The sequence below is a fragment of the Mytilus californianus genome, unplaced genomic scaffold, assembly GCF_021869535.1.
Source record: "Mytilus californianus isolate M0D057914Y unplaced genomic scaffold, xbMytCali1.0.p SCAF_3, whole genome shotgun sequence".
NCBI lineage: Eukaryota > Metazoa > Mollusca > Bivalvia > Mytilida > Mytilidae > Mytilus > Mytilus californianus.
The window spans coordinates 82,433,211-82,577,389 of NW_026262679.1; the positions used below are offsets into that span (position 1 = coordinate 82,433,211).

Sequence of the window (144,179 nt, forward strand, 5' to 3'; positions counted from 1 at the left end):
CATTCAGTATTATTTTATAACATAATTACAGAAAATGATTCAGGCTGTGTAAATGGTTCATTCGAGAGTGATGAAGAAGTGGTGAAGAGAAATCTCCCAGTAATGGCAGAATACCAGGGAACTCGAACATACAGAAGTGCTGTAAGTATTTTTTTTTCAATGTACACCATTTTATCATTGTGGTAATTTGTAGGTAGTTTACTTTTTCAGCTACTTGCAACACAATAATGTGGTATGATGGTCCAATGAGACAATTTTACACCAGAGACCAAATGATGTACAAGTTAACAACTATAGGTCACCGCACGGCCTTCGACAATGAACAAAACCCATACTCCATAGCAAGCTATATAAAAGCTCTGTCATGACAAATGTAAAACAATTCAAACAAGAAAACTAGCAGTCTGATTTATGTAAATGAACGGAAAACAAATATGATATACAGTAACAAACGACAACCACTGAATTACAGGATCCTGACTTGGGACAGACATGCACATACAGAATGTTGCGGGGTTAAACATGTTAGCGGGTGCCCAATCAGACCCCTAATCTGGAACAGTGGTATAACAGCACAACATTAGAATGTTTATATTACTATCATATGTCGATGCAACCGCTGGTTGTCTATCAGTTCCCATGTCTTCCTCTTACCTAGTAATGAGTGCGTTGGTACTGCCTTGATTTAACGGATACATTCAAAAAGAAATTATGCCCGTGTCCAAAAACTGAGATTGCAGACAGTACGTTTTAGGCGGATTTTTTGATATTCTGTTTAGGCCTTTTTGGTTCTTGTGTTCCAAACGTTTTTACTTCTTTTGAGTTCACAAACTATAGGTCTCGAGCGTATCGAGCTTTTCTTACAGAAACACTTGTCACTAGTCATGCGCGCTTAAATCAGAATTGTATGTCTGTATACCATATTACCAGCTGTCACTATGGCAAACACAATAGGAATAGTGTTCCCGATTGCCATTCAAAACAATTGTTATTTTTTTCTTCGTGTACAGCAGGTTTATGTATACTGTTCCGATTCACGGTAGTTGCAATACATTGGATTTTGCAATCGTGCAGATTTTGATCGTTGTGAACTATTTCATCTGCAGTACCAATAGTCAGTTAGAGGGTGTGGTTTATATTAAATTACAATTCATAATTTAGATTAACGAATAGAAAATAAATCCTTCGGAACAATTACCAATACAGTCTTTCAAAGCCCTCCTAAAATTTAATGACTAACATCCCCACAAAAGAAATAATGCAATTGACATGATTTTGATCTCTTGTTAGGAAGGAGATCCATATTTTATTTTTGCAATTTAGTAGTTTTAATGCAAGAGTAAATTGTAATCAATTAAAAGATTTTGCTAATAAATAAAAAAACTTATATTCACAAGGAACGACATATAAGGAGATTGGGCTCTAGTAGAGTAACCCCTTAGCAACGACAATCCACATAATAGATTTGAAAATATTTTTAAAGATCACAGGTCATTTTAATGAGACCTCATACCGCAAGGTTGCCAGTTACTTAACTTTGGATTCATAAATATTCGTCGGATGCCAATTTTTATGGATTTAGTAAGATGCAAAGATTTAGTTTTGAAGTTCGGCTGTACCTTTAGAAAACTTATTTCAAAGGGAATAGCACATCCTAATTTTTACGATCATGTTGTTAACCGAGCCCGGAAATTTAGATACGATCCGGGTAGGCTTATTAATCCTTTAAATAAACTTCTTCTAAAAGGTTAGCAGTTCTACACTGCAATTAGATCTTTGAATATTGTTTTTTATTGATAAAAATGTTGATTTTGTTATCAGTAAAACCATACTAAATATTATTGTTATGCACAAATGCACATTCACGGTTCTACAATCTGTCCTTGCCTATATTTTGGCATTGCACAAGGTCATATTTTTCTCTGACTGTAAGTGACGTCTTTACACAAATATACCATATAATCCATTGGATATTGGATGTGTACTGATTGATATTTTAGTCTCAGATACATGATTGGCTTTGAACTAGCTGTCAGTAACTTCGAGTACTCTCATTTTTTGTTGTTAGGGATGTAAAAATACCCTGCTACGTCCGGTTTGTTAGATGTGTTTCTGCTTTGTATCGATCTAATGAGTTAAGCCCTTTTCAACTGATTTGTATAGCCGACTATACGCATTCTTTATATGCCTGTCCCAAGTCAGGAGTCTGTAGTTCTGTGGTTGTCGTTGTTTCATGTCTGTCATATTTGTTTTTCGTAAATTATTTTTTATAAATTAGGCCGTTAGTTTCTCAATTGAATTTTTTCATATTTTTCATGTCGGGGCCTTTTATAGCCGACTATACGGTATGGGTTTTTCTCATTGTTAAAGGCCGTACGGTAGCCTATAATTGCTTACATCCACTTTATTTAAACTTTGGTGGATAGTTGTCTCATTGGCAATCATACCTCATCTCCTTATTTTTATATACGGTATGCGTTTTTCTCATTGTTGTTGCCTATCATATCTTACATCGACTTCATTTGAACTTTGAGTGGATAGTTGTGGTACTCACTCCACATCTCCTTATTTTAAATTGGGTTTCTGTCCACTAAACTCCATGAAATACAAGTTTAGTGACATTGATTGGAGCAAATGATAAAACCACGAAATAAAATAAACAGCATGTATGGGGTTATGTATTTGTCTAATCTCGAAAATTGATACCAACGAGAATAAATGAAACTACAATATATAGCTAGTGCAAATGAAACCATAATATGTAGTGCAAGTAAAGATAATGAATTGTATATGTGAATGCTTTCAAATTTTTGTTATTTTAACACACATTTTTTTATTGTAGGAGGGTGTTCCATTGACAGACCTGTAGCCATACAAATAATAAAGGAGTCTGGAATTTAATTACGGACAAATAGATTAATGCACACATGCTTTACAATATCCTGCATCATCTTCCTGTCAATCAATGTTTTGCGCATTAACGTTTTTAGTATGGCTCTTTTTTTAAATTGATTCTTGGATGGTTAATTAAACATCCAAGCTGTTTCAAACGTTGCGTTTAAGATTGCACTAGAATAATAATGTCATTGTGTCATAGACACATTTAAAAGATATCTTAGTCTGACAGTTACGTGTGATATGGTCTTTCCAGTTTGATTAGTAATAAACATAAACTTTTTCAATACATATATCATAACTCCCGTAATCGTGTCGTTTGAAAGTTAATATGACTTAAAGTTCAGAAATATCATCTGTGCATTTCATCAATTATTTCATACCATTAATTGTATATCATTGTTATTTTTTTCATTTTTAATGCATTTATTTTTTATAACAAAGCATAATTCTACTGCTTTAAATATAACATATTTGATATAAATATGTTAGATAAATATTTAATAATCAAACGACTTTCGAGAATTCCAGTATGAATATTTTATTACCTTATTAACATGACATACAATATATATACAGTTAATTAATTTTTGTAATATATATAGTACCCCTCCCTCCCCCGAAAGTCAATCTTAATTCCAGCATGCATTCATGCAGTCGCAATTATTGTATTTTGAATACATTTTCTGGATAATTAATGAGAAAAGGTTCCAAACTGTGAAACGTTAATTAATAAGAGTCGCAAGTCTTTAAAATTTGTATTCCATGTAAGGAATAGATGTTTACTTTTACTGCTGCTATTTTCTAGGAACGTCCTCAACTGTCTCAACTGACAATAGTCCTTTGTTTTATTATATTTCATTGTTGAAATTATTGTTAAAATTTTTTTTATTATATGTAAGTTATATTAGTAAATATCTTAGATTTTATATATAAAAATTAAGAATCGTTCGTGTGTGTGTGTGTTTTTTTTAACGGTTTATAGAAATAAACTATAATGTAGACCGACAAAATTCTGACCACAAATATAAAAAGACATTTCCTCTTTTATTAATACGGAAGTAGGGAAAACAAAGTGTTGGAAAGGCCATAGGACAATATAAAACCCTTCTAAAACAAGATAAATCACAAGTAGTGCGCCTGTGTGAATGGGAAAATCCTAGATTTAGTTCGATAATCTAGGATTAAGTAATAAAAGTAGTTATGGCGTGCCATACGCATGTTTTAACAGCAATCAACACTGAAAACTTAAAAAACCTCAAAATAAACAGACGAAACTAGCAAAAAGGAATCTATGTGATTCATAATAACTTTTGACTATGATTATGTAGAAATAGTGCATCATCTATGTAATAAAGTAGAAAAGAATGAATAGGGACAACCCATGGAAAAATTCCTGCTTTATGTAATTACTAAAGCAACAGAGCGACGTACAATGCGTGCCTACTGGAATGTGAATGGCATAAATCTGCTGAACGAACAGTACAGTCATTTCTACGAAAAGACTATTAATTTGGAACAATATCTTTATCAGAGTACTAGTACTTTCTTTTTTTCAATCATTTCCCCTTAAAAAAACAAATACACTACTTTTTATTTATTTTATTATACATATAAACCTGTCTTCGACTGACGTACTTGATGACTCTCTTCATTACATGTTGCTCTTGATAAAGAATTGCTTCCAAAGCATCTCCATGCAATTTCAAGGAGGTCTTTAAGTGTTTGGAATGCCTATGGATGTTGCTCCTTCCACTTTTCTCAGGATGGCTTGGATTTGGTCTTCTTTTTGTTTGGTGATGGGATCAGATATTCCAAAAGTGCTTCTCATATATCATTAATAATGACGTCATAAAATTAACATGCAGAATGTTTTTCGGATGTTATCTGCAAGGCAATCCTTCATCGGTTTTGGTATGTTGCAGGAGAGTTCGTAACTCCAAACTCGACGAGCCAAGAGGTCCTACGGAGAAGGGAGTGAACTCATTATGGTCATTCCAAAATTTCCACCTGATGATAACCTGACATCATGTCTACGACGGAAAAGAATTTACTGCCAGCACAGCAACTAAGAGCTCTTATATGGGAGGAGGGCCTCGATGGTCGAGTGGTCTAAGTAGTCGAACTACTGTATCACTACCCGATCTACACTGAGGTTGTGAGTTCGAATCCCGCACGTGGCAGGTGCGCTCGATTCCAATTTTAATTAACTGTGATTGTCAATTTTCCTACCGAAGGTCTGTGGTTCTCTCCGGGCACTTCGGCTTCCTCCATCTATAAAAACTGACCACCACGAAATCGTACTATAGTGCTGAAAGTGGCGTTAAACACCAATCAATCAATTTATACGAGGGTGTGTAACTTTGCTTATTCAACTGTCTGTAATCCACACACATTCTCATCTGTCCATTTTTCTTTCTAACGATGACAATTACGGATGCAAATTGTTGCTTAAGATGAGATATAACTTGATCATACATTGGCATTGGAATTCTTCTGTACCGGTGTTTAAAAGTAGTCTCATCAAGCAGATCTATCCATTGTTTAACTCTGTCTGATGTGTCCTAAAACATCGTCTCCTCTACTGAAAATGTCGGTATATCTCAATATCAGTTGTTTCCCTTCATCAAGTTGTTCATCTGCGAGGTCATGCTTGGTAATATCCACTTCAGATCTTCTTCATTATTATAGTTGATTGTGCTCCAATAGTAACTAGTTGGATTTCACAAATTATGGCTTACGATGGAATGGTTATGGTTCTGGTTGTGATGTTAGATAATCTGACTGTAAGTGTTTCATTTCCCTAGTGATGCTATTACTAAAAATTGGTTCTATATCAATTTCCCTGTAATTTTCTGCCAATGAAGTTGATTATATGATAGATGGAGTTGTTTTGTATGAATATTTCTTTGTCATAATAGCCAGTAACTGTAGTTGTGGTATTCGGAAGGGTGGTTATTCTATTGCATGTTTTTATAACTGTCACTCTATTGCTGTTCTTGGTTAACTCTTTTTCCTCATTGTTTAACATCTGAAGGTCATATACCATGGAGCTGTTAAAGCGGCATTCTGCAAATATCTTGCTCTGTGATGCTCCTTCAGATAAAACATCATGATTTCAAGTAATATGTTTGGTATGTGTTCACTATATCTACTATCTGGCACTACTAGCATTAAATGTTGGTATTTCCAGATATCTTGATGTTAACCACTATATATCCGGAATGAGCCGAGATACTCTAACATTTTATGAACAACAATATTTAACGCAGCAATTAGTTAACCACAGAGTTAAAATTTTAACGCCTCGTTAGGGTTAATCGTCGTTAAATTTAATGACACTTTTGAACAATTGGGTCCAGTGCATTCAACTTCAAATGTTATCTCAATTTTTCAATGGAACTGACTGTCGTTGATAAATATTCTGTATAAAATGACTCTGCAATTGTCGATATGGTTGACCCTGTATCCAATAACACTGTAATTTTCTTCCGTTCAAATATATGTCAGTCTCAGAAGGTGTTCCAAATAATCCAGGTGGTGTCTTCACTCTGTTGTTACTAACCTTAAAATCTGGACCTGATCCTACTAGAAAAACTTCCAATAGTTTAAATGTTGTAAAAAAACCTCGTCATAAATGAATGATCCAATCTTGCATGGTATTCTATTTGTATGTGTCCTTGTCCACATCGTCTACAAATAACTGTGTTGTTCGGTTGATTGGATACTAAGTACTCTTTGTTGGAAGGTTGGTTGTTGTTGGTGAGACTGATTTGTACTATGATGTTGTCCTTGGTGTCCATTGCACCATTGTCTACCTGTTAAAGTACCTCTATTGTCCCAAAAATTGTTTCTTTAAAACTCAGTAAAGTCATGTGTTAATGGAAAAAGTAAAATCACAAAAATACTGAACTCCGAGGAAAATTCAAAATGGAAAGTCCCTAATCAAATGGCAAAATCAAAAGCTCAAACACATCAAACGAATGGATAACAACTGTCATATTCCTTACTTGGTACAGGCATTTTCTTATGTAGAAAATGGTGGATTGAACCTGGTTTTATAGCTAGCTGAACCTCTCACTTGTATGACAGTCGCATCAAATTCCATTATATTGACAACGATGCGTGAACAAAACAAACAGACACAATAGGTAAAAAATGCCAAAAACAGGGGTACAGCAGTCAACATTGTGTTATCATCTTAATCACTATAAAAACAAACAAATGTAACAAAGAAGCACAAAAAGGCTGTACCATTCTATTCAGTTCTTCATAATCCTGTCACCCTGTTTTGGTGGTAGTTGTTACTGTTTTGGCTGTATTAGGTTTCAACTTTCTGGGCTGATGGTCCGTTTCCAATTGACGCAACGCTACTATAAGATGGTTGAAATCCTTAATGGTGTTGTACTTGTATCCACTTATATCCTTAAGTTCTTGTCATAAACTTGTATAAACATGGCGTGTAGCATAGAATTCATCTCTTTGCAGATCAATGCCCGTTTAAAGTTTATTTATACCCAATATATCCTGTAAACTATTACTCCAAGTAGTAACATCGTCATGGTCTCCCTGTCTTGCACTATAAAATTCTGCAAGTAATTGGTCCTTGTTGTCTATGATTCCATATACCCTGTCCTATACCTTCATTATCTGTTCCATAGGTTTCTCAAATCCCTGGTGCACGACTTATCCAGACGCTGATCCTGTTAGCGATCGTCTAATTGCAAATTTCTTTTGCTGTCTGCCGTACGATGGTCGATTTCACGTCATAACGCAAGACAAATTGAAAGGGTTGGTCCTGCTTTGTTTCATAAAAAAAGAATGGCCAACGTAGATACAAGTATCTTGTCTAAGGGAGGGATAAATCGTAATTTGTAAAAAATCACTCTGATTCAAACAAAAAATTCTCTGAAACTGACATTATCAAGATGCTTGATTTCTTGATTGACAGTTATGTTTGGAGGACGTGTTTTTCAACAAACAATGGGAACAAACTGTGCCCCTCTTCTTGCCGACTTGTTCCTTAATTCATATGAAGCTGACGTCATCCAGGAGCTTCTTAGGAAGAAAGAAAAGAAGTTAGCAGGTATCTTTTAAATTCACTTTCCGCTATATAGATGATGATCTCTCACTAAACAATTCAACATTTGGTGACTATGTTGAACGCAGCATCTATCCCATCCTTGAGATAAAGGATACAACAGATACAGTTAAGTCTGCCTCATATCATGACTTACATCTAGAAATTGACAACGAGGGTCGGTTGAAAACAAAACTTTACGACAAAAGAGATGATTTCAGCTTCCCAATTGTGAAATTTCTATGTAGCAACATCCAAGCAGCGTCTGTATACGGAGTATATATCTCCCAATTGAAACGATATTCTAGGGCATGCATTTCATATCATGATTTCCTTGATAGAGGGTTGCTGCTCACAAGGAAGCTATTAGACCAAGAGTTCCAATTGGTGAAGTTGAAATCATTCCTTCGTTAATTTTACGGACGCCATCACGAGTTCGTTGACCGTTATTGAATATCCGTTTCACAGATGACAACGGATATGTTCCAATTGTTGTAACTACAATCCCGCCCCCTTTTCCCCGAAAGTGACCTACCGAATTAGACTCATCACCAGGTTTGTACTAACATGAGCAACACGACGGGTGCCACCCGAGGAGCAGGATCTGCTTACCCATCCGGAGCACCTAAAGATCACCCCCAGTTTTGGTGGGGTTCGTGTTGCTCAGTCTTTAGTTTTCTATGTTGTGTTTTGTGTACTGTTGTTTGTCTGTTGGTATTTTTTTTTTCTTTTTTAGCCATGGCAATGTCAGTTTATTTTCGACTTATAAGTTTAAATGTTCCTTTGGTATCTTTCGCCTCTCTTTTATGTTAAATGGAAAATCTCCTTTGTTGTCCAGAAAAGGATTGAACCTTTGGCGGATGAGAAAATATTGTAGTTGGTTTTTCTTGTGGTTTTCTAATATAACCTCCTTGGTTGTACATCGTCATTTCCGAATTTTGTTTGTACGATAAGTCCGTGCATTTCGTAGACACAATATTAGATGGACTGTATATGCGACGAACAATATTAATCACGAGCATTGTACATAGTGCTGTCTTGCTTTCTTTATTATGTGTCAAATGTTTTACGAATTCTGGCTTTCCTATTTTTATTTTTATGATGAACGTATCTGATAAAAGGTTAAAAATCTTGATTGGTTGATTTCTTATTGCTTAACGTCCAATGAGCTTGAAATCTAGATTGCAACTTGAAAAAGGAGGACTGTTGAACAGGGACAGAACTTTTGCCTTCTTGCAGACCACCTACAAAAATATACCTTTCCTAAACGATAAATACGTATATTATTTAACAGAGACCAGTGCCTGTGCTACGAGCCTATATAGTCTAGAATATAACAGAGGTCCATAAGGCATGTATTTATTTCCAATTCTTTACTTACGAAACAATCTACAGACCTGCGAATCTTTGATCTAAGTTTCATGGAGTATAAAAGGGTTTATAAGGGGTGACCAGACCGTGGTCAATGGCTACAAAACACAGCTGCTATAATGAAACAAGTAACCAGTAGTACATAAGGGTATGTTGGAAGCTTAGAACAGGTTTTCACCAATGACTCTTCTGTAGAGGAAAATGCATGTCTTGCTTACTAAATTATAAGCTTATTTCTAGACAAATGCACATACTATTACTGATAATTGTTACTCAAGAGTTTGACATCTTAATTTTCTAAGTAACATCAAGGGTATATGTAGTAAGACTTACTATACAAAAACTTGGTTACAAACCCATTTCAGCCATTCCTGGTTATGTAAACTTGATTAAATTTATGCTTATTAATTAGTGTGAAGGTCATATAAATAACAAATATGCAGGATTACAGATCTGCCAACTTTCCTGATTCATGAGGAATTTTCCCGATTAGAGTGTTGACCCAACTCTTGAAATCCTAAAAACATCAAAACAGATATTCAAATCATTCACAATCATTACCTAAGATTAAACACACTTATGACATGTTGGTTTTGATTTGCTTAAAATCACCCGTGGAGATTTTGAAAAAATGGCAGATATGCAAGAAACCACTAGATTATTTAGAAATCTACCTATAAATTCCATATCCTTTCTAAAGCCAATCAGTTCAGTAGATAAATATAGAAATAAGAAAGATTTAACCACCGGTACTCTCCATCTTGGCAGGTCTTCTGTGATGAGATAAGCACTTAAGCAAGGAATAAACTATTTTATGTTGTCTTCTTATTTTAAAATTGTATGTCTAGGAGATGCACATTTTGAACATGTTTATCTAAATGGCACATTTATCTCTAAATGCAATTTTGAAATTTTGACTTATTCTGACCTACATATCTTGAATATTTATACTTCATAAAAAACAACACAGATAAAATGCAACCCAAACATATGTACCTAACCAAATGAACTAATTTTTTTCCAGAGATCAAATTATTGGACAGACAATACACCAATAATATCATTGGGACATGTACTTCTAGACCATGTAGCAATACTATCGTTGGACATATATTTCTAGACCTCACAGCAACTGATTAATGCATGGAATAGAATCTGTGATTTTATATTTCATTATGACAACAACACAGATATAAACTCATAAAATTTATATGAATGATACCTAAGGTTTTTGGACTAGATGCTTCAGATCCCTGTATTGCTCAACAATCTAAGAGAGCTTATGGAATCATAACAATATGTTATTTAAGTAATATATAAACTCATCATAGATACCAGGATTAAAATTTTATACACCAGACATGCATTTCGTCTGCAACATGTACAAAGACTCATCAGTGAGGCTCCAATCAAAAAAGTTTAAAGGCCAAATAAAGTATGAAGTTGAAGAGCATTGAGGACCCAGAATTCCAATAAGGTTTGCCAAATACAACTAAGGTAATCTATTCCTTAACATTGGAGATCATTCTTAAAGTATGCAAGTACAAAGGTGCACAACTCAAAATAAACTTTTTGTGCTTTCAGGCAGGTCACTTTTCATGTTTTTGTTGCTTTTCATAAGATTGGAACAATTAAAAAATAAATTTAAAAGACTTTTTAGACAATCTTCTTATAATCATTCATACCACATCTTCTTATACCTATATAATGCTTGCAAGCTTTTAAGGAGAAGAAATTAGAAAACTGAACATAGAAACTCTTAGGACCTCCCATCCTTCCTGTTTAGTTCACACTGGATTAGTGCATTCTGACAAGAATTTCCAATATGGTACCTGAGCAAAGGCACCTCTTTAGTATCTGAACATAAGCACAAAAAAACTGTGGAATCTGTTTATTGCATCACTAAGAGATCATTCCCCTAAAGTTTTAGAAGATTACACCTTTTAGATTCAAAGGAAAAGAATTTGAAAATTGGCATATCTGCATTTAAATTACCTCTGATGGCCTGTAGAAAAAATTAGATTTGTTTTTGACTAAGCTTTGATTCTTTATTCATGCTAAGATTGGTTCAAATAGGGAAATCTGATGCCAAGTTACAGTAAAAGCTCCAGGTAATCTCTTGAAGCCAGGTGAGTTCAACATGAAACTAAGAGGCTCTAAAGAGCCTGTGTCGATCACCTAAGTCTGTGCGCATCTTCAACAATGGACACTATTTGGGCCAGGTGAGCTAAAAAATGAGATAAAATTAACAATGGGACTTTGTCTTACTCATAATTCATAAAGACCATATTACAATATAAAGAACAAGCTTTTTTTTCAAAAATATTATGTCAAGTCAAAACACTATTTTGTCTTTATACTGCAATCTGAAACAATGTCATACACATTTAGTGTTATCATTTTGGTTTTTTTTTTACATTGATTTTTAAGGTTACTTCTTACTTTAGGGAAGTTAAATTGTTATGTTTTAAAAAAGATGTGTCTTGTTGAAACAAATTTATCAACAAATAAAAACACAAACTAAATTTTGTAGGAAATCTTAGTTGATGTCTGTGCCTGTCTTGCTGAAGTGTGTAAATTTCGTTACGATTTTTAAAAAGCATCAGCGGTTGGCGTGGCTTAGAGTTTATATTGACAGGTACTGTACATCACATAAATGTACACAGTGAACATATTTTTACTGGTCATCCATTGCAGCATAAACATTTTGATATTCATATCTGGCAAAAAAAATTAAATAACAATATCATGCATATAAACATACATCTTTAATAAAAAGATTTAGGACAAAGAGACATTGAAATCTTTAAATTATGACACAAAGTAGATGGGAACAATTTTTATCATAAATTATACAACATAATATTTTGTGGCACAGTAAATCAATTACTGTCTAATAACTAATACTGTTAACTGATCTTTTCGGATTATTTTTTCTGATATCATATTTTAATTTTTCATGAAACTTGTCAACTTTGCTATAACAAGTAACATTTTAAAAATTCATAATTTTGTTCTAATTTCTAGCAACAATAGTGTATTTTTCAATTACCAATTTGTTTCTAATTCTAGATTTTTACTAAAGGACACAACACCAAGGTAGGACAAACTGTATCCCTGCCTATAAAAAGCAAGCAGAACAAGCTTGGTTTATTGTGCGGTAACAGTAATTTTACTTCTTAAGCCCATTACACATATAATGAAATAATGGGATGACAAAAACGGCGATTACATAATGAAAAGTCATAAAAGCTTAAGTACATCAAATTCATCATTAAATTGGAAACAGACTTTAAGTTGGTAAATAGAAAAAGGACTGTTTTTCTTTTTGAAACGGAATACAATGTAATACAATGCTTTTTGTTTAAAGTTGGGTTGCTGTCTCATAAACCAGATCTGTTTTTATGCATCTTTCTGTCATAATGTGAAAATTCTACAGAGATTTCATTAAAGATCAATAAATTTTAAAAAAGAACAAAAATCATGAAAGGCTACTTTAACACAGTATCACATATATGGCAGTGTTTCACTTATAAAGAAATTATCACCTTATAAAATGTCTTTATCATTCCTTGTATATAACTGATTAAAAGTGTTGCTCTTGGTTACAGGTGTTATAATAACTACTTATTATAAAAGGTTATATGCTATATTTCTCATGGTAACAACAAGGGTCTAGTCAAAAATTTGATGAAAAGATACTTCAATTATAATTTAGCATAAATATAAGATGTGGTATGATTGCAAATGAGACAACTTTCCAACAGAGATCAAATGACGTAGAAGTTTAAAACAACTATAGGTCAATTTAAGTAAATATATATAAATGCAAATGTTGGTTAAAGATCTGATTTAAGTGCAGCTTCCTACAAGTCAGCATATTATCTATGCTCAAAACTGGCAGCAAAACGGAGGTTGAAGTACAAAGGTGATCTTTTTATTTAATTTTAAAAGTTGGATACATAAGATCTATATCTAGCAAATCTTACATAATAAATTGTTTATCACATTTTTTTGCTTTTAATTTTCTTTTCAAAGGAACAGCTCAAGCTATCTTATTTAGTTATCATATATTAACTAACAAAAGTCTGAATGGGGATCCCATTTTAGTGATATGAAAATAAGATGTGGTATATTTGCCGATAAGACAACTCTCCTCCAGAGACCAAATGATGCTGAAGATGTTTATATGTAAATACCTAAAATCTTTACTTCAACCATCCCTGTCTGGGTCACACCAGAGACATGAAAATTGGTATTAGCTGTTTCTCCAGAAGGCATTAGTACGATCAAAGACTTATTGGCCTGGAGTTAGAATAAAGAGTCTGGGTCTGGATGCAGCTCTTCCACAAACTGTTAACTTGTGAACTAGCATGTAAAAAATCTGGCACAGGGTTTCAATCAAGCACAAAACAGCGTTTAAATTCATAATATATCAACATGTTCTTGTCCTAAATATGTATTTAATTTGCCACAGGATTTTAAATGTCCATCCATCAACATCATCATCAACTTCATCAGAAATTTATCTAAATACTGACAATTTATTTTATGTATTTTGTATCTGGTATATTCATGGATGCAAATCAATGTAAACAATGCATGAATATAATATGAAACTATATAAAATTGTAACTTAAACCAACTGTTTACCCCTAATCACTGAATTTTAATAGAGGCAACAAAATTCTCTAGACATATAAAATGTATTTGGCATAGGCCTCATCTTGAATGGACTTCTGTTAATATTACACACACTTTAAACTACACCACCTTAAAACATGATCTATTACCAAAAGCTCATTCAGTAACAGATGACTATAGATGCAAACCGAAACACTTTCCCCCAATTGATATCATAGGTAAGGTACAGTAAAAGTAGTACAAGTATTATTACCATGGACTATCATGAGTATATATAGATGTGCTGAACACATAAGTATCAAGAAAATTACAGTTAAGTTAAAGAAAAATGGGACAGTGAATAACATCTTCTTTACCGTAAAGTATGATAAAAAAAAATTTAAATCTAGTCCTGCAATGTCTTATTTTACCTATTTAACACAAAACAGAAAATAATTGCTAGCAGACAACATATAAAAGGCAAACACATTTAATTGCACAAAATAACAATTTATCACCCTCAATACTGTTGCTGATTTAAAAATATGTATTTGAAACATAACTAACTTTACATTTAACAACCAACAATTGACTATGGTATTACATATCATTTGAATTATTAAAAATAAATAACTTTTTTTCATAAAAACAAACAGTTTCAAATTGATATTTGTGATTTAAAAACATAATAAATTGCACATGCATGGAATACATCATCAGGCTGATAATTATTCAATTAAATGTAAATAAGTAAAATAATCAATATTTAAAGTAACTTAGCATGGACAATTGCAATAAATAACACAATGCTTACTGTTAGCTGTTGTATGTTGATGCATCTGTTTTATAAACGCTTCTTAAAAATATTAAATATGAAAAATGTCAACAAAAACCCTGAGTTACAATACACATGTAATCTGATTTGTTACATAATTTGCATAAAATTATGTAAAATACATGTATCTTATCTGTCGTATTTTTTTCACATGATTGTATAGTTCTTCCTAAATGACTGCTACAAATGGTTCATAAGTTTATTTTGTTATCAATTCAAACTAAAGCAATATCAGAACATCAATAAGCTAGTTACAGTACATATCATATCTATCTTGAAATCATAAAAAAACTTTACTCAAATCATTCCTTTAACTACTAGAGGGGTTTAAAACCCACAACTTTTTTAAACAACCACACTACATAAACAATACTACATACAATTTCTGAATTCAATTCATTATTGCATATTGATAATATGTCACCTTTTATATCGCTATTTTCTTAAATTTTACTTTGATAATTTTTGTGTGATAATTATCCATATCAAGAGACTAAACTGATAATGGTTTTTCTCAAGTCATGTAGAGTGAGTACACATTGACTTCATCTGCCAATGTCATTGATGTTGCCTAGGAAAATAACAGATTATCTATGGTCTCTCAACTGGAGAAAGTTTCTCAGCTGGATCTCAACTCAGGGCTATCGCTCGTTGATGAACCAAGAAACTCCTTCTCTTTTTCAAAGTCATAGATAATCTGTATTATTAATTAATTTGTAAAGAACTACCGGTATATGAATATGGAACATGATGTACAAACCAACAATACAAAAACAAACCCCTCTAAAATATCAGGTATCTTAATTGTGAACGGAGTATAATGATAAAAAAAAATGTTAAAATGAATGGAATGAGATTTTATCCCAAAGTTCTATAGACCAGTTTCATCAACTACTAAAATCAGGATTATATTCGGAGTACATGAGACCTGTTGATGAAATGGCATCTCCTAAACCTACAGTTCGCAAAGGATTAATGCAAACTAAAACTGGACTAAAAACAAACTTATAACCTTCTAATTCCCATGATAAAACTGGATTAAATTCATCAAATTCTCGATCACCATCCCCTGTAAATAGTTTAAATGTTTTGGGAATTCTTAATTTGACTTTATCTGGTTGAATAGTTTTCATATCACATGCTTGTTCTCCAGCTGTTCTTGTTCCTGCGGCCACAGCTTCTTTATTGTTGTGCCACGCCCCTTTCACTGTTCCAATAATATGAAACGTTAATGAATGAAAATGAACTCTTGTTAGTTTACTGTCTTGATTGTCTTCAGAATATCCGAATGTCTTTAATATCCATAAGACCATGTCTGTAACTTTGTGAATTTCAGGCTGTCCTTCTCTTTCCTGAAAGTCATTTTTATGTGGACCGTCTGCTGCATGCGAGGAGAAGGACAATTCTTGTTCATTTAATCCCAATGATGAAATATGTGGTGCCACCTAAAAGAAAAGTAAAATTACATTTTTTTTTAAAAGTTACAAAATTTGTTTATATATATGGTAGTTCTGAATTGAAATTGAAAGGTCACTAGTCTCATTGACCTATATTTTATACCATTTCTTCATTTTTTAAATGCAGTTTGTCATAGTGCATTTGGTCCACTTACTGTTTTAAACACTCACCTTTTTCAAAATAAAAATGTCTTTTTTAACATAAATATACTTCAGCCATGTTCAATGAATTAAGCATATGCATAAGTAAACTATATGATTGATTAATAAATAGCTTTATAAACACACTATTAGTTCAAACGTATGAAAGGATCAATATATTATTTGTGTTTTATAAAGAAAATTCATCTTTACGCACCATAAAGCATAACTATTCAATTGATATTTTGTGACTGGTGCAGTTCTTGTAATGTTCATTTGTGAAATCCTTTTTGCAACAAAACAAAAAAATTCCTCCCTGAGCAGGCTTGATTATCTGAGGCATAAGTACTAACAAGTTATACAATATAAAAATAAAATACTTGAAAGTAAGATATTATTATGGAGGTCATTATCGTGAACATCCAACCATGGAAGTATTACAGTCAATAAAATACTTCCATGATCCAACTAACTATTAAGGATGCCAGCTGTCCCTGATACTTATCTTATGTAGGTATCATTTTGTGATTCAACAGAATATTAAGGTCAAATACAGTAAATGGGTCATGTCACAGATTTTATTAAGTTTGCATACTGCTGTGGAATGTTAAACTTTGAACAGAAAATCATAAAATAATGCATTTATCTCTTTTATTTCCTTAAATATTACTGAACAATTTTCTTCAAAATAGGTGAACATTTGTATAGGGGGCACTAAAAATTGGAAAAAAACACTTAAATTTGTCTTATCTATAAAACAGTATATAGCCCAAACTTTGTTTTTTTAAAGACTAAAACATACCTCTTCCAAAATTTTCTTTACAAAATCTTTATGAGCCATACTAGCTAGCTCTAGATGTACTGGAAGTGTTATTGGTAAGGTTTTCAATCCTTCTTTCACAACAGCCAACCTCTGTGAGAAAAATTCGTCACTTTGACCCTCTAACATATGTAAACCTGACAGTAAAATAATATCAGGACTGAAATTTTCTAAATTATCAAAAAATGTTTCCAACATTGTAGCTTTAGAATTTGATTCATCATAGCTAGTGATGAATCTAGTTGCGACTGGAGCTGTATGTGAGCCCCAGGACTCGTCAACTTTATATTCCATAATGAGATGGATTTCATCGTGAGGAATGTGACTGCTCTCTGGAATGGTAAAAGATTCTGGAAATAGTTCTTTAAGTTTTGGTCCCACTGGTCCAATGTATTGTATCTACAAAGAAACAATCAAATTTTGAAAATCTTCTGAGTTTAAGAAGGTGACATATGTACATTAAAACAACATTTTCTTTGCCAAGAAAAACCCTTTTGATTCATGTTTGATTTTGATACAAATACATGTCTCCCTCGATTCCTTGAGGTATGTCCAATACATGACGTAGTAACGATATAGAGGACATCATACTAATATCTGCAGTCACTTTATCCCAACCCTAGCACTTTGTAGAGACATGGTAGATATAATGTTTACTTCAAGATTTCATTTTCTAAATTAGTCACTCTGTGTCAGATGTCAATATTGACATTAAAAATTATCCACAAAGAATTTTTCTTTTCATAAGTTTTCACTTTACCCGTCTACTAAAGTTGTCGATATCCACAAAAGTGACAACATCTATTTGATATCAACAATTCTTTTTCTGATGTTTATCGGACAATTTAGTTTCTCCTGGTTTATCTGTGTAAGGTGTCAATTTGAACAATATCAATTCGATATCAACATGTAGCGAACAAGAACAATATGCCAACAGTAATAAAAGAACAGAGTTCCAATGTCCCCCGCGTTGCACATATTTTATATATTCAAGAGCAATAACTAAAAAAGTACTTTTTTTTGTTCTTTAAAATAATTTATAAATATCTTAGAGAAATGAAGGCTTCAGAGCAAATGCAATGCGATTTCTGTTATAATTAATTTTTCCAAGGGGCATAACTTGTTAAAAATATTTGATCAGCACTTATTTTAGAATTGTCAAAGACATTGCTGATATAAACCTATGATAACATAAGTTTCATAAAAATCTGGCAAGAATTGTACACATGAGAGTGCTAACAAGACTGGACGGACGGACAGACGGACGGACACCCGGTATTTTCATGTCCCCCGCAACAGGTTTCGCGGGGAACAATTAATTCTGATGAAAGTATCGCCACAGTTTGCCTTGACGAATCAGATTACCCAATGGAACACTACCACAACACCATACATGTATATGAAATATTAACTTACAACAACCAAAGAATAACTTTTGTTTTATTAACTTTCTAACATTAATTGATACAAACAATTCATCTTAATCTCTAGCCTGTCTGTAGCATAATAATAACAAACACAAATACTGTATTTCAATAAGCAAAAATTCTGTTTAATTGTCCTGTTGAAAATATTCATAACTTTAACATCTGTTTTTTTAGTGGGGTTTGTGTTGCTCAGTCTTTAGTTTTCTATGTTGTGTTTTGTGTACTGTTGTTTGTCTTTTGATTGTTTTTAGTTTTTTCCATGGCTATATATGTCAGTTTGTTTTCGACTAATGAGTTGGAATGTGACTTAGGTATCATTTGCCTCTCATTTCCCTAGCCAATATGCCCAGTTGATACATCTTTAAAATCAATATTAATAAACTAAATTTGGTGCCAAAAAGTAAATGTATAACTGTTAATTTTTAATCTGTGTTCTCTTCCTTTTTTAAGTAAAGTATTGTGTTTCTTTGTTTCTCTGGGGTTTTTCAAAGATAAAAAATATTTTTCTGACATTTTCATACCTTTACATCGGGAAACATTTCTGTGATTTTTGTAGCCATCAAAGCAGCATTCCCTCCTATGTATACCTGAAAAAAACACTTATATTTTAACTTCAAATCTTAACACCAAATTCCTACTTTAGTTGGCCTAATGGTTATTAAACATTATAGATAAAGCATGAATGGAAAATAAATATCATACTCATTACACACCAATAAAACATGATTTCAGATTTATATTTAATGGAACATGCAAAAATATTGACCAAATAAGCAAACTGGTATAATCTTGTAACAGCTGAATTAGATGACTAATAGTTCTTATAAGAAAATTAATAGTTTTCTGTAAAAAATCTGTTATCAAGATACTAAAAAGACTTTAGTAAGCTCCTGGACGATTAAATATTTAGACATAACAAAGATGAAAGGCCTTATAGACGAGAAGAAAATTAAGGAATGTGACTATCTTCATTTTGTTGGAATGGAGATAATTATATATTTTTCCTCCTTCTCTTGTAGAAATAGTACAATAGAGACATGTAACTTAGGGGGAACTATTAGCAGGGACAAGTAGTCAAAGATAATAAATTTTTGGCTGGGTCCCTAAAGTTAAGCAGAAAATGTCCATAGGGCTAATATGTTAATCTTTCATTTTGTGGCAGGTTGGGCCCTAGATTTTTCCCTGTAACAATACACTACAATGAAAAAAATGATAAATATTGTAATATTCTAGAAAAGGTATATATGTTTTACTTTCAACATGCTACTACTATCATAACTGAATTACTTACTATTGCATTAATAATATAAATTTTATTCATCCATAAAAAAATGTATTGTTACATTACTATTACAAATGTAACCCCATCCCAAAGAAATACATTGTCATTATATTACTCAGTGTAACTTCAGAAATTATTGTGAGGTTTTTATTATTGTGTGTAATGCGACTGGTTGAGTATCGCAATAATAAAAATTTGCATTCTGATATCTAATACATATATCTGTATGCAGATTTTCATGAAATTGCAATAATTATTCTCATATTTTTTTCCATTCTTCAAAAATCGCAATTACAAATGCACAATATATTTTCTGAATTTACAGTACTAACATTTTCCTATAAAAATCACACTGAACTGTTTAATTACCTGTAAATCATCTAAATTTTCAGCTGCATTTGTAATTTGCCTGAATACATCTTTATCCATAAAGCTCCTCTCTGCTGCAGCACCTTTTGAAAAGAAGTGAGAAAATGTCTGTTGAAGATGGTCTAAGCTATGTAAAGTTCCGTGATCGGTCTTGTCACCTGGTTCCACATTCAAAGATTGTAGTAGCTTTGTTCCCGGTACTATGTAGTCAAGATTCGAGTTGCAGCTAAAAAATAAATATTTTATTCAAACTGAATTAAAGAGATGTAGAGGTATACGTTAATTCGACTGCAACCTAACTATTAAAAAATCTGGAGGACAAAATGCACAGTTGTCCATACAATATGTGACCAGTTATTAATCTATCTGAGTCCATCATGTCTATAGAATATTACAAAAAGCCTAACTGAATTCATACTAAAATAAAAAAATATTCCATTTCTCTACAAACAGCACTGAATCATACCAATGAAATGAATATTACAAAAAGCCTAACTGAATTCATACTAAAATAAAAAAATAATCCATTTCTCTACAAACAGCACTGAATCATACCAATGAAATACAATTTAGATTCTTTTCTTCATCTTCAACATCCTGTTAAAAGGACATTAGCTACTAATTAAACAAAAAATAACTTATGATTTTATTTTCCTAAAAAAATTACATAAGCATAATCATGATAATACAGAAATGTTATTTTGCTATTAGCAGTCAGTATAGTTCAATTTTGTCAAAATAAACTCAAAAACATTGCTAATGTTGTATTGGCTTGCCGGTCCATAATTTAACCCATTTGAATCAGTATTCATGCAACCTTCAATTTCACTCTTAGCTAGATACAATGTATATATGTGTTGCCCATGTTCAGTTATTGAAAAAAAATGTAGAAATACACATCTTGAAAAATAAATAAAATTAACCCTCATAATTGTTGACCTTCCTCTTTCATTGTCTTTTCCATACTTTAACAAATACCTTCCCTGAAACATTTGACAATTATCTATTAAGAGTTAAATAAAAATAAGGTGCATTTCCACCTCATATCTTTTTGTAAATTTGCATTGAAAAATACAGTATATGTAGAACAGTCTTGATTATCATGTAATTCTTATATGGTTTGGATATCTACAATTACCTGATTGTGATTGGTACATTAGATTCCCTCCCCCCTTTATTTACAATTCAATAGACCATGCTGCTGAAACTACTTTCATAACTTTAATATGTAAACACTATGTCAATTTTATTGTGGTGTAATCATTCTAAATACACATAAATGGATTGCTGGGTAAAATTGAAAGAAAAAAAAACAACAAATATTTGGCTTTAGAATTATTAAGATACCAACTCCAGCTGAAAAATGGTAATTTTTCAGTCTATTTTTCAATCAAAAAAAATTTCTGACAAAACAGTGACCTAGATTTTACAAACCTGAATTGTTCTGGCAATATATTACTTCCTTGTATTTCTGAACTACCTATAGACAATGATGGATGCATTTAGGATAACATTAAATACCTGAGGCCTATACCATTAAGGTAGTGGTCAACAAATGACTCCTATACCTCCATTTTGTAGTTTTGGAGACTTTTCACATTTTTCCAATTCTATCTCCAAGAGGGGCATAAAAGTTGTCATATTTTCAAAACAACACATCTGGAAACGGTTTACGGACCATGAATTGCAAAATGAACTTCCTGTTATCAACTCAGTTCAGCTTTTGTAGTTCTAAAAAAGTATAGGGGGTCATACAGGCTATAATATAATGGCTGTTGCAATCATAAATACAGGCGGGATGGGCGGAAAATGGGTTACCGGTAAATGATTTTTAAGCAATCACTTTCATATTTAAAAAAAATCACTAGGGCCAAAATGTGAAACCCCATCCTTTACTATGTACAGAAGTATTAACAATTTGGGGTATTTATCTGTATTTGCTCCAGATGACCCTAGATTTGTCTCCCAATAACATTCTGACGTCATGCAACCACTTTTTAATTATGACGTCAAATATTTTAAATTATGACCCTAGGTCAATCAACGCAAACAACATTAATGTACAATTGGTTCTTAATGTGATATGTAAGCATTGTGACATAGGAAATATACAGGGAAATGCACCAATTTGAAAGTTGTCTATGCAAGACTATGTAGTGCAGGAGATTAAAGCCAATAAAGGGTATTTAAATCGATTGATGTGAAAAATTTAACAAAAATAGGCCAGCATTCACGATGGTCATCTCATATGATGCTTTATTAACAAGTATTGTCTGCTGGTTTAAAGATGTCAGACAAGGTAAGCTAAAGGTTAATTATTAATGATGTCCTTACCCAACAACAAGTCTTTGGAATTTTTTCATTGGTGGCTTTATGATTTTTTGCCAGGCCATGACAATTCTTGTTTCTGTTGGATTGATGACTTCTACCACTGTTGGAAACCATTTTGAATATAAAACAGCCAAAAATATAACCACTAGAGCTACAGATAATGTTTTGGGAAACATGATGCCAACTCATTCACAAACCGATGCCCAACAACACCCCACAGGAAAATAAAACGGTAAAATATAATCCACTTAATAATCGTATCTCGGCAATCTCTAATACCACTTTTTCATGAAACGCATATAACCTTCTTCATAAAAGTAATAAAAAAATTCCGTTTTTCATAATTCAAGAGAAATAATGATTGATTTCTAATCTGAAAGAAGCGAAATTAACAAATTCTTTTCACTTCCGGTATTATTATTCCGCATAATTGTAAACATGACAGACGACGTGCTTAACCTTGAAGTTTGGAAAGGAAACTGGGATTTGCCATCAGTTGACAACGAGTGTCTTGCAGTTTGGGTAAGCAAATAGTTAATATCTCGCCCTTCTGTTAACCAACTTTGAATTGAGTTGACACAAACTCTTGCAGTATGTGTTATTGAACACGAAGCAGATGTGCAGTACTTGGTCTTGGAACACATGTGTTTCATTGACACTGTGAAGTGGTACTTCCCTTAACCTAGCAAATTTAGTCGCTTTATATTAGCTGGCTAAGCTGCACGACTTATTTATTTCAGTTTGTAGAATGGTGGCTTATGTGCCAGGGGTCCTAGGTTCAATTCTCAGTGAGTACAGTTGTAGTTATGGGTTTTAAAAAATTTTTCACAGTTGATTATTTGTAGAATAACTAATCGAAGAATTCAAATAGAGAAAAATATTCAACGAGTGACCGAACAACACATTAATTCATGAATGCGCGTAGCGCATGAGTTAATTATCAGTGTTGTTCGATCACAAGTTGAATATTTTTCGATATTTGAATTCTTTGATTAGTTATTCTTTTTATTACATTGGCAAATGGTTTTTTTATGAGATTAAAGTAGAAAATGTAAGGAACTATATCTTTTTCTACACATTCACAATTTGTTTTGATTGGACGTTTTCGACGTCTGGACAACGCCTATTGTTGTATGACGTGAGAGGAGTGAAATAACCACATTTATTTCACATGTGAAATTATCATGTTTTTTTTTCACTGGGAAATCAATGTAATTCATTGAAACCAATGTAATAAACTTTATTATTATAACAATAAATATTGAAATAGTTATGATGTATTTGATCACAATGTAAATGAAAAATGTTTTTTGGTCACTCTACTACTTTAGCAATAGTCATTTCGGCCATACTTGGTCACTGTCCGTTGGCACACTACCGAACAAAAAAAAAATTCTTTTTTTCTTCTTTTTTCTATTTAATTTGACCTAGCTGTAATATTTTAAATATCAACCAGACCTCAATAATATGCAAAAGTAATTAATTACATTTCAATTACATTCCTTTTTAATGTAATTAATTACCTTACAATTATATTACTTTTTTGCTAAGAACTTTATTCTATACATGTAGGATAACAATGTGAACCAGCTGCTATGAGACTTTTTTACATGCACTGTTAAGCATTGTTTTAAGTTTTAAATTTTTATATTCTATTTTCACATTGATTTAATCATTAATAGATATATATGTTTAAAGGGCATCTGTAATTTGAGTTTACCTCATACAAGATCCATTGTATTTCATGCTTTTCTAAAAAAAACCTTTTCATTACTTTGTTATTGTAGATGGGAAACAATTACCATAGCTTCTAAAGATCAAGCATAAAATATGAAAATTGAAAACAGTCAACTTCTGTGGATGTGTAGTACTGTAATTATAATATCTTCTTTGAAAAATCTTGTTTTTATAAACTTGTTAATAGAAAATGATGTAGGTATGATTATGTAAATATGAAAATAATAGTGTCTTTGTTAAAGTCATTAATGAAAGAGCTCTGAATTTGATAAATACATTAGTCAATAATGCTTTTTTTTTTATTTGTAGGCATATTGTAAATTTTCTGGTCTTCCAACTAAAGTACAGAAAAGTCATCAGACAAATGTATTTCAGTCATCACTAGGTTTGTATTTAGTTGAAAATTATATTGTTTATCTTATTTGTACAAAGATGAAATGATTAAGGTTGTCATTATCATGACATTTTGAAATTTGCATTGTTTAAACTACAGATCACAATCATAATACATTACTTTTTTGTTTTTTTATTTTTGAATAGCATTCTATCTTCTTTGCTTATATTTTATAAATAGGGTATTTAAAGGAGTTTTTTTTTTTTTTTTTTTTTTAAATATTCTCATTCCATTCCAACAACCTAATGCAAAAATCTGGGTGAATGATACAGGCTCCTTAGAGCCTTTAGTGGATAGTTTCATCGGAAAAGGTAATACCAAGCAAACCTTAAAACATGACCTTGACCTTAATTTCAATATATGGGTAATGTTATACCAACATGCAACTTATTATAGTATTGAAGGGGAGATAACAACAGTAAGAAGTCATTGGATTGCCTCAGTCAAAATTGACCAAATCAATGATTACATGTATATATAACAATTTGAAAAAGTTAGATATCTTTAACCGGTAACAAAGGAGATTCAAAAACAAGTAAAACAGTGTTCTTGGAGGTGTTTAGAAAAAGACTCTCTTCTATGGTCAATGTCGAATTCATATAATCTAATTTTGTTTACAAAATATCGAGAATTACATTTAATACCTAGAATCAGGAATTATATAATTTACTGTTTCACATAGCAATACACATATATATGATAAATGTAGCATTTTTGTACATTTCAAAATGTTATACAAATTTGCAACAAATTTTAAATTTACAACAAATTTTAAATTTCCAAGTATTTTGGACCATCATTTTACTTGGAATCAGGAATTATATAATTTACTTTCTCACATAGCAATACACAATACAATAATTGTTCAGATAATTTTTTTTTAAGTAATTGATTGTTTCTTAATCAAAAGAAAATGTAGTTATTTAAATAATTAATTTGTTCAGATGACAATATACATGTATATCTTTATATATTTATTTGTTTTTTTCAGCAAAACACAATCTACCAGTGCTACAACATGGATATGCTACAGAATCTCAATTAGGCAATATTTTATCCTACTTAAAAAATCAGGTAACAGAAAATCTTATATACAATTACAAAAAGGATCTCTTAAAGTATCAAACTGGCAATATTTTCTCCTACTTAAAAAATAAGGAATATTTAAAGCACAATTACAAAAAAGGTCGATTAAAGCGTCTTAAAAAAGGTCAATTAAAGCGTCTTGAACTGGCAATATTTTCTCCTATTTAAAAAAATCAGATATATATTTTATACAGAATTACAGAAATGAACCCTTAAAGTGTTTTTAAACTGGAAATATTTTCTCCTACTTGAAAAGTAAAGTATATCTTTTATACAATTACAAACGAAACTCTTAAAGTATCTTAAACTGGCAGTATTTTCTCCTTAAAAAATTAAGGTAAAGCTTATATACAATTACAAAAGGAACTCTTATGCAGATTAAACAAGGTTATATTTTCGCCTTCTTCAAAATCAGGTGTATTTTATTTACATGGATCTGTTACACATTCTCAGATATGCAATTTTCTCCTACTTATTTTGCATTGAAAATATATGTGATATAATCATTTAATTTGTTGTCATTGAGTGAAGATGATATTCTTACACAGTAGAGACATGTGATATTCATTCATAAAGCAACTATCAAGAAGTGATTACAAATGACAGTTTTAAAGCCCTGTGCTCATTTATTTTCTAACAATAAACAGTAGTCAATTATTTTGCACAATTTGTTTTTACTTAAATATTTTTTTTACCACATGAAACACAACTTTGGGATGTATATTGGAATCAATTACCGGTAGTCTGACTGTGTGTCTGTTCATATACCTTGAAAGCTCAACTCTTCTTAAACAGCTACACTGGTTTTGATGAAACGACATAGTAAAACACTAAGGATAAAAGTCAAAGGAAAATAATTCTGGTCTAAAATGTTAAAGGGAGGATAATCTAATTGACTTGCTTTCATATACTAATAGTATTGCTTGGCGAGGGGTATCTTTCTTTTTTTTTAGATCTAGTATTATTTTACATTGAATAAATGTGAAAAGAACATACTTATGTAACTGATGCTTGTTCATTGCTTTCAAGTTATTTATTTAACATTAAATGTTTAAAATCTAAGATATTTTCTGGATTAATCTTCATCAGATTTACCCTTTTAAATTCCAATGGTACATTTGATAATGAAATGCATTTTTTAAAGTTTTATTGTCATGCATGTAAAATCCTTGACCAAAGCACATCCATGCACTAGGTAAACTTCACATGCCAATAGAACTACAAAAAATAAAAAAATCAGTCCATTTAATTACTACATAGTTAAATTAACAGGTACTAACATATTATTTTTGTAGCAGTAAATCTTTTTTTTTAAATTAATTGATCAACCCTTAAATGTGTGTTTCCGATAATTTTGGATTTATATTTCATAAAACTATTGACAAATCAGAAATACTAGAACCATATGAAATCATATTTTCATATTATCTCAAAGCACATACTATAGGCAATATTGACATAATTTTCTTGTTGAAATAAAGAACATATTTGTACTCTTTTCAGGGTCTTGGAGTGGACAAAAGTTTTAGTAATAAAGAATTAGCTGACATATCTGCATTTTCTGCATTGATAGAAGAAAAATTGCTTCCTGCCTATGTAAGTCATTTTTGTTTTTTAATGAAGTTCTATAAAAAAAAAAAAAGGTACAGTAGATAACCAAAATCAATAAAATGAAGAAAAAAACAACATCATACCCAATAGAAAAGACAAGACCATCAACAAAACATTAGATAAAAGACTATAGTTGCTTCACTAGTAGCACTTGTTTTATTGCTCATTACATTTAAGCAATAAGTCATGAAGGTGGAAAGGGGGGCCTCAGTGGCCGAGTGGTCTAAGTAGTTACTACTGTAATCACTAGCCATTCAACACTGAGGTTGTGAGTTCGAACCCAGCTCGTGCGGGTGCACTCGACTCCAATCTTAATTGACTAGGATTGTCAGTTTTCCTATCGAAGGTCTGTGGTTTTCTCCGGGCACTCTGGCTTCCTCCACCAATAAAAACTGGCCGCCAAGAAATAGCCCAAAATGGGTGCTTTAAAGTGGCGTTAAAACACCAAAAATCAAATCAATGAAGGTGGAAATGAGCGACTATAACATACAGAACAGATTGATTATAATCAAACATACTGTAAATTCAGAAATTATTGCGAGGTTTCTATTAATGCGAATAACACGACTTCTGGAGTATCGCAATAATAAGAGCTCACATTCTGATATCAAATACATATATCTGTATGTAGCTTTTCCTAAATTTGCAATAATTCTTCAAAAATGGCAATAATAAATGCACACAATAATATCTGGATTACTTTTCAGAAAAGGCTAACAATATCAAGATATTAATACATTTTTCAATTATTATGGCATGAAAATGGTAATACTACATTGCATTTCCAAAGAACATATTCTTGCACGAGTATATTAATGCACTAATATCTTTTAAATTAAAATTTTACCACCTACAGAGCAACATAGAATTGACTTTTTTGAGAAACCAAATCGTTTTTTATTTGTACTCAAAAAAGTGCATCTGAATATTTAGGGTCAATTTTTGTTTTCACTATTTGTGGTTATTCACAGTTTAAAAAAACAAAACATTCCAGTTCATCTTGATGGCTTGGTGCAAAATTTATCTCAAAAACATTGAGTTATATAATGCATCTTGAGTGTATCCACTCTTTCCAAGAAAGTCAATATTTTTCAAAAAATTACTCTGAGCAAAACAATTACTGACCATGCCAGGTCACCAATTATTGTTTGTGATTGTCAATGTCCAACTTAGTGAAAAAATCATACTTAGTACCATGTTTTTGTTATGTATGTAAGTCTGAAAACTTGAGAAGGATGTCAACTTGCTTCAGATAGTGATTAAAAGTATGGTTGGATTATGAAAAGTCCTATATTTAAGCATTAATAAAGTCATTTTGCTAAAAAAAAGAAAAATGGCTATTAAGCATAGATCAGTCGACTTTTCATTGTTATATCAACAACTGAAACGATCTTAAAAACAAATAAAGATTAAAATACCACTCGAAATAAACCCGAACTCTTTCACACGGATTTTTAAGTAATATCAGTATATCAATCAGTTGACTGCTCATAATGCAAAATGCAACTCTATAGTAAATTTTGAAAACTTACAAAAAACACTGTTTTCGATTCTTTACTTTACAATGTCAACGAATTACAATAAAAAACACAGAATATCACTAAAAGAAGGATAAAGAATTCCACTTTTCGGGATTTCAATGGTGACATATTTACCCCCAAAGTAGAAACAAAATGGCTATTGCCTGATGCCATTAAAGGCATTAAGGCACTGCCTTTAAAAAATCACTTGTATCTCAAAATAGTTTTAATTCCAATGATAATCACATCAGACCTACTAGGTATGGTCAGTTTTAATTTTTTAATATTACGTTTTGATTATTTTCAGTTACATCATTGGTGGGTGGACACAGACACATATGTAGAAATTACCAGACCATTTTATGCAAAAGCTTCGCCATTCCCTTTAAATTATTTTGTTCCTGGAAGAATACAGAGAGCTGCAAAGCAACATATATATGCACCCAGAATAAATGATGTCATCAATGATGAAGAAGTGGAAATGTTGGTAAGTATAGTTTTACTTATAAATTTTTGCTATTCACTTGGAAATGAATGAAATCATTGTCTGCTATGTATTGTGAATGTACATAGATTTAAAAATAACTTTAAAAAATGAAACATTACTTATTATTTTTACTGGATAAAAATCAGAGCATGATAAAATTGTTGAAATATATTTAAAAGAAAAGGGCATGACACATTATCATTTGAAAATATTTTGCAGAAAAGGGTATGGCACATTACCATGCTTAATAAGCTTTGGAAAACCAATATTGGTGGTTTTTAAGTATAAAAGGGGTATATCTAATCTACAAAGATGTCTAGACAGAAATGCAGTATATATATCAATCTGTACCTATTTTACTTCTCCTTTCAGGTATATAAAGAAGCCAAGGAATGTTTAAATCATTTATCGTACAGATTAGGTGAAAATGATTTTTTCTTTGGGGACCAGTAAGTTCTTTTTTACATAGTTTTGTTAAAATAGGATATGAGCAATGATTCTACATCAAGAGATATTTCATTTAGGTAACACCTCTATAAAAGATGTCTTGTACCAAAATCTCTTTTTAAATTAATGACTATCTCAAATGAGGCTGTTTTGTCAGTTTTTGCAATTTTTCCCTTTGAAGACCTGAAGCAAATATGTAAGAGAGTTTTAATTTTGGTATCTGACATACATACTAATATTTTGTTCACATCTCAAAGATATTCATTGCTAATTCTACATTACTTTTTTTATTTTCAAATTCAAGGGATAAAAAAGTGGTTGTATTATAATTTCTCCTTAACTTTTTTTGATAGATATCTTTATAAGGATGTATCAGATCTTTAGTAAATACATTGGAATGTTATTCCTACGGGAGAGGAGAAATCATTTCATATTTGGGGTTTCTCAAGGTCACCTGTCAAGGTTCCATTGGCTGAAAGACTGACTTAAAGTTTGAAGGAACTTGTTTTTATATGCCCGTTTATGGGACGTATTATGGTATACCGTTGTCTGTCCGTCTGTTCGTCATCAACATGTCGTACAATAACTCAAAAACACTTTAACCAATTTGCATGAAACTTAATTGGATTGTTTATATCTGTTGACATGAGCTCCCTTTCGATTTTTATAAATTTTAGATTTTACATTTCCGAGTTTAGGGGTGTTATTCATTGAAAAAGGGGGATTTTCCAGTTTTCGGACAATTACTCAAAAATGCTTTGAGCAGTTTTCATGAAACTTTGCTGAATTGTTTATATCTATTGACTTGAGCTCCCTTTCAATTTTTATAAATTTTAGATTTTACGCTTCTGAGTTAATGGGATTTTATTCATTAAAAAAGGTTTTTTTTCCAGTTTTCGGACAATAACTCAAAATGCTTTGAGCAGTTTTCATGAGACTTTGATGAATTATTTATATCTATTGACGTGAGCTCCCTGTCGATTTATATAAATTTTAGAATTTACGTTTCCGAGTTATGGGGTTTTATTCATTTAAAAAGAGGCGATTTTCCAGTTTTCTGACAGTAACTCAAAGTGCTTTGAGCAGTTTTCATGAAACTTTGGTCACTGGTTAATAACCTCCTTTTAGTTTTTTTAAAATTTCTGATATGACATTGAGGAGTTATGGAACATTATTCTTTAAAAAAAGCGACAGGCGTATCATGCGCTCATGGCGCAGCTGTTTATTTAGGATTATAACTCTTGATTTATAAAAGGGCTCTTGACGAATTTTAATGAATTTAAGTTGAAACAAAATAGGTTTAAAAAAAAAAAGGATTTGAGAAATATCTTGACATATGTGATCTTTCCAACTAACTTTTTTTGTGAGTCGATAGAAATTTGACTTCGTCCAGCTGGTCATGATATTTCACCTGCAGCTACATTACTTCAAGACAATGATGTACTGTGTGCTGTTTGACTTTCTATGACCTTGACTTTTGTCCTTTAATAAGGTAAAAACAATATTGCGGCTATAAAACATTGTCTTTTTTCAGCAGTTTTATTTGATAATTAGATAGAAGCTTTCCACTTTACTCAAGTGATGAAACCACTTGCTAAATTGCTTAAGGATTGGATTCAAACAGTTCATTTTAAGAAGAAGATGAACATGATTGAATAATTGTTTATATTGTCTATTTACAAAACAATCTATCAAAGTTTACAATTACAGCAATATTTTTATCAAAATCCAATAGCTGCATTAGGCTTGAAAAAGGCATCCCTTGTCAAGCTGTTTTTAAATTGTGCTCTAAATGTTTTTTTATGCATTGAGGTGATATGAATGGATGGAAATGATAATCAAATGTGTGCTGTCAAATCGAAAAATTATTTTCACATTTTTCCCACAAACACACCTTTTTGGACAGGTTTCTGAAGTTTCACAGAAAGATTTCACACATATTGAAATACTGCACCTACACATACCTTTCTGGAATTGTTTAAGGATTTTTTTTCTATTTTTTCATATTTTGTAACTCATTTTCAGCAATATTTTCAAAACAGGGTACCAATTTTGTGCAATCAAGAGAACTCCTGCAGTTTTCAACCCAGATCTTTCAAATTTACAAAATGTTTGCACACCTATTGCAGTTAATACATCCCATTATGGAGTTATTTGAAGATTTTTCCCTAATTTTAGTACTTTTATTTCCATGTATATTGTTCATTATAGACAATTTTCTATTGCTTATGAAGCATTCTATGCAACCCTACCTTTCAAGTCTGTGATTTTATTTTGATATTCTTTTTGTTGGAATATTTTATTTCTGCCTGATATTTTAAATTTAGAAATACAGGTTTACTTATTTTGTATGAATGTTGTACTACTAGTAAAACTTATTTCTGCAGTTAATAAAAGTGTCCTTAAGAAACGTAAATGTAATAAGAACTTGAAACATATTTTTCAATGCCTTTTCAGACCATCATCACTAGATGCTTTGGTATTTGGTTATGTAGCACCATTACTGAAGGCACCATTACCAAACAGTCAATTAGCTAACCATGTAAAAGGATGTCCTAATTTAAGTGGATTATGTAATCGTATCTTGAATAAATATTTACCAATGTCTCCAGAAGGTAAGCATATATGTATACCTTGCTAGGTGGGGGATATATTGATTCTGCCACATACCACATCTTATTTTCTATTTTTATATGGCCAACGACAATAAACATATTGGATTAATTATGTTTTCTGTCTGTCCAACAGGTGTGAATTTTTGTGCAGATCATATATAAGAATAAGAAGATTGTGTATGATATCTATCCACCAGAGTTCAAATGAAGTGGATGTAAGCAATTATAGGCCACCCTACGGCCTTCAACAATGAGAAAACCCTTCCTGTATAGTCGGCTATAAAAGAAATGAAAAATGTGAGACATTTCAAACCAGAAAACTAACGGCCTACTTTATAACAAAACAATTTACGAAAAACAAATAAGACAGGCATAAACCAATGAGAATGTACTGTTGCAGTAGTTAGATTTAACTGTGCTGTTTCTGGTGCCAGTAACAAATAACTGTTAAAGTTTGTGATAAGGATACAGAGGTGAGACAGATATCTGTATTAACAGTAAAAATTCATAGTATCTGTCGACTTAAATTGGTTAGAAGGAAATGGGGGAGATATAATTTTTGTGTCAAAAACTTAATTTTATTGCTTACAATTTTAACAATGAATATTTCAGATTTAGAAGAAAAAAGAAAAAGGGAATTAGAAGAAAGGGAAAAGAAACAAGTAGATTCCTTAGAATTCCCCAACAAAAGAAGGAACATGATTCTTGCAGCACTGTTTGCTTTGTCTTCAATGATAGGATATGCATTTATAAGTGGCCTTGTAGGTGTTGTAATAGTAGATGAAGGAGATTATGATGGATTTTCTGGTGTTTTTGGTGATGATGAAGGAGGGGGAGATGACGATTGAGGAACTGCTAGTTCTAGTTCTTTTAGTATATATCAAAACTTTTAGTATATATCAAAATAGTCCATTGTTATGTAATTCTCATTCCGAACCAGGATGTAAAACATTAAATTTTTATAAAAAAGTACCTGTGTATATTTTTTTCATGTTGGATGAGTTTGTTTGTGATGTAAGATGCTGTTTGGACATAACCTAATACTGTGGATTCATTTATTTTCGTGGATTGAGAAAAAAATCTATTTTCAAGGATTTTAATCATACAAACTTGTAGAAAATTAAGAATTTGTTGAACTTTTAAATTCATGGTTTACCTGTATCAAGGAAAATGGGTATCCCACAAATAATAATGAATCCACAGCAGCCCATTTTATATTCATAGCAATTTTAGGGTCATTCTTACCAAAATACTTTATTTAATATGGTGGAACTCAGAAACATTATTTTCCACCTCAAGGACACACAAAGGTAGGAAAACAAATGATAGTGTGTTCAAAATGTGATAAAATACTAGAAAATATGAGTGTTCACAAACATGTTTAACCCCCCCCCCCCCCCCCCCCCCCCCCCACCCACATTCTTTATGTGCCCGTCTCAAGTCATGAGCCTGTAGTTCAGTGGTTGTCGTTGGTTCATGTCTGTCATATTTGTTTTGTTATGAATTAGTCCGTTAGTTTTCTCAATTGAATTGTTTCATATTTTTCATGTTGGGGCCTTTTATAGCCAACTATATGGTATGGTTTTTTCTCATTGTTGAAGACCGTACAGTTGCCTATAATTGCTTACATCCACTTTATTTGAACTTTGGTGAATAGATGTCTCATTGGCAATCATAATCTAATCTCCTTATTTTTTATATAGGAAATAGCCAATTTATCACAAGGAACATTGCCTTTATTATTTTTCTATGTCTTGAGTGCTTAAAGGTCTTCAACAAGGATCTAAAAAGCTGACAACATGTGGCAAGTTTAAAGTGTTCATACATTAACCTAAGCAGTACACTCTGTTCTTATGATAACAGTTGCATATATTTTAGAAGGAATACATGTGGGATGAATTGTTCGATTTCATATAAACTTTTAAAATCATCCTACAAATTCTATCCTTCATTGCAACTAAAGACTAAAAGAAAATCAGAGGTCATCTTCAAGATTTTTATGGGATAAATTAGGTTTAAATGGCCAATCAAAACAGATATAACATGCAAAAACAATAGGCGGGAAACTGTAGCTCTTACGATCCTTGGGATAGTTCTTTCTATTGGCAAACCATGGTCAGCAAATACAAAAACGTCCTATGGACCATAAGAGCTATGTTTCCACAGCTAACCACACAACAGACAACACTGACAACAAAATCTTAGAAAATCATAAAAATGTGAAGTGTTTCACATGGTTAAGTATATGCTACTGTACATGTGATAACTATCACATTCTCCTGTAGTCAAAGCCAGTTATTTAAAATGTCCATCATTGAATTGGATCCTATCTGAGAATGGTTATTGTTATGGAATATTGATGTTAGCCTCCCGAATTTTAGGAGACACTATTTGTGTGAAGAACTTAAGATCATACAACTTCTGATGATGACCTTTAGGCACAACCTCATGGAAATAGACTATTTTCATATTACCGACTTTTGATTCCGGATTATATAATTTGTCGACTGGTTACCTTGGACATCATGGTATTAAGTCAGGTAAGAGCAAGCTAAAGAAGTAAAACCAAGCTTTCAATCGGTACAATTTTGGGGGAAAATTACCTGATTAACATTTTTTTTCACTACAAAATCATCGGAAAACAGTAAACTTTCCCCTCAAATTACACCGATTATATGTTTGATTTTACTTATTTTGGTTGCTCTTACTTGACCGAGTACCATGATGTCCAAGGTAACCAGTCGACAAATTATATAATCCAGAGTCAAAAGTCGGTAATATGAAAATAGTCTATTGTGAAATACAATTCATTTAAGCATCATAAATAAAGCATGAAGTGTGGTAATGCTTAGAATAGGGAAATTGAAATGGCTGAGTTTGTCGGAAGTTTTATCCTTTACAATTTATAATAAATTTAAGATATGAATCAGACTAGGTTGTGTCAGTGGCATCATTAAATGTTCATTTTAAAATGACAGACTTTGTTGTCAATTTTATATATTTTTTTCTAAGGGAAACAACTCATTTAAAAGGCAAACTGCCTTTGCTAAAATTATCAGAGAGAGAGGCACATGCATGGGGTACTGTACATTATGTAGTAATTAACTGACAATATTATGCAAGCCAATGTATATCAAAACTTGCTCCTTCCATAAGTTTTTGCACTGACAGAGAACACAGTTTGTAGTTTGAAAATTGCCCAAAGTCTGGCTGCTCATGAATAGGGTTCCTTCAAAATTTTACATTGCAAGAAAGATTCAGGTCATATAAGGTTTCAACTTAGCAGCAATCAATGAGGTATATATGGAAACAAATTCTGTTTCTTTGAACTTTGATACATTTCAGGAATTATTCAGATCAAATCAGGTTTGTTTTAAACTAAATATAGCAGGAATTCATCAGGTCAAATAAAAAGTCTTTGAAACTAGAAATAGCAGGAATGATGCAGGTCATACTGGGTTTCATTTAAATCTAAAACTAAAATTTGGCATTTCACATGATGTCTTGAAGACAATGCAGGACAGATGATAGATGTTTCGTGACAGCAATGCTCATTCTGAAAATTTGTTTAGATAAGCTTACAAAAGTTGGTCATTTTCTTCTAGAATTGAATTATTTTTTAAAATTTCAGCCATCTATTAATACACAAGTCTCAAGATTAGTATTGTGTAAAAATTAAGTTATCTTTACACTTATTACTATCACATCAAGTCAAATTTCTCTGCGGTCAACTCGAGCTTGATTTATCACTTGAACAAATACACAGTATGGTTTTATTTTCAATTATTTAAGAATAAATAGACAACATACAAATAGTATCAAAAAATGTATTTTATTGGATTCTTATCTGCATCATAATTCTGACTTGGTTACTCATGAAATGAGAAAACCAGAGAACATACTGAAGTTATATTCAGGTTCAGAATATATGTAGTTTTCATTATGATCTTGTTTAATGCATACTTTGTCTCCTTTTTTCAAGTCGAGTACCAAGTTCAATGTTCCACTGTTAGAATCGTAAGAATAAGATGAAACAGTCTTTAGGTTATTTTCCACAGACTTACACGAATCGCTTTATTACCACCAGACATTACTGAACAAGAGAAATGATATGCACCATCTTTCGGGGCTGTATATACACCAGATTGTAGATCATAATTATTTCCAATGTTGCTCCATACTTTGTCAAATCTTACAATATGTCCTCTCACCACATATTTAGGTCTACTTACAGAGGCTGAAAAACCTGATGCACTAACACTGGTATTGTAATCTCCTGGAAATAAGAAGTCTGAGCAATAGTTAGGTTTAAATTGACACAATTTGAGCAAGAGTTACTTCCCTTTTGTCACCATGTTGGAGGTCAAAGTGCACAAATTCCATCATAAATCTACCAAATTCAACTTGTTATACTGACAGCTAGTCTTAAGAAAAAGTTAAACAATTTAAATTTCTTTTAGCCTTTCTTGATTCATAACTACAATCTAGTAAGGATCTTTTATCAGGTTTATTTGTATTGCATGTTTCAATTTGGTTAGACAAATAAGAAAATTAACCCTTTATCCCTCCATAATAACTCAAACTCATATTACGTCAAAACCTGTCTTTTAGTTATTATTAAGAAATTCATCAAGTCACCAATCTCATAAAATTAATTTGTGAAGCAAGCTTTAATATTGTGTTTGTACTAGATCAAACGTGTGACATTTCTGGCCTTTATACACATTAAAGAGACATACGATGCAATTATTTCAGTGTATGCTAACCTCTCCTTTGCCCATTATGATTGAAATTACAAGTTTTTCATAGGTCTAAACTTTTTTTTATTGATTAAACAATGTTTAATATTTTTTATATTTTTGTAGAGTGAAATTTTCAAAACTTTCCTGCCAGCCATGAAAAAAAACACACCAATGAATTAACTATGCCATATAGTTTGATACTATTTTTTACATCAATTTTTAAAAACAAATAATGATTTACAACCTACATTATGACCATATGTATTGGATATGTTCAGTTCCCCTAAAAGTCTTTAATTTCTTACTTTTCAAAAGATTTTCTGGAATATTTTTGGCGTTTGCTTTTTTGCCTCAGACTATCAGAAAGTCTACTAGCGTAGTGGAAACAAAACAAAGAAAATGATTTGTTTTGGCTGGTTGCTTGATCCAAAAAAAATGACATTGAACACTGGGATCATTTAGTGTTTGGAAACTTTGGTGACATCAGTTTCAGACATGTTGAATATATAAATCAAGCTTGACTTACCAGATTCTTTACCTGTGTCTAATCCATCACACAATAATTTTAGTTTGTTGACAATGTTCGATTTTTCTGAACAGGCTGTAAAACAAAAACATTATAAAGAGAGAGAGGATACCAAGGGGGACGATCAAAAGTCAAATAAAAACAGAACATCATGACCAAAAAGACAAACACTTCGATGGAGAGTTGTCTCATTGGCACTCATACCACATCTTCTTATATCTATAAACAATAATAAAACATATACAAATCTAAAATATAGCATCATGAACCCCAAAAAGCATTGGTGAAGTCAGGTGTTCATAGGACATACCTATTAATAATAGTAATTTAAAAACCTACCTGCTTAAATCACTAAAACTTAATACTGGTTAAAGAACCATAAACATGAGGTCAAGGACAACCAACATGTACTTTAAGGGAAACTTCATATGATAAGGCATCTGTATGCAAGATAGGGTTTATCCAGCTTTTCTTCAGAAATGTAGTTTTTTACACAAACATGCTGTCACCTAATTAGCATATGTGTGTCTAACTTCAATGACAATTCTTAGCAGGCAAGCCAATAGTAAAAACAAATCATTTCCTTATTCCAAGATATCTAGAGGAGGATTAAGTATCCATGAAATTAGTTTAACTCCCATTAATGTGGTCTCAAATCAGGAGCCTCATCATGATTAATTTTTATTCCATATTTTATCTTCTAATAAGGAATTTAAAGTGGATGGCAGATCTTTGGTTTATCCACAATTTATTTCAACAAGGAATTATCTGAATCTGGAATAATTTTGAATTCTGGAAAATTGATAAGAAATGTACGTGGAAAACTAGCCCAATTTAGGAGGGTTAAGGGGGGTTAGTTAGTTCATACTGAAATATCAGTGAAAGTAAAATTAATCCTAGCCATGCACGCATGGCTAACCCTCTTTAGTTTGGTTAGTTTTCATCATACATTTCTTATCAATTTTCCAGAATTCAAAATTATTCCAGATTCAAATACTTCCTTGTTTTTAGACTAATTTTTAAAGCTTGAAATATGGTACCTACACTTTTGTTTATTGTTTAATTACCTCAAAATGTCTTTTATTGTGTTGTTGTCTTATTGAAGTATTTGTCCTAAATATGAAATATTTGCCACTGGCTGTTAAGCAGGCAACAATCATTCAATCTTATTAAAGTATACCCAACTTTCCCGTTTAATTTAAAATAAAGAAGAATATGACCATGGGACACAGATGCCCCAGCTTGTTAATTTGCAAGAGTAATGTACTGATTCAAACCTATTGACGTTTTATTTTCTTTTGAAACTTAATGCAGAAACGAAAAATTCAGCAATTTCTTCATTTATAAAGGGACATAACTCGAGAATGGTGAAATAAACACCACCAAAATTTGTACTTGATCTGTGTTTGGTGGTAATAAGCATTGTGTAGAAGTTTTATAACATTTGGTTAAAGCAAACTAATTTGTTAGAGAACGAAAACTATTTTCGGGACGTATGTACAGACAAACAAGGGTAAACCTTAATGCCCCTTCACCTAGAGGCAGGGGCATAACAAATAAGCTACATACCCAACTCTGATCCATGAATCATGGTGATTTCTCTGCACAAAATCCAAACAGAAAAGTAGATGAAAACAAACATTTTGAATTCAAAGAATATTACTTCTCGACTATTTACTGACAAAAAGCATTTAATAAACTCTTACTGCATTCGTGTGAAACCTGCTTTCCACCTTTTTTGATAGCATGCCATAGAACCATTACTGAAATATTACACCTCTTAAGTTTTTTAATCATGCTATTGCAGTGTTGGGTTTCAATCCATACGTTGATGCAAAGTGATAACTATAGATCAACTGAGAAGTCTCCAGGAATTAACGTTTCTCTCTTAAAATGAGACTTTCTGCTCAGTTATACAGATACAAACTTATAAATTGTAATACTTTCCTGACAAACAGAATGGAATTTGTATAAGGTTTTGGGGTACAAAATATAATATCGATACCTCTTCATCTTAGAAAACCATTTAAGCAAATAGATAAATATAAAGGTGATATATAAATTTTATGCCATGATATAAAGATGAAAAATAAAAATAAAAATAAATGCTTAAATATTTTTTAATCAATGAATATTTTATACAATAAAATGTTTATAAAATATCATAACAAGCATATTTAAAAATCAAATATATATATTTATATATCTGCAGATTCTTATTGAGAAACGTAATTCAACTTATGATACAAATTAACAAAGATAAAACAATAACAATATCATGTAACAGTCATGGTTGATTGGACATCACATAATATAATTCAAAAATGCTGCATATTCTTCTTTAGTTCAGGGCCCTTGGTCGTAAAAGTTGATGGAGTACAAAATTTGTGCTCAAAACACCAAATCCACCATTTAGATTGGTTGAATTCTTAGTCTGAGTACAATAATTGTACTTCAAATTTTAATGACTGAAGGCCAGTTCTCAATATTTTGTTGAACTTTTTAAGACACATTTTCATTATATTTACAGAAAACATAATGTCAAAATAGGACCATAAATGTATAATTTTAAGGATATACAATGGAATGTTTGACATCAGAGGGAAAACACCATCTATTTTCTTGATCAAAATTAATAAAATTTATCAACAAATAATTCCTCCCAAAAGCAAAAATAATGTCTTATGATTAAATAAACTTAAATACTTTTATTAGATTAAAATATCAGTATGTATAGTCTTAATTTTGTTATAAATGGATTTTAATTTTAATTTTTTTTTAATTTTTAATGGCCATGAATAAATCTGATGAGTGAACCCATGACATCAATGATACATGAGATGTTTGACAATTCTTTAATGATATCAAAGCAATGAATAAATCCTACAAAGATTGTTGTTCTCATGCAGAAAATACATTTAAGTTATCATTTCACAATACATTAATGAAAGATTTATGTTTATAAATTCTTCTAAAATAATTAAGGTGGTACCCAACACCTTGACTAATATTAATTTGGCTCGTTTAATTTTCATAAAATTTTGACAAAATGTTTACTTTGACCCTTTGACAAAAATATAAAAATTTCAAAAAATTTGAACCAACCACTTTATCAGAAAAATTTCGTTGGTTATATAGCAGTTTGACAAACACTAATTTTGATCATTGAGAAGCTTAATATTTCCTTAACAATACAACGTAATTAAAACGTTTAGCTGATTTTTACAGAGTTATCTCCCTGTAGTGTTAGGTACCACCTTAAATGACTTCAAAATTGAAGAAATAAATGCAATATTTGAAAAGGTCAAGTTACATAAGGGCATTTTTCAATTTTAACTAAAAAAATGTATTTTTCAAAATATGTTTGAATGAAAAATTATAAAAGTCCTCTTCTATGAAAGTTTTTTAAAATATGATTTTTTGTTTATTAATTTCAAAGTATTACAAAATTACACTTATTTGGACATTTTCTGAGATTTTTTTACTCATTTACCTGTGTGCACAAAATGCAATTCTGGTGACTTTATAACTAATTCACATAGTGAAAACAAAAATGTTTGGTTGTACAATGTAATATATCAACTTTTTTATTAATCAATGGCTTAATTTTATGATTAAGATCATTTTGATTATAATCAAGATAACATTAATGTCTGGTAATGTGCATTCTTATATTTGTATCTATTTTCAGAGTTTTCATTACATCATTCTGTCAAATATAAAACAGATCATGTAAAAATTTCTTTAATTTTCAATAAAAGTTCAAAATGATCAAGTTGTGTGCAAAACTTCTAAAAATCTGTGACATTGCCATTTATTGCAACTAGACCTTAAGTATCCATCTCAAAAGTCTATAAATCTCAGTACTTTCAGATCTCTTATGCTGTTCTCTTAAACAATATAAATTTCATCTACAAATTTACAAAAACTGATTTTCTAATTATCAACTCTTCAAAATCAACACTGATTCGTCAGCCACACAATGTAAAAAGTCTGCTCATATTAACTATTGAAATTCTGATATTTAAAGAGTAATATCTTCAATTCAAGGTTATCCTAGAAATAACTCTATAAAATTATTTCTTATGACTACAAAACTAACAATGAATTGACAGAAATGAAAATTCTTAGTGTATTAAATCTTAACTTCAGAACCATAGTCTTTAAGCCGGTAGTGATTTCTGATTTGTGCCGACAATAGAGCTATGGTCCACAAATACCAATAATTATCATTAAGGACAATAAGACATATGGTCCTGCAGCTAATAAAATCCCACTTGATTTGTTAGAAGAATAAATACATTTTCTATGAAACAGTGGGTAAAAAAACCTAGCAGTATGAATATATATTTAATGAATAAATTAAAAATAAATATACAAAATAATTAAAAACTTGCCTACAAAATATACCTAATACATAATTAATTTATACTGGAATGTAACTATAACAATTCCTACCTGATAAGACTAGAACTGTTAACACAAAAAGGAACCCTAACCCAATGACTCTTGCTGATATGAAATATAACAAGGGGCAGTAACTCTTATTAACATGCATACTTCAAACAGTAGTTTTCTTAATTAAAAAAACGGTTGTTGACTGGAAAAAAATTTTTTTTTTTACATTTTCAGCAGTGTCTTTAGCAATTGGTGTCATGGAACAGAAAAAACTTAGCTACTCCTTACCCTTGAAATAACTATACTAAGAGTAAAAATGTTAAAGAAAATGGATTCTAAAAGCATGATTTAACAACCAAAATATGAAAATAAGCAGTCAGAATATCATCAGATCATATCAACATAGCAAATGAGGTGACATGTTATACACAAGTGGAGATTTATACTTAATCATTAACAAACTTATGGATAGGTTTCAATATGACATAATTTGAGTTTGAGTTATTTCCCTTGGCTGCCATTTTGGAGGGATAAACGGTTGATTTTCTTATATGACTGACCAAATTAAAACATGCGGTACAAACAAGTCTGATAAGAGATCCTTACTAGATTGTAGTGATGATTCAAGCAGGGCTAAAAAATCCAAAATTAAAATATGGAGGAATTTCTGCACATAGACCTCCAACATTAGGGTCGTAATGGGGGTACCTTCATGACGAATAACTGTAAAAAATCTTGCCAAATGACGTTAACGGTAATTTTTGGTGCATGACAATAAAATGTACGCTTTCTTTATGACGATAAAAAAATCGACTGATTTTGACAAATCACGTTAAATTCTTTCCAAAAATAACGATAACAGTTAATTAATTGAGACCTCTGACGAATCACAATAAGGAAATTTTGACGAATCAATATAAAATTTTAACCAATTTGATGCTAACGGTAGTCGAAAATGAACATTTGACGACTGACGGTAAAGGGCATTCCTATCCTCCAACATGGCGACAAAAGGGGACTAATTCCAGCACAAATTGTATCAATCAGTAACTTATCTATTGAATTTGCACCGAGCACAGACATGTTATCAATATAGAGAGAAAACTTTAACGATTCTCAATAAATATTGTAAAATGTTTGTTTTGTAAGTTACTGGTATTGCAATTTAGAAACTTAGGAGAGACATTGAACATTGATCGACTAGATCCTTAAAAACCTCTGAAAAGGGACTAATTCACAGTTTATGCTTCATTTTAGTTAACAAATATTTCGGATATCATTTCAGCACTTTTAAAGTTGTAAGTCATAATGGTATCAGGCGATAAAATATAAAATATTTTAACAAGGAAAGACTACAGTTTAGATAGTTTAACCCAGTCAATAAAGATTTTGGATAGTATGTAACACTAAAGTCCATCTCATAGCTTCTCTACATAGTTTGCAGGAAATAGCCCTTGTTTTCCATGTCGTTTCCCTGTCCACCAGCCAGCTGGATCTAAATTATACAAAAGTGATTATCAGTACTTCTTCTTTAAAACGATGAGATAAATGATATTTTTTCAAACATTTAATGTTACATATCAAGCTACTATGGATTCATTATAATTCGTTGGATACCAATTTTCATGGATTTTGTGGGTACAGGGGAACCATGAATTCAAATTGTTTAACGAAGTATAAATTTCCTAAAGGAATGTATGCAGACTTTGCCAAAACCACGAAATTAAATATCCATGAATATGCAAGTTTTCCTCATTCCACAAAAATTGGTACCCACAAAAATAAATGAATCCACAGTGCTTCATTTTTCACTTTTGTAAAGCTAAGTCTTAGCTGACCTTAATCCATAATGATACAAACACTAAATTTAGTTTTAAGTCTTTTGAATACAGATAAATTAGTGGCATCAACATGGTCAAATTCAATTTAGTGACCTTGGACAGTTTTGATAGCTGACCTAAAAATGACCTGTGAACTGTCCTCTTTAAAAATGTTCAAACCCTTACTTTTAAGACTTATTCAAATTGGCTAAAAAGTGACCTGGTGATCAGAGGCTTTTTTTAAAGTAACCCTGCTACCTAAGGGGGGTACCCTACTGGAACCCGAAATTAATCTTGATCCATATCCTTAATTTGTCTCTAAATGGTGAACATAACTATTTGGTGACAAAAATATCACTATCACATGTGATTGGATAAGCTACCATTTAAAACATTGACAGAATCTACCGGGTAAATGGTATTCTAACGAAAAGATGACCACAGAAAAAAGATGTAAAAATTATGGACTTATTAAATGTTAACACAAAAGTGAATTTTCATTTTATTTTCATGAATTCTCTAGTAGCAGATGTTGTATGTTTATAACTTGTTTCCGTATTTGATATGCAATGGAATAAATATCTGTACTAGGTATCCGAAAAATTCATTTAATTATGAAACACATAAAAACTTAAAATATAGATGATAGTTTTCAGGTGGATATTTTGTCTTTTATGACATCACTGAACATCAAGTACAATAACTTGTGATGTCATCAAAATGGTATAAAGGTTGACTCACTTACTTAATGGTGAGAAAAAGTAACTTGTCTGCCTTAATTGTTTTTGTTTTGACTTGTTTTCAATTTTTGTCATGTCTTTCATAGCTTTTAATTTTAGCTCATTGTTGAAGGCTGTGGAGTGCCTTTTCATCCTTTGGTCTATAGTGGAAAGCTGTCTCATTGGCAATCATGCCCTAACTCCATTTGTTTATTCTAACATCCATAATTAGTAGCCCAAAATCCAGATATAGAAGATATTGTTATTCATACCATCCTGATATGAATTGCACAAATTGACCTAATTTGTGAAAAATTTCTGCATACAGAGAGTGTATTAAAAAAAAAACACAAAGTTTTAATTTAGAAGATATTTTTTCAGGCAGGTATGTATGTCTTCATAACACAATTGTACATCAAATACAATGGCTTGTGTTACATTAAAATGGTCAGCTCGACATACTAGGGTTCAAAGATCTCACCTTCTTTGACAATTTCAATGACATCTCCTTCATTAAAACTAAGCTCATCAGTGTCCTGAGCATCATAGGCATAGAGACAGCGACATTGAGGAAATGCTTTAGGTTTAGGTGCCGGTGGGGGCTTAGGTCTTCCTGCTCCTGGTGGTGGCTTCTTTGAAGCTGTTTTATTTCTTTGTACACTGAAATTTAGAATAGTTAGAATGATAGGACATAAAATGTACTCCATGAAATAGTATTTCATATTTTTCAACATATCTTAAGTCCTGTGTTTTAATATGCTAATATTTAAACCTATTTTTATAATAAAATCTCATTAGTAATATCTGACTGTAGTATTATTAAAAAAAAAAAAAACCCTACAAAGATGTACAATGTATTGCCATCCACTCCTTCAACGGCCACATGGTAGAAAATGTAACTTATACACATTAACGTTTCAATAATTTGTATTTAATATGGGTATAATGTAGAATTTTATTAGGTTATAGTCTCCTTCGCAGCTGTCAGCATAATCCTCACCATTTCAAAACTCATGATTTTATACCATGAACAAACTCAATATTATTGAATTTGTTCAAAGTATAGGGTGCAATGCATGCAAACACAAAACTAGTGGGTTAACGTGAACTGAAATATGAAATAAATACTTCCGACACAAATTAAACTATTGCTAGATTTTGTAGGAAGGGAATTATTATCGTTGATTTTTTTAAATTTCAGGTAGAGACAATTTTTCTAAAAAAATAAGCTAGATTTTTCTACACACCAAAAAAAAAAAAGAAAAAAAAATAAATCAATGCAAAAGTAAAAGATTTTTTAGTTGGTCTCGCACAAAACTGTACAAAGACAGATGTATTGTCAAACATATTTAAGTCTTATTTCAATTCTTCATAATCTGCAACCACATTTTGTGAATTTGCATTTAACTAGAAAAAAAAATTAGCAGATAAAGACTATCAAGCAGCGCCACATTATTTCCATTTTCATTCAGGCTAGGCCACATCAAGCAATCTGTGAGACATTAACATGTACAGCAATCCAACAACACATGTTCACCACTAATAATCATGTCAAATAATTATTCTTATGATTACTAAAGCAAAAATGAGGATATTTTTACTACTAGGGGATGAAATAAATAATATCTGCCATATTATGAAATAAATAAATTTTGTTGAAAAAACAAATAAATATAATTTCGAAGAAAAAAATAAAATACACACCTATTGAATTTTCTGTGTCAATAATAAAACATACACATATATCAAATTATATGTTAACAGTAATATTGAAATTTATACTGAAAGCCAAATTTATCAAAACTGGTCAGTAAAAAAAGTTTTTTAAATTTGTTATTTGAAATCTAGTATCAAATGAGAGTCAACTACTGACGAAAGATCCATGCACTGTGTATTAATTTTCAAAGCAGCATACAATTGAAGGCGAACCATACTGCACAAAAAAATTTAGTAAAACATTTAACACGGTATTCTAGTGCATGGACCTTTCTGTGTAGATCAGAACAAACAGGAGAAAACAGCAAACTTACTCATTCATACGCTCCTCGTCAATATGTCGCAGCCTTGTAGAAAATATATTGGGTTATCAACAAAAAATTCTCAAAAAAAAAAGAAGAAAGTTGAAAAAACTAACAGACCTAGAATGATGAAAAGCATGGACATTTAGCAGGCAACAAAGATCTCGAAATAAACTTGATTAAATTAAAAAATTTCTTGACCTATATTTGAAGAAAAAAAATCCCACCTCACTTGACAAAGTCATAAGTAAGGTGAGGAAAAGTTGTTCCCATTAAATTCTAAAAACATTATTTCACCAGAGATTTTTTTATCTTGATCCAGAACAGTCCAAGACTGCTTCAACTGGCCCTAGAAAGTAGAAATTACCCCCAAAAGGCATCCAGAAGAAAAAGCAATCTGACTAATTGACTCATTGATAATTTTCTGATAGGTCAGAGAAAAATTCTGGTAGGTCAAGTTTGATGGACCTTAATAGTAAATTTGAAAATGTACTGATATTAATAGTATTTTGTCATTTCTTTAATCATATCTTGTCAAAAAAGTTTCTTGTCTGTATACTCTGTGGGAAATGTCAAAACAATTTTTTTTTTGTAATTTCAAGTGAAATATCAGCTGTAAGTTAAGCCAAAATAAGTGATCCAACAGAACAATAAAATATTTAAAAGTATATATCACATTAACTTGTATCTTAATGAAATATATCCCCCTTTTGAAAGGGTATTTAAAAAGGCTGCATATTCTAATAATGTACCGATAATATTAATAAAAAATTGTAGTTATAAAAGGGCATACACAATCAATAAATAAAAGTCATTGAAACTATTTGATTTCATAAAATCATATATTTTTATATTTTTATATCAACACTTAAACAGACTGCATGCACATTTGTAAAAAAATCGGCTCTGAGCAAATAAAATCAGAAATCAAATTGAAATCAGAGGTATAAGTACAAAATATAAAAATAGTCAAAACCCATGATGCATCTGACAGCAACGTAAGTATAAGATATTCATTTATAAATAAAACTGTATTATTACATACCCAGCCATGCCAGATTCTGGTGTTTTTAGGAAGTCTGTGTTCAATCCTGTCTTGCTATTCTTACGACCAACATTGCCTAACTTTGGTATAGGATGTGATGGGGCATTTTCACTAAATCTTTTTGATCTTCTTTGTCCACCTGTTATTGGAAAATGTAATTTTTATAAGGCTATGAAAAAGAAATTTGTCATTCTTTTGATTGTTTCTGATACAACATTTGGCCAGCAAGTCAGCATATATCTAAATATATCATTATCTAATGCAGATAAGAAAATCATTTATTAAATTTATTTTGTTTTAATTTCTAGGATATTTTATGGTTTGAGCATCAACCATTTTACCTGAAAATTCAATATTGATAAAAAATTAATTACATTTAGTGCAGCATAATACAGCAATGTGGAAACTACTTTTTTTAAAGCTCTTGAACAAGTTTCACAAAAAATCTTACGACTAATGTTGATCATAAGTATACTGAATTGTGTAAGACTTACGATCAATTTTAGTCGTAAGAATTTTTGTGAAACTCATTCCTGCTTCAGAAGATATCAATGAAACAATTCACATTCCAATTTGACTTAAACTAACAAAAATTATGTACCAGGCACTAAAGTGACTTTATGACCTTTTGCCATGTAAATCAAAATATCTATCAAATCTGATGGAAAAATGCTCGCAGGGATCTTAATAAGGAATTTAGAAAAAGTCTGCATCAAACTGCACTTATGATACAAAAGATGAAAAGTTTAGAATCAACTAAAACTGGGTCTTTGCATCTTTGGAACATAAACCTTACATCCATTGTTATTGTGAAAAAGAAAACATTGAGATGTGCCAATTCTAAGCAATTGTATACCAAATATTATTGTTCCATTAGTGATTCCATTTAAACTGACCTATTAACCACAAACTTTGAAAATTGTTGATGCTCCTGTCCACACAGACACCTGAAACAGCACACCTAAGTCTCGCCTTATCAATTTTGTTTAGGTGAGACAAAAACAGCGTAAAACTCACAAAAAACATTAGACAGTGGAATAAAATTTTCTTTCAAATTTTATTCAAGAAATTTCAGAATTCAGTCAAGAACATTTCTGATATGCCATAATTATTTGTTGAAGCCTTAGTTAAAGCTATACATTGTAATTTCATATTTGTTAATATTGTTAAAGAATTTATAGAACTAATGGTTTCTTTTAAATTAAATCAAAACTGTGTTATCTAATCAGTTGAGTTTGAATCAAACATAGTTGAAACTAGAACAGGAATGAACCTACAATAGGATATACCATCCTCCACATTATATTACTTATGCAAGTAAGTTCTATTATCTCCCCTTCAAAATGTAGAACTAAAATTATATTCCTTTTTGCACATCCTTAGGTATTGTTCTACAACTGTGTATAGTTTCATCAATATCCATCCAGCGAGTTTGGAGTTGTGCATACAAAGCACATGGACACACTATATACTCCAAAAACTTTGTTTGTAGGAGAATTTAAGAAATGAAGAGCCATCTTATCTGAAGCCAAATAATACATTAAAGATATCTGTCTATCTTTTGAACATTGCAAAAGCATTTAGCAAGTAATACATTCTATAATTAATTTTGATGCACTTATTTAATATGGTTAAACCTATTTTGCTTTTTATTATCATCAGCATTTCAAACTTTAGCTATCAAGCACAATTAGCCAATTAATATTATGGAAGCCAATACCATGTGATACAAAGCACCAAAGCCTCTTACACGAAAATTTGGCTAAGTCAGTTCCAATGGAACATTTTTTTAAAAAACTCAGGGTATTATCCAAATAGATTGTTGCATGTACCACATAAAGTGGTTTGCAGTTTAGAATTAAGGATAAATAAAAAATTCAACATTCCACAAATTCACTTCAGTGCATCGGAAAAATTCAGTAATAATAAAGCAAGCACTAACAAACAAGCTATTTATATTGTACTATTCACCATCTTTGTGAAATGTATATTGCAATGTGGTTGATGCTAACTAACACAGTGTGGAGACATGCATCACAATACTAAGCTCAAGTGGAAAGAATCATATCAAAACATTAGGAAATTATCTATAGACTTTAAATATTTGATTTAACTTAAGTCAAGAGAATTAAGGATAATTGGAACACACTATACAGTTTAAGCTGTTGAGCTATCACATTTCATATAAAAGGGGGAAAAAAAAACACCCAGAAATTATAGTATTTTATAATTTTAGGCTCATTTCTTTGTAAAAAAGGGAAATCTAGTCCATGCCATATTTCAAAATGACATTATAGTATCAAAACTTTCAAAGAACCCCATCTTTTGCATAAACTTGGCCAATATGGAGATAATCAAAATCATATATTTTTAAATTCTTTCCACATTTGATGCAGTCCATATATACCAGCTTTTATATATTAAAAGCAACAAAACAATTATTGTTTACCTCGTCCTGTTGGCCCTAACAAATAAAACTAGATATTAAAACATTTCAAACAGAAACGTTTAAATCACATCAACTTTTGTATCTCGCACCAATGAAGCAAAAGAAGTCTAGCACTATTTAAAGAATAAGATATACTGTCAAGCTGTTTATATTTATGGAGTTTAAATTTCACATTTCTAGGGCCAAACCTTACTAGGGCTTTATCTATAATTCTGATCTTTCTTGAAAGAAATGTTCAAAAAAAAAAAAAAAAAAAAAAAATTAACTATCACTTGACTATTTTTCAGAACAAACCTTCTTGAAAAATCACCATTCTATTGACTAAAGTGGGAAATTTTGCTAATATCTATATAAAAATATTATCTCGAAATTGTACACTAACGTAAATATGGTCTGTGAAGAATGAATCAGAATTATAAATGAAGCCTCAAAAACGGATCTTATACAGGCATTCTTTTGTACTTGGATGAGTACTTAGCTTTATCTATATATTTTGAATGATGATATAACAAAAACTTTTATTTATATATTAATATCCACTGTAGCTTAGATCTGAAATACTTACTGCTTGATGTAGGTATGGGTGGTGCACCTTGTGAAGGAGGTGGACCTGTAGGAGCCGGACGTGATGGAGGTCCTCTTTGCGACATACGGTTTCTACGATTCATTGAACCATTGGATACTGCCATTTTCTTCATGCCTGGTCCTATTGTTATGAAAAAATACTAATTTGAATCAAATACATATAATCAAAACTGTCAGCACACACAAGTTTGTAACTAAAATATTGTTCAAGTGGTGATTTATTCTGCATTATGTACAATGTCCTTTAATTTCATGCCACTAAGACAAGAACATCCCATTCTCACTGTTGAACAATTCAATCTTGAATAAGTAAATTATACAGACTTCCATTGTGTTACATTTATATCACTGCTTCATTGTCTCCATTGTGTTACATTTATATCACTGCTTCATTGTCTCCATTGTGTTACATTTATATCACTGCTTCATTGTCTCCATTGTGTTACATTTATATCACTGCTTCATTGTCTAACTGAAATTGGGGCCTTGATGGCCAAGTGGTCTAAGTAGTTCATACACTGTATCACCAGCCTGTCAACACTAAGGTTGTGATTTCGAACTCTGCATGTGGCAGTTGTGTTCGACTCCAATTCTTATAATAAGAATTGCCAGTTTTCAACCCAAAGGTCAGTGGTTTTCTCCTAGCACTCTGGTTTCCTCTAACAACAAATTCTGTCCACCACAATGTAGTGCTAGAAGTGGTGTTAAACACCAACAATCAATCTAACCGAAGTCAGTATATATTTTTTTGTGTTGCTAGGATGCTGTTTCATTACCTCATATACCCCATATCTCCTTTTATTCTAACCATAACACTTTTAAAATGAATGCATAGGTAAATCATAGGTAGTTTCAATCATATCAAGGATAAATAAATGGGGAGTGTGTCCATGGGACACAGATGATGCCCCCGCTTGCATATCATATAAAGTTATAAAGGGACATAACTGAAGAACAGTAAAAGTGACACTACTAAAATTTGTATTTGATCTGAGTTTTGTGGCAATAAGTATTGTGTATAAGTTTCATAACATTTGGTTGAGGCAAACTTAAGTTAGAGAACGGAAAGGAAAAATTCAGCATTTTTTCCATTTGTAAAGGGGCATAATTTTAGAACAGTAAAAGTGACACCACCAAAATTCAAACTTGATCTGTGTTTTGTGGTATTAAGCATTGTGTATAAATTTCATAACATTTGGTTGAGGCTAACTTAAGTTAGAGAACAGAAACGAAAAATTCAGCAATTTTTCCATTTGTAAACGGGCATAACTCTAGAATGGTTAAAGTGACGCCACCAAAATTCAAACTTGATCTGTGTTTTGTGGTAATAAGCATTTTGTATAAGTTTCATAACATTTTGTTGAGGCAAACTAAAGTTAGAGAACGGAAACCAACTTTGGGACGTACGGACGGACAAGGGTAAAACTTAATGCCCCCTCCGCTACGGCAGGGGGCATAAAAATGCATAAAAAATGCAGTGTTTACTCCACGTCAATGAATAACCAAATTTTTCTGAAATGATAAATCCATGGATTGATGGATATTTGGATTGATTTCAAGACAAGAACATGCTGATGTGATATGATTTATATGATCCCTGTTTTTTATCAAGAGTAGGATTTTAATTTTGCTGGTTCACAAGGCTACAGTCCACAGGATGACATGTCATCCTATCAGGACACAATATTTTAACTCTAAGCTAACCAGTTTTTGCTTTTACTCCTTAATGGTATAGGCTTAGTTGATGAGCAGCAAATTACAATTTTCAAATCTTTGGTTTGACCTGGCCAAGGATGGAACCAATGACCTCCAGTACTAAAGGCAAGCATTCTACCATGATCCACCACCAGTTTAAACAAAATTCCTAAACAAATCCTGACCAAGGACTGTACCAGGTATTACAGTTGAAACCATGTCATTGTGTCATATTTGTTGCATCTCAAAATGCGAGAAAAACACTCCGGAGAAAACAATGGATAACACATCTTGCTTTTACTGAACAACTTTGGATTTGGATTTTCTGAACAATATGAAATAACAAGGAGAGGTTTGATTACCAATGAGACATTTATCCACCAAGTTCACATTGAGATTATGCCAAATCAATGGAAGAAAGTGCATAAATCTCAAAAACTTACACAGAAGATGATATCATCAAAATATTAGATTATATATGAAGTAGAATTCTTACAACAATCTGATCCTTGTCCATATTTCTAAATGCTTATAATCAATGCCAAGCAGAGGAAAAACAAAATACAAACTTTTTGGTTTAACCTGTCAAAGATATTACCAATGTATTACACACTTAAAGAATCATGCAAAATGTGATTCAAAGGTGGAAAGCCTACAAATGAATTCTTTTTTAAGAATTCAAAAGAATGTTGAAATTCGTGTATAATTTTTTATATGGACCCATACAAGGTGAAATATAAATTCTATAGAATGCATTATAAAACTTATGTTGAGGGAGATAACTTCAATAATATTGTAAAATGTATGCTAATTATCTTTTCTGGTATTAAAGGCAGTAAATGGAAAATATTACTCATTCAATTCATCTACATTAACATTGCAACTGATTGACAAAAATAAAACATTTGTAGCTATTCATGAAGTGTATCACAAAATTTTGGTTTTGCATGATTCTTAAATGAACAACAACTTAAAATGATAACATACTTGAATCTTTAGGTAATCCAGGACCAATGCTGACAGTCAATGTTTTCCCTGAAGGTTTTAGTGTAGCTACATCCTGAACCTGGTTAAGTTTGACAAACTTAAGAACTCGATTGCCTCCTCCTCCCCAACCTTCCTTCTTCACAGGAAACTCAATCCTGTAAAAAGTGAAAACCATATTATATATATTTCATATCTTCATCAAATGTTAGACTGTTCCAACTTGCTCCTATAAAAAAAATACATTTGCTTCTATAAAAACAGTCTAAAAGGAATAATGTTCACAAAGTGTTACAGAAGGATTAAGACTATTGTTATGTCCACCACTTTGCTGTGCTGTGACAGTGGACAAAAATAAGGGCTATTTGGTGCAAAAAAAAGATTTACATGTATACCAAAAACATGCAAGTTTAGGGTTAAAATACATATGTAACTGAGTGTTATGTGAAAAATCTTAACAACTGTAAATTTAGAAATTATTGAGAGGTTTTTTAATTAAATGCGAATATTGTGACAGGGTGAGTATCACAATAATAGGAACTCGCATTTCGATATCTGACGCATATATCCGTATGCAGATTTTCCTGAAATCGCACTAATTAATCTCGTAATTTTTGTCCATTCTTCAAAAATCCCAATAATAAATGAACACATTAATTTCTTAACTTACAGTATATGATCTTTCATATGATACATTAGGACAATTACAAAGATTTTAAGGTCAAAAGATGGCATAAATTTACTGTTTCTCCAAAATAAAACAAAATTTGTATAGCTATGAGTTAAAAATACCAAGAGCATAAACATCTCTTTTTTATAATAAATGTAAATACTAAATCAAAAGCACAGATAAATATTTGGCATAAATAAGGCATGTATTGCACCCAGACTTTATGATTCTAAAGTTAACAAAAGGATTAAATCTGTTTACTCAATTCAATAATGATCTTCAGAACTTCTGATCATTGGCCACTGTATTGATTTATGAAATTCTTTACCAAATTAGAAGTCATTCTGTTCAGTAGTTCCTGAGAATAGTGTGACGAAAATATTTGTTGGACGAATGAATGAACAGACAAATAGACAGACATGGTGATTGCAATACAGCCAGTACTCCTAAAGTGGGAGTATAATAAAAAAACATGTTGTCCTTTCACCTTCTGAGGTGAATTATAGCAATAAATCTATTGTAAATCTTTTATCTACAGACAAACTTACACAGTGCTGAAGTCTAAAGACAAATTTACTCATAAACAATTCAATTGCTTATTCTACAGACAACTAACACATAAGAAAACGCAATACTGAATTCTACAAACTTACGCATCGGAAAAATTAATGCTGATTTCTCTGTTCACAGTTTCTTTCAACCGTTTATTCAATGTTGCTAAAAATTCAGTTTTGAACATGGACTCTAGCATACTACTGTATTCATTGTTTATGTGTAGGACCATCATATCATCCTGGAGCGGACTGAAAAATAAATATGATTCAATGTTTACTTTAGTTTTATGGGAATGTTGGTTGTATACAAGTAAGAGGGGATTGATTTATTGTCATTTTCCTTGAAATTTTATACAAAATGACATCAAAGAAAATTGTATAACATAAATAACATTAAGCTGACATTGTCTGACAATATCAAGAACATTTATTCAAACATTCAATGATTATGTATTTTACAGCCGATTTCAATGAGTGTGTAGCTAAAGGTAATATCTTTGGTTAGCTTGCTTGCTAGCTGAACCGTGAAGTCATTGTTAGGTAAGGTATTCTACCCTCCGATTGAAGTAGCCTAGTCCTACAGACAGATAAATTGGTCATCTGTCGGACTAGTCTACTATTAAAGGAGGGTAGTTTACCTAACATAACAATGACTTCACGGTTCAGCTAGCAAGCAAGCTAACCAAAGATATTACCTTTAGCTACACACTCATTGAAATCGGCTGTATCAAAAAAAGCTCAATAGTGTTCAATCATCATATATCCTAATCAAATTGTCGTTTGATTTCTTTTATTTTTTTATGAGTAATTTTACAAATTAGGGAATAGTATTGTCAGGAAAGTCATAATACAAGAGAATTTTAAGTTAATTTGAAAAGTATAACTTTTTAATAAACAAAAAAAGAATATGTCTTGAGGACATGAATGAGACAAACTTAAGTTAGAGTGCGGAAACTGTATAAACAATTATAACTCAAGAACGGTACATGACTCACTACCCAAATTCAATCTCTGTCTGTGTGTTGTGGTTCTTAAAATTGTGTATAAGCTTCATAACATTTTGATGAGTTAAACTTAATATAGAGTGCGAAAACTGAAAAATTTGCAATTTTCCATGATATAAAGGGGCATTACTCTAGAACGGTAAGTGACTCACTGCCCAAATTCAAACTCTGTCTGTGAGTTTTGGTTCTTAGCACTGTTTTTGATATTCATAAAATTTGGATGAGGAAAACTTAGATTGTGGAAATGAACATGGGATGGATGGAAGGACGGACGGAAGGTCAAGGGTAACATTAATGCCCCCATTGCCTATGGCAGGGGCATAAAAACATGTATTACCTTAAACAAACCTGTCTGATATCACCTATTGCAATCTTTCTTTTAACCACTTCAATCATCCTTCCTTTATCTGGTCCCTTTTTTATCTGTCAAAATATGATCCATGTTGTATACACATATAAAGTTCTTATCAATAATAGAATAAATAGTACTCAATTTTGTATTCATTGTAATAGATATCCTTTCTAAAAAATTCTTCTGTTCTGTAAAATATTTCAAAGTTCAAAGACAATGGCTTTGTTCTCTTAAATCTGAAAACTAAAAAAATTACACTATTCACACATTTATGCATTAACCTAATACCTAATTTAGTTATACAAAGTTTTTCTTTAGATATTGTATCATGTTAAAAGAAAACTTAACAGAGATCAGAAAATCAAGGATATATTATCAGTTCAAGTTTTCCAGTATGACTTGAGAAATTCACCCAAACTCTATTTTTAGTGTGTTTTCTTGTATAATTTAAAAAATTTATCAATAGAGTAATTCAGATATACTGCGATTGCTAATTGAAGCCTAAAGAATAACACATACCACTTCCCTGCCTATTAAATACATGTACTTGGGTGTCAACAACAGGTCCCTTTTGGCAACCTGTTAAAAAATATATATTCATAAATTAAAGACTGGAAGAATAAACAAACACATGAAATGTGCTGTGTCAGATAGAAATTGACCTGATGCAAATGAATATCACTAAATCTGTTAATCTATTCCTGTTTGAAAAAATCTCCACAGAAAGTCTGTAACTGTTTGAAAATTGAATTGTTATAAAAGCCCTACAAAACAGAGTAAAATTCATCTTTAATCTCGTATTTGAATGTTCCAAAATTAACCAAAGTCTTATACATGTACATGTATACCTGCACTTGCATAAGGTCGATTTCTATCCGACACAGCTCAAATAAAGAATTTATACTTTTTTTTTTGGCAACCGGTTAAAAATAAATTATATTCATAAATTGAAGACCTGTAGAATAAAGATGAAATATAGAATTTATATAAGAAAAAGAATATAGCAAAACTAATAAAACTAACAATACTATTCATTATTTCAAGGACACCTTCCACTTCTATTCTACTTCTTTAAAAGTCATCTTTAGTTGAGAAAAAAACATTTGTCATATGAAAATTTTTTCATACTAAATTATATCTTTTTACTATAGTTGTCTTAAAAAAAAGTATAAAAAAATAACATATAAATATTACCTTAAATCGTCTATCATATTTCAATACTGTTTCAGCGAAATCTATCCTTTCTCGTTTGCCGACTAGAGCTCGTAATGCAGGATGATCATCCAATCCAATGTAATCCCCAACAAAGTTCCTGTTCAAACTGAACCTCCTTCTCTCTTTTCTATTGAGAAGAATATTTGATGCTGTAATATTAAAAAAATGTTAATTAAAAAAATTATTAAACCAAAATTTACTGTTATATAATACAAAGTTATGCCTGGGTATAGAATACAGATAAAGAGGCCCTTCTCATATTTGACAATGTAATATAAAAGTGCATCTGTTATTGGATTAGGTACCTCTTCCCTCGCTCAGATTCTTGCTAGAACACAGGGCCACCCTTAAAAAAAATCTTTTTTTGTTTGAAGTTGCCTACCCATGCATTGTAGGGTTGGGTAGGTAGGTAGGGATTATTTTTTTTGGCCAACAACATACACTGCATGGTTTAGACAAGAAAACGACATTAGAGCAGGACAAATTTTTTTAAAACAAGCATTCTGAGAGTATTGCATGGCAATACATAGTCCCCTACCGGTTAAGAATTCATTGTACTGGAACAAAATGCTAACTTTATCTATAACTTTGCATGGTGTAAACTATATAACAAATTTCAAGTCAATATCATCAAGGATGACGAAAAAAAGTGTGGAAAACTGATTATTTGAGTGAATCTTCTAAGTCCAAGGACCATAACTCTGCAAAAAATCATCAGACTGGAACAAAATACGAACCTGATCTGTAACTTGTCATGATAAAACTATATACCAAATATTAAATCAATATCTTCAAGCACAAAGAAAAAAAGAGTGGAAAACTGATTTGCCAGACTGACAGATGAACAGACAGACAGACAGACGGACAGAGTGCAAACCTAAAGTCCCCTTCAACTTCGTTGGTAGGGGACTAATAAAAGAAAAATTTGTCTGAGGACACGAATGCCCACACTCAAGCTTTGCAACAAAAATGGGACGGACGGATGGAGACAGCGTGGGCATAAACTAGAGGCTCTCAAGAGCCTGTGTCGCTCACCTGACTCTACTTTGGTTTTAGAAATCATGTAAAGATAGATAAAAATCATAACAGATACCCAAATAATGATTGAGGCCAAATTTGGTTTAATATTGGTCCCGTTATTTAATAAACTATCCTGGTGGCCATCTTGAACAGTAAATCGGCAACAAAGTAGCAAAACTTGGTCAGCACCTCATAAGGAACATTCATGCCAAGTTTGGTTTCATTCCATTCAGTGGTACTCTAAAAGAAGACATTTGTATGTATTTCCCATAGGGTCCTATGTTAAACTAAGTCCCCCCCCTGGCGCCCATCTTGGATGATGGACTGACTGCAAAGTAACAACACTTGGTCAGCACCTCATAAGAAACATTCATGCCATGTTTGGTTTCATTCAATTCAGTGGTTCTCTAAAAGAAGACATTTGTATGTATTTCCCATAAGGTCCTATGTTAAACTAAGTCCCCCGCTAGCGGCCATCTTGGATGATGGATCGGCTGCAAAGAAACAACACTTAGTCAGCCCCTCATAAGGAACATTCATGCCATGTTTGGTTCCATTCCATTCAGTGGTTCTCTAAAAGAAGACATTTGCATGTATTTCCCATAGGGTCCTATGTTAAACTAAGTCCCCCGCTGGCGGCCATCTTAGATGATGGACCGACTGCAAAGTAACAACACTTGGTCAACACCTCATAAGGAACATTCATGCCATGTTTGGTTCCATTCTATTCAGTGGTTTTCTAAAAGAAGACATTTGTATGTATTTCCCATAGGGTCCTATGTTAAACTAAGTCCCCTGCTGGCAGCCATCTTGGATGATGGATCGGCTACAAAGTAACAACACTTGGTCAGCACCTCATAAGGAACATTCATGCCATGTTTGGTTTCATTCCATACAGTGGTTCTCTAGAAGAAGTTCAATATGTAAAAAGTTAACGACGACGATGGATGACGGACTACGGACGCCAAGTGATGAGAAAAGCTCACTTGGCCCTTTGGCTAAAAATTTGAAACAATTTGTGTCATAAAATTTTCTGGGTAGGTAGGCAACATCAAACAAGTTAAATTTTATTTTTTGCCCAGGTATCCATAATAATGTCTGTGTATGTTCTATAAGATACTTGATAAAACCTGGAAACCGGTCATTAGATTCTTTATAGTACCATCTTACATTTCACATTCATATCAACACCAAACTTGCAGTCTATATTTGTACAAAATATCATAAGTTTTATACAATTTTCTGTGGTGGTTTTTAATTTCTAGGCGCTTTGAAAATTTGTTTGACATAGATTTAAAAAAAGGTCAAAATATTGAATCCGTCTTTGAACTCTTGAAAATATTTTGTTAAACTTAAGGTTTTGGGTTTTACCTTTTTAAAAAAGTGGGGGCTTCGGTGGCCGAGTGGTCTAAGTAGTTACTACTGTAATCACTAGCCAGTCAACACTGAGGTTGTGAGTTCGAACCCCGCTCGTGCGGGTGCACTCGACTCCAATCTTGACTAGGATTGTCAGTTTTCCTATCGAAGGTCAGTGGTTTTCTCTGGGCACTCCGGCTTCCTCCACCAATAAAAACTGGCCGCCACGAAATAGCCCAAAAGCAGTGCTTAAAAGTGGTGTTAAAACACCAAAAATCAAAAATCAAATCAATTTCAAAAAGGTACTATATTCTTAATTCAATCATAACTCTACTAGTAAATGTACAATACCTTCTTCTCTTTGTTTGAAATACTGTTTTCTGGCAAAGTATTTTCTCCAGAATTTTTGAATAATTCTGGCATGGCTATCAAACTTCCTTTCTCTCATTTCTTCCAACAAGAAAAGCTAAAACAGACACACAAAATACCACTATCATGTTAGATTAGAAAGTTTTACTATAAGCTGTGAAATAAAAGGGGGAGATGACACGCTTTTGGAATGTGGGATTTAGGGGGTAAAAAGTGTGGAATGTGGGATATAGGGATAAAAATAAGTAGAATCTTGAAAAAATAAGGAAAAAAGGGTGGGAAATGAGAAAAAATAAAAAAAACAGGATTTGAGTAAAGAACACCCCTCGGTCATCCCCTCATAAAAACTACTACATATTTCTTTGAATTACTAAAATTTACTTGTTAGCTGCCTTGCATCCAATGTTTATATATCATAAGATTTTAAATCATAATTTTTGAATTTTTTATAATTAGATATAAGAAGATGTGGTATGAGTGCCAATGAGACAACTCTCCATCTAAGTCAAAATTTATAAAAGTAAACCATTAAAGGTCAAAGTACGGTCTTCAACACGGAGCCTTGGCTCACACCGAACAGCAAGCGAACCTATATCTTGCACATTTTTGTGTTAGACAAAAAATTAGACAAAAAATTAATTCAAGATATCTTGTAAATAGATATCAAGTTTTGATAAATGCAGTACTATGAATTTTTTTATGCAAATTAGCAGTTATCTGAAAATGACGACTCATGGTTATTTTTTACTCCAGGAATCAATTTGGAATAGAATATTATACCTATACATTTTGTACATCAAAATTATTTGAAATATTTGCACTGAAAGATATTTCTCATAATTTGTGATTTTTTTTTAACAAAAATAAATCTGAACACATATTTCTTTTCAAATATGACACCAGGAATTTAAATTTTTACATCAGGAACTAATTCTGGATATGTTCTACTAATTTCTGGTTAAATCTTACCATTATGATTTTTTATGTATTTGAATGATAATTTGGAAATGGTAACTGTACGTGCCATGGTTGTTACTGTAGTTTAATCATAATATAAGAAATGAAAATTACAATATATATATATATAAAAACAGCCACAGTTTTTCTAACATACTACTGAATTTTCTCCCCTTCAAAAAATTAGCCTTGTATTTAAGCAGGTAGTTAACATTTCAAGATCAAGCAATTTTTAAAGAATGATACATATTAGATAATGATAGTTATCTTATTTATTTTTTATCATATAAATAGTGTATTTAAAAATGCAATATTTGATTATTTCCTTAAAGCATTTTAAAGAATTAATATCTAGTACAAACATTATCTAAAATAAATACCCAAGCAATAATATCAATGTATGTTTACTAGATAACCATTAACTTCTTTCTAATTCTCAATGTAGCTGTTCATGTATTTTGACCTAGCTTAAATAGAATATTTCCTTAGAAAATTGATATTTATCTTTGAAATGATCATGTTTTCAAATTGGCATTAAATCATTGCCTCCTTTGAGAATATAGCATTAAGAGAGAAACTGTCTTAGTCCTAGGTAAAGATTCCTGAAAAAGACTTGAGGTATCTTAACTTACAGATTCTGGGTTTTTAACGAAGACTTTGGTTTTTCCTAGCTGCCATTGGTCATTATCCATATTGACAGTATTCATTAAATGTTGAATTCCCTGTTTAGGATCACCTCTCCAATTAGGCCAAGTTTCAGGGGTTAAAATTGCATATCTACAATAAAATATTAATAACTTTAAAAGAAGTACAGATGATTAACACTTAAATAGATCACAAAGTATCAAAATCTTTAAAACCACTTTTATTGTTTTTATGCTCTAAATAATTCAATAAAATTTTACTCAATGCAATGCTACAGCTCCATAATGACTTTAAGACTGAATTTGATGTCAAAGCCATTATATGTTTGACCTATTAACTTGTGTGCCTAACTAAAGGACTTCCACACTCAATGGCAGTTACTTTGCATTGTGTTGTCTTGCATGAATTACTGAAGTAACAAAATGGGGTTAAGGTTAGGTCATATATGTCAGATAGTCCTATATACCATTTAATAAATGACCAAACAGATTATATTTATCATCTAACCTTAATGCGAATTACTATCTATAAAATGAGGTCAAGGTCATTTGACTTGTACAAACAGACAATAAATCTGCAGACCATAAAATCTGTAAAATAATGACTGAAAATATGAAATATAAGATTTACCTTCTAAGGAATTTTTCAAACTCTCTTCTAAATGCATATCCTGCTCTTCTGACTCTAATGTTTTCTTTTAACCCTAAATACTCTACTTGATGCTTCACTCTGCATGAAAGAAAATCACATCATTGTTTAAAGATTCCATTTCAAAACCGTCTAAAATTTAGGGTTTAATCTATTTCTAATATCACATGAAACTTTTTTTGCATATAAATAACATTATGATATCTCTAACAGGTCACACTCTTTTTCATACTTTATAAGTGCAGTCACATTAACAGTTAATTTTCCTATATTGTCCTGAATATGCATTATATATTTAACACTGAATGTTATGCAAACTTTTGATCTTTTGCCTGGAATGTTTCTCAACAAATCATTATAAATCTACAGTCTTTCATATGTAAAAATCAATATGCTCCAAAAAGTGAAAAGAACAAAAAGTGGTAGGAACACAGAAGCAAATTTGAATACTGTGATGGACATTTAACATCCAATTTGAGTAACTATAATTTTATAGGGTTATGATATCTCTCTTGACTAATTGACATACATAATTTTATCATATTGTGTAAATTAAACATCATAAATTTATATGTCTTGTGAGTCAAGTATTTAAAGTCTTATAATTCACATTCTTACCGGCTTTCTTCAAAATCATGGGCCTTCTTTGTCTCATTGGGTTTAATACATCGAATGTAATGTGGTGTACTCTTCATTAGTGTGTCCACAAGTTTGTTTGCCTGAGTCTGCAATAGCATACAATGAATACATAGTAATATTGAAAAGGTTGTTTTGTCTGCTATTGAATAAATTAAAAAAAAACAAGAGGCTGTCAGAGAGACAGCAAACCGGATTTTCCTGCAGGGGTCGAACCCTGAACAGTTGAGCAAGTATGGAAACAACATTTAAACTTAAAACAGCTCTGAATTTGGATTGTGATTGAATATTTGATACAGCATAGGTTTGTGACACAAAATAAATGTGGTCAAAGAACTGAAAAATTTGAAATTGGACATTTACCTATTATGGTCCAATATCCAAATTCTATGTACATTGCTAGAATCAGCATATCAAGGAACCCCAAGAATTCAATTTTGATGAAATACTTCTTAGTTAAACCATTTCTGTTCAAAGGGAAATAACTTTATTTCCATGAACCAATAATGTAAATCTAAAATTGATATGATTTAACTATAGTTCTCTAAAATTAGATATGATGTAATTAGATATGATGTTATATCTATTTTCAAATTATAATCTAATATTATTAATAGTTTTCAAATAAATCTGTCACTACAATTATAATTGGGTGATTGACAATTACCAGACGGTGTGTTATCTTGATAAAAGGTGAAAATCATTTAAAAACACTTAGTGTAATCAAACTTTATATATATATATATATATATAGTTCCCAATATTTTTTCTTTCATTTGTAACAAACTAATAAAGATCTGCAACTTATCTATGAAATTCTACAACTTTATCTACACAAAATAATGTAATGAAATATATCCTTTAATACAAATAGATTATTATCTAATGAATTTGCAAATCTGGAACAGGATCAAGTAAAAATTAAAATTAACACACACTCCGACAATTAGTTTATACAGAATAACAAACAAACCTACCACAAAATTGTTCAAACAATTTACCAAAGAAAAGAAAAAAAAAATCCAAAATGTAATTTATCTTTAATACAATGTTTTTTTAAAAATGAGTTATTTCCCTTCGTACAGAAATGAATTAATTCATCAAAAATTGAATTCTTGGAAAAGGGCTATAACTGACTAAAGAGAAAAGCTAAAATCGTGAAAATTGAACCTGACCTTCATTTAGTCACAGAAAACAACATATCTAAATTTGAAAAAATTTCTTCAAAGCGTTTTTCATGTAAATGAACGGACACTGTTTGGCAGCCGCCCACCTGTCCGCCTGCCCGCCATACATTGCCAAATCAATAACCGATTTTTACTTTGAAAATCGGGTTAAAAAACACACACTCACACACTTTCACACCCCTATATATTTAATTTCATTTAGTAACTACGCTATCAAATCATAGTGTAGTATTTGTTAATGTGAATATCATGTTACACTTCAAGGGCCCTAAATTGGAATAATTGATACTCTTCTAATATTCTTCATAGCTTTTTATTTCAAAAGACGAAGACATTACAGTGATGAGAAATATATTACTGTAAATTCAGAAATTATTGTATTAAAGGCTTTTATCAATGTGAATAACCTGAGTTAATCCTTGAGTATCATAATAATAAGAACTCGCATTCTGATATCTGGTGCATATATCTGTATTTAGCTTTTCCTAAAATCATAATAATAGAACTCTCATTTTTTGTTCATTCTTCTAAAATCGCAATAATAAATGAACGCAATAATTTCTGAATTTACAGTAGTTAAAATTATATCAACACAAGCAGTGTTACATCGATTAAATAGACCTCCAGACCCAGAAATTCTACTGTTTTGATTTGAAGATAATTTTTTTAACCAATTGTCATTGTTTACTTATCATTAACAGATCTATTAGAACAATAGTTAAGACAAAAGTCTTAGTGTGGCGGGAAGTTAACAATACTTACTTTGATTTTTACTGATGCTGTTGATGGTCTTCCTTTGGTCTGTCCTGAAACATCTTCAGGGAATAAAGATCTTAAAAAGTCTCTGAAAACATATAAAGTCGTTTTAGCTAAAATTTATGAAGTTGATAATTTATTATTCTGTTTATAAACAAGAAATTACACCACCAATTCATTCAAGTACAAATGTCATTAAAAAAAAAAGAAATCAAGAATAAAATAGCCTTTTTTTGTTTTCAAAATAGAAATGAAGCATTTAGAAGATCCCTGTGTTTAGTTCATATCATTTGTACAATATAAATATAGTTTGCTATCAGTGATCTTAAGATAATTACCAAGTTTTATTAATATGAAGATATCATGACACAGAGACACATTTTTATTAAGCCATCAATTCCTAATTGAAGTTTTTCACAGAACCAATGCCTAGTAAGTAAAATAAAAGTTGCAAATATTTTGTTTAAATTGTTTTGTTGTTGACATCAATTCCTATTCACATATATAAAATGGTTTTCTTTTATTGACTAACAAACAACTGTATTTAATTATCCATTTAGAAATGATATTAATAATGTTTGCTTAAATTGAACAATTTCATAAATGTTTTAAGAAAAAAGGAAATATGTGTTAATAGCTGAAAGATGTTAATTATCATTTTTCTGATGAGTTAAATGCACAAAAATTGACCTTATTAAAAAAAAAAACATGACCTTTTAAAATACTACATAAAATACTGGTTAAATTCATCTTGCACATTCTGAAACTGCAATCATGAAAATCTAATGAAGCAAAAAACATATGCTGCAATGATTTGTTATTTAGTCGAGAATAAACTGAATTTCAAACAAAACAACTTTAAAGTAACAAAAACTTACGACTGGCTAGATTGCATTAGCTGTATTATATCATTGAATAATACATCTCTGTTTCTCTCACAAAAACCATCTGCCTCATATGTTACCTATAAAATATTTTCATTCAAATGAAAGAACAAGTAAAAAAAAATACTAACTTCAAACAGATTAAAATAAGGGATTATACTCAATATTCTAATTCAATGATTTTGTCTAAGAGTTCAAAGACCTATTACACAGAAAATAAAATGCTCCGCAGGGCGCAGCTTGATACAACCGCAGAGGTCGAACCCTGAACAGTTGGGGCAAGTATGGACACAACATTCAAGCTTGATACAGCTCTAAATTTGGATTGTGATTAAATATTTGACACAGCATAGGTTTCTGACACAGAATGAATGTGGTCTTAGAACTTAAAAATTTTAAATTGGACATTCAACTATTATGGTCCAATATCCAAAATCTAAATACATGGTTAGATTCAGCATATCAAAGAACCCCAAGAATTCAATTTTTGATGAAATCAAACAAAGTTTAATTTTGGACCCTTTTGACCTCAATTTGGACAAAGTTGATAATGGGGCTCAAAAATCAAAAATCTAAATACATGGTTAGATTCAGCATATCAAAGAACCCCATATATTCAATTTTTGTTGAAATCAAACAAAGTTTTATTTTGGACCCCAATTTGGACCAACTTGAAATCTGGGCCCATAAACTTAATAATTGTGCAATACTGTGCAATTGAAAATTTCTTGCTATTGAACAATACTTATTTTATAATAATTTACACATCCTGTTTGGTGTGTATCTCCTACCATATCATTATTATTTGCTTTTAAATATAAAACAGAAATAACCAACTTAAAATGGAAAATTTTAAAAGAAAAAAAAAAGGAAAAAAAGAAAAAAAAAAAATCCCCCCCCCCCAAATTTTTTGAACCCCCTTATGATTTATCACCCCCAAACTCAATCCCAGCCTTCCCTTTGTGGTATGGTACCTTGCAGTACAATTTCAGAGAGATCCATACACTTGAACACAAGTTATTGTCTGGAAACTAGAAAAATGCTTATTTTTGGCCCCTTTTTGGCCCCTTATTCCTAAACGTTTTGGGCAATTACCCCCAAACTCAATTCCAGCTTTCCCTTTGTGATATGGAACCTTGTAGTACAATTTCAGAAAGATCCATACACTTGCACACAAGTTATTATCTTGAAACTAGAAAAATGCTTGTTTTTTGCCCCTTTTTGGGCCCCTAATTCCTAATATTTTGAGGCAATTACCCCCAAAATCAATCCCAGCATTTCCTGTGTGATATGGAACCTTGTGGTACAATTTCAGAGAGATCCATACACCTGAACACAAGTTATTGTCTGGAAACTAGAAACATGCTTATTTTTGGCCCCTTTTTGGCCCCTTATTCCTAAACGTTTTGGGCAATTACCCCCAAAACTCAATTCCAGCTTTCCCTTTGTGATATGGAACCTTGTAGTACAATTTCAGAAAGATCCATACACTTGCACACAAGTTATTGTCATGAAACTAAAAAAATGCTTGTTTTTTGCCCCTTTTTTGGCCCCTAATTCCTAATATTTTGAGGCAATTACCCCCAAAATTAATCCCAGCATTCCCTGTGTGATATGGAACCTTGTGGTACAATGTCAGAGAGATCCATACACTAACACACAAGTCATGTCTGGAAGTTACAAAAATGCTTATTTTTGGCCCCTTTATGGCCCCTAATTCCTTAACTGTTGGTACCATAACCCCCAAAATCAATCCCAACCTTCCTTTTGTGGTATTGTACCTTATGGTAAAATTTCATAGAGATCCATTCACTTAAACTAAAGTTAGAGTGCGAAAACCAATGTGTCTTCGGACGACGCCGGACGACGCCAGACGACGACGACGACGACGACGACGACGCCAACGTCATACCAATATATGACCGCAAAAATTTTTTGCGGTCGTATAAAAATCTAAACATAATAATTTGATCTCGGTCTTATCCAGTCAGAAATATAAGATGTTTATAAAATCATTTAAAATTGGTTATTTAAAGCATTTTTCCATTTTAAAACAATGAACAATAGCAAAAATAATTTTTGTACAATATACAATTATTGACCTTCAATGAGGTTGAAAAAATTATTTTTCTTATGGTTGTGGCCTGTTATCTATTTCTTGCATGAAGAGATATTTCTTGTATTAGAATTTGATACGAAATAGTGATACAAATACTGTGTTAATTTGATTGGTTTATCCAGCAACAAGTCATGAGACGATATGACAATAATTCCATTCGCTATTTGTTAGGTTATTAATGACTTTCAAAGGTTCAGACGATGTACATTTTGTCCATGGCAACAAACATATGTGATTTCCTCAATGACATACAAAACACTAATCCTTTTCACCTAAAAATGTTCTTTTTGTCAAATTTTATTCCATTCAAAAAGTTGTAAAATGTCTAATATTAAAGTTTGATGCCAGAACAGGATATATGACATCATACTGATATGTATGTGCAAAAGACTAAATCAAAGATTCACAGAATTTTGAATTTAACACAATGAGTGTGTTGACCATAAGAGAAATAGGTTAAACAACTCGTAAGAATTGGATATCGCTTGATAACAATGCTCGTTATTTAATTTAAATAATAATAATAAACTCCCAAAAGGCTCTTTAATTATTATTTTTAATATCAAATAACAAGAGTTGATATCAAACGATATCCAATTCTCACTCAATATGAAACCTATAATTATCAACCCCAGGGATATGATATTCATGGATGCCAACTTTTGATGAGGTTGGTAAAATGGTTTATCAACCCCAGAGATATATTTATGGAGGCCAATGATGTTTAACCACATCTTGACTGACTGGCAGTTACATATTTAATTTTAACAGCTGGTGCTTGTCAAATTTTTCAATATCAGAAAGCTGTGAAATTACACATGTATTGTATATGAGACACAGAATAAATTTTTTATAAATTCCATGTTTATACGAACATATTATCAAAATATTTTAACGATGGTAACAATGCTAAATAAAGTGTGGATTTGATGGCCTACCTTGCCAGCATAATGATGAATAACAAAACCAACACTAATTCCTTGGTAGTGGTCATGAACTCCTATTCCTGCACTTAATTTCTACAATAAATACAAATTTTATCGTAAACAAAATTAATTTCACAAAATTGCATTCCTAGATCAGATGTTAAGTTATTATATTGAATTCCAAAAATCTTCTTAAAGAAAAAATTCACTTCACAAAAATATTCTAATGGTCCTTTATTAAATTTTGTGTATTGAGAATTTTAACCATTATCTAAAATATAAATCTTATTAGAAATTGTTAGTTTTATGATCAATTAATAGTAATAGTATTTTTATTTTGCATTTGCAAACATGTTTACCCCCCGTCGTCACATTCTGTATGTGCCTGTCCAAGGTCAGGTGCTTGTTATTCAGTGGTTGTCATTAATTCATGTCTGTAATATTTGTTTTTTTGTAAATTGTATTGTTATAAATTAGACCGTTAGTTTGAACGTTTGAATTGTTCCACATTTTTCAATTCTGGGCCTTTTAGAGCAAACTCTACAGTATGAGGTTCTTTTATTGTTGAAGTCCATACAATGACCTATAATTGTTTATATCCACATAATTTGAACTCTGGTGGAGAGCTGTCTCATTGGCAACCATACCGCATCTTCTCATTTTTATGTAGTTGCACACATTGTCAAATATACACAAAATACAGACCTATTGTGTTTGACCAGGACCTCAATATGTATGGTGTTTCATAAACATAACCTACATATGAAGTAAACCTGAGCCTCATCTTACAAACACATCATGCATGACTGCACATACACTGTCCAATATACACATAAAACAAACCTGCAGTAATGTTTGATCAGCACCGGTGGATACTGCATGCATGGTTGCACACACATCGTCCAATATACACATGATACCCGTAGGATTTTTCTTTGATTCAATGAGATCACAGACAATTTTATTATTAAAGTAATCTATAGGTGTCCATTTTATACCTTCCTGGACATATTCTTCCTGAAAGAAAAATATAAGACAATTTATATTCAGTATATGCCTAATTCTTAACATCTGCAGAATATTTCATATGATTAAGCTTAACAAATCAAAGTGTAGACAGACTTTTTTGAGTTTTCCCTAACACCAGGCTAATTTGAAGTTGTGATTTACCTGTACACCTGACTGGTAAACAAGTACCAGACATTGATCTGTTTTTTTTAAGTTGTCTTTCATGTTTGAATGGTTTGTAACTAATTATTTTATCAATAAATGATTTTGTTTGTCCAAATAATATCAAGACACAATTAAATTTAAAAGGTTTTTGAGCAAATAATGACAAAACTATTATGCTTGCATACATACCTGTGTGCATGTGCACACTATGCCTAAGTTTAATAGTTGATGGAACATGACTGAAGGGGCAAGGCCAAATATTATCCAGTGCCAATGCTAGTAAAACTGCATGCAAAATACCATTGACTTACCATTGGTGATTCCTCATAAACAGACCTAATCACAAACTTTAATGACTTACCATTGGTGATTCCTCATAAACAGACCTAATCACAAACTTTAACAATTTTTTTCACAACAGACACTGCCAACAGAAACCGCATGCTTAATTCTTGGGTCAGCAACTTTTTCGAGGCAACACACAAACTCAAACAAAGGTTATAAATAAAATTTAGGATGGAAACGGGGAATGTGTCAAAGAGACAACAACCCAACCAAAGAGCACAAAACAGCCCAAGGTCACCCATGGGTCTTTAACACAGCGAGAAAATCCTGCACCCGGAGGTGGGCTTCAGCTGGTTCATTATAAAGTAATTTTATTTACCTGCTCTGCCTTTAAAGTCAACTCTATAAAAATCTGCTGTAGTTTTTCATTCACATAGTTGATACAAAACTGTTCAAATCCGTTATTTTGAAATATTTCAAAACCATAAATGTCTAAGATTCCTATATTGATTTCATCATGGTCTTTGATCATAGCACGATTCACAGACTATAAATGAAAGAATTAATTTACATATCAAATCATTTCATTTTAATAAAATAATTTCCCGGCATTTCTGTACTGCTTGTTTATTGTTGCAAAATGTGAAATTCAATCTTCTTGTTTGAGGCAAATACTGAATGGTAAACTACCAATCATATATTTATAAATTGAGAGCAACTTGTATTTGAAATAACTTGACTAATTCTTAATCCCATGAACATAAGGTGTGTGCACTAAAAAAAAACCAATGCTATGAAATATATAGAATAACTGGATTTTTGATTTTGATACTGACTTTATCAGCAAGAATAACAAGCGAGCCCGCTGATAAAGTCAGTATCAACAATAAAATGTCATTATTTTTTTAATCAGCAATTTGTCTTAACAATATGTTTTTTTTTTTGGTTGAGAATATAAAATAAAATAAAATAATTAGTAAAACTATTTTTACGAGTACAAAAAGTTGTGATAGTTTTTTGGTTGTATGAATGTAGTTGCAATGCATTTTACTGATAAATTGATGAGGATGGACATGACTGCTTGATGATGCTAAACTCATACTTTACATCATTTCCTAATATTTTCGAGTATCAGGTCCTGTGCCAGGTCCTGTCCATGATCTTAACAAATATTAGGCAGTAGGATCAAAGATTGCCGATAATTACTTACCTTGACCATTCAGCCATAGAGTACCTTAGCATTGCAAGATTACCACAATATCTTTAAAATTTTCAATAAATTTTAGCATCAGAAGAAAAAAATTCTCAAATACCATTTTTGTCTCATTTAGTTGCTATCTCATTGATGTATAGACCTTTTCTCTATTTTCATATAATTTACTACAACTCACAATATTTCAAATATGCAAAAAGTGCTTAATGCTGACAGTTCAGTTTTTTCTGATAAATATTTTCATTTTGGCATCATCAATATCCTAAGACTTTTTTTAAATCTAGTTATATCAAATTTGTAAGAATTCATAAATAGTTGTCAGCAATAAACTCATCATAAATACCAATTTTAAAATTTTGTACACCAGACGCCAGTTTTGTCTACAAAAGACTCATCAGTGACAGTCAACCCAAAAAAGTAAAAAGGCCAAATAAAGTACGAAGTTGAAGAGCATTAAATGTGCATTTCTGAATAAATAAATAAATTGAGGACACCAAATTCCGAAAAGTTTTGCCAAATACAGCTACTTACATCCACCAAATAGTCAAATAATCTGGAATATAAAGCTTTTGACAGAGCATCCCTAGCAAATTCTGCTTGCTCCACATTAAATGTAACCTCTGTCTTTTCCGACTTTCCTCCCCATTTACTGTCCATTGTTCGACTAGTGATTTTCTTATTTAGAAATTCTTGATCAATTCCTAATAGATATGCTGGATATTCTAAAACTACAAAATCGTATAAAATAGTATATATATAAAGCTTATTAGGAGATAATCATAATATATTGCACGGAATATTGCACCTAATTTTTTTTTATATAAGTCAAATCACTACATTGTCTCAATTAACACATAAGCTATAAAAAAATGAGTGACGTATAATTTAATTTAATTAAAGTTTGTTTTATATGTGACTGCTATAGTCATACTGTAAAATTGTAAAAGATTCTGTTAAAGGTTTAACAATTATATGCAATAGAATTTCACTGCTCGATACATTGTACCGCTTAATTTACCATCTAGTTACCATGAATTCCGTGAAAGAAATTATAGCCTTTTATTAAGGATTGCAATGATGCAATGTGAATAAATTTATCCGTTTTCAAGAGCTATATAGACAGGGTGTCATCCCTTCAATTGTTTCCAAATTTAAGGTATTCAGTGCAATGTACAACTTACAGTCACTGTTATGAACTTTTGCATAATTTCCATCTTCCGCAAACTGTATGTTTCCTATGTGGAGAACAGATGCTATCAGAGACTGGATTTCGTCATGAGTTTCATGAGGTATGCCAACAACTCTCATGGCATTCTGAAATAAAAATACCGATTTGATTAATAACTGTTTACCGTACATTGAAATGGAAGTTTAGTCAATGTGTTATAAATTTTCTGTTTTTTTTTTTTTTTCTCTAAACATTTTTCAATATTAGAATTTGTCGTTTCAAAATCATTTAAATACTGCATTTACTAATAAATAAGTGACAAACTTGTTCCGCAACATGGAATTTCTCTCATTATTTGGCAAGTGGCCAGAGATAAAAACCTTTGCCAAGAAACTGATAGTTACTATTTTAATCTGATCTAAGGGGACCCTGTCATTTTGTTATTTTAGCAACTGACAAAAGCAAGCAGCTCAAACAATAGTTGTTCAAAGTTTCAAAGCTATTTAGACAAAAAACAATATCCCTATTGAAGACACACCTTCATTATTGAAGGAATCAACACAAAACACTGTAAAGGTATGGAAGGATGTATTGAGCTCATTTAATCATACCATAGTGTCTTTGAATTCTTGGACATCGTCTGTACCATCCACTTTATAAGTACCAGTCTGATTTAAATAGTTGTAATAATCTGGGGTTGTTAAACCAAGATTCTCTGAAAAATATAGGTAATAGTTTAATCAGATTTCATTTGTAAATCATAAAGTCAAAACACATGCCATTTTTGCAATTTGTAGGCTGATGATACAAACTTTGTTGATGATAAAAACTTTTCTTCTATTGAACATCAAACAAGCTTTTTTATATATCTTACAACGTTTGAATACAAAATTCATGATTATAAAAAAATCTCTACCTAAATTATTACAGCTGAACTATCAACTCATTAACAGATTGCACTGTTATAGATACTTATGCATTTTTTTTCTAAAAACATACAACAATACATCTCGTACATTCATTATTACTGCTTGAGAACTAATTGTCTTTGACTTCATTGGAACAAATGAACCAAATATGCTTAAGTCATAAGTGTCAACAAAATACTAATGTCTTATAGGTTGACAAGCAAAATTTTGTTACAATTGTAAAATCAAGTTTCCACAAAAATTCAATTCTTTTTCTCAATCCACAAAAACTGATACCCCCCCTCCCCACCCCAAAAAATAAATCCACAGTATATAGTATAAATAACTCCAGCCATATGACCACCCAAAAAATCCAACAGCCATAAAAATATCAGGCAATTACTTACGTTTTGTTTGATCATCTGCACCAAATAACAATTGATAAAATATATGGAAGTTTCTTTCATTTGAATTCTGACTAACAACTCTTGACTGAAAGTGAAAGTTAAAGTTTGTTAAACAAGACTCTTCCAGTTGATATGAGGCATAAGATCTCATAATACATATTAATGTTTGTTAAACAGACACTCTTCAATTTGATATGAGGCATAAGATATTTGCATTTATTGAAATAAGATGTATATATGTTAAATTGTATTTTTAGAAGCTTATAAAAAAAGAATAGTGACAAGATTTTTTTTGAAGTAAGTTTATCCTAAATAACCACAAGGTGAATGAAATAAACCATATGATGTCATAAACCATATGATCTCATTGAAAAAATTGATTGATTGGTTGTTGGTTGCTTAACATCCAGTGGCTAAAATTTCATTGTAAAGAAGATCCTTTTTATTTTTAGATCGGAATGGTAGAAATATTCTGGATTTTATTTCCACTGGAACACCCTGACATAACCAAGGGTGTAAAATATTTGTTCCCACAGGAAACAATATCATAGAATTGTTTCAAACAAAATTTCCAGTAGATTTTCTGTTATGAGGAACAAATATACATAAACAATGTGAGGCTCTTAGATGCTTATTTGTAATTGATTGTATATTACAAATTTGAAAATCAATTTTTTTTTTATTTTTAAATATTTTGGCCTTGTGCATTACGGAAGAGACATTAATTGTCGAAATGTGCATCTGGTACAGTAAAACTGGTACTGTTATTGTTATTGCATCAAAACTGGCAAAAAGCAGAATCACAAAATATACAATACAATCCAGTTTTTGCTTATGTTACAATTCACTTCTTTCCCAACCAGTAAAAGTTTAATGTAACACACTGTTTAATTTAAGCCCTATCATTTGTGTTTCAGTTTCATTGGCTATGTTGTATGTGTTGTAGTCTTAGAGATCTTCAAACTTTCAGCCCAATAAATGACCTGCATGCAGCCAAGTTAGTTAAACAACTAAATAATGATTTCATAACAATATATTGATAACACCTACCTTTTCTAAAAGAAAGTTTGAAATTTTACCACCATCAGGCTCGCCACCTCTACTGAACTGCATTTCTACATATTTGCCCTGCAGAATAAATATTCATTTATTAAATATATTTTTATAATATGATCAAACACCTTAATTTGAATTACAAACAATGTTAGTTTCATAGGAATAAAACCCAACTTAAGTGCAGTCAGTACACTTTCAGGGGAGATAATTTTTAACATAAGATGACAGGGGAGATAATTTTTAACATAAGATGACAGGGGAGATAATTTTTAACATAAGATGATAGGCAAACTCCCCCCAAAGGAAAAAAAATGTCATTTCAGCGTAAAAACTCTTAAAAAGAGTCATCTAACAATATTGACTAAAAAGACAGTTGGCAGATATTCATAATTTAGCTCCTGAGATTTTATTTATCTTTAACAGTTTACGAGATAAAGGAAAAAATTGTGTTTTACCCCTATGTTCTATTTTAGTCTTGGTAGGCAGGACCACCTGACACAACATTTAAATAGAAATCCCAAGAAAGATTGTGACCAAGTTTGGTTACAACTGGCCCAGTAGTTTCAGAGAAGATTTTGGTAAAAGTTATGGGAGGATGACATAAACGGACGATGACAGTTGACTGACAATGACAGACAACTGACGTTGACAATACAATGAACGCCAAGTGATGGTAAAACCTAACACTGGCCCTATAGGCCAGGTGAGCTAAAAATTGATAATTATAAAATGGAATTAAATTTTACACAGAATCTGATTAAAACATTATGATGCCTATGTGATACTTACAAATCGACTAGAATTATTGTTTCTAACAGTTTTGGCATTTCCAAAGGCTTCCAAGAGTGGATTTGATTCTAAAATGACGTCTTTTATTTTCTACAATGTAAACATTGCTATGATACAATACAAATAAAAATTATGCATACATATCAATTTATTATTATACAGAATAATTTAAGAATTTGAAATTTTGAATTACAAAGCATAAAAGTAAATCAAAGGGATTGAATACCCTATTGTAAAGATTCAGAGAGATATGTGCATAATTTCAAATCATGTTTTTTAAACAAAACAAATAAAGAGCATCCACTGTCATGAATTGAAGATATGAATATGTCTTACTCTAAACACTGCAAAAGACCCAGAAATCTTAGACACATAAGATTAAGACTATCTTTGACAACACTTTTCAGAGAGAAAGGGAAATCTTAACCCTTGGGTGGATGATACACTAATCAGTAAGATCTCTCATTTGGAGTTCTGAGAGAGATATTCAAAGACAACTGAATCTTGATAATTTTTTTTCTATTGTTGAGATTCATGGTGCCTCACCATGTGCGTTGGATAAAAGTAACAGAAATGAATTTAACTACATAAATCAATTAATTTTCACAGATATATAATAAATACAACTATGATGTGGATAAGATCAGACAGATAAATATCATTGTATTTTTTAAGTATGTATTCTAATGCAGACTATAAGTGATCGTTTCATTTCTGGAAGACTTTAAAATACAAATTAAGTCTTTTCAACTCAAAACAGAATCATACCTAAGATCTAATAAGATTTATCCATTTTTAAAAGAAAGAGAAATAATGGTACATGTACATGCTAAATTTTGTCTATATTCCATTTGTTCATATATTTCTGTGAGCTTATGATAAAAACTGGCATATGTATGACAAATCATAATATAAATCATTTAAATATTATCCAATCAAATAATGTTAACAGTAAAACCAAGTCTTGTATTTGCCACTTTTTAAAAAAAAAACAGCCTTCAAAGACTACATAATTCAAATGTAAGAAAATCAATATAAATATACGATAAAGTTTAATAAATTTCATAAATTAATCATATAGAAGTAAGACAAAGTTTTACTATCAAGATATATAAGTTTAATATAAAGCTCACCATTGCCTACATTTAAATAAAACATTTATCTGATAAGTTAATGTTAGTTGCATACAACATGTCGTGTGAATTACATTCAATTTATCTGTTTAAAAATGTAATTATAGATTATTGTTGGTTTTTCAAACGAGAGGGTGTATCTCAGCTACAATCTCATCGAAAGGCGACAGCCCTGAGATGAGATGTGGCTGAGAAATTTCCTAGAGTTGGAAAGACCATTGATAATCTGTTTATCTCTATTTTGCCTATGACGTCGTTGATGTTTACATTGACAATGTCATGTGCTCCCAGAGTTTCTGATGATAATTTTCTATCTCAAGCAAGTAGCGTGATATGAAAAATTATCACAAAAAAGACCAAAGGAAAAATACGCAAAATAACGATAATAGAAGTATACTGTCATACAGGGCCTGTTGTTTTTTATTACATGATTTATAAATAATTTAGAATGTCCAATATTTATCTTCTGTCACTATATTCAGAATTTCTTGCTTATCCCATGGAAGTAATATTTAAAAGGAATAACAACGACTAATAAGCATGTATGAACAGCCTGCAGAGCTCTGTACTAAAGTCATATGATTTTATCCAATTATAGTCTCAGCGGCAAGACCCCTTTGGTTACTATCTGTGATACCACGGTTGTAAAATGGCATCTTGAATTTCTAATCAGTCACATGATTTTATCGAGTCCGGTAATTATAAAGCACCTGTGTGAAATCCAAGGATTATTAATAAGAAGGTGGCGCTGTATCATATAAAACCTCTACCTTCAGAAAGAAGTCGTATGATGTAAAAAACTTGAAAAACGGACGAGAATTGTTCAACCTACAACAGTTTAGCATGGAAAATAGTATTTAATTTAGCATATTTTTGCTTTTAACCGTTTGTTTTAAACTGTTCTAAAAGTATTTTCCGGTTAAAAGCGGATCCCGAGTACAACAGTTAAATGCCGATGAATCGATCAGGTTTCACATGATGTTTAAAAAAATAATGTAGACAAATCTAGACATAGATTTTTTTACTGTTGAAATGTGCAAAGTTTATCGAGAAGTATTCTAAATTTATGTATATGTCATAAATGTCATTGATTACAATATTGAAACTGGACAGCTAAAATAGGGATAATATGTTCGTAAACATATATTTCTTAAAGAAGTGTTTATTGTAGAATATAACAAACTACAGCAAAAATTAAAACAAACCGACAAAATGAGCTTGACGCTATCTGTCTTACGGCAAATACATTTTTACACGAATTAGTTTATGTATCAAGAACTATAAATTAAAGGATAGAACCGTTTAGAATTGTAAAATATTTTAATTGACTAATACACGAAAGACTTAGATTATTTGTATTTAATAAAAGGGGGTCCAAACGTATTTTTTGTACAATCATCTTCTTAACTTACGGAAATGGCTTTTTAACTGTCTGTAAATATTAAAATTGAAAATGACCCAGCCTTGTTCTCCAATTTCATATGTGATAGCTGTCGGTACTATTAAGGTCGAACTAACCAGAAATAGGAAAATTGGACTAAAATAAAAATTGAACGAATGACTCTATTCATCAGCGTACATCAACGGAATGTAACGAATGGACTAATCCGGTTACTTTGCACGTATATACGACAAAAACTTGTCTGTTCGTAGTTTTCTGTGAACTCAAAAATGACCGAAAAGTGTCAGTGATTTGATCGATCACATGCGAAGAATCAACTTCCATGCCAGATATTAAACCAATTAACGAGTTATCGAAAGATGGGCGGTAACGCATATGAAACCATTGAAGTGACGACATTGTTATTCCTTTTAAATATTACTTCTATGCTTATCCCAAACCATCTGATAAATATATAAATGCATTGTATACCAAAAGATAAAAATGCCAATTAATTATTTGCTTAGTGAAAATATTTTTTTTATAATATTACATGTATCTTAATTCTGTTCAGAATAAATCTCTTAAATTAGACTACTGAATATGACACTTATGTATAACGTCTACGCACTTATCAAATAATTATATATGTTTTTAATCTATCATAAAGCGATACAACTTGACTATCACAACTTGACTATCATCTCAATTGTTTCCTCAAGTTTGTTTTTAAGTGTCTGTACAAGTGTGTTTATCTAACTGCATTTTAAATACATGTTCATGTGACTCAAAATATAATTCATTCACTTACTTACTCCAAAATATAAAATCAAAACTTGCATGTTTTCTGGTTTATGGTACCGGTATTGCTGGAATTAAGACTTTTAATAACTAATTTCAGAACATTTTACAGCATGTTTTCTGGTTTATGGCATTGCTGTAGTTGACTCTTATTTACTAATTTCTGTATGGTTTATGGCATTACTTTCTTTTAGGTATTAAAAATGTTAAATGCATTACTATAGTCAAGACTTTTTATTTACTAATTTCAGAACATTTTACAACATGTTTTCTGTTTATTTCACCAACCTGTACTTTAGTTCCTCCACCTGAGACTTTTGTGATGAAACCCATGATAAACTTAGCAGCAACAGTCTTTCCTGCACCACTTTCTCCACTGTAACAAACAAATATAACTTACAGATTACAGAAATAAACCCATAATAAACTTGGCAGCAACTGTCTTTCCTGCACCACGCAGGCACTTTCACCACTGTAACAAACAAATATAAAGTATAAATATAGACATTATAAATGTTATTTTTGTGATAAAAAACTTATACATCCTTGATTTTCAAATTTTTGACTTTGAGCGTTCCTGGTGAAGGTAAATCCAGAAAAACGCTTCGGAAGGATAATATGTATGTAGTGTTATTTTCATATTATAAAAAATATTGAGGAGGGATATTTAAACAATATTATTTTTGGATAAATTAGTTTTGTTATTATAGACAGTTCTATTGGTTAAAACATTATCATGTAACATGGAATAATTCAGTTAATTATCATTTAAATGCAAGGATGGATGATTAACCCTAAAAATTTACACTCAGCGATGAATAACCGTATTATTCACCGGTGAATAACCTTTTCAGCCCTTTGGTTTTTTGCATGAGTCATCTCCCATAAAAATGACGTCACTGACACCTGTAAACAAAATGGACACAGCCAGGTAAGAAGTCCATCAAGTAATGAGGAAACAAGATCAAACAAGGCTTGGAAATTCATCTAGTGCCAAGGATATCTCTCGTAAACGGCCATTTTCAGGGCCATCAATATTTCACAGAAAGAGTCTACCTTTGTTGTACATACCAGAAATTCTTGGACACAAAATAATTTTCTAACGCAGTGGCGGATCCAGAACTTTTTATAAGGGGGGCCCACTGACTGCCATAAGAGGGGGCCCGCTACAGTCGTGCTCCGTGATTCCCTATATAATCAACCAAATTTTTCCCACATAAGGGCTCTTTATAATTTCGATATACGTTTTAGTATGTTATAAATCAAATATGAGAATTTGAGTCAAATCGGTGAACACGAATTTGACAGCTAATGCCCCTTTAATCCTTTACTACCGTAAGGCAATATTTTGTACTTGGTCTGTGTTTTGTGGTAATAAGCATTGTGTATGAGTTTCATAATATTCTGTTGAGGCAGACTAAAGTTAGAAAACAAAAACAATTTTGGGATGTACGTACGTACGTAGGTACAGACAAACATACAGATGGACAAGGGTAACACTTTATGCCCCCTCGGCTGTGGCGGGGGCATACAAATCTCTGTGAATACAAAATTGTAATACTTTTATGTAAGCCTTAAACTTAATATACACTAACATGTGATGCATATAAGCTGAGAATTAACTGGAAGCTTGCATGTGTTAGATATATAATACTTTTGTGTATCTGACTAACACTGAACACTGAACATATGATTATTGTAAATTCAGAAATTATTGTGTACATTTATCATTGCGATTTTTGAAGAATGGACAAAAATGCAAGATTTACTGCAATTTCAAGAAAATCTGCAAAAAAAAAATATGCCTCAGATATCAGAACGCAACTTCTTATTATTGTGATACTCAACCAGTCACATTATTCGCAATAATAATAAAATGCTTCGCTGGGGCGCAGCTTGATACGACCGCAGAGGTCGAACCCTGAACAGTTGGGGCAAGTATGGACACAACATTCAAGCTTGATACAGCTCTGAATTTGGATTGTTATTAAATATTTGACACAGCATAGGTTTCTGACACAGAAAGAATGTGGTCTAAGAACTTGAATTTTTTTAATTTACCTATTATGGTCTAATGTCCAAAATCAAAATACATGGTTAGATTCAGCATATCAAAGAACCCCATATATTCAATTTTTGTTAAAATCAAACAAAGTTTAATTTTGGACCCCAACTTGGACAAACTTGAAAACTGGGCCCATAATCAAAAATCTAAACACATGTTTAGATTCAGCATATCAAAGAACCCCAAGAATTCAATTTTTGCTAAAATCAAACTAAGTTTAATTTTGGACCCTTTGGACCTTAATGTAGACCAATTTAAAAAACGGGACTTAAAATTAAAAATCTAAATACACGGTTAGATTTGGAATATCAAAGAACCCCAATAATTCAATTTTTTATGAAATCAAACAAAGTTTAATTTTGGACCCTTTTGACCTCAATATGAACCAATTTGATAGCGGGGCCCACAAATAAAAAATCTAAATTCATGGTTAGATTCAGCATATCAAAGAACCCCATATATTCAATTTTTGTTGAAATCAAAAAAAGTTTAATTTTGGACCCCAACTTGGACCAACTTGAAAACTGGGCCCATAATCAAAAATCTAAACACATGTTTAGATTCAGCATATCAAAGAACCCCAAGAATTCAATTTTTGTTAAAATCAAACTAAGTTTAATTTTGGACCCTTTGGACCTCAATGAAGACCAATTTAAAAAACGTGACCCAAATTAAAAATCTAAAAACACGGTTAGATTTGGCATATCAAAGAACCCCAATAATTCAATTTTCGATGAAATCAAACAAAGTTTAATTTTGGACCCTTTTGACCTCAATATGAACCAATTTGATAGCGGGGCCTACAAATAAAAAATCTAAATACATGGTTAGATTCAGCATATAAAAGAACCTCATATATTCAATTTTTGTTGAAATCAAACAAAGTTTAATTTTGGACCCCAATTTGGACCAACTTGAAAACTGGGCCCATAATCAAAAATCTAAATACATGTTTAGATTCAGCATATCAAAGAACCCCATATATTCAATTTTTGTTGAAATCAAACAAAGTTTAAATACTGGACCCTATCTTGGACCAACTTGAAAACTGGGCCCATAATCAAAAATCTAAACACATGGTTAGATTCAGCAAATCAAAGAACCCCAAGAATTCAATTTTTGTTAAAATCAAACTAAGTTTAATTTTGGACCCTTTGGACCTCAATGTAGACCAATTTAAAAAACAGGACCCAAAATTAAAAACCTAAATACACGGTTAGATTTGGAATATCAAAGAACCCCAATAATTCAATTTTAGATGAAATCAAACAAAGTTTAATTTTGGACCCTTTTGACCTCAATATGAACCAATTAGATAACGGGGTCCACAAATAAAAAATCTAAATACATGGTTAGATTCAGCATATCAAAGAACCCCATATATTCAATTTTTGTTGAAATCAAACAAAGTTTAATTTTGGACCCCAATTTGGACCAACTTGAAAACTGGGCCAAAAATCAAAAATCTAAATACATGTTTAGATTCAGCATATCAAAGAACCTCATATATTCAATTTTTGCTAAAATCAAACAAAGTTTAATTTTGGACCCTTTGGACATTAATGTAGACCAATTTGAAAACTGGACCCAAAATTAAAAATCTAAATACACTGTTAGATTCGGCATAACAAATAAATAAATGTGATCAAAGATTTTACAAATCTAATGCGCCATACTGTGCAATTAAAGATTACTTCTTGAAATTTTTCAATATTTGAGATTTGAAAAAAAAAAATATTTGAAGAATAATTCTTTTTAATTTCTGAAATCTGAAATGAGAAAAAATTGGCCCCCCCACAATTTCTTTTTATCCCCCCCCCCCCCCCTTTTTTCCCCCAAAAAATTCTTTCCCTCAAGATATGGTCATAATCTCAATTCAAATTTCCAATGGAGTTGGCAACCATAATTACCCATTTAAATTTACCATAGTGCTAACTTAATCTATTTTATAATAGAATTAATAAAAATATAGTGTCAAATCTTTCATATGGATTTTTTTGTAAAAAAAAAAGATGAAAACATTTGCAGATATTTTTACTGGTCTTCCTTTATAAATATGCATTTCTTTAAACATAATTTAAAAGCAGTGTAAGGGAAGTAACCAAAACGTTGTATTTGGATTACCTCCCTTACACTGTTTTAGATTATCTTTATTGTTCATTAACCATTACTTTATACATAATTTAAAAGCAGTGTAAGGGAGATAATTTCAATGATGTATTTGATTTATCTCCCTTACACTGCTTTAAATTATGTTTTGTACTAAAGTATTTGTCCATTAACCAGGACAACCTTGTTTTTCCCCCTTTTTTGCCCCTAATTCCTAAAAGGTTTGAGCCATAACCCCCCAAAGCAAATCCTAACCATCCCTTTGTGGTATGGAAACTTGTAGTATAATTACAGAGAGATCCATACACCGTTCCACAGTTATTGTCTGGAAACTAGAAAATGCTCATTTTTGGCCCCTAATTCCTTAACTGTTGGTACCATAACCCCCAAAATCAATCCCAACCTTCCTTTTGTGGTATTTAACCTTATGGTCAAATTTCAAAAAGATCCATTCACTTAAACTAAAGTTAGAGTGCGAAAACCAACATGTATTCGGACGACGACGCCGGACGACGACGACGACGCCAACGTCATACCAATATACGACCACAAAATTTTTTTGCGGTCGTATAAAAACCTGGCAATAATTTCTGAATTTCAATACATGTGTTATATATGTAAAATTTCTGTGTACATAAAATCTGACTAACACTGAACATATTATTACATGTATTTCTGAGTACACAAAAGCTGATGAACACTGAACAATTATTTGTATGACACATGTAAAACTTCTGTATATACAAAATCTTACTATAGGATAGACATGAACCAACACATCTACTTATTTCATAAATGAAAAATCTTCACTTACATTGCAGCTAGATAACTGATTTCATCAACTTCTAATCAAAATAGACAATGAATATTATGGACTAAATTATTTTGTTTATGGTATCTTTTCAAACTTACCGGTAATTATATATTTTCCCTTTTAATGTAACACTGAAGAATAGACAATAATTATTTTAGAATTCATATATAAAAGTTGTTTTTATGGGCTAACAAGAGGTTAGTGATGGGAGCCATCACATAGGGTTCTGTAGTATGTAAGTAAGTCCTGACACTGACACCTTCTAGTAGTGGTGAATAATCATGCCAAGCTTCATGAACTCCCAAGATGGTTTAAAGTAAAAGAGCAGAAACATTTTTTGTACATATGTACAGGGGTGGCTAAGTTGAACTAAGTTTTTGACTATGTCTTCCAGTTTTTTTCCGTGTACACAACACATCCTCTGGTAATGGTGAATACCAACAAGCATGCTAAATTTTTTCACTAAACTCCTAGGAGTGCATAACCTATTTATGATGGACTGACAGATGGATAGACAAGTGTATTAATATACACCTTTCACTGATTAATCAACTGAGTCCTAAATTAAAGAATTGTAAACATTAACGATGTCACAGGCATAGCGATAAACAGATTATCAATGGTCTTTCAAATTGGAGGATGTTTCTCAGTTACATCTCATCTCAGGACTGTCACCCTTTGATGAGATTGTAGCCGAGAAACACCTTCTCGTTTGAAAAACCATTGATAATCTATAAGTATTGCATACATAGTACTATAACTTACCTGATGATAACATACGGATTTTTCATGTAGTACAAACTTACCTGATGATAACACCCTGGTTTTTAATGTAATACCATAGCTTACCTGATGATAACACACTGGTTTTCCTGAAGTATCATAGCTTACCTGATGATAACACACTGGTTTTTAATGTAATACCATAGCTAACCTGATGATAACACACTGGTTTTCCTGAAGTATCATAGCTTACCTGATGATAACACACTGGTTTTCCTGAAGTATCATAGCTTACCTGATGATAACACACTGGTTTTCCTGAAGTATCATAGCTTACCTGATGATAACACACTGGTTTTCCATGTCAATAAGCATGTTTCTGTACATGTTATCTGCCAAGGCATACACATGTGGTGGGTTTTCATATTGAGCCTATAAAAATCAATTTCAATAATTAAAAATAGTAAAATTATATTCTGTTACGTTACATTCAAGCAACAAGCTTACACATTGGAACAGTTAAGACAAACCTGATCATGATATTTGTAAAAACTTGGATGATTGTTTCAGACTAATTAGTAATTATTCAACCATATACATATCATACTTTGATTGGAATATGACCCCTGTTTTCTAATAGACTGAGATGGAAATTTAACATGCTAATCAGTCCATAAGCATCATGTCTAGATAAATTATAACTCGCAACTGAAAAATCTTTATTCTTACTTGTAAGTACCACATGCTTGGCAAAGAAGATGCAAATATCCTGTTAAAGTAGAGATTTTTTTTAAATATAGAACCAGCAGGGGACTGAGCCAATGATCTCTCATACTCAGGGTAAGCGCACTTCCACCAAATCATGGAGGTGGTTATTAATAAGTGTATTTCAAACTGCTGAAGCCTCAAGGGTTGTTTTCTTAAAAAATTTTGTTATTTGTTAAAAGCAATCTTCCTAGACTTTACGTTACAAAGTAAAAAACTTAAGTTACATTGTGTACTGCAGGAAATAAAATATTTTAACTGATTTTGTAGTTTAAGAGGTCGACAACATACTTTTGCTCTGTCGTTGATTATCTCTTAAGAGAAGATATATATGAACATGGATAAAATAAAAATACATGTATGTACCTATACATTGTTGTTGATTAAAATGTGAAAAAAATATGACTTCAGTTGGAGAGTCACTCTGTCTGGGATTCAAATTGAAATTTTAATTTACTAATAGTTAAATACTATATAAACTGGGAAATTTTGTACAGAATTTTAGTAGTTTTTACAAAAATAATACTGGTCAAATTATTGACAATTTGCATGTACATGATTTTGCCATGATGGAATGCGTTGTTAAATTAGTCATGGGTGAATGGTTTATATTTTAAATAGACCCTTGAATATGATAAATAACAAATACAAAGGCATCAAGATAATCATCCATTTAGACAAGTTAGACAACAAACTAAAAGAATATTTAAAAAAATCTTCAACATATATGATATCAATTTATATTGACACAAGATTAAAGTTTAGATCAATTGAAGTTAACAATTTATTAGTTGAAGTGATTTGTTTCAATAAATCATTATTTATATCATATGACATAATAGTTTAATCAGCCCTGTAAATGAATATAAGGTCAATTATTATATAATTGAAAAATTCATATATATGATAATGAACATGGATACTATTCAAATTCTTCTATGATATGAACTAGTTTTATTGTTTAATAATACAATGTCTATATTTATTCACAATGTCACAACTGTTTATGCATGGCTTCTGCAAATATGGGGGAAAAAATCCAAAATGAATAATTTTTAATATCTATTGAAAACGAGTTGGAAGATACCAAAGAGAAATTAAAAACTCAAAACTTTTTTAATGCTCAGGGACAGTCTTAAAAATGCAGATTTTTAATTGAGATGTTGAACAGCCATGAAAGCATCCCTTCTATTCCGCTATATATATATTAAGCATTTAAGTTCATGTGCATCCACTTATATTACTTTCTCCATATGTCTTATTTTGACTACATGTTCTAAGTTACTTACCGCTCCTTGGTAAAGCTCTACTTCTCTATCTGTAAATATGTTGATATGTTTGAATGGATTGACGGAGACTAATACTGGTCCTATATATGTCTGGTATTAGGTTAAGGTTTATACATATCTTGCTGCTATAGGATTAAGATTGTCCATAAAACATTCCTTAGGATCAAGATAATGTGATCATGAGGATAAATGATAAATGTAATATAAAAAGCCATGGAAGATACCAAGCTTACAATTTAAAATGCCAATTAAAGAACCTTAGTGAGCGCGCTCACATACCCCACGTCCCCACATTGTCATTGGAGAAATAAAATATGTGTAAGATAAAAAAAATTGTATAAGAAAAAAAAAAAAAAATCATAATTTCCTGTCAATATGCACATCTACATAGTATGTCCTTATTATCTAAAAAGGTTTCATGAAATTCTGTTGTGTGGTATCAGAGGAGTTGCGATGACAAACTGTTGCAGTAGTACATTAAAGCAAATAAGTTCAAAGGGGCGTAACTCCTTGAAAAAAAATTGAACCATAATTTCCTGTCGATATGCACATCTACATAGTATGTCCTAATTATCTAAAAAGGTTTCATGAAATTCTGTTGTGTGGTATCAGAGGAGTTGTGATGACAAACTGTTGCAGTAGTACATTGAAGCAAATAAGTTCAAAGGGGCGTAACTCCTAGAAAAAAAATTGAACCGTAATTTCCTGTCGATATGCACATCTACATAGTATGTCCTTATTATCTAAAAAGGTTTCATGAAATTCTGTTGTGTGGTATCAGAGAGGTTGCGATGACAAACTGTTGCAGTAGTACATCGAAGCAAATAAGTTCAAAGGGGCGTAACTCCTAGAAAAAAAATTGAACCGTAATTTCCTGTCGATATGCACATCTACATAGTATGTCCTTATTATCTAAAAAGGTTTCATGAAATTCTGTTGTGTGGTATCAGAGGAGTTGCGATGACAAACTGTTGCAGTAGTACATTAAAGTAAATAAGTTCAAAGGGGCGTAACTCCTAAAAAAAAAATTGAATCGCAATTTCCTGTCGATATGCACATCTACATAGTATGTCCTTATTATCTAAAAAGGTTTCATGAAATTCTGTTGTGTGGTATCAGAGGAGTTGCGATGACAAACTGTTGCAGTAGTACATTAAAGTAAATAAGTTCAAAGGGGCGTAACTCCTAAAAAAAAAATTGAATCACAATTTCCTGTCCATATGCACAACTACATAGTATGTCCTTATTATCTAAAAAGGTTTCGTGAAATTCTGTTGTGTGGTTTGAGAGGAGTTGCGATGACAAGAAACAGGACTGACGGACTGACGGACAGACGGACGGATGGACGGACGGGTCAAAAACATTATACCCTCTGCAACTCGTTGCGTGGGGTATAATAAGGTGTTTCATCTACATACAAAGACTCGTTAGGGAACGACATTTAACTTCAAGGGTGGGGGTTATGGTTTTTTCCTAAAAAAATATTCTGATCCCCAATTTGATGAAAAAAAATATTGTGGTCAAGCAGATGACAAAAAAAATATTCTGACTCAGACAAAAACCATACCCCCCTTGAAGTTAAATGGTTGCTCCCTAAGTGGCACTCAAATCAAAACAATAAGAATGCAAAATCAATTACGCAGTTGAAGAAGTATAAACTTAGCATTACTAATAATGCAAATTCATGTAGATGTTTGTTGTTTTTTTCATTGCAGATAACACAGAGACGAGGGGGTGGACAGGGGGGTACCCTTCTCCCGCCCCCTCCTCCCACTTCCTGCCCCCTATCTCCCACCTCCCACTTTTAGAATCTTTTTTTCTCTCCCATCTATTTTTTGTCTCCCACCTCCCGCCGTCAACTGAACAAAAAGTTAAGTCTGAATTGCTTTGAAATCTGTTAAAACTTAATTTTTTGCTCTCTTTCAAACCATAATAAACATTGATGGTGATCATGTCTGCTTTATTTAAAGCAGATGACCATCAAATTTAAGTATACTAGTACACTGGCCTAACAAAATACAGGTATTTGTTACAAGAAATTTGCTCCTATCCTTAAGATTGATCTATAACTGGTGACCACTATTGAAATGAAAATTCTTTTATTATGGCCTTTATAAGTGCCACCTCTTATGACAATTTATCTTTATCAAGTTGGTTAGGATTTGAACTGTTACGTATAGTTACACAGTACTGTTCAAATTTGACCTTCTGCAATTTCAATATTTTTAGGAAAATTTCAATTTTGTACTAAAAAGAATTTTATAATTATTATATCCCCTTTTGCAATTTCACTTTATTGTAAAGCTGTTATAAATAATTGAGTCTTGATGGATGAGATAAATGGCAAGTAATACTACATGTCCTGTCTACATTAAATTAATAATATGAGTATACAGATATGTATATCATTATATCCTGCACTGCTTTACCTTGACTTGACAAGGTTTTTAAGAACATACAGGTGCAGAGAATTGTTCATTTCCTTATATCTATATTTACCTTCATGAAATAATAAGTGTTTTGGATTATATACTAATGTGTTTACATGTACAATTACCTGAAAAATGTGCTAGGGGCAATCACTCTGATTATAACTATGTCAATAAAGGTGTCACCTTATTGGGAAATCGTAATAAATCTTTACCTTCATTTGTAAATAGTCTGTTAGTAAATAAATAGTTTCATGTAAATGTTCAAATGTTCAAATTCCTCAAGTGGATGCTAGATATTTAAAATATCAATTTGCAAAAGCCTGTATGATACTGAAAACTAATTCCTTTCATAGCTAACACTTCTTTATAACTAGACGCAACTTGACTTCTTATTTTTTTCTTTCTTTTTTTTAAATTTGAGACATACTTTTAATCTAATATATACTTTGAAAAATATAAACATTTTTAAACCCATTACATGTACAGTGTACTATGATATATGTATATACAATGCACTGATTGTGCATAGAAACTATTTAATGTTAAGCTTCAGAGGATATCATCACTGTTTAAATCAATATCCATATTTAGAAACTCAAAAATTTAAATGAACTATATGATTTTTGTAAACAGGAACTCATTTCTATAACCCAGTGTATTTCCTCATAAAACAAAGGCCTAAAAGATCTAGACAGATGCTTCTTTTCATAATTAACATCATTTCTTTTAAATTTGGACCTTTGTTCGCACATATTTTTTTATCCTTTATTTTAATATAATTTTTCAAGACTTTGTATCTGGATAAACTGTTTATTTTTCAACACATATAGCTATACGATCAAGTATGATGTAGTCATTGTGATTAATAAACAATACTTCTTTTGATCTATCTTTGTTTAAAATCAATACCCATAAATAGAAAAACAATTATGGGAAAATATGATTATTGAAAACAGGAATTTAAAACTAAAATCTCATTATTTCCTCATTTGTATAAAACTTCTGGCAACACCTTTTACGAGTTGTTTGTCAATGCAAATTTCAAATTGCATAATCATGCTATCTATTTAAGAAACCTATTGAAAGTAAATTGAAGCATATTTCAAGTTATTATTGTCAAGTACACAATGCACTTTAAAACTATGGAAAGAAAACATTTTACTTCCTTAAAGCTTAAACCTCATGAAACTAACGACAGTTATCACAAATTATTTTCCTTACAAAGAGAAATCCATTACATAGCCATCCATTCCTCTACAGGAAAAGGAGGGTAAGGGTATTTTGAACATAGTCCTTTTTAACATTTAGGAAGTCCCCCCCCCCCCCACCTCTATAAAAATCCTCGTCAATTAGGAATCAATTATTGAGTAAGTTAATAATTGAGTGTTACCTGATTTCAAACCAACTCTTATTTGGAAATGGGTTATTTTACTAGAATATGAGGGGTTGGTAGGTCATTTGTATCCCTCTACAAGTGAGATATTTCAAAGTTAATTTGGGTTTTCACTTGTATTACAGACATACAACATGAAAACAAAAAAAAACTTAAAGAAGCTACAAGAGAACAATGTGATTTTATCAAGACCTCAAGAAGACATGACAATAGATATAATGTCATAATCTAATCTAAGTTTATATTTATTCACTGCAGATAAAGGCACAAGAAAGGCTGACAACTTATTTCTTGTGATTTCAGCTTACAGGGGAATTCCAAATACACCATAGAATTGAAGTCTGAAATAGTACAATTTCAATATTTTACATGACATATAGTCACAGTTAAATTTATTTATTCTATTTTATTATAGACAGACTTTGCAGAGGCGGATCCAGCGATTTTTAAAAGGGGGTTCCAACCCAGGATAAAGGGCGGGTTCCAACCATATGTCCCCATTCAAAAGCATTGATCGTCAAAAAAGAGCCTGTGTCGTTCACCTTGGTCTATGTGCATATTAAACAAAGGACACAGATGGATTCATGACAAAATTGTGTTTTGGTGATGGTGATGTGTTTGTAGATCTTACTTTATTGAACATTCTTGATGCTTACAATTATCTCTATCTATAATGAACTTGGCCCAGTAGTTACAGTGGAAAATATTTTGTAAAAATTTACAAAAATTCACAAAATTTATGAAAATTGTAAAAAATTTAATATAAAGGGCAATAACTCCTTAAGGGGTCAATTGACAATTTTGGTCATGTTGACTTATTTGTAGATCTTACTTTGCTGTACATTATTGCTGTTTACAGTTTATCTCTATCTATAATAATATTCAAGATAATAACCAAAAGCTGCAAAATTTTCTTAAAATTACCAATTCAGGGGCAGCAACCCAACAACGTGTTGCCTGATTGGTCTGAAAATTTCAGGACAGATAGATCTTGACCTAATGAACAATTTTATCCCTGTCAGATTTACTCTAAATGCTTTGGTTTCAGAGATATGAGCCAAAAACTGCATTTTACCCTATGTACTATTTTTTAGCCATGTCGACCATCTTGGTTCGCGTGCGGGGTCATCGGACACATTTTTTAAACTAGATACCCTAATGATGATTGAGGACAAGTTTGGTTAAATTTGTCTTGGTAGTTTCAGAGAAGATTTTTGTAAAAGATTACAAAAATTTACGAAAAATTGTTAAAAATTGACTATAAAGGGCAATAACTCCTTAAGGGGTCAACTGACCATTTTGGTCAAGTTGACTTATTTGTAGATCTTACTTTGCTGAACATTATTGCCGTCTACAGTTTATCTCTATCTATAATAATATTCAAGATAATAACCAAAAACGGCAAAATTTTCTTAAAATTACCAATTCAGGGGCAGCAACCCAACAACGGGTTGTCAGATTCATCTGAAAATTTCATGGTAGATAGATCTTGACCTGATAAACAATTTTACCCCATGTCAGATTTGCTCTAAATGCTTTGGTTTCAGAGATATAAGCCAAAATCTACATTTTACCCCTATGTTCTATTTTTAGCCATGGCGGCCATCTTGGTTGGTTGGCCGGGTCACCGGACACATTTTTTAAACTAAATACCCCAATGATGATTGTGGCCAAGTTTGGTCAAATTTGGCCCAGTAGTTTCAGAGGAGAAGATTTTTGTAAAAGTTTACGGACAACGGATGCAGGACGACGGACGCCAAGTGATGAGAAAAGCTCACTTGGCCCTTTGGGCCAGGTGAGCTAAAAAGGGTGAGTTCTAACCCCCGAACCCCTTGGATCCGCCACTCTTTGGATCCATAGCCATACGAACAAATGTAAAGACACCAATGTTTATGAAATTTCCAACAAAGGGATCTATGATACACACATTTAAAGGCAGCAAAAGTGAACTTGAAATTTCCAACACCTAGTCTAGACAACATTTCAAAAATATGATGACAATCCCAAGTATACTGCTGTTTACCTGTGACTATTTTTAGATTTATCTATATATTAAACTGAAGTGATTTTTTTCAATAATCTTGCAGAAAAGATTCAATTTAACACATTTATAAACCAAATATATCAATAAGTATCATATACTGGTAATGGTTTGGATCCATAGTTAGGAAAATCATTGGTAATGAATACTGTAACATGGTCAAAATTTAAGGTCATGAGAATTAATGTACCATTAATCACACTCATTTCCTCATTATAAGGTCTATGCAAAATTATTTTTTGTAATTTTTTTCACAAGGAAACTATTTATTTTATTCCTCAACATTGTACATTTTACAAGCTAATCTTAAGAAAAACACAATTTCCACCATGAACAGTTGTAAAATGCTAAAGACATAAATAATTTCAATATTCTAGATCTTATTTTGGTCCACTAAATTTTTTTTTAGTAAATTATTGTTTGGGCCTGTCATCTTCTTCATAACAATATATACTACTATCAGATGAAAATAAGATTGAAAAACATGATATTTTTAATGGGCTACAAGTGTTTTTACTAAAAATGATAGATAATTGAATTTAAATACAGACATCCTGTTATGTGAATCATCATCTATCTATCATAGGTTACAGGACTTAACACATTGTTGACTTACAAGTCTCTTGTAAGGGTATTACTAAACAAGAGACAAATAAGTAATAAAAACATGTAAATATAACCTATAAAAAGTATTTATGTTTCTATGGAGAATTTATGTGCATGTATGTCTATCAATAAATCTAATTTTAGTGTATCATATTTTAAATTTATTCATATACTGATAAACCTTAATAGTATGTGTATTTACACGAAACAAAATGTAGCTTCACTATGTAAAATGTCACCCATCCAACATGTGACAACAACTTGACAATAGAAGTTGCAAGCAAAAAATATAACTACATATATAGCTATAAAAAGTGTTGAAGGGAATTAACTCTTGCATTTTCTGCTTATTTAAGATGTGCTATTTTACCTTTCAAACTGGTACAATTGACTATTTCTTTTTTGTTTTTTTGATTTAAGAAATAATTCTTTCATGCCATGCTCTATGCTCATTTGAACATGTGTAGGTATTATATTTGTCAATATCTTTATATCGAGCGTAAGCAAGGTGTAAAATGTTGATAAATATAATGCCTACCTATGTTAAAATGATCATAGAGCATGGCATGATAGAATTATTTCGTTTCTAAAAGGAAACTTTAGGACTTTTGTACTTCGAAGCGGGCCTATAATACACGTTTGAAAGGCAGTCATTATGATTTTATGCAGCCAAAATGATATAGAAAAATCAACCGTTTCATGATAAATAAACTGCTTCGCTGAGCGCAGCTGGATACGCCCGCAAAGGTCCAACCCTGAACAGTTGGGACAAAAATGGACACAATATTCAAGCTTGATACAGGTCTGAATTTGGATTGTATTAAATATTTATCATATTATAGGTTTCTGAATAAATGTAGTCAAAGAACTTGAAATTGGTTATATGAATCAATTAAAGATTTTTTGCTGTTGTGCAATACACTGTGCTGTTGCGCAATACTTAGTAAATCTGTTGTCAGACTATAAACAATTAAAGTTCAATTAATTCTCAATGTCATATTAAAAATTTATGAAAATGTAAAGGGAGCTTACATCAATAGATATAAATAATTCACTAAAGTTTCATGAGAATTTCTGACAGCATTTTTGAGTTATTGTCCAAAAACTTGAAAATCCCCCCTTTTTTAACGAATAAAACCCCATAACTCAGAAATGTAAAATGTAAAATTTATAAAATTCTAAACGGAGCTTACATCAATAGATATAAACAATTCACCAAAGTTTCATAAGAACTGCTGAAAGCATTTTTGATTTTTTGTCTGAAAACTGAAAAATCCCCCTTTTTCTTATGAATAAAACCCTGTAACTCGGAAATGTAAAATCTAAAATATATAAAAATCAAAAGGGAGCTCTAGTCAATAGATATAAACAATTCACCACAATTTCTTGCAAGTTGGTGATAGCATTCTCGAGTTATTGTCCGAAAACTGGAAAATCCCCCTTTTTTTTAATGAATAAAACCCCATAACTCGGAAACGTAAAATCTAAAATTTATAAAAAACGAAAGGGAGCTCACGTCAATAGATATAAACAATTCACTAAAGTTTCATGCAAATTGGTTAAAGCGTTTTTGAGTTATTGTCCGACATGTTGACGACGGACGGACGGACAGACGGACAACGGTATACCATAATACGTCCCGTAAACGGGCGTATAAAAATGAACAGATACATGTAAACTTACTTTTAGAATGATTTTTAGTTTCCTAGCGAGATACACCAACACAAATGTCCATTTTTGTCGTCCAGCGTTGTTCAAAATACAACTAACGTTATAATTTCAATTGTGACATCTATCATGCCCAGCCCATATATTACAAAAAAAAAATGTAGAATTGTTTCCAAAGCGAAAAAAGAACTTCATATTAGAATCCCATACAACTTTGCAACAATTATTTTCTTATTCAAAATAATTAAAGGGTCATCACACTTCATTTAACTATATATATTCTTATCAATTTTTTGGAATTGAAAAATATAAAATTTACAGCATTACACCTTATTCTTTTAAGACATTTTGGTGTCCACCAAAAACATATAAGATACAAATTCCATGACCCTATGATTATTTACATCACTAAATTGGAAATTAATCTTTCCACAACTAATTATTTCTTGAATGTGGCATTATCAGCATTCTTTTGTTTCTATTGTTCAAAACTGAAAAGGATACGTAGATGACATCTTCCATAAACCTCTTTTTCAAATTTTCAACTATGGCCGGTTCTGATATCTTCTGCAGCAGGACCATGTCATCGACCCCACTGGTCTTGACATTGTGACTCTGCCAATGGTATGGCTGAAAAAAACATTCATAAACTGATGGAATAGCAGTATAAATGAGTTTGAATTAGGAATCTAAGAACTTATAATGTAGATGTAGATGTGAACATGATTTGATCAAAATTGTAAATATATAAAATTCAAAGCCAATGGTTATTTATCTTTGATATTTATTCATTTTCAGGAACATTCCTTAGCATAAGCCATAGTTGAGGCAGGGTGTTTTGAAGCAAATTAATTTTCTAAGCCAAGATGCCACTTAAAAAATTCAAAGTACAAAAATGTATATACTATTTTAATATTCATAAGTTAAAATTTGTTGAGTCTTGCCAGATGAAGAGTATGCACAGGAATCATTTACATAAGCAGAAAAATTGTGAAAATCACTGATGAAAATCAAATCTATTTATTTTCTAAGATGACATTAATAATGACACTATGCATATGTAGGAAAGGCTGGTTAAAAAGTGTTCTTATGTGACCTTCACCTAAAATAAAAATTTACTTGCACAAATATGCACAACATGTTTGATTTAGAATATTGTATAATTTATTCCTTCTGGAAATACATTTTTAAAAGACTGATTATGTAAGATCATGAGAATGTGATTCATGCAATAATCTGGAAGTGCATGCTGTAGCATTGATTATGAATGTTTAAGGACAGACGGGATAAATTTAAAGACAGGAGTGAAAAAAATCCTCATTTGACTAAATTTAATCAAATTTTTTGTAACTAAAATTTCCCTAATGATGTTTGTATCTAAGTTCATTAAATTCAAAACTAAAAATGAATACCCCATTATTTATTACATCACAATGTAATTAGTTGCATGTAAGATGTACAGATGTGCCAAATTAATTGTTTTTTGTGAAAATGCCTCCATTTTGTTTTTCTTTAATTCAAAAGATTTTTACAACAATCAAATATAAAATGAATAATCAAATGGACAGCTATTTAATTTACCAGCTTTTATCATTGACCACACAGTTTAATATGATAACACCTATACGATGAATGTTTTATGGGTCTTGCACGCCATTGCATCACCACTCACAAATACTAGTCAAAACTAAACACTTTTTGCCATTTACTATTTATGTCAAAGTAGTTTCCAATTTACGAAGAAACATTCCTAAAAATTAACCTTATATTTATGTTAATATGTTAACTTTGTGTTTATATGATCTCACATTTAATTGAATGGACAAACTAAGAAATTCATCATGAAGACTATATCCCCCTCCTAGAAAAGAATGGAACAATAAAAATGAAATGGAAAACAGTAAGTAATCCATTCATTTAATTCAATTGACATTGTTACCAGTAGATGTACATATCATTTGGAAGACCTTATTTGAAACAGAAAAGTTTACCAGTACATATCATTCGGAAGATCTTATTTGAAACAGAAAAGTTTACCAGTACATATCATTTGGAAGATCTTATTTGAAACAGAAAAGTTTACCAGTACATATCATTTGGAAGATCTTATTTGAAACAGTCTAGTGAGATAAAAATACTGCAATGCATTCAACAGAAAGTCAAGTATTGTCATCTTATTGTTTAATACACATTTATATATTAAAAGTTTTTAACATTGAGATATTGTATGAAAATCCAACTTTTTTTAAAAGCACACCATTTTTTCTTCAATAAAATTATTTCATTTACTAATTAGAAAAGATAAATATAAATATTTTCAGAAAATTTCAAAACTGAGAAAAAGGAAGTTATTTGTATACTATTTGAACTTTCTTGTTAAAATTTCCTTTTCAAATTCACAAATGTAAACACTATCTATTTACTTATTAGATAAATACCAGATTTGTACCCAAGATAACAAAAACTTGACTCTGCTTCTTATAGATGTGAATTCATTCTTACCTTTGACTAATAAAAATAAAAGTGAAATGTTACACAATATTTCTCATTAATAAATATTTAAGATGTTGTTTTCTTTTGTGTTGTTGGATTGTTGACATACCCAACATCACCAATAGACTTTTTTCATATTATCGACTTTTGACTCCAGATTATGTAATTTTTCGACAGGTTACCTACTCCATGGTAGGAAATCCTGGTACTTGGACAAAAGTAAGAGCAGCCCAAAAAGTAAAATTAAACATATAATCAGTGCAGTTTGGGGGAAAAGTTTACTGTTACCGATAATTTTGTCCTGCATAGAAAACATAAAACAATTAATTTCCCACCAAAATTGTAATGATTGTAAGCATGATTTCACTTCTTCATGTTGCTCCTACTTGACCGAGTACCAGGATGTCCTACTACAGAAAAGGTAACCTGTCGAAAAAATATAAACTCTGGAGACAAAAGTTGGTAATATGAAAATAATCTATTGAAATACACCTGTATGTATTGTCTATTTGTCAAACTGGACAAAATTTATAACACAGAAAACATTTTAATGCATTGAATACTATTATTAAATAATATGAGCAAATAAGCCCTAATACGGATAAATCAGCATGTGCAATACTAAAAACGTTCCACTGTCGATATAAATCAAGATTTAATATTGCTCTTTGAACAAGGCCAATACGGAAAAAAACAGGGCCAATACAGAAAAAAGCGGGTCTCGAGGCCAATACGGCAAACCTTGAATCTATACCAATACAGAAACAGCCAGTTAATAACACTATAATAATAAATTCTTATGATTTTTTTTATACTGGATATTTTGTATGTCATATCTTAATGTTGTTAGTTATTTTGGAAACTAGGTTGATGATTGTTTCTTATTGTGTGTATGCTCTATATAGTATATATACCATCATTTAAACTTGTGTAACAACACTTGTCACATCATTCATAAATATGAGTATGAGTGCTAAAAATTATCCATTTTCATATCATTAATTATTGTCATGGTTACTACTTTTAGTATTTTGTGCTTAAAACTGATAAAATCGTCAAGTCATAATTCATTTATTTATATTTTACCACCTGATATAAATTTTTTTTAAACCACAATACTGGTGTAGTATTATACTGGAACAAAATTTTATTCCAGTATTGTACAGTATTTGTATACCAGGAATGGGTAATAATATAACCTTTTTGTGCGAGTGGTCTCAGTCTGTTAATAGGTTGTCTAATAAACTTATCACGATTTATAAATTACATTTAACAAAAAGTATGAATATAAACATGATCATGACTTTGTCAACTTCTTCAATAATTGTTTCATGTATTAGATTAAAAATCCCGGAAATGAGATTTTTGTGAAAACAAACAAGTAAATTCAACGTTATTTTCCTTTATCAGGTCCTTACCATTTTTAAATCTGTTATCAACCGCAGAAAACGTAAAAGGCAACTCTATCGTGTAAGGTCACATTATTTTTTTTCGGGATAAACTGGTCTGAAAAGACTTTAAATATAAATGTTTGCTCTCTCAGTCTTTTACTTTTCGTTAGCCGGAAGTTTATGACAACAGGTGCTTGCGCCTGCTCTCTAAGTAACTCGACTGGATTATTTGAGTTTCCACTACTTCTCTTGCTCTTAATTAAACAGTTCAATCAGAGACATATATGTGTATATATGTCTCTGGTTCAATCAAAGAAAAGGTTCTATAGTGGGTAATATAAGAGTGAATATTGAATGATATCACTTTTATAATGTTTAGGGGTTTTATTTTTTAATAAACGTACAATTCTATATTATAGTTCTATTTGGGATAGATAGCAACTAAAGAAGGTCTGGATGCCCCCTTGATCCGTCTAAATTCTGTAGGACATTTTTCTCTATTCTTTATTTTTTTTTGATCATCAGTCTGTATTCTTTATATTTTAGAACCCCATAATTCTCTATAAATTTTTTTTGTCTTTTTTGTCTATTTTTTGTTTGTTTAATTTGTATGCCCTATATCCGGCGTCAATCATCTTCAGCCCGGGGGCGTAGCTACCCGGAGGCACGATAGCACGTGCATCAACGTCGTTTTCACCAAAAAAAAAAAGGAAAGAAAAAAAAAACAGAGAGAGAGAGAGAGACGGACAAAGTTAACATATGAATGTTGCAAAATACTAGTTTCCTTTAAGCCGTAATTTATAATTTTACGAACAAAAGTATTTTTAAGCAAATAAGGGTAGATAGATCTAAGTCTAAGAACAAAAAGAACGAACATAGATTTTTATAGTTCGTTCTTATGTTGTACTGTTACACCACTGTCCCAGGTTAGGGGGAGGGTTGGGATCCCGCTAACATGTTTAACCCCGCCACATTCTGTATGTATGTGCCTGTCCCAAGTCAGGAGCCTGTAAATCAGTGGTTGTCGTTTGTTTAGGTGTTACATATTTGTTTTTCGTTCATTTTTTGTACATAAATTAGGCCGTTAGTTTTCTCGTTTGAATTGTTTTACATTGTCATTTCGGGGCCTTTTATAGCTGACTGTGCGGTATGGGCTTTGCTCATTGTTGAAGGCCGTTCGGTGATATATAGTTGTTAAGTTTTGTGTCATTTGGTCTCTTGTGGAGAGTTGTCTCATTGGCAATCATACCACATCTTCTTTTTTATATAGAGTAAAGCATCCAGAGGGAAACGAACTTAGGGACCGACAATGGAACTTGAAGGGGCCAAATGTTTTTTTTTCTCAGGCACAATTTTTCTAATTTCATAATTTAACATTGTTTATTTGGTGAAAAAAGCATCTGATTATTTATTTTGTTAAACCCATCGAAGCCAAATTATTTTTATCCTCAAACTTTAGGATCAATTAAAAAAAAAAAAACCATAGCGTCCCCTTCATCAATCACTTAACAATCCGACAAGAACGATGACTGTCCATCGGTGTGTTTGTAAAATCGCGACTTAAAGTTAAGGTCGATGCAAAGTAAGGGGTGGGAAGCACCCCATTTTTACCTGGAAATTTTTTATAGTACTTGCAGTTAAAATGAAAAAAAAATGCAGTCTTATTGTGAAAGAAAAACATCCAAACACTCACCCTTTAGAATTTCTAGGTCAATGAGTTAGTAAAGGAAATTATAAAGAAATTGAACAATATATATACACAATGTATTTTCTACGTTAATAGATTAGTTGTGCAATCTGTGGCCACCACCTGTAAAAACGACTGGTTTGGTTCCCACATCATGAATGCACTTACTGTGAATGACATGCGTTTTTTTCTTTTTATCCTCCCGTTCTTTGCCCAACGGAGTACGGGGTATACTGGTTACTGTGTATCTCTGTCAGTGCGTCCGTCCGTTACAACATTTTTCTCAGCAGCAACTATTCATCACAGCAAAATACTCCTCATTTTCCTACTTCCTTTTACCCGACATCTTTTTAATTTCGTACATATGGTCATACATGGAAGTTTTCGTGGCATTTTTCTCAGGAACTATTTCTGGCAGAAATCTAATATTTAGTAACAAGCTTCATGAATTTTACCTGTCAGTTCCCTCCCTACCACTTTGTAATGTAGGGTTTCCTAGTCGTAACTAGTAAGCAATAGCTCACAGTTGTCGATTTTGTATTTAGTAAAAAAAGACTCAGCTCATTGGTTGACAGGCTTAAGAGTTATGCCTCATACGATGAAAATAAAATCATCTCCTTCAGAATTCCCTTGGTATTCAAAACTGGATAAAAAAGCCCCCTCCCCCCCAAAAAAAACAAAAACAAAAAATATAACAAAAACATGTTGAAGTATTTTGTATGAAGACGCTGAAGCTCCTCATAGGTCATTTTTGCAGTATTTTGTTTGCAGTATTAAAAATATCATACCTTCATGGACATATGTATTTTTCCTTTTGGACATTTTTATTTGTCTATCCTTATGTCTGTAGACATGAAACTTACATAAATATATGAATTATAGTTTTCCGATTTGTATATACATAAATTATACTAAGTGATGTTGAAGAGACACATTTTTATGCCCCGCCGCTAGACGAATTGGGCATTAGGTGTTACCCTTGACTGTTCTTCCGTCCGTCCTTCCGTCCGTCCATTTTTTTTCATTTCTGTACTCTAACTAAAGTTTGCCTCTTCCAAATTTTATGAAACTCATATACACTCACACAACAATGTTTAGTCTTCATTCGACTCGAAGTTAAACAAATAGTTGACCAAAAAACCATAACAAAAATGTACAAGTTTTATTACGGTTGTGATTGTTTTGAAACGCTATATATGCGGAGCTTACGGAGGGCTTCGCCCCCCTCCCAGGCCCCCCTACCAGGGCTTTGCCAGACCCCTTGCCCTTCAGTTTGTGATTCCACTTCATTAAGAAAGTAGCTACGCCCCTGATCTTCAACAATAATTATAGTTACTAGTATAAAGGTAGTGGCTATTTCGCCGGCGCCAGCAAAATAGAAAATATGCTTATTTTGCCGGCTCTTGTTAAGCGGAAGCCAATTTTGACAGTAAAAACGATTTTGTTTACAGATATGCAATCCAAAGAACTGACTATTATTTCAAAAGCAAATTTCATTTAAAACATTTTTGATTTTGAAGCTATATGTGGCTGATTTTGTTAGATTGTATCATGAATGTTTTATCAAATTTATATGCAATGAGATTTTTAACTTTTATTTTTTTACAACATTACAGACTGTGACTTCTCATGCATACATGAAGCATTACAGACTGTGACTGATTTTAGAAGTATCCTTGTTTTACCGGTTTCCGTGATATTAAGAACGCATTGTGGCGTCAAAATTTCCATTGTAAAAGCAAGCATAGTACGAATTCATATGACGTACAAAAACATATGATCTAACCATAATATCAACTACATGTTTTGTTATGATTTCATTGCTACAGCCTACGAGTGGGTGCTCTATATATTTTTTTTACAATATTTTTTTTACAAATTCTTTTTTCACTTGGACTCATAAATTATCAGATTATATGTAACTCAAATATTGTTACTGTTTTTTTTTCTCTCAACTTAATGAGTAATACTTTGATTCTGTTATGTTGACAATACACATTTTCAAAGGTAAATATTAAAATTCACTCGTTACAAAGAACCGGCAAAATAAAAAAATCACTATATTGCCGGCGCCGGTAAAATAGCCATTGCTATAGAAATATGCTATTTTTCCGACTTTAATTGAGATATTTTAATCAGAGCCGGAAAAATAGCATATTTTTTATTTTGCCGGCGCCGGAAATATAGCCACTGTCTAGTATAAAACCTGCCAAAGTCATGATTTTTTTTTAACTATATTTTAACATTTTTAAGAATACAACATAATTGGAAGGCCGGAATGCTTTTATGGGCAATCCAGATAAGTTTCAAAACTTGTTATAAGATTTTATGAATTAAGTATAAACCCGGGTGATGTCCCATGCTTCTATTGTTTCATACTAGCTTGCATATGTAATGTTTGATGTTGATATTTGATCAAATATATCTATCTATCTATCTATCTTTCTATCTGTGAAACAAACAACTAACTTTAATAACTATCAACAAAATCACGTTTGCGTCCGTCTGGAAGCTTCCTGTCCATTTTGGAGATTTCAGTCCACTTTAGTCAAGCATAATACACTTGAGGGATTTCAATGGATCGACGTACTCTACTCAAGAGCTTTCAATGAAAGGTCGTATTCTAGATTTACTGATTATAGAGTTACACTATTGTTGTTTAGTTATGTTAATCAATTGAACTTTATAACCGGTGTTCCATAGCAAAATTTCCTGGTCTTGCTATTAATATTCCATCCAAAGCTGGATCTAAATAAATCAAAATCTTAACGCCAAACCTTTATTCTAAGCATGGAAGTATTATATTGTCAATAATTATCATAAATTTTGTTTGATAAATCAACATTTTCCCGATTTGTTTTTATATACACTAACAGAATCCACATCGGAAGCAAATTACAGACAATCGTTATCAGTAGCACAATCGCAATTATAGCAATTGGTAAATAAAATTGAGAATGGAAATGGGGAATATGTCAAAGAGACAACAACCCGACCAAAGAGCACACAATAGACGAAGGCCACCAATTGGTCTTCAACGCAGCGAGAAAATCCCGCACCAGGAGGTGGTCCTCAGCTGGCCCCTAAATAAAATTGTGTACTAGTTCAGTGAAAATGGACGTCACACTAAACTCCAAAACATATAAATGAACTAAAATTAAAAAACACACAAGACTAACAAAGGCCAGAGGCTCCTGACTTGGGACAGGCGCAAAAATGCGGCGGGGTTAAAGGTTAGATACAATGTACTTTATATTAAAAAAATATGCATGATAATAATATATTAAAAGAAATATATGTACATAAAACTAGAGGCTCTCAAAAGTCGCTCACCTGGATCGACTGTTGTTTTGGAAATCATGTAAAATAAGGTTAAAATCATGAGTTATAGTATTAGATGCCGCCTAATAATGATAGAGGCCAAGTTACTGAAGACCCCTTATCATTATTTAAATTAGTTTTCAAGTTGTGACTATTTGAATTTTTTTTTTTACAATTTTCCCTTAGACTTCTGTAGTAAACCCATATGTTCTATTTTTAGCCATGGCGGCCATGTTGGTTGGATGACAGGGTCGTCGGATACATTTTTCAAACAAGATATCCTATTGAAAATTATGGCTAAGTTTTAAATTCTATGTGGCCCAGTAGATTAAGTGGAGAAGATTTTTGTAAAAGATTACAAAAATTTACGAAAAATTTACTATAAAGGGCATACATTCCTTAAGGGGTCAATTGACAATTTTGGTCATGTTTGACTTATTTGTAGATCGTACTTTGCTGAACATTATTGCTGTTTACAGTTTATCTCTATCTATAATAATATTTAAGATAAAAACCAAAAACTGCAAAATTTCCTTAGAATTACCAATTCAGGGGCAGCAACCCAACAACGGGTTGTCTGATGCCTCTGAAAAGTTCAGGGAAGATAGATCTTGACCTGATGAACATTTTTATCCCATGTCAGATTTGTTCTAAATGCTTTAGTTTTAGAGATATAAGCCAAACTGCATTTTACCCACCATGTTCTATTTTTAGCCATGGCGGCCATCTTGGTGGATGAGCAGGGTCATCGGATATATTTTTTAAACTAAATACCCTAAGGATGATTTAGGTCAAGTTTGGTTTAATTTTGCTCAGTAGTTTCAGAGGAGAAGATTTTTGTAAAAGATAACAAACATTTACGAAAAAATGTGAAAAATTTACTTTAAAGGGCAATAACTCCTTATGGGGTCAGTTGACAATTTTGGTCTTGTTTTGACTTATTTGTAAATCGTACTTTGCTGAACATTATTGCTGGTTACAGTTTATCTCTATCTATAATTATATTTAAGATAAAAACCAAAAACTGCAAAATTTCCTTAAAATTACCAATTCAGGGGCAGCAACCCAACAACGGGTTGTCTGATGCCTCTGAAAAGTTCAGGGAAGATAGATCTTGACCTGATGAACATTTTTATCTCATGTCAGATTTGTTCTGAATGCTTTAGTTTCAGAGATATAAGCCAAACTGCATTTTACCCACCATGTTCTATTTTTAGCCATGGCGGCCATCTTGGTGGATGAGCAGGGTCATCGGATACATTTTTTAAACTAGATACCATTAAGATGATTTAGGCCAAGTTTGGTTTAATTTTGCCCAGTAGTTTCAGAGGAAAAGATTTTTGTAAAAGATTACAAACATTTACGAAAAAATGTGAAAAATTTACTTTAAAGGGCAATGACTCCTTATGGGGTCAATTGACAATTTTTGGTCATGTTTTGACTTATTTGAAGATCTTACTTTGCTGAACAATTTTGCTGTTTACAGTTTATCTCTATCTATTATAATATTCAAGATAATAACCAAAAACTGTAAAATGTCCTTAAAATTATCAATTCAGGGGCAGCAACCCAACAACGGGTTGTCTGGTGCGTCTGAAAAGTTCAAGGCAGATAGATCTTTACCTGATGAACATTTTTACCCATATCAGATTTGCTCTAGATGCTTTAGTTTCAGAGATATAAGCCAAAAACTGCATTTTTCCCCCATGTTCTATTTTTACCCATGGCGGCCATCTTGGTTGATGGCCGGGGTCATCGGATACATTTTTGAAACAAGATACCCTTAGGATGATTTAGGCCAAGTTTGGTTGTATTTGGCCTAGCAGTTTTAGAGGAGAAGATTTTTGTGAAAGTTAACGGACGACGACGGACGACGGACGCCAAGTGATGAGAAAAGCTCACTCGGCCCATTTGGGCCAGGTGAGCTAAAAAGATACCAAGAGGACAATCAAAATTCATTAATCCAGAAGAGAAACAGTAAAAAACAACGATGAAAATACGAACATCAGTCTTCAAAACACAACACAAAAAACTAAAGACTGAGCAACATGAACCCACCAAAATTCTGAGGTTGATCTCAGGTGCCTCGGAAGGATAAGCATATCCTGCGCCACATGTGGCACCCGTCGGTTTGCTCATGGAAAGTACAGATTCGGGGCAATTACATTTGTCTAGCGTTTTTGCTATCTTCATCCACATCAGTTTGAGGTAATGCTCTTCCGGCTCTTGAAGCACACTTGTATTCCGCCTCTTGTTGTTCTTATTGTAGTTCTGCCTACACCAAGTAGCATATGACCTCGCTTCCGACTCTTGTAGCTAACTACACCGAGTTTAGCCTAAGCTGCAATCAGGTAGCTACAACAATTTTTTTTCTAATAGGTTTATTAGCTGCTACACCGAGCTTAATTATGTTAGTAATTTAGTAAATGCCGAGTCTGCCCAAAACCCAAATGCAAGTATAATTTGAGTTAAGCCTTTATTAAGAAGTCGTATGTAGATAGATTGTAAATATATGATAGTATATTTTTGTGAGATTGAAAATGTAAATTATCTTGATTTGTGATTTTAGTAATCGAATTTATAAACTACTTGTGTTTTGTCTAATTCTTACATCAAGGAGTGAGCAATTACTTTTTATAAATTTGTAAATCAGAAAGTAGGTCGCTATCACCTCTCTTATTACCATACGAGTAATAAGATCCATCATCGTCAAATACATACATGTACATGTAATAAGTAGCAGTACTTCATTGCAATATGGGGACATGTCAATGAGTTAACAGCAGAGTCAAACAGTAACCTGTAGTTTGACGACAATGATATCTTAATATTATCACTAAAGCATGCTTGTTTATCACATGTTGTTAAATTGAGTCCGATATTGAGCGGTAACTTTGCGAAGCCATATTGACGGGCATAGTTTTTTTGGGGTCAAACTCACATACAATACAACTAACAAGGATTCTATGTCACGATTTAGGTATGCAACATAATGCTTCATATTTGAGTTCAATACATCTATGTCCTGCTTGTGACCTCAATTATTATAATAGAATGAGGAAACTTGATTTTCTTTTCAATTCGGGTATTTACAACATAAATGGTATTTTATTAAAAATCTGTAGTACATAGTGGTTAACAAGTCTGTTCTCTTCAACTGTGCATTCGCCACGACGGGTTTCGTATGATTTGTTTTTGGTTTTTTTTTCTCGAGAATTTGGTGTTAACATCTTTGCAAGCAATCCGACCTTCTCCTCTGGAGAGGAGGGGGTCAGATGATAATCCTTGGCTAGCGAAGATGAGTGTTAATGACAGGGACAGATCTTTAATTATTTCTGTTAAATTCATTGACAACTTGGGGTGATTTAGAGCTGGCCAAATTGTAAAGACACAAGTCCTGTCTATTGTTGACGACTACATGTTGTCCTCTAGAAGCCTCGTTGGCATATACACCACATCTCTATCGGTAGTATTAATCACTAATTTACCAAATAATAGTATTATGCATTTTGGTAGATGGCTTACCATTATCTGAAAGTGTGCATTGCTAGTCCAAATTTATAATTTGTAGTGGGAACGAATACCTGTTTAACTGACATGTCATCATGAAATATATATATATTTTTTTGTTGGTGTTCATGTTCTTATTGATGAATTAATTAATTAATGTCTCTTCAGTGATGCTCGAGGCCAAAGTCGTTTGTGAAAATCAAGGTCGTGATTTAGAATTTTGAAGCATGGATTAGAGACGTCGCAAGATACTGGTTTCAGTTACATCAATAACAGATTTTCTGCAGAACATATATTTAACGTTTCTTTCTGAAAAAAAAAGAAATTGTATATTTTGAAGTTTAATGTGTTATTAACACGCTTTGGTTATGATCTACATGTAATCATTTAGACTTTGTAAAATTTCTAAACGTATCGACTCATGTAACACAATGTCATTATTTGTGTCGATTTCGGAACAGATAAAAGCAACCGATGCCGCAGGTTTAATGGCCGTTTTACTTGTTACAAGTTTTGTATTTTAGTCAGAATCGTTAGTCAAAATGAAAACTTAAGAACCGACGGACACCAGGGATTTTAACGGTAGATCTTCTGATTACTCATCTTCCGGATCTGCCAGGTATGTTTTGTCACCTAATTTTGCAGAACTGAGCTTGCCTAGTTTTACAATTGTTTGTTGAACTGGGCATGCAATGTTTTACAATTTTCATGTGATCTGTACACAATGCACCGGGCAATCCCTGGAACTTGTACAAGTAAGCAGTTCATATATACATTTAAAGTAATGCAGCCTAGATCATCAAACAATTATAAAACTGTGCATGCTTATGCACGTAAAGTAATGCACCCAGGTTCGTCACACAATTGTAAAACTGTGCATATTTATGTAATGTACAGTTTTACTATTGTTTGTTGAACCGGGCATGCATTGTTTTACAATTTTCATACGATCTGTTCACCATTCAAAATTCCCCTGGAAATTGCACTTGTGAACACTACATATATATACATTTAAATGAATGCAAACTATTTCATCAAACAATTGTAAAACTGTGCACTTGAATTATTAAATCATGGCAGAATTATGAAAATAATTGTATAACTGTGAACTTGAATTAAATCATTGCACAGTCATACAAAAAACTGCAAAACTGTGCACTTGAATTTGAGATCTTTAAAATTTGATATGGGAGACACCACGCAAAATACGTGCTAATTGACAGTCTCGGAATCTGTGGGAGATTCCTTATGCCACCAGAAATTCTTAATGTTTTGTACAAAAACGAGTCATTTTCCCGTAGCGGTCGTTTAGATGCTCACCAAGGTTTATACTTTATTTTAGAAGGGTATAAGTGTAACATATATCTGGTGTCGCTAATAGTGCAAAATGGGAAACAGTTACGAAGAATTACGATACTCTTAAAAAATTGACACAAAACATTAATGGTTTACTTGGTATATCCGAACATATCAGGCAACTTAGACATATACTTAATTAATTTAAATCCGAAAAGGGTCTGTTTCGGGCTGAACTCCTAAATGTAAATACTTATATCCAGTCAGATATATTTGAATAAGATGAGTCGCAACAATTTTTCCCCAAAAATACAAAATTTCACGACCATGTCGATTATGTAGAAAATCCTAACTGATTTTTATCAAGATCGGCAAATCTCTTAATCCGTTAAAAGTCTCTAAAATTCATATGTCTAAAACAGAGGAAAATCAACTTTGTAAGGAGAAAAACAAAACAAAACTACAAATTCTTGCAATGTTTGACGAAAACATTGATGGCTTACCTACAGAAGTAATGAGACATTGTGAATTAGAAAAAAAATCAAAAACACACTTAATGAAATACACTAAAAAATCTGTTCTCATAGGATTTCTGAACAGTGTCAGACATGACTACAGTAATTTCGATGACTAGGTATTTTCTTTGCACTTGTACATATACAGTACCTGTTTATAAATATTTTAAAAATTCTATAGAAATAGTTTTTTTTCATGATTTTGAGAGTTGCTTTTCAAGTTTACGAGATTACCAAAAAGATCAGGCGCCTCCCGGTTTTGAAAATTAAAATGATGTACATCTTATGTCTCTTGGTTTGTTTATTTTTATATTTCCAAAAATCTTGCTTATTATTCAAACAAACAATTGTATTTGCGGGAACGTTAGTATGCCAATGTACGTGTATATATAAATGGTAGTATACCCGATTTGATTAAATGTGCATGTTTATGTTTCGGGGCGATACGTTATTTTTTTAACAGTCCTTAATCATTCAGGAAAAATGTGAAAAAAAACCTTATTAATTTCAATTTAATATAAGGGACAACAAGAAATACGACACTAAGATAAAAAAATATTGTTCTTAAGAAATAAAAAAAACCCCAATAAAATAAAAAAGAAAACACTCTCTCAGAAAAAAGAGTGGTTGGTGCATAATCATGAATTCATGAATACGGTTCTGCTGCCAAGCATGGATTGTTATCAAGTAAAGTGGCCAGCAGAAAAGTTCCAGTTTCCCATTCATCAAACTATAAAGTATTATTCTAGATAATTAAGACCTTGTCCGAATGCTTAGTCAGTCAGTAGAACTTCCGACCAACTAATTTGAATTCTTTCAAAATTCTAGCGTTCCAGTAAATAAATTGATACAACAAATAATTATATTTAGATATCGAATTTAATGATTCCTATTTCATATTAAAGTAAATGCAAATGTATTTAGCTAGGTCCAAATACATGTAGCTTTTTTTCTGTCTAATATATTGCAAGTTCGATAAAGACCGTACGAAAGTTTTTTTTTCTATTTATTAATTGCACCACGATTTAAAGTGTACAATGCATCCGTTCTAAAAATAAAATTTTAGACAAGATATAAGTTGAAAGATACGAAGAGCCCGTACAAATTTTAGAAAACAACAATTGTATAAAGTCGCTTTAAAGTCCGAAAAAGGTAATTGCTACATTCATTACTACCTTAAAAGCTAGTTAAATTTTATTTTAATATTCAAAGAACGTGCGACATCATAAGTAATTTGATTATCGATAATAATAAAGAATTTCAAAATATTCAATGAGCTATTTTGCCGGCTCCTGCAAAAAAACGATTTATATAGAGTTTTTGCTATTTTGCCGGTCAGTATATTAATTAAGAATAGAAAGAAATATAGAAACATACACTTTAATAAGAAGTATCAAAAACATATGTCTTCTTAAAAAAGCTTATACATAAGCAAAGCACGCATATTAAAATTGATATTCCAATTAAAAATATCTCATAAGTTTTGAAATTAAAAGTTACTTTAAAAAGAAGAAGATGTTGTATGATTGCCAAATAAACAACACTCTACCAGAGACCAATGTCGTAGAAGTTGACAACTATAGGTCACCGTATGGCCTTCAACAATAAGCAAAACATAAACCGCATAGTAAGCTATAAAAGGCCCTGAAATGACAAATGTAAAACAATTCAAACGAGAAAGCTAATGGCCTCATTTATGTACAAAACAATAAACGAAAAACAAATATGATATACAACAAACGACAACCATGCACAGAATTACAGGCTCCAGATTTGAGACAGGCACATACAGAATGTCGCGGGGTTAAACATGTTTGCTAGTAGACTTTTGCTGGCGCAAAACCATCCTACTACCCTGGGACAGTGGTGCACTAGTACAACATCAGAATAAACTTTAACAATCAGTTCAAAAGGGCTTTACTCATTAGATCGATACAATGCACAAAAAAACCCTAACAAAAACGCGAAAGACATCCTTAAATATTTGATACATTATAGGTTTGTGACACAGAATAAATGTATTCAAAGAACTTGAAATTGGTTATATGATTTGAATTTATATTCAATTGAAGATTTCTTGTCAGGGTCAAATAAAACCTGCCAGACTGACATGTACATTGTAAAATATTTCCATACACCAAATATAGCACCAAATATATATATACAGTATTTGAAAAAAGGACCAAAACAACAAAAGCTTAACTTTTACCACTGAACCATGAAAATGAGGTCAAGGTCAGATGACACCTGCCAGTTGGACATGTACACCTTACAATCATTACATACACCAAATATAGAAGAGCTATTGCTTATAGTATCTGAGATATGGACTTGACCACAAAAGCTTAACCTTGTTCACTGATCCATGAAATGAGGTCGAGGTCAAGTGAAAACTGTCTGACAGGCATTAGGACATTGCAAGGTACGCACATAACCAATATAATTATCCCTTTACTCATAATAAGAGAGAAATTAACATTACAAAAAATCTTAACGGTTTTTTTTTCAAGTACTAGTAGTCATTGAACCATGAAAATGAGGTCACGGACAATGGACATATGACAGACAGGAACTTCATATCATAAGACATCTATATTCAAAGTATGAAACATCCAGGTCTTCTACCTTTTGACATATTTTAAAAGCTTTTAAGGAGTTAGTTAACGCCGCTGCCGCCGCCGCCGGATCACTATCCCTATGTCGAGCTTTCTGCGACAGAAGTTGCAGGCTTGACAAAAACTAAATAACTACATTCCAATAATTCGTGGCTGACCAGGTAAAACCCCACTTTTAGGAAACCAGCAAAACTCCTAGTGAAGGACCTCACTAGGTAAATGAGAAAGACAAATGATGATTTTGTGTATTAACTACATACTCGTGCCAAATATAAAACAATGCAAACATAATCTTATTTTGCTGACAGCAGGATGGACACCAGATTGTATTATATAAATATTCACAAATATTATCATTGCAATGCATACATAATTCAAAATCATACAATTCCTATGTATATATTATCCTAAATACAACCAAACCAAAGCAACTTTGACTATATACACCCCTTCATAGACGGTCAGGGCCGGCCAGGAATAACTAGAGATAAATAAACTGTTGACAAAGATTTGTCGCGCCTGTCGGCATAAAATTTAGAACAAAACAATCTGATGGACAGCAACATTGCTAATTAATTCAAAGTTGCTGGACCAACTAGTGGGTAGGGCCTCGAAATGGTTGACAAACTGAGATATACAGACAGCAATGTAACTTTATAGAAAATATTGTCTATTGTAAGTAGTTCCTATCAGAAAACTTAACATTGAAAATTGTTAATTGATTGAAAGTCACTGGACTATGACTTAGAGGCAGGGCCCCAATATAGTCGTCAAACTGATATGTACTGATAGTAATGCAACTTTATAGAAAATATCATTGATCTATCTATGACAAGTAGTTCATATCAAACTAAAATATGATTAAGCAGAAAACCTCATCATTGAAAATTGATAAGTAATTCATAGTCACTGGACCATGGCCTAAGGGGCAGAGCCTCAAAATAGTTGTCAACTGATATGTACTGATAGTAATGCAACTTCATACAAAATATCATTGATCTTTCACCAGTAGTTCCTATCAATCTAACTTGAGCAGAAAACTTAACATTTAAAATTGCTAATAAATTCAAAGTCACTGGACAATGGCCTAGGGGACAGGGCCTTAAAATTGTCGTCAAACTGATATGTACTGATAGTAATGCATCTTCATACAAAATATCAATGATCTATCACAAGTATTTCCTATCAAACTAACTTAAGCAGAAAACTTAACAATTGTGGACGGTCGCCAGAAAAGCAATACCTAATATTACATGTTATTGGATTAATTTGCACTTCTCATGAGTGCAAATTAGAACCACACTTTTTTTAACGGCAGAATCATCAAATTTGGCAATAATGTACCTCTGGGGATAGGTAAAACAATACAAAAAAATTTTGGTGTGGCTCGCCTGGTTCGGCAACTGGAGTGAAAACAGTGACAAAATCCTGTAGGATATTATTTTCTCCCATAGGATTTTTTTAAATCCTACAGGATTTTCAGAAATCCTATAGGATAAAGTCATACTCCCATAGGATAATTTTAAAGTATAATTGTGCCGTTATTTAAAAAAGGTCTAGTTAATGACCCTAGAAATTACCGAGGTATATCATAAGTGTCTCATATAGGAAAACTTTTTACATCTACTATCAATACCAGACTGCTGAAATGGAGCGAGGAACACTGAATCATCTCAGACGCACAGTTCGGATTTAGACCTGGCCACGGACCTCATGATGCAATATTTGCTCTTCATTCCATCATATCTAAATCTTTGAGAAACGGGAAAAGGTTATATTGTTGTTTTATTGATTATAAAAAGGCTTTTGACAGTGTTAAGCATTTTAAATTATGGATGAAATTAGATAAATGTGGTATAACCGGAAAATTGTTAAATCTAATAAGATCAATGTATTCTAACCTGAAATCATGTGTTAAACATGAAGGAAATTTTTCTGAGTTTTTTAACTGTGACATTGGTCTAATGCAAGGAGACTCCTTATCACCTTTTTTATATGCCATGTATGTCAATGACATTGAAATAGAATTGATAAAACAGGGTTGTCAATCATATGACATGAGAATGCTCAATCTTTATTTATTAATGTATGCTGACGATACTGTTATTTTTAGCGAAAATATAAATGATCTTCAAAAAATGATAGATGTTGTTCAAATATGTTCTGAAGGGTATAATTTGCATATAAATATGTTAAAAACTAAGATTGTTGTATTTAGAAACAGAGGTGTTATCAGAAGAAAAATGGTTCATTAATGGAAAGAATATTGAGTTATGTGATGAATTTTTATATCTGGGTATGCTGTTAAATTATAATGATATTTTTACTAATACTCAGAAAATGTTGTCAAATCAAGGTAAAAAAGCTGTTTTCAGTTTATTTAGTAAAATTCAAGAAGACTATTTTAATACAGAGACACTACTGTCTTTATTTGATACATATGTTTCAAGCATAGTGAATTATGGTAGCGAAGTTTGGGGATATCATAAAGCAATTGACATTGAAACTCTTTACTTATATTTTTTAAAGAGGATTTCGAAAGTAAAAAAGAGTACTACAAATTACATGGTGTATTTTGAACTAGGTAGAGTCCCATTGTATGTACATAGGTACTGTAAACTGATGAAATATTGGTGTAAATTGTTAAAAACTGACAATTGTATTCTAAAAAATTGTTATGCAGAAATAATGGAGGCTAGCAATGTAAAAAGTAAAAATAAACTGAACTGGTCATGTACAATAAGAGATTTATTATGTAATTATGGTTTAAGTCATGTGTGGTTGACACAAAATGTTTTAAATGTAGATATTTGTATAGCTGATTTCAAACAGCGTGCTACTGATAGGTTTATATCTGAAGCAATGTCATTTTTTGAGGAGTCTTCTAAATGTCAGTTCTACAAATACATATATGACAGTCATGGTTTGCAGTTTTATCTTAGTAGACCTGTTAATTTTAGATATAAACCATTAATAAGCAAGTACCGTATACATGCACATAACTTGAACATTGAAACTGGAAGGTTTTTAAATATAAACAGAAACGCTAGAATATGTAATGTGTGCAACTGTAATTCTGTTGAAGATGAATATCATTTTATTTTGGAATGTATTGGATACAAAGATATTCGTATGAAGTATATTAAACCTTATTATTGGAGAAATCCATCAGTATTTAAACTTATACAATTGTTATCTGTTCGTAATATAAAAGAACTTAATAATTTTGGGAAGTATTTATGTATTGCCGAAAAAATTCGTAATCGTTGAATGTGTATATCATACTTCAATTAAGATTGTTAAATTATGTTAATTAGTATCATGCTCCTAGATTTGATTTAAATTGTATGAATTGTATATTAATGAACTACCTTCTTGTACTATTTGTTGCTTACTATATTTAATGTAATATTAATTGTACTTGATACCTATAAGCTGTATTGCTTTTGGAATAAAGAATATATATATATAATATCCTACAGGATATTAAAATCTTATGGGATTTATAATCCCTTAGGAAAAAAAAAAATATCCTACAGGATATATTTTCTCCCTTAGGACTTAAAAAATCCCGTAGGAGAAATAAAAGCATTTCCTACAGGATATTTTTTATCCTATAGGATATTTGTCTAATAAAATTATCCTGTGGGATAAAAGATATCCGATAGGATTAATAAAAATCCTAAGGGATTTCATTACAGAAAAAATATCCTATGGGATAAACATAAATCCTAAGGGAGAATAAAACTCCTATGGGAGATTAAATCAAATCATAAGAGAGAAAAAAAATCTATGGGAGAAAGAAATATCATATGGGAGAAATAGATATCCTATGGGAGAAAGAAATATCCTATGGGAGAAAAGCAATCTATTTGAGAACAAAATCAAAGAAAAGAGAATAATTTTTATATGTTCTGGTACTAAGTAAAGGTATTATTTTATTTGACCAAATATCCCCAGATTTCATTGTTCAAGAAATGCAAATTTTACTACCAATGACACAAATTCCCGATAATCGTACTTCAAGCCTGGAGCTTGCATGTTTAGTGTTTAGTTATGTTTAGTATTGCCATGTGCGTAGTTTCTTCTGTTACCTATTCTAACATCGGTCTCTGACTTCTTTTAAATTGAGTTTTTCCCCTGTTTTATGCAGTGTGGTTGTTTATTCCTCATTTGCTGAACTAGTATACATTATTGTTTAGGGACCAATAGAGGCCCGCCATCAGGGCACTTGTACTCAACCCTGTTGTTATACTGAGACAAGACTGTGACACCATCTTAACCAGAACTTAATCTGTGAAAAAAATCAGAAGCAAATTTAAACAACACATGATGTTGAGGCTAAGAATACCACCAGCTCGTAATTGAAAGTAAGGGCAAGTTGGAAATCCAACAGATCTTAGATACAATCATACGTTTGCACTCATCTCTGTTGAGCTGCTATCCAAATAGGAGTTAATTGACAGACAAACAGACAGACAGACAGGCAGACTTTGTCGTTTCTATAATCATGTAATGATGATCTCAACAATTTTAACAAGATTTCTTTTGAATATTTAGCATTTTTCAAATTTAATGTACATGTATAAATGGTTAAAAAGTAGTACTGTAAAACATGTTCAACACATGCTCATTTTACAATTACATAAAAACAAAATCTTTGAAAATTGTATATAAGTGGGGGTTTTTTTTATTATGTATAGGTAGCATTCCATGAAGTTTTATTTTAGGTGGAGATGCCTGAATAGTTTTGCCAGTTACTATATTTCTTCGACTTTGTCCTCAATATGCATGAAGTATTTGCAACTGAACATTAACATTAACTGACAACAATAAATTCATCAACAGAATTTGATAATAACCCATATTTTCTAAGCTGTTAAAATTTGTAAGAATCATAATTTTTTTCTGACAAAATTATATCTTTTGCTCTAAATTAACACATACGATTCGGAAAATAATAAGAACATTGCAACTTAAGTCTCGGGAATTATTTGTGTATTAAGGCTTTTGAGCATAGAATATCAAATTCAATTATTGCCGACATTATGGTTTCATGTGTTACAAATAAATAACCAATTAAAAAACAATAAGGTCTTTCCTAACGTAGTGGAAAAACCTTAATACTACACAATCATGACAAAAATTACTTTTTGATAAAACAAATGTCGAACAGTTACAAAAATAAATAAGTACAGTATGGAACCTCTGTAAACAAGTTTCAAACTTGTTGAAAACTAGTGGTTTTGATAAACCACAAGGACGCCACATGATTTTTTCAGTTTAATATAATCGCAATTCGTAATAACTATGGAGCAAGTAATATAAAGTGGAAAAGCAAGCATTATGTTTTTTTTTTATAGTTATGCAAAATTTACTCATATTTTTGAGAGAAACCATTTTGTGTATATACGCATCGTTGTCGGAATAAAAATAAAAATATATCTATTCCCTTTGTCTTGATACCTCTTTAATAAATAAACATTTTTACAAGCTGACGCACACCAAAGCCATGCACCTATAGCAAATAACTAATTCTAATCAAAATTCCCTAATGACAGCAGTGCTTATTATCAATTATAAGAACTTAATTTGCACAATAATTAGTGCAATACAGCATCATATTTTTCAACTGCTCGCTCAACATGGGAAGGAAGTGATGATGCCTCTAAACGCACAAATGAGGTTCACTAATACCAAAGATTTTGATGGAAATGCAACAAACTGGAAAGTGGTTTATAAATTTGTGATATCAGGGTCTTGCCAATCTCTTTGTATATATGTCTCTTGTAGAACTAAGTGTTCTGGTAATTTTTGCTGTTTCTCAATATCTATTATATTAGTATTCAAACAAGAGTGCACACGCTGAAATGTCTCGCCTTCTTTACTTATCATTGATATTATGTTGATAGTTCTAAATATAAAGCTTTACTACAACTATCACATAAACTTAACATGATCCAAGAAAATGAGGTCAAGGTCATATAAACCAAACAAGAAATTCATGTACACCTTACAATCATTCAATACACTAAATATAGTTGACCTATTGCTTATAGTTTCTAAGATACAGACTTAACCAAGAAAAACTAAACATTGACTAATGAACCATGAAATGAGGTCAAGGTCAGATGAACCATGCCAGGCAGACATGTACAGCTTGCACTCCTTCCATACAACAAATATAGTTGACCTATTGCTTATAGTTATAGAAAAACAGACCAAAACACAAAAACTTAACACTGAGCTATTAACCGTGAAAATGAGGTCAAGGTCAATTAAAACCGGCCAGACTGACATGTACATCATAAAATATTTCCATACACCAAATATAGTTGACCTATTGCATATAGTATTAGAAAAAAAGACCAAAACTCAAAAATTTAACATTGACCACTGAACCATGAAAATGAGGTCAAGGTCAGAAGACACCTGCTAGCTAGACATGTACACCTTACAATCATTCCATACACCAAATATAGTAGACCTATTGCATACAGTATAAGAAAAACAGACCAAAACACAAAAACTTAACTATAACCACTGAACCATGAAAATGAGGTCAAGGTCAGATGACACCTGCCAGTTGGACATGTACACCTTACAGTCCTTCCATACACCTAATATGCTAGACCTATTGCTTCTAGTATCTGAGATATGGACTTGACCACCAAAACTTAACCTTGTTCACTGATCCATGAAATGAGGTCGAGGTCATGTGAAAACTGTCTGACGGGCATGAGGACCTTGCAAGGTACGCACATACCAAATATAGTTATCCTATTACTATTATAAGAGAGAAATTAACATTACAAAAAATCAACTTTTTTTTCAAGTAGTCACTGAACCATAAAAATGAGGTCATGGACAATGGACATGTGACAGTAGGAAACTACGTAACATAAGGCATCTATATACAAAGTATGAAGCATCCAGGTCTTCTAGCTTCTAAAATACAAAGCTTTTAAGAAGTTAGCTAACGCCGCCGCTGCTTGCCGTAGCCGCCGGATCACTATCCCTATGTCGAGCTTTCTGCGACAAAAGTCACAGGCTCGACAAAAATGAAAACACTGTAATTATCATGTGTCAGAAGTTCTTTTCTGGAATAATCTTCTTAAAGAACGCTCAATGCTAAATATTTGAAAGCCAAAGCTGTATACGAATCAAAACAGTTGAGCTATATCACCAAAATGGACCTAAAAATAAAAGCCAAATCCTTCTAAGGTCATCTTTGTCTCAGGGAGTTGAAACCTAATAGTTTCTTAATAATTTTATAATTTATAAACAGACAATTTAAGAAAGGTTTGTTAAAAATCATGTCAATACCCAAGTATTGATTACTGATACCCTTGGGGGCTGGTAGTCCACATGCAGTGGTATCAACCCAAAATAATAAAGAAAAAATTTCAAACTGGATTGTCCTATTTTTCTGAAAATTACATAGAGATAAATCTGAACTGTTGATCATTTTACTCTTGCTAACTGCTCTAATTATTGATAGTCAAGCCAAAAAGTGCATTTTATCCTAGGCCTATGTTCTTTTTAAAGCATCAGTGGCCAAGTCTTTCTAAACTAGATACTCTAAGAAGCATTCAGATAAAGTCTGGTAAATTTGGCCTTGTAGTTTCACAGGAGATTTTTTTTAAGGTTAGGATGAAGGATGCTAAGTGTTGGTATTAAGCTACTTTTCAGCAGAAATTGTGTATTTTGTATGAAAATGAATGTTGTTTTTTTTGTTCAACTGATACACAATACACAATCCATAGGCAATACATGATCTGTTCCTTGAACTGCTTTTTCAAATTAACATGTGACACAAGTCACACAACATACATGTACACACACTGGCCTCTAAAAACACTGCAAAGGATCTCATTTGTGTAGAAATGTAGCACAAAAGTGAATAAAAAAACCAAAAAGGACCTAAACATGTTTTTATCCCATATGTATGCAGTGTGCGACTTTCGAAATATTAACTTGAATCCATTTAAACAATTTCTACAAGTTCATAAGTTGTGGCCCTTTTGTCTCGTTGATCAGAAATAAATTAGTCATAAACTAAACTTAACCGAGTGACTGAAAAAATAAAATCATGTGAAATACCCCTAAATCAGAAACCTCTTTCTTGTTACTGGCATTTGCCGTCCAGATTCAAACTAGACTTAAGTGATAAGATCTAATAATTGAGCAGATACACCTGCTTGCAGAAAAAAAAACAGTAAATGAGATACCAAAATTAAAAATGAATGTGACCAGTATTTTTTGTTTCATAAATTAAGTGTTAAAATCAAAAATGCTTTTGTCAAACATTACTTCATTAACATCTGGAAATAAGAAAGTAAAATGTTTAAGGTAACTAAGGGGCATAACTCTTGAACGGTTATTCTCAAAACCATCAAAATGGACCTTGAACAGTTTTTCAATGATCCATGATATTATGTACAATTTCAAAGGATTGGGGCAAGTGGTTCTATAATTATCTTCCAGAAATCAAAGAAATAACATTTTCAAAGGCAAGCCGCAAATCTTGAACAGTAATTGTGAAAAAAATCAAAATCTAACTTGACCTTGACATTCTCAAATAAATTTCATTAACGATGGAAAATGAAAGGATATGGAGTAAATGTACATGGGACAAAATCGCACACAATACATAGAAAACATAAAAAATTATCAATGAACAGGGCTTTTATTCCTGTTCTTCATCTTGACAGTTGATGTCTATTCATATAATATTACTTTACTTCTATCCCTTAAATATTTAGGCTTAAACAAAACTAACAATATAGTCATGTAGCTGATAACCCAGACAGTTCGTCTGGACACCAGATTTTAATGATTTTTAATAAACAATATCCATGTATACAAATTGTAAGCATATATACATAAAAGATAATCATAAAAATCATAATTGATGAAATGCTTCTATGCTGTATTTTAAGTTAAATACCAAATAATGACAAAATCTCTATCAACAATCTCCCTGCCATGAACAACCATGACAACTGACTAAAACGAGTGAACTTGGTCAAACTTCTTTAAAAACTGAATTTGTAGTGGGAAAATGTTGGAAACCAAGTCCAAAACCTAATGCTCTGAAGACCGTCTCAGGAAGTATACTTTAGACAGTATAAAAAAATGTATAATTATTCAGAACAAAACAATTGATAAAAATATAAATTATATCAAACTCAGCTAAAAAATAAAAGAAGAATGTGTCTGAGGACACGATGCCCTTGCTCAAGATTGGCAATTTTAAAAATTGTAAAAAGGAGCATAACTCTAGAAAAGTAAGTGAGTCACTGCCCAAATTTGCAACTTTTCAACTGATAAAGGGGCATTACTCTTAAAAGTTAGTGCGGAAACAAAAATGGGACAAAAGGACCAACAAAAGGACAGAAGGACATCAGGGTAACACTTATGCCTCCTTTCCCTATGGCAGGGGCATAAAAAACGAAAAAATTCAGAAACGATATATATTTAACAACAGTGAAAGCCAAAATATACATTTATTTTTTTATTTTATTTTAAGATTCTCCATTCTTAACTTCTGGAATTGTTTTGACTAGACATGGACCATTATTAATATATCTAAAAGTGTAGGTCTTCAAATAAAAGTGGTCCATTTCGATTAATTTTCAAAGTACCGATTACATCTAGCCACAGGGGAAAAAAATAATGAATACAATCTGAACTATGAACTCAAAACAAAACTATACATACCAATAAACTGTTAACACAGAGATATGTCTCGCCTATTTGTTATTTTGATAATGCAAATGTTGAAATTAAAATAACAATACTTTTACATGTAAGTTATGGAAATATTCAAAGTCAATGAACCATGACTAAAGGTACAGGGCTAATCAATCTCCATGGAAATGAAGATGTGCCAATGCTATTACAACTGCATACCAAATACCATTGACTTTTCATAAGTCATTTCCTTGAAAGAAACCTAAACACAAACATTAACTTGTAAACTAAGCAAAAGTTTCAAAGTCAATAGACCATGACTGAAGGGGCGGGGCCAAATAATCTTCATGGAAATGAGATATGCCAATGCTTATACAACTGCATACTAAATATCATTGACCTATCACTAGTGGTTCCCCATAAACTGACCTAATCACAAACTAATACATGAAAACTAAGCAAAGTTTCAGTCAATAAACCATGACTGAGGGGGCAGGGTAAAATAATCTCCATGGTAACGAGATGTGCCAATGCTAATTCAACTGCATACCAAATATCAGTGACCTAACACCAGTGGTTCACCATAAACTAGACCTAATCACAAACTAATACATTGTTGAGCCGCCGCCAACGCCGGAAACAGCATACCTATGTCTCGCTTTTTTACCCCGTCAAGGCGAGACAAAAACCAGTTCAGTATCAATATGCATGACAAAAAAATTGTCAAGAATGGACATGAGTAGAGCTACCTGAATATATCCTTTGGTTTTAATGGTAAAAAGAGAGATTTTAAAATTCAAAATAAGTTATCTATAACTTACAATCTTGTTGAAAATGGAGAATCTTTACACTATTTTTATTTTTGTAAAAAATTATAAACATTTTCTCAAACATACACAAAAATTGTCTGAATTACATTCTTTACTGGTACAGTCACCCAATCATTTTCATGCAGCCACAGTTAAAGTTACCTGAAAAAGAAATATTCATTCTTAAACAGATCTGTCAAAACTATGTGAAAATAATTGAAACAATATTTAATGCAAAAGAATAATTAAATGGACATTACAATTATGATGCAAATAATATTTCTTTACCTAGCTTTAAAGTGACTCGTGGACATAACTTTTAGACTACCAGTCTTTGTTGGCAAAAAAAAGATGAAAAACATAGTCGTTGTTTGTTGTCTATCATATTTCTTTTTGTTTATTGTTTTATCCTATATCAAGTCATTGGTTTTCTCATATGAATTATTTCACTTTTTGCCATGTTGGGGCCTCATATAGCTTACAATACAGAATAGGTTTTGCTCATTGTTGAAGACCATAAAATGGCATTCTATAGTTGCTAACATCCTTGTCATGTGGTTTCTGGTTGATTAATGTCTCATTGGCAATCATACTACATTTCTTAATTTCTATATAGTGGGATTAATTTAGATAAAAAAAACAGAGAGAAGATATCCAAAATTCAAATCTTTGACTTCCCTTATTTTTATCTTGATACCCCCTTCCAAATTATACATACACTTTTCACATGAAAAATTCTAGTGACATGCTCTAAGTTGAATAGTTCATAAATCTATGTACTGATTCTTACCATAAAAGTCAGCTCCAATTGCCATTCCGAACCTCAATCCTTACGGACAAGCTGTGATATTAACCTGAAATATAAAATGCCTCATCATAAAAAATTGTTTAAACTGATCATTGTTGGTATACTTATATATATTTAATATAAATACTGGTAGTCTATAAATGTGTAATAGATGTTGAGAACATGTGGATTAGAAAGCTATCCAGCAACCCAGCAAACTTTTATGTAATTACATCAGATCCTAAAATTAACTTATATACTGTTACTGCTAAATGAGAGAGTAGACCTGACCATCTCCTAAAAGCCTAGAGAGAATTTTCCAAAGAAATTTTATAATACATTTTTTTTTTTTTCTCTTTAGAACTGGAATAACATTCTGGTACTTACCTTCCTTTTAGAAGTATTAGACCCCAAAGTCTTATTCCCAACACCATGAAAAACATGCCACAGAAAGAACCTAAAAAGGAATTAAAATGGATACATTATTATATATTTTATAAATCCATTTCTGTCAACATAAACATTTACTAAATATTGTTTTGATTTCTTACTACATGTTCACAATAATATAAAATCAACACCTAAGTTTGTAAAATTAATATAAAGATGGAGAGAAAAAAAAGAAGTCAAAGAATAATGATTTGAATTTCAACTGCATTAAAATCTGCATATTTTACAGAGTTATCTCCCATTGAATTAACAAATCTTGGTATTTATTGAATTTGTCTCCCCTTGGAAGTTCTATTCCAATCTCAGGATTTACTACAGTTATTTTTTAATTATTCTTTTTATAATTATCCAGATTAGAATTCAACTCGCCAATGTACATGTAATGGTGTATAATATCATACCTTTTATTTACCTTGGTACAGTGTATCCAATTTCATTATATATGGAAAATACGTTGCCTTGTATCAATTCTATTGTTGACTAGTATATATATATACAACCATACACATGAAAATATATAAAATGAAATAGATCAACCAACCTTACTTTGAGCTACTGAACCGTAGCTCTTAGGTCCTTATGATATTTATTGAACATAGATGGTCCTCAAATAGTCAAAAAATATCATAAGGACCTTATGATATATCATAAAGACCTAAGAGCTACGGTTCCGCAGCTACCTTACCATCAATTCTTTGAAGAAACCTATATAAAAAATAAATATATATACAACAATATACATGAAAATATATAAAATGAAATAAATCAAGCAATCTTACTATTAGGTGCGGAACTAAAGCTCTTAATTAGGTCTTATGATATATTATAAAGACCTAAGAGCTACGGTTCCGCAGCTACCTTACCATCAATTCTTTGAAGAAACCTATATAAAAAATAAATATATATACATTTTGTACAACAATATACATGAAAATATATCAAATTAAATATATCAACCAATCTTACTATTAGGTGCCGAACTGTAGCTCTTAATCAGGTCCTTTTGATTATGATATATTATAAAGACCTAAGAGCTACGGTTCGGCAGCAACCTTACCATCAATTCTTTGAAGAAACCTATATAAAAAATAAAAATATATACAACAATATACATGAAAATATATCAAATTAAATATATCAACCAATCTTACTATTAGGTGCCGAACTGTAGCTCTTAATTAGGTTCTTATGATATATTATAAAAGGCCTCAGAGCTACAGTTTGGCAGCTACCTTACCATCAATTCTTTGAAGAAACCTACACAAAAAATAAATATATATACAAGCATATACATGAAAATATATAAAATGAAATAAATCAACCAATCTTACTATTAGGTGCGGAACCGTAGCTCTTAATTAGGTCCTTATGATATATTATAAAGACCTAAGAGTTATGGTTCCACAGCTACCTTACCATCAATTCTTTGAAGAAACCTATATAAAAAAATAAATATATATACAACAATATACATGAAAATATATAAAATGAAATAAATCAACCATTCTTATTATTAGGTGTGGAACCGTAGCTCTTACTTAGGTCCTTATGATATATTATAAAGACCTAAGAGCTATGGTTCCGCAGCTACCTTACCATCAATTCCTGAAGAAACCTATATCTAAAATAAATATAACAGTATATACAAGCATATACATGAAAATATATAAAATGAAATAAATCAACCAATCTTACTATTAGATGCGGAACCGTAGCTCTTAATTAGGTCCTTATGATATATTATAAAGACCTCAGAGCTATGGTTCCACAGCTACCTTACCATCAATTCTTTGAAGAAACCTATATAAAAAATAAATATATATACAAGCATATACATGAAAATATATAAAATGAAATAAATCAACCAATCTTACTATTAGGTGCGGATCCATAGCTCTTAATTAGGTCCTTATGATATATCATAAAGACCTAAGAGCTATGGTTCCGCAGCTACCTTACCATCAATTCTTTGAAGAAACCTATATAAAAAATAAATATATTAGTATATACAAGCATATACATGAAAATATATAAAATGAAATAAATCAACCAATCTTACTATTAGATGCGGAACCGTAGCTCTTAATTAGGTCCTTATGATATATTATAAAGACCTAAGAGCTATGGTTCCACAGCTACCTTACCATCAATTCTTTGAAGAAACCTATATAAAAAATAAATATATATACAAGCACATACATGAAAATATATAAAATGAAATAAATCAACCAATCTTACTATTAGGTGCGGAACCATAGCTCTTAATTAGGTCCTTATGATATATCATAAAGACCTAAGAGCTATGTTTCCGGAGCTACCTTACCATCAATTCTTTGAAGAAACCTATATAAAAAATAAATATACCAGTATATACAAGCATATACATGAAAATATATAAAATGAAATAAATCAACCAATCTTACTATTAGATGAGGAACCGTAGCTCTTAATTAGGTCCTTATGATATATTATAAAGACCTAAGAGCTATGGTTCCACAGCTACCTTACCATCAATTCTTTGAAAAAACCTATATAAAAAATAAATATATATACAAGCATACACATGAAAATATATAAAATGAAATAAATCAACCATTCTTATTATTAGGTGCGGAACCATAGCTCTTAATTAGGTTCTTATGATATATCAAAAAGACCCAAAAGCTATGGTTCCGCAGCTACCTTACCATCAATTCTTTGAAGAAACCTATATAAAAAATAAATATATTAGTATATACATGCATATACATGAAAATATATAAAATGAAATAAATCAACCAATCTTACTATTAGATGCGAAACTGTAGCTCTTAATTAGGTCCTTATGATATATTATAAAGACCTACGAGCTATGGTTCCACAGCTACCTTACCATCAATTCTTTGAAGAAACCTATATAAAAAATAAATATATATACAAGCATATACATGAAAATATATAAAATGAAATAAATCAACCAATCTAATTATTAGGTGCGGAACTGTAGCTCTTAATTAGGTCCTTATGATATATTATAAAGACCTAAGAGCTATGGTTCCACAGCTACCTTACCATCAATTCTTTGAAGAAACCTATATAAAAAATAAATATATATACAAGCACATACATGAAAATATATAAAATGAAATAAATCAACCAATCTTACTATTAGGTGCGGAACCATAGCTCTTAATTAGGTCCTTATGATATATCATAAAGACCTAAGAGCTATGTTTCCGGAGCTACCTTACCATCAATTCTTTGAAGAAACCTATATAAAAAATAAATATACCAGTATATACAAGCATATACATGAAAATATATAAAATGAAATAAATCAACCAATCTTACTATTAGATGAGGAACCGTAGCTCTTAATTAGGTCCTTATGATATATTATAAAGACCTAAGAGCTATGGTTCCACAGCTACCTTACCATCAATTCTTTGAAAAAACCTATATAAAAAATAAATATATATACAAGCATACACATGAAAATATATAAAATGAAATAAATCAACCATTCTTATTATTAGGTGCGGAACCATAGCTCTTAATTAGGTCCTTATGATATATTATAAAGACCTAAGAGCTATGGTTCCACAGCTACCTTACCATCAATTCTTTGAAGAAACCTATATAAAAAATAAATATACCAGTATATACAAGCATATACATGAAAATATATAAAATGAAATAAATCAACCAATCTTACTATTAAATGCGGAACCATAGCTTTTAATTAGGTCCTTATGATATATTATAAAGACATAAGAGGTATGGTTCCACAGCTACCTTACCATCAATTCTTTGAAGAAACCTATATAAAAAATAAATATATATACAACAATATACATGAAAATATATAAAATGAAATAATTCAACCAATCTTACTATTAGCTGTGGAACCTTAGCTCTTAATTAGGTCCTTATGATATATTATAAAGACCTAAGAGCTATGGTTCCGCAGCTACCTTACCATCAATTCTTTGAAGAAACCTATATAAAAAATAAATATATATAAAAGCATATACATGAAAATATATAAAATGAAATAAATCAACCATTCTTATTATTAGGTGCGGAACCGTAGCTCTTACTTAGGTCCTTATGATATATTATAAAGATCTAAGAGCTATGGTTCTGCAGCTACCTTACCATCAATTCTTTGAAGAAACCTATATAAAAAATAAATATATATACAAGCACATACATGAAAATATATAAAATGAAATAAATCAACCAATCTTACTATTAGGTGTGGAACCATAGCTCTTAATTAGGTCCTTATGATATATCATAAAGACCTAAGTGCTATGGTTCCGCAGCTACCTTACCATCAATTCTTTGAAGAAACCTATATCAAAAATAAATATATATACAAGCACATACATTAAAATATATAAAATGAAATAAATCAACCAATCTTACTATTAGATGCGGAACCGTAGCTCTTAATTAGGTCCTTATGATATATTATAAAGACCTCAGAACCATGGTTCCACAGCTACCTTACCATCAATTCTTTGAAGAAACCTATATAAAAAATAAATATATATACAAGCACATACATTAAAATATATAAAATGAAATAAATCAACCAATCTTACTATTAGGTGCGGAACCATAGCTCTTTATTAGGTCCTTATGATATATCATAAAGACCTAAGAGCTATGTTTCCGCAGCTACCTTACCATCAATTCTTTGAAGAAACCTATATAAAAAATAAATATACCAGTATATACAAGGATATACATGAAAATATATAAAATGAAATAAATCAACCAATATTACTATTAGATCAGGAACCGTAGCTCTTAATTAGGTCCTTATGATATATTATAAAGACCTAAGAGCTATGGTTCCACAGCTACCTTACCATCAATTCTTTGAAAAAACCTATATAAAAAATAAATATATATACAAGCATATACATGAAAATATATAAAATGAAATAAATCAACCATTCTTATTATTAGGTGCGGAACCATAGCTTTTAATAAGGTTCTTATGATATATCATAAAGACCTAAGAGCTATGGTTCAACAGCTACCTTACCATCAATTCTTTGAAGAAACCTATATAAAAAATAAATATATTAGTATATACAAGCATATACATGAAAATATATAAAATGAAATAAATCAACCAATCTTACTATTAGATGCGGAACCGTAGCTCTTAATTAGGTCCTTATGATATATTATAAAGACCTAAGAGCTATGGTTCCACAGCTACCTTACCATCAATTCTTTGAAGAAACCTATATAAAAAATAAATATATATACAAGCATATACATGAAAATATATAAAATGAAATAAATAAACCATTCTTATTATTAGGTGCGGAACCATAGCTCTTAATTAGGTTCTTATGATATATTATAAAGACCCAAGAGCTATGGTTCCACAGCTACCTTACCATCAATTCTTTGAAGAAACCTATATAAAAAATAAATATATATACAAGCATATACATGAAAATATATAAAATGAAATAAATCAACCATTCTTATTATAAGGTGCAGAACCATAGCTCTTAATTAGGTCCTTATGATATATTATAAAGACCTAAGAGCTATGGTTCCGCAGCTACCTTACCATCAATTCTTTGAAGAAACCTATATAAAAAATAAATATATATACAAGCATATACATGAAAATATATAAAATGAAATAAATCAACCAATCTTACTATTAGGTGCAGAACCATAGCTCTTAATTAGGTCCTTATGATATATTATAAAGACCTAAGAGCTATGTTTCCGCAGCTACCTTACCATCAATTCTTTGAAGAAACCTATATAAAAAATAAATATATATACAAGCACATACATGAAAATATATAAAATGAAATAAATCAACCAATCTTACTATTAGGTGCGGAACCATAGCTCTTAATTAGGTCCTTATGATATATCATAAAGACCTAAGAGCTATGTTTCCGCAGCTACCTTACCATCAATTCTTTGAAGAAACCTATATAAAAAATAAATATACCAGTATATACAAGCATATACATGAAAATATATAAAATGAAATAAATCAACCAATCTTACTATTAGATCAGGAACCGTAGCTCTTAATTAGGTCCTTATGATATATTATAAAGACCTAAGAGCTATGGTTCCACAGCTACCTTACCATCAATTCTTTGAAAAAACCTATATAAAAAATAAATATATATACAAGCATATACATGAAAATATATTAAATGAAATAAATCAACCATTCTTATTGTTAGGTGCGGAACCATAGCTTTTAATAAGGTTCTTATGATATATCCTAAAGACCTAAGACCTATGGTTCAACAGCTACCTTACCATCAATTCTTTGAAGAAACCTATATAAAAAATAAATATATTAGTATATACAAGCATATACATGAAAATATATAAAATGAAATAAATCAACCAATCTTACTATTAGATGCGGAACCGTAGCTCTTAATTAGGTCCTTATGATATATTATTAAGACCTAAGAGCTATGTTTCCACAGCTACCTTACCATCAATTCTTTGAAGAAACCTATATAAAATATAAATATATATACAAGCATATACATGAAAATATATAAAATGAAATAAATAAACCATTCTTATTATTAGGTGCGGAACCATAGCTCTTAATTAGGTTCTTATGATATATTATAAAGACCTAAGAGCTATGGTTCCGCAGCTACCTTACCATCAATTCTTTGAAGAAACCTATATCAAAAATAAATATAACAGTATATACAAGCTTATACATCAAAAATATACAAAATGAAATAAATCAACAAATCTTACTATTAGATGCGGAATCGTAGCTCTTAATTAGGTCCTTATGATATATTATAAAGACCTAAGAGCTATGGTTCCACAGCTACCTTACCATCAATTCTTTGAAGAAACCTATATAAAAAATAAATATACCAGTATATACAAGTATATACATGAAAATATATAAAATTAAATAAATCAACCAATCTTACTATTAAATGCGGAACCGTAGCTCTTAATTAGGTTCTTATGATATATTATAAAGACCCAAGAGCTATGTTTCCGCTGCTACCTTACCATCAATTCTTTGAAGAAACCTATATAAAAAATAAATATATATACAAGCATACACATGAAAATATATAAAATGAAATAAATCAACCATTCTTATTATTAGGTGCGGAACCATAGCTCTTAATTAGGTTCTTATGATATATCAAAAAGACCCAAAAGCTATGGTTCTGCAGCTACCTTACCATCAATTCTTTGAAGAAACCTATATAAAAAATAAATATATATACAAGCATATACATGAAAATATATAAAATGAAATAAATCAACCAATCTTACTATTAGGTGCGGAACCATAGCTCTTAATTAGGTCTTTATGATATATCATAAAGACCTAAGTGTTATGTTTCAGCAGCTACCTTACCATCAATTCTTTGAAGAAACCTATATAAAAAATAAATATATATACAAGCATATACATGAAAATATATAAAATGAAATAAATCAACCATTCTTAATATAAGGTGCGGAAGAGTAGCTCTTACTGAGGTCCTTATGATATATTATAAAGACCTAAGAGCTATGGTTCTGCAGCTACCTTACCATCAATTCTTTGAAGAAACCTATATAAAAAAATAAATATACCAGTATATACAAGCATATACATGAAAATATATAAAATGAAATAAATCAACCAATCTTACTATTAGGTGCCGAACTGTAGCTCTTAATTAGGTCCTTATGATATATTATAAAGACCTAAGAGCTACAGTTCCGCAGCTACCTTACCATCAATTCTTTGAAGAAACCTATATAAAAAATAAATATATATACAACAATATATAAGAAAATATATAAAATGAAATAATTAAACTAATCTTACTATAAGGTGCAGAACCATAGCTCTTAATTAGGTCCTTATGATATATCATAAAGACCTAAGAGCTATGGTTCTGCAACTACCTTACCATCAATTCTTTGAAGAAACCTATATAAAAAATAAATATACCAGTATATACAACCATATACATGAAAATATATCAAATGAAATAAATCAACCAATCTTACTATTAGATGCGGAACCGTAGCTCTTAATTAGGTCCTTATGATATATTAAAAAGACCTAAGAGCTATGGTTCCGCAGCTACCTTACCATCAATTCTTTGAAGAAACCTATATGAAAAATAAATATACCAGTATATACAAGCATATACATGAAAATATATAAAATGAAATAAATCAACCAATCTTACTATTAGGTGCCGAACTGTAGCTCTTAATTAGGTCCTTATGATATATTATAAAGACCTAAGAGCTACAGTTCCGCAGCTACCTTACCATCAATTCTTTGAAGAAACCTATATAAAAAATAAATATATATACAACAATATATAAGAAAATATATAAAATGAAATAATTAAACTAATCTTACTATAAGGTGCAGAACCATAGCTCTTAATTAGGTCCTTATGATATATTAAAAAGACCTAAGAGCTATGGTTCTGCAGCTACCTTACCATCAATTCTTTGAAGAAACCTATATGAAAAATAAATATACCAGTATATACAAGCATATACATGAAAATATATAAAATGAAATAAATCAACCAATCTTATTATTAGGTGCGGAACCGTAGCTCTAACTTAGGTCCTTATGATATATTATAAAGACCTAAGAGCTATGGTTCCGCAGCTACCTTACCATGAATTCTTTGAAGAAACCTATATAAAAAATTAATATACCAGTATATACAAGCATATACATGAAAATACATAAATTAAAATAAATCAACAAATCTTACTATTAGATGCGGAACTGTAGCTCTTAATTAGGTCCTTATGATATATTATAAAGACCTAAGAGCTATGGTTCCACAGCTACCTTACCATCAATTCTTTGAAGAAACCTATATAAAAAATAAATATATATACAAGCATATACATGAAAATATATAAAATGAAATAAATAAACCATTCTTATTATTAGGTGCGGAACCATAGCTCTTAATTAGGTTCTTATGATATATTATAAAGACCCAAGAGCTATGGTTCCACAGCTACCTTACCATCAATTCTTTGAAGAAACCTATATAAAAAATAAATATATATACAAGCATATACATGAAAATATATAAAATGAAATAAATCAACCATTCTTATTATAAGGTGCAGAACCATAGCTCTTAATTAGGTCCTTATGATATATTATAAAGACCTAAGAGCTATGGTTCCGCAGCTACCTTACCATCAATTCTTTGAAGAAACCTATATAAAAAATAAATATATATACAAGCATATACATGAAAATATATAAAATGAAATAAATCAACCAATCTTACTATTAGGTGCAGAACCATAGCTCTTAATTAGGTCCTTATGATATATTATAAAGACCTAAGAGCTATGTTTCCGCAGCTACCTTACCATCAATTCTTTGAAGAAACCTATATAAAAAATAAATATATATACAAGCACATACATGAAAATATATAAAATGAAATAAATCAACCAATCTTACTATTAGGTGCGGAACCATAGCTCTTAATTAGGTCCTTATGATATATCATAAAGACCTAAGAGCTATGTTTCCGCAGCTACCTTACCATCAATTCTTTGAAGAAACCTATATAAAAAATAAATATACCAGTATATACAAGCATATACATGAAAATATATAAAATGAAATAAATCAACCAATCTTACTATTAGATCAGGAACCGTAGCTCTTAATTAGGTCCTTATGATATATTATAAAGACCTAAGAGCTATGGTTCCACAGCTACCTTACCATCAATTCTTTGAAAAAACCTATATAAAAAATAAATATATATACAAGCATATACATGAAAATATATTAAATGAAATAAATCAACCATTCTTATTGTTAGGTGCGGAACCATAGCTTTTAATAAGGTTCTTATGATATATCCTAAAGACCTAAGACCTATGGTTCAACAGCTACCTTACCATCAATTCTTTGAAGAAACCTATATAAAAAATAAATATATTAGTATATACAAGCATATACATGAAAATATATAAAATGAAATAAATCAACCAATCTTACTATTAGATGCGGAACCGTAGCTCTTAATTAGGTCCTTATGATATATTATTAAGACCTAAGAGCTATGTTTCCACAGCTACCTTACCATCAATTCTTTGAAGAAACCTATATAAAATATAAATATATATACAAGCATATACATGAAAATATATAAAATGAAATAAATAAACCATTCTTATTATTAGGTGCGGAACCATAGCTCTTAATTAGGTTCTTATGATATATTATAAAGACCTAAGAGCTATGGTTCCGCAGCTACCTTACCATCAATTCTTTGAAGAAACCTATATCAAAAATAAATATAACAGTATATACAAGCTTATACATCAAAAATATACAAAATGAAATAAATCAACAAATCTTACTATTAGATGCGGAATCGTAGCTCTTAATTAGGTCCTTATGATATATTATAAAGACCTAAGAGCTATGGTTCCACAACTACCTTACCATCAATTCTTTGAAGAAACCTATATAAAAAATAAATATACCAGTATATACAAGTATATACATGAAAATATATAAAATTAAATAAATCAACCAATCTTACTATTAAATGCGGAACCGTAGCTCTTAATTAGGTTCTTATGATATATTATAAAGACCCAAGAGCTATGTTTCCGCTGCTACCTTACCATCAATTCTTTGAAGAAACCTATATAAAAAATAAATATATATACAAGCATACACATGAAAATATATAAAATGAAATAAATCAACCATTCTTATTATTAGGTGCGGAACCATAGCTCTTAATTAGGTTCTTATGATATATCAAAAAGACCCAAAAGCTATGGTTCTGCAGCTACCTTACCATCAATTCTTTGAAGAAACCTATATAAAAAAATAAATATATATACAAGCATATACATGAAAATATATAAAATGAAATAAATCAACCAATCTTACTATTAGGTGCGGAACCATAGCTCTTAATTAGGTCTTTATGATATATCATAAAGACCTAAGTGTTATGTTTCAGCAGCTACCTTACCATCAATTCTTTGAAGAAACCTATATAAAAAATAAATATACCAGTATATACAAGGATATACATGAAAATATATAAAATGAAATAAATCAACCAATCTTACTATTAGATCAGGAACCGTAGCTCTTAATTAGGTCCTTATGATATATTATAAAGACCTAAAAGCTATGGTTCCACAACTACCTTACCATCAATTCTTTGAAGAAACCTATATAAAAAATAAATATATATACAAGCATATACATGAAAATATATAAAATGAAATAAATCAACCATTCTTAATATAAGGTGCGGAAGAGTAGCTCTTACTGAGGTCCTTATGATATATTATAAAGACCTAAGAGCTATGGTTCTGCAGCTACCTTACCATCAATTCTTTGAAGAAACCTATATAAAAAAATAAATATACCAGTATATACAAGCATATACATGAAAATATATAAAATGAAATAAATCAACCAATCTTACTATTAGGTGCCGAACTGTAGCTCTTAATTAGGTCCTTATGATATATTATAAAGACCTAAGAGCTACAGTTCCGCAGCTACCTTACCATCAATTCTTTGAAGAAACCTATATAAAAAATAAATATATATACAACAATATATAAGAAAATATATAAAATGAAATAATTAAACTAATCTTACTATAAGGTGCAGAACCATAGCTCTTAATTAGGTCCTTATGATATATCATAAAGACCTAAGAGCTATGGTTCTGCAACTACCTTACCATCAATTCTTTGAAGAAACCTATATAAAAAATAAATATACCAGTATATACAACCATATACATGAAAATATATAAAATGAAATAAATCAACCAATCTTACTATTAGATGCGGAACCGTAGCTCTTAATTAGGTCCTTATGATATATTAAAAAGACCTAAGAGCTATGGTTCCGCAGCTACCTTACCATCAATTCTTTGAAGAAACCTATATGAAAAATAAATATACCAGTATATACAAGCATATACATGAAAATATATAAAATGAAATAAATCAACCAATCTTATTATTAGGTGCTGAACCGTAGCTCTAACTTAGGTCCTTATGATATATTATAAAGACCTAAGAGCTATGGTTCCGCAGCTACCTTACCATGAATTCTTTGAAGAAACCTATATAGAAAATTAATATACCAGTATATACAAGCATATACATGAAAATATATAAAATGAAATAAATCAACAAATCTTACTATTAGATGCGGAACTGTAGCTCTTAATTAGGTCCTTATGATATATTATAAAGACCTAAGAGCTATGGTTTCACAGCTACCTTACCATCAATTCTTTGAAGAAACCTATATAAAAAATAAATATATATACAAGCATATACATGAAAATATATAAAATGAAATAAATCAACCATTCTTATTGTTAGGTGCGGAACCATAGCTCTTAATTAGGTCCTTATGATATATTATAAAGACCTAAGAGCTATGGTTCCACAGCTACCTTACCATCAATTCTTTGAAGAAACCTATATAAAAAATAAATATATATACAAGCATATACATGAAAATATATAAAATGAAATAAATCAACCAATCTTACTATTAGATGCGGAACCGTAGCTCTTAATTAGGTCCTTATGATATATTATAAAGACCTAAGAGCTATGGTTCCACAGCTACCTTACCATCAATTCTTTGAAGAAACCTATATAAAAAATAAATATATATACAAGCATATACATGAAAATATATAAAATGAAATAAATAAACCATTCTTATTATTAGGTGCGGAACCATAGCTCTTAATTAGGTTCTTATGATATATTATAAAGACCCAAGAGCTATGGTTCCACAGCTACCTTACCATCAATTCTTTGAAGAAACCTATATAAAAAATAAATATATATACAAGCATATACATGAAAATATATAAAATGAAATAAATCAACCATTCTTATTATAAGGTGCGGAACCATAGCTCTTAATTAGGTCCTTATGATATATTATAAAGACCTAAGAGCTATGGTTCCGCAGCTACCTTACCATCAATTCTTTGAAGAAACCTATATAAAAAATAAATATATATACAAGCATATACATGAAAATATATAAAATGAAATAAATCAATCATTCTTATTATAAGGCGCGGAACCATAGCTCTTAATTAGGTCCTTATGATATATTATAAAGACCTAAGAGCTATGGTTCCGCAGCTACCTTACCATCAATTCTTTGAAGAAACCTATATAAAAAATAAATATATATACAAGCATATGCATATACATGAAAATATATAAAATGAAATAAATCAACCATTCTTATTATAAGGTGCGGAACCGTAGCTCTTACTTAGGTCCTTATGATATATTATAAAGACCTAAGAGCTATGGTTCCGCAGCTACCTTACCATCAATTCTTTGAAGAAACCTATATAAAAAATAAATACATATACAAGCATATACATGAAAATATATAAAATGAAATCAATCAACCATTCTTATTATTAGGTGCGGAACCGTAGATCATAATTAGGTCCTTATGATATATTATAAAGACCTAAGAGCTATGGTTCCGCAGCTACCTTACATCAATTCTTTGAAGAAACCTATATAAAAAATAAATATATATACAAGCATATACATGAAAATATATAAAATGAAATAAATAAACCATTCTTATTATTAGGTGCGGAACCATAGCTCTTAATTAGGTTCTTATGATATATTATAAAGACCCAAGAGCTATGGTTCCACAGCTACCTTACCATCAATTCTTTGAAGAAACCTATATAAAAAATAAATATATATACAAGCATATACATGAAAATATATAAAATGAAATAAATCAACCATTCTTATTATAAGGTGCGGAACCGTAGCTCTTACTTAGGTCCTTATGATATATTATAAAGACCTAAGAGCTATGGTTCCGCAGCTACCTTACCATCAATTCTTTGAAGAAACCTATATAAAAAATAAATACATATACAAGCATATACATGAAAATATATAAAATGAAATAAATCAACCATTCTTATTATTAGGTGCGGAACCGTAGATCATAATTAGGTCCTTATGATATATTATAAAGACCTAAGAGCTATGGTTCCGCAGCTACCTTACATCAATTCTTTGAAGAAACCTATATAAAAAATAAATATATATACAAGCATATACATGAAAATATATAAAATGAAATAAATCAACCATTCTTATTATTAGGTGCGGAACCATAGCTCTTAATTAGGTCCTTATGATATATCATAAAGACCTAAGAGCTACGTTTCCACAGCTATCTTACCATCAATTCTTTGAAGAAACCTATATAAAAAATAAATATATAAACAACATTATACATGAAAATATATAAAATAAATAAATCAACCAATCTTACTATTTAAGGAATGACTATAATATTTTTTCTGTCTATGAAGAAATAACATCAAAAATGTGATTCACATTGAATAACTCGCGTATGTTATTTCGAATAGACAGAAAAAATATTACAGTCATTTCTAATAATTTAATTCTAAATTCCATTTTAAACCAGAGTAAACCATGAAAAAACGTTGATGACGTCACAGTCACATGACAAAATTATGTCTATGAGCTGATAAACAAAACAAGGTCAGCCAATCAGAAGACGCGTTACATCCAAAATTAAATTATTAGGTGGGGAACCGTAGCTCTAAATAAGGTAGCACTCCACAGTTAGAAAATAAAATTAAAAATGAACCACAAAATATTTTATCATCTCCTATTCCTGGATTTCTAATACATTAACCTAACTGTTTGTGTTGTACATGTGCATATGTATGTAATCAGTATCTTCCATAGATTTGATTTTCAAAAGTTAAAAGGGTGAAATATAATTCCTTCTATGTGTATCCATGGCAACATTCTGCATTTATTTACCATAAAATATTGCAAAAAGGGGGGTGAAAATGTCACATATCCCCCCAAAATTTGGATCAAACTAGAATTTCAATGCAAATGAGTGATACCTTTTTAGAAACTGTTGAAATTAATCTTCCTAATAATCAAATAAAAAATGGGTGTCTTTCGCCTCATTTTTTTGTAAAATTTAATTACAATGTTCGTGCGACAAAAATTTGGAAAAAAACATTACAATAATTGCCGGACCAATGTATGGTATGGATATGCAAATACGGACTGTCATACAGAAAACAGCCTATATTACATACATTACATAATCTTGATGTTCATATAAACCCAATAGGAAGGCTATTTTAATCCTCAGCTATCCAAAAATGAATTTTATTGCACACTAGCTCTCATATTTGAAAAATCCACAGGGGCCAAAATGCGAAACTACACACCTAACTGTGGAGTGCTACCTTAAGATGAAATTTACCCCCTCCTGTCTCAATTTTTAGTATATTTTCTGCGTTCTACTAGCTGTTACGATTAAAATGGTACCTTAGTTTTTAAAATTGGTCCAGTAATAAGGATTTTATGAAGGTTAGCAGTTGATGTTCAAACTTGACAAAAAGTGATTTAAAAATGAATGCTAGATCATAGTGAAAAACCTCAAGTCTGTCTCATTTTTGGGGTAAATTTCTAAAACTTTTCCCTTTTTTCTGTTGAAAATCTTAAAATTACCTTAAAAGAGGAAAAATTGTACAATTTTTAGGTATTTGAAAGCACTCATAGGTCAATTTTGCTGTAAATAGCATACCAAACCTTGGTTTAGAAGCTCTCAAGCAGGGTATAAATTTCTAACAGTACTGGCATCATTAAATTTAATTAATGCCAAATTATAATATAAAATCCTGCTAAAAATGTTTATTTGACTTATTCGCATTCAAAAATATAAAGCGATACATTCTGAGGATATCATATAAAGCGCAATCTTTGGTTACAAGGGCGAAGCTAATGGAGTACAAATTTAAGACCGCAACATGTCTAAGTGTCAAAATGTGTATCTTTGGTTGCTAAGGACAGTAAACAATAAAATAAACATGAATTGCAATCCTAGCAGATTTTTTACCTTCTGAACTAAAACAAAAACCTAAAAGACTAAAGATTTGTGGTCAAATTTATCTTTAAAAAGGCATTTCTGTGCTTTCTGGTGTGCCATAAGGTAGCAGCACTCCACAGTTAGAAAATAAAATTAAAAATGAACCACAAAATATTTTAAAAATCCTATTCCTGGATTTTTAATACATTAACCTGACGGTTTGTGTTGTACATGTGCATATGTATGTAATCAGTATCTTCCATAGATTTGATTTTCAAAAGTTAAAAGGGTGAAATATAATTCCTTCTATGGGTATCCATGGCAACATTCTGCATTTATTTACCATAAAATATTGCAAAAAGGGGGGTGAAAATGTCACATATCCCCCAAAATTTGGATCAAACTAGAATTTCAATGCAAATGAGTGATACCTTTTTAGAAACTGTTGAAATTAATCTTCCTAGTAATCAAATAAAAAATGGGTGTCTTTCGCCTCATTTTTTCGTAAAATTTAATTACAAAGTTCGTGCGACAAAAATTTGGAAAAAAACATTACAATAATTGCCGGACCAATGTATGGTATGGATATGCAAATACGGACTGTCATACAGAAAACAGCCTTTATTACATACATTACATAATCTTGATGTTCATATTAACCCAATAGGAAGGCTATTTTAATCCTCAGCTATCCAAAAATGAATTTTATTGCACACTAGCTCTCATATTTGAAAAATCCACAGGGGCCAAAATGCGAAACTACACACCTAACTGTGGAGTGCTACCTTAAGATGAAATTTTCCCCCTCCTGTCTCAATTTTTAGTATATTTTCTGTGTTCTACTAGCTGTTACGATTAAAATGGAACCTTAGTTTTTAAAATTGGTCCAGTAATAAGGATTTTATGAAGGTTAGCAGTTGATGTTCAAACTTGACAAAAAGTGATTTAAAAATGAATGCTAGATCATAGTGAAAAACCTCAAGTCTGTCTCATTTTTGGGGTAAATTTCTAAAACTTTTCCCTTTTTTCTGTTGAAAATCTTAAAATTACCTTAAAAGAGGAAAAATTGTACAATTTTTAGGTATTTGAAAGCACTCATAGGTCAATTTTGCTGTAAATAGCATACCAAACCTTGGTTTAGAAGCTCTCAAGCAGGGTATAAATTTCTAACAGTACTGGCATCATTAAATTTAATTAATGCCAAATTATAATATAAAATCCTGCTAAAAATGTTTATTTGACTTATTCGCATTCAAAAATATAAAGCGATACATTCTGAGGATATCATATAAAGCGCAATCTTTGGTTACAAGGGCGAAGCTAATGGAGTACAAATTTAAGACCGCAACATGTCTAAGTGTCAAAATGTGTATCTTTGGTTGCTAAGGACAGTAAACAATAAAATAAACATGAATTGCAATCCTAGCAGATTTTTTACCTTCTGAACTAAAACAAAAACCTAAAAGACTAAAGATTTGTGGTCAAATTTATCTTTAAAAAGGCATTTCTGTGCTTTCTGGTGTGCCATAAGGTAGCAGCACTCCACAGTTAGAAAATAAAATTAAAAATGAACCACAAAATATTTTATCATCTCCTATTCCTGGATTTCTAATACATTAACCTAATGGTTTGTGTTGTACATGTGCATATGTATGTAATCAGTATCTTCCATAGATTTGATTTTCAAAAGTTAAAAGGGTGAAATATAATTCCTTCTATGTGTATCCATGGCAACATTCTGCATTTATTTACCATAAAATATTGCAAAAAGGGGGGTGAAAATGTCACATATCCCCCAAAATTTGGATCAAACTAGAATTTCAATGCAAATGAGTGATACCTTTTTAGAAACTGTTGAAATTAATCTTCCTAATAATCAAATAAAAAATGGGTGTCTTTCGCCTCATTTTTTTGTAAAATTTAATTACAAAGTTCGTGCGACAAAAAGTTGGAAAAAAACATTACAATAATTGCCGGACCAATGTATGGTATGGATATGCAAATACGGACTGTCATACAGAAAACAGCCTTTATTACATACATTACATTATCTTGATGTTCATATAAACCCAATAAGCAGGCTATTTTAATCCTCAGCTATCCAAAAATGAATTTTATTGCACACTAGCTCTCATATTTGAAAAATCCACAGGGGCCAAAATGCGAAACTACACACCTAACTGTGGAGTGCTACCTAAGGTCCTTATGATATATCATAAAGACCTAAGAGCTACGGTTCCGCACCTACCTTACCATCAATTCTTTGAAGAAACCTATATCAAAAATAAATATATATACAACTATATACATGAAAATATATAAAATGAAATAAATCAACCAACCTTACTATTAGCTCGGAACTGTAGCTCTTAGGTCTTTATGATAGTTATTGAACATAGATGGTCCTCAAGTCGTCAACAAATTTCATAAAGACCTAAGAGCTACGGTTCAGCAGCTACCTTACCATCAATTCTTTGAAGCAACTACCGGTATATAAAAAATAAATACATATACAACAATACACATAAAAATATATAAAATGAAATAGATCAAGCAACCATATTATTTATAGCTGCAGAACCATAGCTCTTAAGTCCATATGATATTTATTGAACATAGATGGTCCTCAAATAGTTAAAAAATATCATAAGGACAGAATATACCATACCCTTTGGTAACTACAAAGATAGCTGTTTTACTGTACACATTGCTTGCTCTTCAAGGTCATTGAATACTGTTCTGCTCTGTTCAGTTGTTGGGTTCCTCTAAAATATCAGATAAGTATAAAATATTTAAGGATGGAAACTTAAAACTTTATTTTATTTATAGTTCTTTATAAAATGTTTATTCAATCTAAGACATTCATATAAAAATAAGGAGATGTAGTATGATGAGACAACTGTCCACCAAAGTTCAAATGAAGTAGATGTTAGTCATTATAGGCAACTGTACAACCTTCAACAATGAGATAACCCTAAAACATGTGGTCGGGTTTAAAAGGCCCTAAGACACTGAAAATATGAAACAATTCAAATGAGAAAACTAACAGCCTAATTTATAACAAAACAGTTTACATAAAAACAAATATGACAAAAATGAACCAAAGACAACCACTGAACTTTCTGGCTCCTGACTTGTGACAGGCACATAAAGAATGAAATGTGTCGGGGTTAAACATGTTTGTAAGTGTTCAACACTCCCCCTAACCTGGGACAGAGGTGTAACAGTACAACATAAGAACAAACTATAAAAATCAGTTGAAAAAGGCTTTACCCATCAGATGGATACAAATAGAAATACATCTAACAAAAACACAAAGTAGACGTAAACGGGTACTTATTCATCCCAAAAACAAAAAGACACAAAGTACAGATCCGAGAGTTTTCGCAGTTACTGACAGCTAGTTCAAAGCCAATAACAATTAATAAAAAACATATCATAGGGAACATGTGTACTATGTTTCAAGTTGATTGGACTTCATCATCATCAAAAACTACCTTGACCAAAAACTTTAACCTGAAGCGGGACAGACGGACGAACGAACAGACAGACGAACGAACGTACAGACGAACGAACAGACAGACTAACGAATGGACGAACGAACAGACACACAGACCGAAAAACATAAGGCCTATAAATGGAGGATAAAAATCATGTATCTAAGGCTTAAATATCAATCAGTACACATCCAACATCCAACGGATTAAGGGTAAAGACGTCATTAACAGTCAGAAAAACATGACCTTGTGCAATGCCAAACTATAGGTATTGACAGATTGTAGAACGGTGAAAGTACATATGTGTAATATTTAGTATGGTTTTAATTCATTGATGACAAAATCAATATTTACACCAATAAAAACAATATTCAAAGATTAATTTACAGTGTTGAATAGGTAACCTTTCAGAATAAGTTTATTTAAAGAATTGATAAGTGTAACCCGGATTGTTTATGTTTTCTTTAGTACAAAAAATTCTCCTTTAATCAATGTCATATTTCAATCAATTTCTAATATATTTATCTCAACAAGAATAAAAACATATCCAACCAAATATTAATATTATCCTGTAAAACTTAAACCATAAAACATCATTAAATATTTCCATACACCAAATAAAGTTGACCTACTGCATACAGTATTAGAAAAACAGACCAAAACACAAAACTTAACATTTAGCAATGAACCGTGAAAATGAGGTCCAGGTCAAATAAAACATGTCAGACTGACATGTACATCGTAAAATATTTCAATACACCAAATATAGTTGACCTACTGCATACAGTATTAGAAAAACAAACCAAAACACAAAATCTTAACACTGAGTTATGAACCCGTGTAAATGAGGTCAAGGTCAAATAAAACCTGCCAGACTGACATGTACATCATGAAATATTTCCATACACCAAATATAGTTGACCTACTGCATTCAGTATTAGAAAAACAGACCAAAACACAAAAACTTAACATTGAGCAATGAACCGTGAAAATGAGGTCAAGGTCAAATAAAAGCTGCCAGACTGATATGAACATCGTAAAATATTTCCATACACCAAATACAGTTGACCTATTGCATACAGTATTAGAAAAACAGACCAAAACACAAAAATTAAA

At 31.2% G+C, this 144,179-nt stretch overlaps 5 protein-coding genes and 1 long non-coding RNA gene across 9 annotated transcripts in view; 2 read left to right on the forward strand and 4 right to left on the reverse strand.

Annotated features, from left to right (window-relative positions):
* The window catches only part of LOC127735196 (uncharacterized), a 19,131-nt gene extending 15,285 nt beyond the window's left edge, over positions 1-3,846 (forward strand). For both annotated transcript variants that reach the window (XM_052245320.1, XM_052245321.1), the window contains 2 exons: positions 32-141; positions 2,843-3,846. In XM_052245320.1, the coding sequence (XP_052101280.1) occupies positions 32-141; positions 2,843-2,869 (137 nt within the window). In that variant the 3' untranslated portion in view covers positions 2,870-3,846. The remainder of the gene's footprint in view (positions 1-31; positions 142-2,842) is intronic.
* Positions 3,847-12,095: 8,249 nt separating this feature from the next.
* On the reverse strand, positions 12,096-22,840 carry LOC127735197 (ADP-dependent glucokinase-like). Its single transcript, XM_052245322.1, has 5 exons — positions 22,635-22,840; positions 20,301-20,526; positions 19,171-19,236; positions 17,205-17,621; positions 12,096-16,249 (listed from the first exon to the last, which is right to left on the reverse strand). Exons 1-5 carry the CDS (start codon positions 22,805-22,807, stop codon positions 15,692-15,694), a joined length of 1,440 nt encoding a protein of 479 aa, XP_052101282.1. The 5' UTR covers positions 22,808-22,840; the 3' UTR covers positions 12,096-15,691.
* Positions 22,841-23,056: 216 nt separating this feature from the next.
* On the forward strand, positions 23,057-33,592 carry LOC127735203 (metaxin-1-like). The gene is made up of 8 exons (XM_052245329.1): positions 23,057-23,153; positions 24,678-24,753; positions 25,754-25,836; positions 27,352-27,444; positions 29,287-29,466; positions 29,839-29,915; positions 32,371-32,528; positions 33,141-33,592. The coding sequence occupies exons 1-8, from the start codon at positions 23,070-23,072 to the stop codon at positions 33,374-33,376; spliced, it is 987 nt and encodes a 328-aa protein (XP_052101289.1). The 5' UTR covers positions 23,057-23,069; the 3' UTR covers positions 33,377-33,592.
* Positions 33,593-36,350: 2,758 nt separating this feature from the next.
* Positions 36,351-39,466, reverse strand: LOC127735207 (complement C1q subcomponent subunit B-like). Its single transcript, XM_052245334.1, has 3 exons — positions 39,366-39,466; positions 37,797-37,871; positions 36,351-36,804 (listed from the first exon to the last, which is right to left on the reverse strand). Exons 1-3 carry the CDS (start codon positions 39,436-39,438, stop codon positions 36,569-36,571), a joined length of 384 nt encoding a protein of 127 aa, XP_052101294.1. The 5' UTR covers positions 39,439-39,466; the 3' UTR covers positions 36,351-36,568.
* A 1,594-nt stretch (positions 39,467-41,060) lies between these two features.
* LOC127735188 (unconventional myosin-If-like) lies at positions 41,061-99,084 on the reverse strand. 3 transcript variants are annotated; one of them, XM_052245304.1, is made up of 31 exons: positions 98,938-99,084; positions 95,531-95,656; positions 86,887-86,976; positions 85,170-85,264; positions 79,410-79,497; positions 75,807-75,896; positions 75,012-75,089; positions 73,962-74,046; positions 73,258-73,361; positions 72,660-72,792; positions 72,010-72,206; positions 70,645-70,812; positions 69,651-69,824; positions 68,820-68,900; positions 65,757-65,842; positions 64,885-64,966; positions 62,918-63,024; positions 62,282-62,380; positions 61,639-61,783; positions 60,032-60,146; positions 57,284-57,453; positions 56,609-56,668; positions 56,075-56,160; positions 54,833-54,982; positions 53,513-53,667; positions 50,811-50,951; positions 50,246-50,260; positions 47,797-47,935; positions 46,764-46,796; positions 45,215-45,393; positions 41,061-43,689 (listed from the first exon to the last, which is right to left on the reverse strand). In XM_052245304.1, exons 1-31 carry the CDS (start codon positions 98,938-98,940, stop codon positions 43,613-43,615), a joined length of 3,351 nt encoding a protein of 1,116 aa, XP_052101264.1. In that variant the 5' UTR covers positions 98,941-99,084; the 3' UTR covers positions 41,061-43,612. The 3 variants fall into 3 exon arrangements, with proteins under 3 accessions (XP_052101264.1, XP_052101265.1, XP_052101267.1); XM_052245305.1 differs by lacking the exon at positions 50,246-50,260; XM_052245307.1 differs by lacking the exon at positions 46,764-46,796.
* Positions 99,085-120,714: 21,630 nt separating this feature from the next.
* LOC127735219 (uncharacterized) lies at positions 120,715-123,687 on the reverse strand. The gene is made up of 3 exons (XR_007998198.1): positions 123,534-123,687; positions 123,150-123,213; positions 120,715-122,521 (listed from the first exon to the last, which is right to left on the reverse strand). It is a non-coding gene; the product is annotated as an uncharacterized LOC127735219 (long non-coding RNA).
* Positions 123,688-144,179: the final 20,492 nt, after the last annotated feature.

Excerpts from the sequence above, each read along its gene's own strand:
- LOC127735197 (XM_052245322.1), bottom strand. The coding sequence starts at position 22,807 with ATGTTTCCCAAAACATTATCTGTAGCTCTAGTGGTTATATTTTTGGCT. Across the intron at positions 20,527-22,634 it reads TTCCAAAGACTTGTTGTTGG|CTGCAACTCGAATCTTGACT; the intron begins GTAAGGACATCA and ends TTTATTTTTTAG. Across the intron at positions 17,622-19,170 it reads AAATGTTTCCCGATGTAAAG|ATACAATACATTGGACCAGT; the intron begins GTATGAAAATGT and ends GTTTCTTTGTAG.
- LOC127735203 (XM_052245329.1), top strand. The coding sequence starts at position 23,070 with ATGACAGACGACGTGCTTAACCTTGAAGTTTGGAAAGGAAACTGGGAT. Across the intron at positions 27,445-29,286 it reads AAAAATTGCTTCCTGCCTAT|TTACATCATTGGTGGGTGGA; the intron begins GTAAGTCATTTT and ends GATTATTTTCAG. Across the intron at positions 29,467-29,838 it reads ATGAAGAAGTGGAAATGTTG|GTATATAAAGAAGCCAAGGA; the intron begins GTAAGTATAGTT and ends TTCTCCTTTCAG.
- LOC127735207 (XM_052245334.1), bottom strand. The coding sequence starts at position 39,438 with ATGTTTGTTTTCATCTACTTTTCTGTTTGGATTTTGTGCAGAGAAATC. Across the intron at positions 37,872-39,365 it reads GATTCATGGATCAGAGTTGG|CCTGTTCAGAAAAATCGAAC; the intron begins GTATGTAGCTTA and ends TTTGTTTTACAG. Across the intron at positions 36,805-37,796 it reads AGACACAGGTAAAGAATCTG|GAGATTACAATACCAGTGTT; the intron begins GTAAGTCAAGCT and ends TCTTATTTCCAG.
- LOC127735188 (XM_052245304.1), bottom strand. Across the intron at positions 79,498-85,169 it reads AACCAGTGTGTTATCATCAG|TGGAGAAAGTGGTGCAGGAA; the intron begins GTAAGCTATGAT and ends TGTTTGTTACAG. Across the intron at positions 43,690-45,214 it reads CATTGAAATTGTCAAAGAAG|ATCCAGCTGGCTGGTGGACA; the intron begins GTGAGATCTTTG and ends TGTATAATTTAG.